Source organism: Xyrauchen texanus, chromosome 19 (genome assembly GCF_025860055.1).
Source record: "Xyrauchen texanus isolate HMW12.3.18 chromosome 19, RBS_HiC_50CHRs, whole genome shotgun sequence".
Taxonomy (NCBI): Eukaryota; Metazoa; Chordata; class Actinopteri; order Cypriniformes; family Catostomidae; genus Xyrauchen; species Xyrauchen texanus.
The window spans coordinates 1,503,932-1,643,500 of NC_068294.1; the positions used below are offsets into that span (position 1 = coordinate 1,503,932).

The 139,569-nt window shown below is 42.8% G+C and overlaps 2 protein-coding genes across 4 annotated transcripts; one reads left to right on the forward strand and one right to left on the reverse strand.

Moving 5' to 3' along the window:
- Positions 1 to 57,380: 57,380 nt before the first annotated feature.
- Positions 57,381 to 118,318, forward strand: LOC127660257 (NADH dehydrogenase [ubiquinone] 1 alpha subcomplex subunit 4-like 2). Of its 3 annotated transcripts, none has more exons than XR_007972620.1 (5): positions 57,381 to 57,446; positions 59,008 to 59,093; positions 59,245 to 59,305; positions 73,476 to 73,607; positions 118,294 to 118,318. XR_007972620.1 is itself a non-coding variant. In XM_052150396.1 (4 exons), the coding sequence occupies exons 1-4, from the start codon at positions 57,405 to 57,407 to the stop codon at positions 73,530 to 73,532; spliced, it is 246 nt and encodes an 81-aa protein (XP_052006356.1). In that variant the 5' UTR covers positions 57,381 to 57,404; the 3' UTR covers positions 73,533 to 74,844. The 3 variants fall into 3 exon arrangements, 1 of the variants encoding a protein (XP_052006356.1); XR_007972619.1 differs by lacking the exon at positions 118,294 to 118,318 and adding an exon at positions 97,721 to 97,792; XM_052150396.1 differs by lacking the exon at positions 118,294 to 118,318 and having other exon boundaries at positions 73,476 to 74,844.
- On the reverse strand, positions 95,109 to 99,304 carry LOC127659526 (terminal nucleotidyltransferase 5C-like). Its single transcript, XM_052149382.1, has 3 exons — positions 97,492 to 99,304; positions 97,026 to 97,039; positions 95,109 to 95,710 (listed from the first exon to the last, which is right to left on the reverse strand). Exons 1-3 carry the CDS (start codon positions 98,067 to 98,069, stop codon positions 95,109 to 95,111), a joined length of 1,194 nt encoding a protein of 397 aa, XP_052005342.1. The 5' UTR covers positions 98,070 to 99,304.
- Positions 118,319 to 139,569: the final 21,251 nt, after the last annotated feature.

Genomic DNA, 139,569 nt, shown 5'->3' on the forward strand with positions numbered 1-139,569 from the left:
TTGTTTTGTTGACTTAAAATGTAATATACCAATACACAACAGTTCATATTAGGTTCTACTAAAGTCTCACACAATTAAGATGTACTTTGACTGAAAGTAAAGTGTTACTGTAAAAAAAACTCTTTGAGTGATCCCTGTATTTGCATAAAATGGTCTGGGCTAAGCCCCGGATGTCCTTCAATGCTGGAAACGCCTCGGATGGCATCATTAGGCTGTGACCTCTGGCGTGCACTGGGGTGGTTTGCAGCTGAGTGTGAAGCGGTTGGGATGAGAGTCAGAACCTCTAAATCTGAGACCATGGTTCTCTGTTGGAAAAAGGGTGGATTTTCCCCTCCGGTTAGGGAGTGATCTGCTTCCCCAGGTGGAGGAATTTAAGTATATTAGGGTCTTGTTCACAAGTGATGTAAACTGAAGCATAAGATTGATAATCAGATCTGTGCAGCAGCGGCAAATGTGTTTGTGAAGAGGGAGCTGAGTCTGCAGGTGAAGCTTTCAATTTACCACTCGATCTATGTTCCTGCCCTCACCTATGGTCATGAGCTTTGGGTAGTGACCGAAAGAATTATAAAAAAGATAGAATTATAAGAAAGAATACAAGCAGCCAAAATTAGCTTTCTTCATAGGGTGGCTGAGCTCACCCGAAGAGATAGGGTGCGGAGCTCAGACATCCAGGAGAGGCTTGGAGTAGAGCCACTGCTCCTCTGCATTGAAAGGAGCCAGTTGAGGTGGTTCACAATCTGGTCCTCCTGGACACTTTCCAAGGGAGGTGTTCTAGCCATGTCCAACTGGGAAGAGTCTCCAGGGCAGACCTTGAACTCGCTGGAGAGATATCTCTCGGCTGGCTTGGCAATGCCTTGAGATCCCCCAGGAAGAGCTGGAGGATGTAAACTGGGAAAAGGATGTACGTGCTGTCCAGCTGCGACACAGACCCGGATGAGCAGAAGAAAATGGATGGATACCTATAATATCAAAATCCACAAAAGGAGGTACATCCTTTTCCTGTTTGGCTCCTAAACTACTGAATGGTCTTTCTAGCATTGTTAGGGACTCAGACACACTCTCTAGACTAGACTCTTAAGTCTAGACTAAAGCCAGGCATACACCTAATTTATTCATGAACTCATAGTTGTGCTACATTGAACTAGTCTGCCAGAACCAGACACACCTTTCATATTCTATAATTTTTCTTTAAAGTGAAAGGCATCTATGCTTATATTATTCTATTCATTTCCTTTTCACAACCTGGACAAGCTCTTCCCGAGTCTGCTCAACATAGCAGGCCATAGGCTGGATATCGAGCGAGCTCATAGAGTCTCGGCTCCCAGGTCCGCTGAAGGAGGCAGGTCAGATCAATTCTGGCCAAATTTCTGGGATCGTCCGATAAAGATCTTGTGTTTCGTGAGTCGAGGAGTGAAGGATGGATTTCTTGGAGGAATCACAGCATTTTCTTGTTCACGGACTTGAATTCGACAAGAGGGAAAAGTGGTCGATTCAAAGAATGAAAGAAACTCTTGCATCAACGGAAGATCGCTTTTGCACTGATTATTCCAGCCATCCTGAGAATAGCGACTATGGATGGTTGCAAAGTATTTACATGTCCCAAGCAAGCACTGTCCTTCATAAAAAAAATATTTTTGCAGGACATTGGGAGGATTAAGTAATCTGCTGCACTCATGAACAGCCAGCTCACTGAACATTCGTTTGACTGTCTGAGGAAACTGAATGAATTTATATTTAATTTTTGTTTATTATATATGTAGATAGCGATCTATCTGTCTGCAGATGTATGCAAGTGTGTTTATTTCATTGTTTTCTGTTGTTACAGAGTGGTATTCATTGCTAGATTGGTGCTGTTTGTTTACTGTATTGAACTCGCGCTGCTTAAACCTGCGTTGTGGTGTGTGTGTGTGTGTGCTATATTGTTTTGACTTGCCCCAGAGTATTCGCTGCTAAATTTAAAATTGGTAATCCAGTGTGTGTAAAACTATCATTGTTTTAGTGTCCGTAAACAGTGTAAACAGCTTCACTGTTTTAGAGTATTATTTACTGATAAGGTGCAGCATAATTTATTTGTGGTGTATGGAAGTTGCGTTTGTTCCCTTAATTTCGGTTGACCACGTGACTAGCTTTGTTGTGCTAAGTAGCATTAAGGCATGTCCTACTTTTTTCCACTGAATGGCACATTAAAATCATGTATATATTTGACTGAATGCTGATGCATAAGTGGTAGCCCTCATGTAAAGCCCTCCTCGTGTGAAGACCTTTTTGTGTAAAGACCAGCGAGTCTGCCTGTGTGAGTCTTCCAAGCAAGGACACCGACAAGGCGCCACTCACTATTACACTTAAGTATCTTTTACTTTATCTCTTCACTTATTTTCCTTCTTCATACTAACATGCCTACTTCACAAATAACACATGCCTTCAAGCACATCCCTGTAATCTGTCATAGACCATTTACACAATATAGATGCAAGACCAAATGCAAACCCTGACAACCTATGGCCATTTTGCACTTCAGCACCTGCTCTACTCAGGATGGGAGGCCACTTGTGGTTCTTGGCGATTTCAACATACATCAAGACAAGCCCCAGGCCACTGAACTGAATACTCTTCTGGCCTCATTTGACTTGGAAAGACTACACACCACAGCAACTCACAGATCGGGCAACCAGCTGGACCTAATTTTTACACGTAACTGTACCAACTAAAATATTCTTGTTACACCTTTAAATGTCTCTGATCACTACTTTGATCAATTCAACGTGACTCTCCCTTCTACATTAAAACAGACTCCACTTTTGGTTTCCTTTTGCCGTAACAGCCGTTCTCTTTCACTCTCGTCTTTCCACTGCTGTCTCTACCTCTCTTCCCACAATAAAGGTATTTTCCATGCTTGATTTGAACACTGCCACAGACACACTTAGCTCTACTTTAACAGCCTGTCTAGACAACATCTCTCCTCTCTCCTCTAGGCCAGCACGTACTACACCACCCAGCCCCTAGCTGTCTGATGTCCTTCGTGAACATCTGACTTACCTCAGAGCAGCTGAGAGGAGATGGTGGAAATCTAAAGATCCAGCTGATCTAGGTAAGTATCAGCTTCTGCTTGCAACTTTTTCAGATAACGTTAAATCTGCAAAAACCTCCTATTACCAGACCAAGATCAACAGCACCACAGACACTCGCAGCTTGTTTAGAGCATTCAACACACTTCTCTGCCCTCCCCCTCCACCACCTGACACATCACTGACAGCGGATATCTTTGCCACTTTTTTTACTAATAAGGTTACATCCATTAGCAATACATTCTCAGCATCACACCCTGTCAAACACCTGTCTCCTGTATGCAACTCTTCTGTCTCTATGTTCTCTCCTCTTACTGACACCGAGGTCTCTAAACCCCTCTCCAACCACCCCACCACTTGTTCCCTTGACCCCATTCCTTCTCACCTTCTCATGGCCATCTCTGTGTCCATCCTACCTGGACTCACACACCTAATTAACACAGCTCTACTTACAGGCACTTTTCCCACTACATTTAAGCAGGCTCGAGTAACGCCATTGCTGAAGAAATCCGCACTTAACCCCACACAAACAGAACACTATAGACAAGTTTTTCTCATCCCATTCATGGCAAAAACACTTCAAAGGGCAGTTTTCAATCAAATCTCTCACAGAACAAGCTGCTGGATGACAAACAGTCAGGCTTCAAAAGTGGACACTCCACCGAGACTGCCTTGCTCTCTGTCACTGAGTTGCTGAGACAGGCGAAAGCTGAATCCAGATGATCCGTCCTGATTCTGCTGGAATTTCTGCAGCCTTTGATACAGTCAACCATCAGATCCTACTCTCCACCTTCTCCTTGCTGGGCATCACAGAAACTGGCTTGACTGGTTTAACTCCTATCTCTCAAGTAGGTCCTTCAAGGTAGCCTGGAGAAGTGAGGTATCCAAGCCACATCAGTTACTTACTGGGGTACTTCAGGGATCAGTGCTTGGGCCACTTCTCTTCTCTATATACAACACATCACGGGGGACCCATCATTAAGTCACATGGTTTCTCTTCATGCAATTCTACTTGTCTTTCCAGTCCAATGACACCACAGTGACTATTCAAATCACTGCCTGCCTGGCAGACATCTCGCCTTGATGAAGGAACCACCTGCAACTCAACCCAGCCATCACAGTGCAGCTGGGTACAACTATAGTATCGCCTTCCAAAACGGTCAGAAATCTAGGGGTAACCATCGATAACAAGCTAAATTTCACAGGCCACATCTCAAAGACCGCAAGATCATGTAGATTTACACTCTACAATATCAGGAACATAAGACCCTTCTTCCCTGAACATGCCACACAACTGCTTGTTCAGTCACTTGTCATAATTAGACTGGACTACTGTAACTCTCTCATTGCAGGCCTCCCTGCATGTGCAATTAGACCTCTGCAAATTATCCAGAATGCAGCAGCACATCTGGTCTTTAATGAACCATAGAGAGCACACCACTTTTTGTCTCTCTCCAATGGCTGCTGGTTGAGGCACATATCATATTGAGGCAGTGGTGGCTCAGTGGTTGAGGCTCAGGGTTACTGACCAGAAGGTTGGGGGTTCAAGCCCCAGCACCACCAAGATGCCACTGTTGGGCCCTTGAGCAAGGCCCTTAACTCCAGGTTGCTCCGGGGGGATTGTCCCTGTAATAAGTGCACTGTAAGTCGCTTTGGATAAAAGCGTCTGCCAAATGCATAAATGTAAATGTAAATATATCAAATTCAAGGCTCTGATGCTGGCATACAAAGCAGTTACTGCATACCTAAAATCATTTCTGCAGAGCTACAAGCCCACCAGAAACCTGCGGTCAGCTAAGGAAAGTCGCCTTGTTGTACCAACACAAAGAGGCACCAAAACACTTTCACGGACTTTCAGTTTAATTATACCACGTTGGTGGAATGACCTTCCCAACTCCATCTGTAAAACTGACTCACTCTCTTCGAGAAATGACTATAAATACTTTTTTCTTTGAGCACTATACCAGTCACAAAAAAAATAAAAATAATTCTTGTTGGAATTTAATCTGTTTTGAATACTATTCTGATGCTAGTGAAACTTTGTAGTATGGCACTTTTCATACCACTGTCTCCTTAAGATGATTCGCTTTTGTAAGTCGCTTTGGATAAAAGCATCTGCCAAATGAATAAATGTAAATATAAATACATTTATTTATTTTTTGTGCTGGTTCCGCTAGTGGCTCGAATTTGTTTTGTGGAGGAATACACCTTCGAGACAGTTCTGCCTATTGGCTGGGGTTTGCTTTACAAAGAATTTTCTTTTATGCCCATTAACATCTTTCCAGCCGGGTGCATCCCAGTGACCCCAACAAGTATTTTGGTATTTTATTCCCATCAAATTTGTCTGATTTAGTTAAGTTAATTTTGACCGTTTAATAAAAAGGTTTTCGAGCAAAGTGGGCAGATGGGCTCCATTACATTTATCGATGATTGGGAAGGTTAATGTTATTAAAATGAACTGTTTTCCAAAATTCAACTACCTGCTACAGTCACTCCCTATAGATGTCCCCCTCTCTTATTTCAAGCTATTTGAGAGCATAGAAAAGTCTTTTATTTAGAATGGTAAGTGTCCCAGGTTACATTTCAGTAAACTGCATAGGCCGATTGAGAAAGGTGGGCTAGGCCTACCCAAGCTTTTGTTTTATTAATATGCATTTGATCTCAGACATTTGGCTCATTGGTCACTTCCACCTGAAAGAGCCCCTCCCTGGCTTTGTATTGAACAGGAATTTCTTGCCCTTATTGTGCCATTTCAAAGCCTTTCTATCAATCTAACCAGAGAAGTTAAACTACACCCGGTTTTTTCGCATTTGCACTTGGTATGGACAAAAGTGTCCAGAGTGTTAAATTCGGATATTTATCTAAATGTTGCCTGAAGCTTATGGCTGAACCTTAAACTACATATCAATAAGTTCCTTTTCTGCTGGTCAGAGTGGATTGTGAGGGGGGTTACTAAACTCGGTGACCTATATGAAAATTTGGTTCAACATTTTGGGATCCCCAGATCTCAGTTTTTTAGATATCTACAGCTTTTAGATATCACTTGCCCTGTACTATTTTTGGGAATAGCTTTCACCCCCCTAAAGCAGCAGATACTCTGGGAGAGGTGATAACTGCATTTGGAAAAGGGCATGAGGCATCGGTGTATTACTCCCAGTTAGTTCAGAGTTTGGGGGATGGAGCCTCGACCACTCTCAAGAGATTACGGGAGAAAGATGTAAACTTGGAATTGGAGGAAGGGGAGTAGACTGGAATTCTGAGGAACGTCAAGACTGCATCTAGAGATGCAAGGGTGTGCCTTATGCAATTCAAGATCTTACATTAGTTCTATTGGACCCCCACTTGATTGTATAGGCTTGGTCTAAAAGACACACCCACCTGCTGGCGATGCCAATCAGAGGATGGACACATAACCCAAAGGTGGTGTGTGTTGAGATTCAGGAGTTTTGGCTGAAGGTACAGAGTCTGGTGTGTGATATATTAGGCACTTGGGTATCATTTTACCCAAATTTCTGTATTTTGGGTGATGGGGCAGTCATTGAAATTGAAAATAGACACATAAACAGTTGGGTCTTAACCAGTGTCACGATTGCCAGACAGATCATTTTAAGGGGCTGGAGGTCGGCTGGAGTGCCCTCCTTTCAGGATTGGTGCTCAGAGATGGGAAGGGTGGTGGCCTTTGAGGAGGGGTCGTTCAGAAGAATGGGAAATTACAATGGGTTAGTGGAGAAATGGGGAGGGTATATATATCATTTAATGAGGGGTGCTAATTTCTTTTATTATATTTTACTTGTTTATTTATTATTATTTATATATATATATATATAGGGGACTGGCCCTTGGATGAAATCCCCTGGCTTTGATCCAAAACTGAAACAGTCTCATGAGCAGAAGGCCCAAAGGGATCACCGAGGACGCAGATGCCATGAGACCTAGTATTCATTGATACTGATGAACAGTGCAACCTTGGCCTAGCCTGACTTTGCTCAGGGTGTTCTGAATGGACACGATTCGAGTGGGAGACAATTGTGCCCGCATCATGATCAAATTCCATACAACCCCCAGATACGTAATTTCCAGAGTAGGAGAGAAAATGCTTGTTTTGACGTTGAGTCTCAGACCCAGAGAAACCAGATGAGCTAAGAGGATATCCCTGTGCTGAAAAGCCAGTTCTTGTGACTGTGCTAGTATCAGCCAGTTGTCTATATAATCGCAGAGTCGCAAAGGAGCCAGTGCTGCATCCATGCACTTTGTGAATGTGAGGGGTGATAGGGCTAGGCTGGATGGAAGAACCCGATGTTGGAAATCTTCGCCCCCAAAAGCGAACCTCGGGAACTTCCTGTGTTGTGGCAGAATTTCAATATGAAAATATGCATCAATGAGATGGATCGTGACCAACCAAACGTGATGTTGGATTTGACCGTCTTGACAGTTAGCATCTTGAACTTGAACGCCCTGAGCGATTCAAGCCTCAAAGGTCTAAAATCAGATGCAACCCCTACCCTTTTTGGGAACCAGGAAATATCTGCTGTAGTAACTTCTCTGGATGGGGAACATGTTCTATGGCCCCTTTGACCAAGAGATTTTGCAGTTCTTTCCACAGTAGACATGCTTGTTCCAGTTTCACGGTAGTGGAGACCACACCGTTGAACATTTACATTTACGCATTTGGCAGACGCTTTTATCCAAAGTGACTAACAGTGCACTTATTACAGGGACAATGCCCCCGGAGCAACCTGGAGTTAAGTGCCTTTCTCAAGGACACAATGGTGGTGGCTGTGGGGATCAAACCAGTGACATTCTTTATGTGCTTAACAGTTATGTGCTTTAGCCCACTACACCACCACCACTGTTCTTAGAACCCACATAGAAACACCTGGCAGTAGCTTCCACGCTGACAATTTTGACACTTCCTGTTGAGGGGATGTCGAGTGTTCCACATCCTGGACTAAGGCAGGAAGCAACGGAACACCCAACATTTTGCTGTAAACCTCTAACTCTCGAAACACCAGAGGCGGCAGGAATGGAGAGGTTTTGTGGGGGTATCGGGAAGGTACAGGTGAATGCTTCATGCAAGTGATGATGCCGAGCCAAGTTAGCGATAACCCACAAGTGTCTCTTCTTCTTGGCCTGCATCAAGCAAGGAAAACAAATAAGGAGATTGCTGAAATGACTGGAATTGTATTAAGAACTATCCAACGCATTATTAAAACCTGGAAGGATAGTAGTGGACCGTCAGATTTGAGGAAGAGATGTGGTCGGAAAACAATCTTCAGTGATTGTGATCAGAGATCACTAAAACGCTTGAAGTCACATCATAAAAAATCTGATCATGTTCACAGAATTTCTTGCTTTTGTCTATGATGAGTAACAGGACTGCTCCCCATGGTACACTGAAATTCACCAGTTGGAACATTAACGGGCTTAATTCTCTAGTGAAGCGAAATAAAGGTCTTAATTATTTGAAACATTTGAATACTAGCATAGCCTTTATTCAGGAAACTCACCTCAGGCCTGCAGACCATATAAAAATTAGAAAGGGCATGCTGCAGTTACATTTGACCTTGCTATACCAGGCATCTCGATGTCTCGGTCTCCTTGGTGTTTTAATTCTTCATTACTCAATGATCCTGATTTTATAGAGGTTATTAATTACCGTATTGATCTTTTCATCTCCACAAATACTAATTTATCTAATATCTTCAGTTCATCTGTGCTAGCTCAACACAAGCAGACCACTTTGCTAAGTTTCTCACGACAAAAGCGGAGTTTGATCTGCTAGCTACGAATGATGCCAGTGAAACGCTGCATATGACCCATTGTAATTTTTATGAATTCAGCGATAAATCGAGTAAATTACTTGCTCACCAGTTGCGGCAGTCTGCTGCCTCTCACCTTATTACTCAAATTTCCACTGCCACTTGGTCTTCAGTTAATCCTCTGTCTATTAATGACCAATTCAGAGACTTTTACATCTCTTTGAAAGCATTACTGAAGAGGCTCAATTTGACAATTTTTTCAGCCCTCTAAATGTGACTTGCATCGATTCTGATATCTCCTCTAATTTAATAGCTCCTCTCAAGCTGGATGAAAATAAGGCTGCTCTTAGTCTGATGCACAATGGTAAATCTCCAGGGCCTGATGGCTTTCCGGTATAATTTTTAAAGACGTTTTCTGATAAATTATCACTTATTTTGCTAAACATGTTTAATGAGTCTTACAGTTCAGGTATCCTTCCTCAATCTCTGCACCAGGCTACTATTTCCCTTATTCTCAAGAAAGATAAAGATCCTTCTCAATGCAATAATTATCGCCCCATCTCCTTAATCTGTACAGGTGTGAAATTATTGGCTAAGATTCTGGCGAGACGTTTGGAGTCGGTTCTTCCAACCATAATTTCACCAGACCAGACAGGGTTTATTAAAAATAGACACTCTTGTCACAATATTAGACACCTCTTGAATATCCTTTATGCTACTTCTTCGAATGAAGTCCCAGAGTTAGTTATTTCCATGGATGCTGAGAAGGCTTTTGATAGAGTCGAGTGGGGGTATTTGTTCTTCGCACTGAGGAGATTTGGTTTTCTCGACCAGTTTATAGCTTGGATTAGGCTTTTATACACGTCCCCAATACAAATAATAACTATTCTAAGTATTTCTCCCTTGGTCATGGGACTAGACAGGGCTGCCACTCTCCCCACTGTTATTTGCATTAGCCATTGAGCGCGATGGCTGGCATATGTTGTGGCAAAAACAATAATTAAACAAATATGCATAACAAGATAAGAGACATCAAGATCCAAATTATATTTTAAAAGATAGTTTATTCTTTTAAAAGAGGTTTGTTCACAAAAATATCACGACAGCTACCTCGCAATAGGAACAAGACCTAACTCACACAGAAAACACATGGCCTATTTATACACCCCGTCCTCAAATTCCCTTCTTCTGTAATTTTCCACTCAATCCCAGTAAAACCCGATCTAGCTAGTTTTTAGAAATACCAATGGCTCTTCCATGCCCCCTGGGTTTTATGATCTCTACATCTGTGAGGTCATAAAAAGGCCATATAAACGCTATCTTGTCCTGAAGACAGTGGTCCTTTGTTGAGCTTCACTGAGTTTCACACCCGTTCAAAAGGATTTATTTCTTGACCATCTGTTTTACTGTGTGTGTGCGTGTCTCTTGCTCCTGCCAGGTGAAAAAATAGAAACACGATTGAATCGAAAGAAAATCCACATAATGTCTTAAAGAAAGTAAAATATAAATTTTCCACAACACATACAAAGGGGAGGGTGGGAGCACAAATTGTCTTTATACGTGGATGATCTTTTGTTATATGTGTCGGACCCTGGCACCTCCACCCCTTGGTGCTGGACCTCCTGGCAGAGTTTGGTCTAATTTCAGGCTACAAGTTAAATTTGAGTAAAAGTGAATTAATGCCCATCAATAAAGCAGCCTTGGAATACCCGTTAGCATCTCTGCCTTTCAGATCTGCTTTACAAAGTCTTAGGTATTTAGGCATAAATGTGACAGAGTTTTAAAGACTTATTTGACCACAGAGTTTTGCTTGGTCGTCTTGCACAGGATTTTAGTCATTGGTCTCTCCTTCTGTCCCTGGTTGGTAGGGTTAACTGTATTAAGATTTTTACATTTTTTTTTCAATGTATTCCTATTTTTATTCCAAAGTCATTCTTTGTTACACTTGACAGCTCTATTTCGAATTTTCTTTGGAATAAAAAGACTCCTTTTCCATCCGAAAAGACACTTTGCAGAAGACAAAAAATTTGGTGGTCTGGATCTTCCTAATTTTCTAATATATTTGTAACACTCCACAAAATAATAAAGTAGAGTATCACAAAATACAATGGGAACCAACGTCCTGTTACTATTAGGCTATGGAGTAGAAAAAAATATACTCAACACTGACGAATAAACAATCAACCCAAGTGTATTTACAAACCAAAATAATATTTACAATAATACAAGACAAGGTGTGTGTGTGTGTAAAAGTGGAATCCAGCGTGCACAGAGTTAATGACAGCGTTCAGATCAGCCTCACCGGGAATTTGTGTAGTCCGTGAGTTAGAAGATGACTGGCTTATGTCCTCTGAAAAAAGTAATCCAGGCTGCGAGCCAAACGTAAATACTCCACGAGGAACGGCGACCTCGCGCTTCCAGGTCAGTCAGCAAATATAAGCCAATGATGAATGAAAAGTTTTTTGTGAATGAGCGTACCCCTCCCAAAAACCGGCATACCGGTTCCTTAAATCAAAAGTAACAGTCTCTTCCTGTTTACGTGGCAAGTATACACGTGCCGCGAAAACACGAGTAGTTCTCGCGTGATCAGCAATCGGAGACAAATACACAACAGCTAAGGCAATAACAGAATACAGGGGAAAGCAATACCACTAATAGGCAATAATGACTAAACATAATTAGTTTTTTTGTCATAAACCTTATTTATAACTTCCCCTTATGTGGCCACGCTACATAGACCCCCCCCCCCAGCCATCGGCATAGGAGGAGATCATCTGTACCAGCGTTTCAGGTTAACCACATTTAAAATATCTGTTTTACATGGGTCACCCCAACGAACTGTGTAATTTATTGGCCCCATTTTTTTTATTATTTCAGCTGGTCCCTCCCACTTGGGCGCTAGCTTAGCAGAGTATTTATTCGAGGAAGACGAGAGAGGGTGAGTTTTAACCCAGACTAGATCACCCGGCTGAAACTGCGCATCTTTCCGTCGGACATTATAATATCTAGCTTGTCTGGCTTGTTGCACCCCTACTCGGAGCTTTACCTCCTCTGCCATGATGTTCTGTCTTTCAACTAGATTATACGAGGTTTGGTCAGGAGTGGGGGGTCTGAGGATTAACCTCTCTAGTGGACCGTGAAGCTGTCTGCCCAGCATTCATTCAGCCGGAGCTCTACCTGTGGTTTCTTGGTGTGCCGTGTTGATAGCAAACCTTAGCTCAGGCAACCACTGGTCCCATCTCTCATGATGTTGTCCCACATATGACGCAATCATCGTTTTTAATGTCCTGTTAATTCTTTCCGTCAGGTTTGTCTGAGGGTGATAGCTGGTAGTGAGTTTTTGTATACTTCCCCAGGATTTGCAGAGCTCTGCGAGCACATTGGAGGTGAATTGGGCTCCCCGGTCAGATATGATGTACTTTGGCACCCCCCATCGGGTAAAGATTTCTTCCCTGAGAATTTTGACGATCTTAGGGGTCTTACTATCTCGAAGGGGGAACAACTCTACCCATTTGGTGTAATAATCAACTAACACCAGTAGGTAAGTGTTTTGTTTCTTACTGGTCGGGAAAGGTCCCATGAAATCCATCCCCCAAGTGTGACCTGGTTCCGTAACTTGCGTATGCTGTAAGAATCCGCTTGGTTTTGTATTTTCATGTTTATATTTTTGACAGGTATCGCATCCTTTGACGTATTGCCAGACATCCTTACGGACAGTGGGCCACCACGCCACCTACAAGAACCTCAGTAAGGTTTTCAGTCGTCCCAGATGTCCTCCCAGCGGGTTAACGTGTACATAATGTAAGAATCCAGGAATTAATGCCCGAGGAACAACCAATTGGAATTTATTTCCGTTGTTCTTGACAGGAACCCGGCGATATAACACCCCCTGGTGGACCTCAAAGGTAATCTGGTGATCTTGAACCTTTCTGGTTTTTTGGGCCAGTTGGAGGAGAGACACCATATTGTCATGACTTTGTGCTTGAGAGATTTCCTCTAACGTGTGGGGTATGTCTGAGGCACATTTTGATGTTACTATGGCCATACAGGGCACACTTTCACTTTCTTGAGTTTCACAAACTCGTGACAAGGCATCTGGTCCCAGGTTCAGACATCCTCTTCTGTGATGAACCTGGAAAATGAACTGCTGCAGCCTAAGAGTCCATCGGGTCAGCCGAGAGGAGGTTTTAGGGCTATTGAAGGCCCAAGTTAAGGCAGCATGATCGCTGTAAATGTCAAACTGTCTTCCTTCAAGGTAGTGCCTCCATTTTTCCACTGCCCAGACTACAGCCAGACACTCCTTTTCAGCAGTTGAATAGTTTACCTCAGGTCCACGCAATGTTCGTGATGCATACGCTATTACCCGTTCCCCCTCAGGAGTTTGCTGGGTGATAATGGCTCCTAAGCCCACATCACTGGCATCTGTATGTACCTGGAAAGGTTGATTGAGGTCAGGCTGCATCAATACAGGTGGGTCTTGTACTCAGGAGTCCAATCCCACTTTACTCCTTTCTTTTTCAGGTTATTTAACGGAGCTGTGATGTCGGCAAAATGGGGAATGAACTTGTGGTACCACCCGGCTAATCCCAAGAAGCATTGGAGGGCTTTAAGGTCTTTGGGAGGAGGATAGTCAGCAACCGCTCTGGTCTTTTCAGGATCGACCTCCACTCCTTTCACTGAGACGATGTGGCCAAGGAACTTTAACTGTTTTTTAAAGAAGTGACATTTCTTCATGTTCAGGGTAAGCGATGCTTGGTTTAGTCTTTGCAGAATGGTGTTCAGATGTTGTACATGTTCGTGAATAGATTATAATGTCATCAATGTAAACAAAACAAAACTTCCCTCTCAATTCTGCTAGGGCCTTCTCCATCAGCCTCTGGAAGGTGGCGGCGGCATTTCTGAGCCCATATGGCATGGAGCAGAATTGGAATAGTCCCTGGGAGGTGATGAAGGCTGTTTTGTCTTTACTTCTTTCCTCCATTTCTACCTGCCAGTATCCTGACTGCAAATCCAATGTACTGAACCAGGAGGCACCTTCCATGGATTCCAAGATGTCGTGGATTATTGGCATCGGATAAGCGTCAGGTATGGTCTTACTATTAAGCCTCCTATAGTCCACACAGAACCTGTAGGAACCATCAGGTTTGGGGACCAGGACTACAGGTGATGACCAAGGAGAGAAAGAAGGCTCGATGATATGGTCTCGTAGCATTTGTTCTACTTGCTCATCGATAATCTTTTTCTTGAATGGTGAGACCCTATAAGCTCTGGATCTCATGGGCATTTCGTCAGAAAGTATAATTTTGTGCTGTTCCACAGATGTTTTTCCCAGGACTTGAGAGGTGGTACGAGGCCAATTATCCATCAGCTTCCTTAATTCCTCCTGATTGTCGGAGTCCCAGCTGGGAACAACTTGTGTGTGTAAGTCATATATTGGTGGATTCCAGGTTGGAGGTAAGGCGTAATACAGACTCACAGCAGCAGTCGTGCCTATGCTTTCACCCATCAGATGTGAAGACAACACCGGATTTATAAGTGCAGTTAGGAATGGATGATAAATATACCCTTTGCCTATTTTCAGTCCATATCTCCATTGTCCTACATCCACTATGGCTTCAGCGGCTCTCAGGAAGTCCAGACCAGCTATAAGGGGAAAGGCCAGGTGAGCATCCTTCATTATATAGGTATCCAACCTGCATACCTTGTCATGCCACTCATAGCAGACTGTTTTCTTGTTAATCGCCTGGTGCATTTTTCCATCAGCCATAATGAACCGTTGAAGAGGGCCTGGAGGGTCAGGTTTCATTTCCCCTCCTAACTGTCTCCACAGGCTTTCCTGAATAAGGGTGTATGTGCTCCCTGTATCCAGCACCGCCTTCACCTCTTGTCCTTTTATGGTTATTAGCACTACTAGAAGGGATGTCATAGGGTGGGGTTGTGCCATGGACAATCCTGCTAGACCTTTGGAGGCATTTCGTTCAGGTGGTTTTTTATTCACCTTGTCTTTACCATTCAGATTTCCCACTTTCTGCCAGTAATCTTTTGCCCCCATCCAGTCCTTCTCCACCATAGATCCCACCTTCACCAGCTGTTCCACCGATTTCACTGTCCCTCTCAGACAGCCCGCAACCCTTGGATTGATGTTGTTCAGAATTCTGCTCACCATCTCATCTTCAGTGATACCAGGCTTCCATTTGAGGCACAGAGCTCGGTAGTCATAGGCGAAATCTCTCAATCGCTGACGTGGTTGCTGCACCAGGGACCTCAACTTGTCTTCCACTTCAGTGAGGTAATCCTCTGGGAGAAAAGCAGACATAAAAGCATCTTTGAAAGATTGCCAATCTGTTACCTTGGCCTTTTCGGCCTTCCACCAGCTCAAAGCAGGTCCCTTGAGCACTGTACTCAGTGTGCCAACGAGTTCCATACTAGGAAGGGGTCTAATGGCCAGATAATTTTCGACCTGTTCGACAAAATGGAGTACGTCTGATGTCTCACAAGATTCACCGAAGGAAGGAAATTCCAGACGGATAGGGGGTCTCCCACAGAAAGACGACATACTAGGCATACATGAAGGGTGAGCCATGTTCGGTAGTTGAGCTCCAGCAGTGACATCATAGGTAGCGTTGCCTCTGTTAACAGGGGGGACTTTTAAGTCTTGTTGCTGGTATGGGAGTTTTCAAGTCATTGACTGTAGATAGGGAAGGGGCAGGGTAAAAAGTCTGTATTTAAGATGAACGATAGAACGAGATGGGGTACTGGTGAATCTTAACTTTTTCATTTGATTTTCCCATCTTGCATCTCTCCGCAGGAAACAGTCAACCACCGCTCTCTCCAACTTCTCTATAGACCTCTGGAAATGATCTTCTAAATCTGCTAAGCCAGCGTCCACTGCCTCCCGGAAACTGGTTTCTCTATTAAGGGAACTATCTACAGACTGTTTTAACTCCTGTTCATTATGTTGCATTTTTGCACTAAGAGCCAATAAATCCACCTTAAGTTTATCAATCTCTGTTTGCATTGTTTGTACAACATTTACATTCACTACTTCTCTTTCATCATAATCATCATCATCAGTATCATCATCATCAGAAATATACATTGAACTCAGCATAGATGTTATTTCACCTGCCGGATTACGTCTGGTAACAAATGGGCCTGCAGTGAAATCAGCCGCTTGAGCTTCACCAGAGCTACACCTTAACTCATTTACATCAGTATTTAGATTTTGATTAATTACTCCTCCATTTACGTGTGTCTCTTCCTCCATATTTATGGACACAAAAAAAACACTATAACAAAAAGAAACAGCACGTAGTCCCCGTACGGGCCACCACTATGTAACACTCCACAAAATAATAAAGTAGAGTATCACAAAATACAATGGGAACCAACGTCCCGTTACTATTAGGCTATGGAGTAGAAAAAAATATACTCACTGACGAATAAACAATCAACCCAAGTGTATTTACAAACCAAAATAATATTTACAATAATACAAGACAAGGTGTGTGTGTGTGTGTGTGTAAAAGTGGAATCCAGCGTGCACAGAGTTAATGATAGCGTTCAGATCGGGAATTTGTGTAGTCCGTGAGCAAGATCAAGTTAGAAGATGACTGGCTTATGTCCTCTGAAAAAAGTAATCCAGGCTGCGAGCCAAACGTAAATACTCCACGAGGAACGGCGACCTCGCGCTTCCAGGTCAGTCAGCAAATATAATCCAATGATGAATGAAAAGTTTTTTGTGAATGAGCGTACCCCTCCCGAAAACCGGCATACTGGTTCCTTAAATCGAAAGTAACAGTCTCTTCCTGTTTACGCGGCAAGTAAACACGTGACGCGAAAACACGAGAAGTTCAACAAATACACAACAGCTAAGGCAATAACAGAATACAGGGGAAAGCAATACCACTAATAGGCAATAATGACTAAACATAATTATTTTTTTTGTCATAAACCTTATTTATAACTTCCCCTTATGTGGCCACGCTACATATTATTGGGCAGCAAATATACGCTCTACTTTATATTGGTTTCATTCAAGCAACTTAGTTGATCACCCATCCTGGTTGTACATTGAGAACATTTTGTGTAAGTCCTCCCTGGCTTCCGTTTTATGTCTCCCACATGTCTCTGTGATGTATATATATTTCTCTGATGATATATTCAAATAACATAATTGTAAAAATCAATCTTAAAATCTGGACCCAATTTTTATGGCATTTTGGTCTTCATATCACCCCTTTGTTATCCCCACTACACCTTAACCCTCTATTCCACCCTTCCATTTTGGACAGTGTTTATGCCTCTTGGAGGGATCTTGGATTGGTTTCTATTGCTGACCTCTACATTGATAGTGTTTTTGCCTCTTTTGATCAGTTGTCCTCTAAGTTTAATATTCTTAGAAGCCATTTTTTCAGATATCTACAAATTCGAGATTTTGTGCATAAAAAAAATGACCAACTTTCCTAATGTGCCTCTCCCTTCAGATTTTGACACACTGTGATCCTTGTGTTAAAGGGTCAATCTCTAAATTAGTCAATATAATTGTTAATTTGCAATTTTCATCTTCTGACAACCTACGCATCGTTTGGTCCCAAGACATTGGTATTGACATTGAGGAGACATGGAAAGTAATCTTGGACAGGGTGTATTCCTCTTCCCTCTGCGCACGTCACAGGCTCATACAGTGCAAGGTGGTTCATAGAGCACACTGGTCTAAGAGCAGGTTAGCTCGTATAAACCGTTCTATTGACCCTGAGTGTGACAGGTGTCATTCTGGTTCAGCTACTCTAATCCATATGTTTTGGACCTGCCCTGCCCTGTCTACCTTTTGGAAGCTAACTTTTGTCTCGTTGTCAGCCATTATCTCGGTGGATATCCCACCCTGTCCAATTACTGGTTTGTTTGGGGTTCTCCCACCTGACCACCCTTTGCCTTCTCACTTCTCAGATTTTGTAGCTTTTTCAACTCTTTAGGCAAGACGTCTAATTCTATTGAATTGGAAGTGTTCTCACCCCCCGTCTCACACCCACTGGGTAAGAGATGTTTTTTATTTTAAGAAATTAGAGAAAATTAGATACGCTCTTCGCCGACCTAGCACCATTTTTGTCAAGCTCTGGCAGCCCCTTCTTGCACATGTCCAAACTCTCCAACTGCTCTTTGTGTTTGATTTTCCCTGTTCCCCTCACCCCCAGTTCCCCTCAGCCACCGACCTATATGTACATATTAATCCTATATTGTTTGGTCAATATATTGTAGGATTGCAATTTAATTTATTTATTTATTTATTTATTTTTTTTATATATATGCATATATATTTTTATTTATTTGTTATTATTTTTTCCTTTTAACTTTTGTGTATTTGTTCATTGTTGCATTGTTGCAGTGTCTTTTTTTGTGTGTTTGTTTGTTGTGTCTTAAAATGTATAAATAAATCATAAAGAAAAAAAAACGTTATGTGGCAATAAAATGAAGTCAGTTGACTACCTGAATGTACTATACAGCCGTGGCCAAAAGTATTGGCAATGACAAATGTTGTGTTTCGGAAACTTTTCTGATTCAGTTGTTGTGGTGTTGATTCACATTGTTTCTAGATTATTGTGCAGAGTGATCAGATGCATTTAAAATAATTGCAAAAAGCTTCTTTGGCCGAAAAAATTTACCCAAATTTCACTGTTTTGAGGCCCTGGCACAAAATGACCAGCTAACATAATTTCACTAATCATATCAGCAGCATCTGGGAAAGAGTGAACGAGTACTAGTCAGGTGAAATCACTCAATCATTCTGGTTAGATTATAAGAGCAGACCGATTGCTTTAAAAGTAGGGAAGAAGTGCTTCCAATCATTGTGTTCTTATTAGCAATGGTTACCTCTAAAGAAAGACGTGCAGCCATCATCACTTTGCATCAAAATGGCCTCACATGCAAGGAAATTGCTGCAAAGAATATTGCACCTGAAAGAACCAATTACCAGATCATAAAGAACTTCAAGGAGAGAGGTTCAACTACAGTGAAGAATGCTTCAGGACGTCCCAGAATGTCCAGCAAGCGCCAGGACTGTCTCCTCCTGAGGAGTCAGCTACGGAATCATGTCACATCTCTCCTAGAAAAACATCAAGGACAGACTGAAATTCTGCAGGAAGTACAAGCATTGGACAGCAGAAGACCGGTTATTTTCTCTAATGAAGCCCGCTTTCGACTCTTTGGGACATCTGGAAAATAGATAGTCTGGAGAAGAAAAGGTGAACGCTACCATGAGTCCTGTGTTGTGCCAACAGTGAAGCATCCTGAGACCATCCATGTGTGTGGTTGATTTTCATCCAAGGGAGTGGGGCTCTCTCACAATTCTTCCCAAAACCCTGTCATGAATAAAGAATGGTATCTAAACATCCTGCAAGAGCAACTTCTCCCAATGATCCAGGAGTAATTTGGTGATGATCCGTGCATTTTCCAGCATGATGGAGCAAGATTGTCACAAGGCAAGAGTGATAATGAAGTGGCTCGGAGATCATTACACTGAAATTTTGGATCCGTGGCCTGGCAACTCCCCGGATCTTAATCCCATAGAGAGCCTGTGGTCAAACCTCAAAAGGCGAGTGGACAAGCAGAAGCCCACAAATTGTGATCAACTCTGAGCACTAATAAGGTCATCGGTCAGGATTTGGCCCAGAAGCTGATATTGTGGTGTATTTTTTATCAAGTTAAGTATAAATGAATCAAGTATAATCAATGCCATTTTATTTTACAATTATTTCTGATGGTCAAGCAGGTATTTTTCTGTGTGTGTGTGTGTGTGTGTGTGTGTTTAGAGGCCTGTGCAGGAACAGAAATAGCCTCACAAATGTGCTCTCATGACTACTGAGAAAATATATATCTTTGAGAGTGATTTTTCACAGAGATGGCACAAACCACAACAATATCCAGCATGCCAGGATGAATTGCAGAGGTTATGAAGAACAAGGGTCAACACTTTAAATATTGACTCTGCATATATTGAATGTTTTTGCCAATGAAATCCTTTAAAACTTATCAAATGCTTATCATTGTTTTCCAGTATACCATAGAAACATGTGAAAAAATTATCTACAAATACTGAAGCAGGAAAATTTGCAAAACACAAAATTGATGTCACTGCCAATACTTTTGGCCACGGCTGTATGACCAGGTTATCCCATCAATGGATTTTTTTCTTCCCTGACTGCACAGGCATAGTCCATGACGACAATGATTCAGCAGGCTCAAATTGTGAAAGAGTGGTTCAGGGAGCATGAGGAATAATTTTCACACATTAATTTACCACCACAGAGTCCTGACCTTAACCTCATTGAAAGTCTTTGGGATGTGCTGGAGAAGAATTTACAGAGTGAACTGAAGAGTAAATTCAGAAGATGGCACCAGCATGTCTGTCGGCTAGCCGTCGCCTGGTGTCTATGCTGCATGTTTCTCCTGTTGTTTTCCTGCTTTGTTGTTGTCTATTTCTATTAAGATTTATGATCGTGAATGTCTCTTGAACATTCGAAACTCTGCTCAAGACGTATGCTGTTGGAATCCCAAAGGAAACAAGCTGTTGCACTCTCCAATTTTTGCACAACTATCAGCAAACTTTGCTGCATTTTCCACAAAAACAAATGCTACAGGAAATAGGGGAAGAGAGGTGGTGTTCTGGTGAGGCTGCGATCAACCAGAGTTTTCTCCAGATATTCCAACCTCTTGGCTTCGATGAGCATTGTTCCTTTACCAGGACAAATTATTCACCGCACGTCCATCAACAAAGTTATTATTTTCTTCGATATGTTATTCCAGAACACTTGGAATTAACTGGGTTAACGTATAGATGTGAAGGAATAAACCACTCCAACCTTCAAACATTGAATTTTGTCTCACTGAGAAGCCCACAAATCAATACCGTTTCTTCAGTAACTGACATAAACTTAAACATTGCCTTAATAAATGTCAGGTCCATTTTAAATAAGACATTTTTATTGAATGATTTTATTTTATCTCGGGAACTTGACTCCATGTTTATGACAGAGACCTGGCTAAATGTTGGAGATCTTGGCCCTCTATCAGAAGCTGCCCCATTAACTTTTGAAGTTCATCACGGACTGTGGGTCGGGGCGGTGGGGTTGCAACAATATTTAAGAACCAATTTAAATGCTGTTTATTAATGACGGAAAACTGTTCTAGTTTTGAATTGCAGCTGTTCAACATAGATTTTTGGTTTCCCTGTCAACTGTGCACTTATATATCGTCCCCCAAATTACAACAAACTTTTTATTCAAGAATTTTCTGAGTTTCTATTGAGTTCCTAAATCTGTTTGTTTGTTAATTTTTAACAATTTTAGCGATTTTAACATTCATGTGTGCTGCCCAAACAAGCCTATTGTAAAAGAGTTCTTACATTTAATTGACTCTTTTAACTTAACCCAGTCTGTTTTAAATTCCACTCATAAGCAAGGTCATATGCTGGACCTGTTTCTAATGTGGACATAGATGATTTTTGTCTTTCTGATCATAAGCCAGTTGTCTTTTCCTTATCTTTTTTGAATTATCTAACTAATTCAAAGCCATTAGGCAAATGTGTTAATTCCATAAATCCCTCAATATGTAGCAAATTCTCTGAGGCATATAAAAATTACCCTCTGTTTAATGCAATAGGGTCACCGTCTTTTGATTTAGGAATAAATTATATGGTATTAATGTTTAATTCTATATGTAAAGCTATTATGGACAACTGCACTCCTATTAAAAATGTAATACCTAAAACTAGAACCCAGCCATGACTAAATGATGGTACTCGCGGGCTCCGGCAAAGGAAAGCAGAGAGGAAATGGAAGAAGGACAGACTCCAAGTGTCTCATAAAATATTAAAAGACAGCATGATTAATTATCAACACAGCATGATTAAATATCAACAGTCTCTTAAAGTAGCCAAGGCAAAATATTTCTCTAACATTATTAAAAAGAATTCTAGTAAGTCTCAAGCATTATTTAGCACAATAAATGTTTTGCTAAATCCTGTTATTAGAACTTTTCTGGATGTTACTTCTGAAGCTTGTGAACGTTTCTCAGAGTTTTCTATTGATAAAAATGCTGCTCTTAGAGCTAGCATCTCATCGCCCGACTGTATCCAAGACCCCTCGACTTCCCCTCTCTCTGCTGTCAGTTTTAGTAAGTTTGAATCAGTCTCAATATACTATGTAGTCTATTTAGTTTAAGATATGAAGCCTGCGCAGTGTTCTTTAGATATTGTTCCTCCTCGCCTTCTCTGTCAGGTTCTAGATGTAGTTGGCTTGAGTTTATTGTCAATAGTGAATTGCAGTCTGGCCGAGGGCACTGTCCCATCTTGCTTTAAGCATGTAGTGGTGCATCCTCTACTAAAGAAGCCCAACCATGACCCAACAGCATTAATAAATTATCGACCTATCTCAAAACTGCCTTTTCTATCAAACATTTCAGAGAAGGTTGTTTACCATTAACTCTGTCCTTTTTTAAATGAAAATTAAATTTTTGATCAATTTCAATCAGGGTTTAGAGCACAAAACAGCACAGAGACTGCACTCTTAAAAGTATTAAATTACCTGCTGCTGATTCAGGTAGTAATGCAGTTTTAGTTCTTCTTGACCTCAGCGCCGCATTTGAGTCCCCGGCTCCCATTACCTTTGGGGTTCCCCAAGGCTCTATCTTGGGCCCAGTCTTATTTTCTCTATACATGCTGCCTTTGGCCCAAATCTGTCAAAAGTATAATATTTCCTATCACTGTCATGCTGACGATACCCAGCTTTATCTTCCTTTAAAGCCTGGGGACAATTCTGCTTTAGATTCTCTTATTGCTGTATAAATGATATATATATATATATATATATATATATATATATATATATATATATATATATATATATATATATATGTGTATAATGAATTTTCTTCACCTAAATTAATCAAAAACTGAAGTGATGATGTTTGGTTCACCTGGCTCTACCAAATGCATGATTAATGATTTAGGTTCCTTTGCTTTTAAATTACACAACAAAGTTAAGAATCTTGGAGTAATTTTTGACCCTGATCTAAAGCTTGATAGACACATCAATTTTGTGGTCAGAGATGGTTTCTTTAATTTAAGGAACATTGCGAAATTGAAACCCTGTTGATCTTTTAAGGACATGGAAGTTATACATGATTTTATTTCTTCAAGATTAGATTACTGCAATTCATTGCGCTGTGGCATTTCACATATTTCACTGTCAGGTCTGCAGTTAGTCCAGAATGCTGCTGCCATATTGTTGACTGGGACAACAAAACACAACAACATATCTTCAGTGTTGGTACCTCTTCATTGTCTCCCAGTCAAATTTAGGAATCAATTTAAGATTTTATTATTTACTTTTAAGGGATTACATGGCATGGCTCCACCCTATATTACAGATCTCCTTCAGCATCACATGCTTTCTAGTCTACTAAGGTGTGGCAGGGCAGATCCTACACACCCGGTCCCGTATTAGGCTAATTATGCCTCTGTGAGGTTTAAAGGCTGACTGCAGAGGGCCGTGCGGGAGAGAGATCATTAGCGGACATGTCCGTCATATGTGTTTGTGTCTTTCCCGCATGGCCCTCTGCCTTTAAACCTCACGGAGGCATAATTAGCCTAATACGGGACCGGGTGTGTAGGATCACGACCCGGCCCCGCCCTCCACCCTGCCACATAAGGTCTTCGCAGAGTTTATTTTTAAGGATCCCCAAGTCCCATCTTAAGTCAAAGGGAGATCGGGCCTTTTCAGTGGCGGCACCATGGCTTTGGAATAGCCTTCCACTACATAACATGTCTTGTACATCAGTCGATGTTTTTAAATCTTATTTGAAGACTCACCTTTTTTCACTTGCTTTTAAATGTGCTTAATGTGGGTTGCTTATTTTGTTATGTGTCATTGTGTTTTCTACATTCTGTATTTATATGATCTGTTTATAATGTGAAGCACTTTGGTCAACGTGTTGTTTTAAATGTGTTATAGAAATAAAATTGATTGATTGATTCAGAGTGGTTTGATTCTCCTGTCATCAACACAAAAATTAAAGCAAATCAGGATGAAAATAAAGTTTGTGATGTTGCACAATGTTGTCAAAACAAAACCACAACGAATGCATGCATAATCAAAGCTAAAGGCGGTCCAACAAAATATTAGAGTATGTAACTTTTTTTGGGGGCCAGGCAGTGTATTTAAGTCTTTTTTACATTGAATCTCCATCTTTGACCAGCCCCGATCAGTACGTGGCAATGTGCACGAAGAAGAGAATAAGATAAAAATATGCGCCGGCGCGTCCTGCTGGATATTTTCGTCATTAGAACGACAGCAGAAACAACTTAAAATACTGTAATAGTGTAAGACATCATTAGAGACTATAAAGGGTCTACTTTTATTTTTGTACTCTCACAATAACAACAAAATATTGTGCTTTTGTAAAATAAAGAAAATAAAAAGGGTGAGCTTTCAGCTGTCTCTGTGTTCATGAGCATATTTCAGAAACACGTCACTAAAATGAATTTAAACTCCGCAAATTCTTCTCACACAAACATGAAACATATGTCTAAAGAAAGCTTAAAATATCTACTTTTAAATAAAACAATTCAAATTTAAAACAAATATTCTCCTGCAATGTAATCTGTATGAAACAAAGCGATGTACAGTTTTCCTGGCTCAGCTTCATTATCTGTAATAAAACGCCCCCGACTGCGAGATTTAATGTAAACACAACATAACTCAACTTTTCTGTGTGCTTGTAAACTCCTGGATGTAATGATGAGTTAACATTTTCCTCAGAAGAAGAGCGGCACTCAGATGAACATTTTTATTTTGAAGAGAGATACAATTTCAAACGAGTAGTTTTCATTAGCTGACATGCTATTTTATATAAACGTACATATTTTACTAGTGGGACTGTTTCCAGACAGGATTCAAAGTATTGACATTTGAAATATGTCCTAATAGGCAAGTTTTAGTTACATGTAAATGTTGTTATTTACATTGTATGCTGTATGATATAAATATGATATGTAATATAATATAAAAATAATATGAATGTTTATATTATATTTTAACGTGTTTATGCTGCCTCGTTATCATTGTGCTTTCAAATATGTGTTCAGGTTAAATGAGTAAAATACACTTTAAATATGCCCATATTAGAAAATCAGCATATTACAATGATTTCTGAAGGATCATGTGACACTGAAGTCTGCAGTAAAGATGCTGAAAATTCAGCTTTGATCACAAATTGCATTTTACAATATATTCAAATAGAAAACTGTTCTTTTAAATTGTAAAATTAGTTCACACAATGTTTTTACTGTATTTTGGATCAAATAAATGCAGTCTTGGTGAGCAGAAGAGACTTCTTTTAACGGTAGTGTAGGTCTAAAATTAAGTAAAGTCTTTATGTAAAGAAAATATATAGTCAGATTACTTCTTTTAACTTAAAACTTGATTTTGATCATTAAGTCTCCTCACATTCATTCTCTTTGTCACATTCCTCATTGATAGGCCCAGAGGAGTGGTCTTTGTGTCCTCAGGTGTGAATCACATAAGCCTCCTAGCATATTACCTATCAACACTAAAATTGTCATACAAAAGTTCAATTACTATTTTGTTTTGTATGAATGCGTGATCAGGATGATTTTCACATCATTTTGTAGCAAAAACTCTAGGCTACAAGATCCAGTTCTCAAAAGTCTTGTGGACAAATGTTTAGTATGTGTTATACCACGCATAAACGTTATTTTCTCAAAAATACACACGTTCACACATGTTGCTCACAAATTATTGTTTCCCAGTTTGTGCTGAATACAGTGTTATCAGACTTTAGCCATTAATATGTTTTTAAGCAACTGAAAAACGCACAAATGTCAAGGCAGTTCAAAACTTCTCCAGGGCCCAAAACACCCTCAGACCCCAGAGGGTTAACTACTGGAGTCTCATGGATTACTTTTATGTTTCCTTTATTTAATTATTGGAGCTATGAAGGTCTGATCATCATTCACTTGCATTGTAAGGACCTACAGTGCCAAGATATTCTTCTAAAAATCTTCAAGAAAGTCATACACGTCTGGTATGGAATAAGGGTGAGTAAATAATGAGACAAATTTTTTTTTTTGGGTGAACTATCCCTTTAATATTAGAGGGCTAATATTAGAGGACACCTTGTAAAGCCATTTTTCCATATCTCAAATAGTTTAATTCTGTCTTTTGCTTCTTGCAAGAATCTCACAATACCAAATAGGATTTAAAAAAAATTGAGATCACAATGGGGCTTGGATTTATATTAGGTATCCAACCAGAATGACCCTTACTATTGTGGGGATTAACATGGTGGTAAAACTTTAAATTCACACATGTAAAATAAATTCGCAAAATCACTGCCAGGAAGCACAAAGAGACAATTTTGGCACCATTGTTTTTTGGCACCATCGTGTGAAGAAAGTGAGTTATTATTATTAACATTGTTAATATTATTATTTGTTTTGTATTTTTTTAACCTTTTGATGTGTACAAGGTGATCTAACAATGCTCAATTAATAGCAGCATTTAAGTTATTGCTTGGTATATTTAAAAAAACAAAAACAAATGAAAACTGTTGCTTCATAGATATTAGTTATTTTATTGTCATTTTATAAATAATTTGTAAACATTCATAATTTTAAAAACAACAACACATTTAATAAACATTGTTAGCCTGTGTTATAACTGACCTGGCTAGTTGGTGATAGACTAAACTAGAGTGGTTCATTTGAAAACCCACTCATAAGCGTAATGAAATATATATGTGCTTATTTTGTTGGTAATATATGTGATATGCCTTTAAAGTTACAATGTATGGTGTTGAGTAGTGAAAAGCTCAAGATCTTTGAATAAAAGTATCCCTGATAGCACATGTACATCAACCAGACTTCTCTTTGATGTGTGTGCATACACGTGTATATATATTAAATCACAAAAGAGTGGTGGAAACGAAAGCGTCTTTTTCAAGATGCCTTTTCGTTTGTGTATATTCCCCTCCATACCATCTGTGTATTTAAAAGAGTGTGTGTGTGTGTGTGTGTGTGTGTGTGTGTGTGTGTGTGTGTGTGTGTGTGTGTAGATGGTTCATTGCAAACTATTCAGCAAGTATTTTGTTTTTGTGGTTTTCGCTTCCACAATGGCAGCTCCCAGCACTCCTGAAAACCCGATGGTAAATGATGTAGAAACAATGGCTTATGCCGTGCTCCGAAGAGAAGACATGGTCCGTGTCTGACCAAGTTTCTCCACGAACCCTTAGGAAATCTGAATTATGAATATAACCTAGACAGCTCACGTTTATGTGTATACGACTTTGACAAAATATCTCATGATCTGAAGTTATGCTACAGGGAGGTTGATTGTTATACATGGGATGAAGACCATTTTTTGTATTTCACGGAAAAGGACTGGGTTTTAGTTTACAATCGTGTTTGGAGGGATCTGAATGATTCTGGAGATGAACTGTTATTCGTTGCAGAGTGGAATGGTTCAACATCCCCATTTCCAAGATACCGTGTGTTTGGCGTCACACCAACAAGAGACTGGATGACTATGTCAACATACTTACCTGTGAGGTAAATCGGGGTCTCTGTGACAGAGGCTAGCCTTTCCCTGAGGCAGAGTACAATGAATGTTTCCACATTAAGTTTTTGTTTCAGTGGAAAGATGTTCCTATCCTGAATTATATTTTTTCAAAGCTAGACCAACTGTTTAAATGATGTGATGCATATGACTGATACAATCGAATTAAGGTAAAGCTGTTTGAGCCTGAGATGTGTGCGAGGGTCAGTAGGAGTGTCCATATAAAACCGCCCATCTACTATAAGTATTAAAAGCTTGTGGTGACTGCCAGCATTCAAACCAACTTGTCTCAAGACTTTACTACAGACCTTCCTAGACCCAGTGCATCACCCAATGGTATGCCTACTTTGGTACGGGATCCCCAGAACCTATGTGGAGCTTGGCTACAGCAATCTAACTTTCATAACAACTCTCGGATAAGGCTGCCCACTTCCAGATGCTGCAACTCTTAAGGTAGACGACTACACAGATGGTATTATTGGTGTAAAGGGGTTCAATTTTATAAAAGCAGTAATTTTGGTGATTCTGGATCATCTCGTTGACAAAGTTAAAAGACACGTGCTACGGTTGTGAAGTGGATCACCCCAGTCAGCTCCAGCATACTTGTTTGTTTGATCCTGACAAGGATTTATTTTACATGCACTTTGAAGAACTTTCCTGTAAACTGTTTAAACCTGTGTTGAAAGAAGTCATCTGTAAATCATTGAAAACATTTAAGCTGACACCACATCCTCAGAGAATCATGGAGTTGTTGAAGGCGTGTTGTGTGAATTAAGAGAGGACCCGCACATTCTACAGAGATTGCATGAAATCCGTGAGAAGCTGGTGAATGATAGCTGTGAACAGGCTGTCTATGACACAGTGGACGGGTGGAAAAACTGTTCATCTGTTTCCGAAGTTTGATGCTGACATGGGTAACTGCTGCAGTGCTACAGGACTGACTAAATATATTCTGAGACGTCATCTTTGATGTGAAATAACCAACATTCTGTATAAGATCATTGATGATGAGCGTTCTGGACCAAACAATGTGACTGATATTAACAACAAATGGTTGATTTGTCTAAAGAATCAAATGGGAGTAGTCAGTGGTCTGTCAAACGACTGGACTGAAACGATACAACTCTATGCTGGCCTGAATGATTTACACGGTGTGATGCTTAAAACCATACTAAACTCTTTTTTTTTTTTAAATGATCATGTCTTCAAAGTGGCTGACATAATAGGTTTATGTAGATATGTAACGGATATGTGTGTGATGTTATTGTCAAGAAAAGAGCAGAGTGATTGTTATGTTTTTGAAAATGTTGATACTCTGGTTAATAACCTGATTGACAAAAATACTGATACATGTGTTAAATTCCTCCATTATCTCGACAATGCATGATGTTGGTGTATCTATTTTCTACTATTATCTACTAGTTAATCTTACTATGTGTACTCTGTGTGGGATGAATGCTGTGATTAACCTGATTTAAAAAAATAAATAAAATGTATTTGTTATATAATCACTGTCATTATTTATGTGGAGTCTGATCTGATGACAAGTGGAAGGAGGTTTTTTAACAAATAGTTCCAAGACTAAAAAGCACAACATTTACCATTATAGATGAAATTGAATACCCTAGATCATGGTACACTATTACTGATGATGATGCGAAATTCCACTTCAGAGAATTTAGAAATGATAGAAAAATATTTTTTGAGATCATGAATCTGAAAAGTGGTTATTATAATGAAGTTTTGTTTGTAATTAGGGAAATAAATGTTTGTACGTTTACGTCACATGTACGTCTCGTTTATGATCATGTGAAAAACAAGGTGTACATGACAGCTCCACCAGGAAGATCCTTAACATTCCACGGTAAACTAGCCATTATTTTGGGTGTAATATCGGAGAAACCATTGGAAGCTGCATATGAGCATTGGAAATGAGCATACTGGAAATGAACACATGATAACAATTTTACACCACACCAAGCCGACATAAACGACATACACAAATGTCATCGAATACCAGTCTGTGGGGCATGCACATGCCCCGCTTTTGAGATGTGTACATATAACTGGATCGGATCGTAAAATCATCAGTGTTGCATATGAGAGCGTGCACTACGTGTCAGTGAATAAAAGTTCTATTGGAGAAATTTATATTGAACTTTAAGACGACAGAAATAGGGAAGTACCGTTTTCTTACGGGAAAGTTGTTGTTAAATTACACTTCAGACCTGTGAAATAACCTCTCCTTTAAAAATGGTTTATAATAATCTGTACCAAATGGACCCTAATCATTATGTAAATTACTATAAAAATCAAGCAGGTGGAGGAATGCCGGGTATGCTGGGTTGTTATGTATGGTGCAGGCCTCGGAGGTCTTTACAGGGGGTTGTTTCAAATGGCTCTTCCGTTGTTAAAAAGAGGTTTCAGCATAGCCAGACCACACCTTAAAAATACTGCTAAAAATATAGTCAGCGACATTGTCACCAATGCTATGGCACATTCTTTTAATAACAATAAATCTCAAGATGGGTCAGGTTTAATCATTATGTTATGTAAACGAGGGTCTAAACCACCTGGGGTGAGGAGGAGGAGTGGTCGATCAGTAAAGAAAACCAAGAATGTCCCAAGGAAAGCATCAGTTAGACAACGAAAGAGAACTGTGAGACACACCTCATCTGGAGCAGCTAAGAGATCTGTTAAAACTACATTCTAAACCATGGCGCTGCTGCATACCATGTCCGAAGAGTGTATTAAATCCGAACTGGATCTGTTTACAGTACCGATGACTCAGAAAAAAAAAAACACATACATAGAAATCCCTCCATTATCTGCAACATCGGACAGTGCGCAATTGGAGTTTTTTATAGCGGGGAATGGTGAAAATTACGTAGATTTGAATAATACACTACTTAACATGCATGTTAAAATTACAAATCCGGACGGTTCAAATATCAGAGATGGGACACCTGTTGGCCTGATCAATTATACAGGGAACAACATTTTTTCACAGGTTGAATGTATCACTTGGCGATGGGTTAATTTCACAGAGTACAAACACGTACCCTTATTGCTGCATCATAGACTGCCTTTTAAACTATGGTAGAGATACCCTGGAAAGTGTTGTCTCAGCAGGTTTATTTTACAAAGATTCTGCTGGGCATATGAATGTGAGTGATCCGGCAGGGGCTAACAATGGTCTGACAAAGAGGTCTGCCTTTAGCAATGAAAGTGCAGTAGTCGAACTTTTATCACCCTTACACAGCTATATTTTCTTTCAAGAAAAACAAAAAATTGGTGAGGACATTCAAATCCAGCTGACAAGAGGCAAAGATGAATTTTGTCTAATGAGAAGTTATGCTACAGCATACAAACTAAATCTTTGTCAGCATCCCTGTTTGTCAAAAGAGTATCTGTATCACCAGGTGTGAGACTGGGACACGCTCAAGCACTGTTCTCAACCACAGCCAAATACCCCATTGATAGGGTCTGCCTGAAAAATGTATCCATACCAGCAGGAGGCCATGTATCAAACCAGGAAAATCTGTTCTTAGGAACGCTGCCCAAATCCATCACACTGGGTATGGTCGATGATGCGTTTACAGGCGCATACGATAAAAACCCTTTTGCATTAAACATTACGATCTGGAGTTTCTAGCTGTTTGTGTGGATGGTCAGCAACACCCCGCCAAACCATTACAACCTGACTTTGGAGCAGGCAATATGGAGCCAGAAATATGACAAAACAATTTGAATTAGAATTGTGTACATTTGAATTATAGACTTTTGAATTTGAATTGTAAGTGTGATTTTGCCAAATTTAATATTATGTTGTATTTGAAATAGGTTAGAATTAGAATTTTTGTAACTCCAATCCTGGACATTTCATATTTAACCAAATTTTATAAATATGTATTTTCAAACAGCACATTTTTGGTTCTGAATTCTTACACTGTAAATATCCCATTTTTAAAAATACAGCTTTGAGTTTTCAAGATGAAGAAGAAATTAAGAACTCCAAATTCAATATTCTAAAATTCAAACCGCAGAAATTCAGAACTACAGAAAGTGGGTCAGAGATCAAGCGTCCATGTTCCACAGGGAAGAGTAGTGGGTCTCGGAAAAGTCGAACATAGCATTTTTGGTCAATTACAGGTCGAGGTGCAATAATTCTCTGGTGCGAGCATGATTCAAAAGGTCGCCATTCTGACCATGAAATGGTTCTTAAACTTTTATGATTTATATTTATACGCTTAGCACGTTAGGACATTCTCAGCACATGAGACATTTGTCTAAGCGGTCTCTGGTATTTGTTTTAGTATAAATTATATTTAGTATGAAAGTGATTAGTATGCGTAAGTGTAAGCATCACATATAACTCAACAATGAATGTAATTCTGCTTCATTCTGTGATCAGAATCCACATCAGATCCAAGTCGGATGTTATTTCAAACACTTGTTGGTGTTTGTAAGTGCGTTTTGAGCTCAAGACATGAACATCACGAATGATCATTCAGATGTGTGTGATTTAGCAGGCATGATTACATTATACGATTAATTTCATGCAAATTGTAGGCTAATGTAAGGCATTTAATGGCTAATTTACACACCGAACTCCAACAAACGTTACAAACAAAGGATGACTGTCATTCTCACATGGAGAGTCCACATACCTATTGATGTTTTGTCATTATGCCATTTATTTTTAGTTTGATTGTCAGAATCATTTTAAACTGAACATTTCACGTGTTCTTTTAATAAATCTTCAAACCTGTAAAATAAGTTTAAAATAAGCAGCAAAAAATTTACATTTTTCCCTCCAAGGCCTGCAGGATGACGTCGTCACTGACAGCCAAAGCCTACAGCGCCACCGAACAAGCCGCCTCCGCCCTGCATGCCATGGCCCTCCTGCAAGTCCACCAGGCCAATGCACTCAAAGATCTGCACTTGAGTAGTCCTGACCCCGACGAGCTGCAGGAACTGCACTCTGTGACTGATCTCACCCTCCGGCCATAAAGGTCACAACGCAGGCACTTGGGCAGGTGATGGCCACCCTTGTGGTCCAGGAGCATCACCTGTGGATGAACCTGGTTGAGATGCAGGGGTCAACAAAGCCCACTTTCTCAATGCCACCGTCTCCCAGCTTGGCCTATTCGGTGACACCTTCGATGACTTCACCCAGCAGTTTTTACCAGTGAAGAAACAGACAGAGGCCATCTCTCATATCATGCCTCGCCGCCGTTCCAGTGTGAGCTTTGCTCCATCTGCTCGCTGAGGGTGTTCTCCTGCGGCTTACAAACATCAGGCAGCTCCGCCTCATCCTGGGCCCAGCTCTTAGCCCCAGGATTAAGCGCCCCGCAGGAAGCACACACCCTCCATCTGTCGGAGGGTGTGTACGGCAACTCGGTGCCAAACGTCGGCAGTCTTAGCACCCCGGATGCAGACCCCTCGCCTCCGGACCCACGACTGCTGTCCCCTGGCCGGCCGGTTCTGATGAGTCCAGAGGACACCTAAATAGGACCTACTTCTCAGTCACTAACCCGCCCCCTGCCGGGTGCGCGGAGCAAGGTAAGTGCTTTGAACCTTTTCTCAGCACCAAAGCCTCGGGACACGCTTTTGCCTCCCAACGCAACACTATATGCTCTGCCCCGCTGCGAAGCCCTGCCATTGCATTGGCCAACGGCACCTCCCTAGCAGACATCTGCAGAGCGGCAGGCTGGGCAACACCCAATACCTTTACGAGATTCTACAACCTCAGGGTTGAGTCAGTTTCATCCCGTATTCTCTCATGTCCGAGCACGTAGAACTTGGGTATACAGAACGACTGACCGGGTGTTCCCCTTGCCCATAGCACCCTTCCCCTCCACTGAGGTGATCACGTATGCTCTTTCTCCCAGGAGAGTCCATTAAACTTGCGCTCCCTGGATGTCTTTCCTCCCTAGCCCTCTGGTCCGTGAATTCAGCGGAGGAATTCCCAACCAGAACACTACGTATGCTAACTACTCTGTATTGGAATAGGTGCTCCACAGGGTTGGCCTTCACAGATTAATCCCCCTATGTGTATTTTCCTCCCTAATGGAAGCAGAATCGAACGGTGGTAACGTAGCTGTTAGGAAATGGGGAATTGTACGTGGGTTTTCTGCGTGCCAGCACCCAAATGTTTTTGCGGGCTGGGGGCCGCCGCCCGTTCGTTCAAGGGGCGTTTAAAGAAATAAGCATTTCCCCTGCAGTTCAGCCTTGACCCAAGTGGTGGCGGCCTTACGTCCCACCTCTGGCTAAAATGAATGGGTGCCTTCGCCATTCATATCGATGGCAGGCGGGCACCTCTTGGGGCAGTGCTGTCCCTCGTAAAATTTTTCGCACTGTGTTCTTTTAATGGGGAAGTGGGATTCAATCCCCCCCAAATACCACTGTGCCACCCTGGTGGTCCACAGACCCACTATCTGCCCCCTGACCAACTGTTTACCCAAAGTTGACCAATGAGATCCCAGACCACCCTGAGGGGTCGGGGCTGTCCACAGACCCACTATCTGCCCCCTAACCAACTGTTTTTCCCAAAGTTGACCAATGAGACCCCAGACCACTCGAAGGGTGCGGGGCTATCCACAGACACACTATCTGACCCCAAACCAACTATTTTGACTTTTTAAGGGTGTGGCCCATGAATTTAAGGGTGTGGCACCAAACATGTGGCCTGTGAATTCACAGAGTGTAAATACCTATTTGGGAAAAATTGTTGGTTAGGGGACAGATAGCGGGTCTGTGGGACTCTGGGGGCGTGGCACAAGCGGTCAGGGGATCTCAGGGGTCATTTGGAAAGAACAGTTAGGTTTACAGTTAGCTAGGTAACTGCACCACTTCCACCTGTGGCCTGAAAACCCATGTGACGTATTTGCCACATTTAACCTCCCACCAGCCTTGGCAGGATGTGGTCTCCGTGGGATCTTTTCCCCCTGAAAGAATAGGAGTTGGAAAAGAACGCCTTCCCCGATGCATGTTATTGCGTTAAATGGCCCCATCCGCTTTAACTCAATGCGAGAAACATAGAGAAGGAAAAGGTGGGATGCCAGCAACTTAAAGTTTATGACATTTCTATGGGGCATTGGGGAAGGGTACATGCAGTCTGATGCAGCCTTGGCATGCAACTGCCTGCCCGCACCTGCATCAGCAGCTCATGTACACGGTCGAGTGTAACGGCTGAACATTATTCTTGGCTCCTCAGTGCAAAACCTGAATAGACAGATGCAAAATTCCCTCCTTTTATACCCGTATGTCTGGGGGAGGGACATGCAAATTCTGTCTGTCAATTTCTCATTGGCCTCTTCTCAAGTTCAGAGGTAACTTAGGCCTTCAAGAAAGACCCCTAGTGTTGCTTCATTCAACACAACCTTTCTTTCCCTCCATCAGGGAATGGAGGTTACAATAGTAACCTAGACGTTCACTATATAACTGTAACGAGATGACAAAGCCCTGAAGGACATGTATCGCATCGGTGTACCAACACGCCGATGGGGGGATTTACCAGAGACCAGTGCTTACACCTGGAAGGAGTATGTGGAGCTCATTTTGGAGACATTCGCGGCAGAGGAACCACTTCTCTCAATCCCGGGTTCAGCTTCTGAACATTCCATGCTTGCCATGGCCAACAAGCCAACGCCCACGCATGCCTCAGCCAATGAGCCAATGCCCAAGCCTTCAACCATGGATCCCCAAATTTCTTAAACTGCATACCAAGGGCGGTCGCATTAAGATTGAAAGGGCGCATCGTACGCTGGCTCAAAAACCTGGTGCTAAGGACAAGCCAAGGCCGTTAATTGTCCGGTTCCACAACTACGGAGATAAACAGAGAGTTTATCGGAAGCTGTTGGTGGATGGAAATTTGCAGTACGAGGACAGCAATCTACCAGGATTTTTCTGCTTCAGTGATATGGAGTCGATATGGAGTCGTTCAATACAATCAAACAACGACTTCGAGAGATGGGTGCCCGCTATGCGATGCTGTATCCGGCCAAGCTACGAGTGATTATTGGAAGCACTTCTAAAGTTTTTGAGACGACAGATGCAGTTTCGCAGTACCTCGACAAAAACGGCACGAGGTCCAACACCTGATCCCCCTGCTGCTGTGACAGGCGGGTGGTGAACTGAATTGTTTTCATATTCTGTCTGTAATGCCATGTGATAGACTTCCAGTTATTCCAAGTTTTGACTCACATCCTTAATTCTTATCATCTTGATTAAGCACTCACAATCAGGAATCCATGAAATCTTTATCCTTGTTTATTACTTGTCTAATACAGATTCACATTTCTTCAATCTTTTACTTCGTTTTTCAAAAACTTATTCGTTGACTTACTTTAACAGCTTTTTACTTTACTTTGTTCAGGATTACGGTCAAAAGCTTGTATTATTCCACACTTTGTCTCTTCAATATGTCCATCAACACTTAGCTCTTCACTTACCACCCCCTCCCTCATGAACATGCGCAGAATAACCAAAAGACATTATCCAATAGCAAATGAAATATATACAGTTGTATAGAAAAAAGAAATAAACAACATTAAATGTCTAAAGAACACAAAGAATTATAGTAATACATTTAAATAATACTAATCAGAAATATGGCTCCTACACTGTCTATTCTCTTATAAGTATGTAGCGATATGTGTGAAAGCTTGTATATTTTATTTTTATTCTCCCTTTCTGAGTGATGAGGGCTGGTCTTATAATTTATGGTTATATCTCGGGTGGGTGGTTGGCAGGAGGTTTATGGGTGTGTGTTTTTTCTGAGACTTTGTTTCTGGAGGTTAAGTGAGATGAAGTTCTGTCCCCTAAGAGATATGGGGAAAGGCCCCCCCTTTTATTTTTGTAAATGTTTCTACGTTGCCAGTTTGGCTTGTTCCAATTTGTGTTATTGCTTGTTGTAATACCTTGAGACACGCACATTTGTTTTCTGGATGCAATGACGGGGTAATGATCATGGATACTTTTGACAGGGGGAGAACACTTCCTGATCCATTCTTTATTTGGTTTAAGTAACAGCTATCAGTAACTTTAAGACTTTGTACATGGAATGTAAGGGGCTTACATGGTCGAATAAAAACAAGGAAAGTTTTCACACGACTCTGTAAGTGTAACATAAAGCAAGCGGAGGCCCCCAGGAACTCTCTCTTCACCAAACAGTCTAAAACTCTCTCTGCTCTGTGTGATGAATTAGGATATATATATATTTGGCGCACTCTTAATCCTTACAAGAAGAAATTCACTTTTTTCTCGCATCCTCATAATTGTCACTCTAGGATCGATCACATTTTTGCTCCTAAGACACTGATGCAAAAGATCCCTCTCTGTAACATAGGAAATATCATGGTTTCTGATCATGCTATTGTTGTACTAGATGTGTGTGTAAAGGGGTTTCTTAGACCAGCTAGACGATGGAAATTTAATACTGTATTGCTCAAAGTTGATACATTTCTCTCATACTTTAATTCAGAGTTTAAGATATTTTTATCTATTAACTCAGAATCCACAGACAATCCCTCGCTCCTATGGGAGACCGGTAAAGCATATATTAGAGGTCTCACTATTTCAAATCTCACTGCCAAAAAAAGGAAACAATTAGAAAAACAGACACCTAGAGTCATCTGAATGACCCTTCTCCAACGTCTTTAGAAAAATTAGATACTGTGCGGGCCTCTTTAAACTTGCTGCTAACTCAACAATCTCATTCAAATATTCTATTCTCGAAGCAGAAGTTATATGAATGGGGTAATAAACCTAGTAAATATTTAGCCCACTTGACGGAGTCAAAATCTGACTCAATTTATCACTTCTATAGTGGACGATAAGGGAGTACAATCTTTCGATTGTTATATTATAAATAACACTTTTAATCTATTTTACTCTGCATTATATCAATCCATTTATTCTTCTCAAAGACATGATTACATGGTGTCATTCTTTGATCACCTGACTCTTCCTGTTATCTCTGAAGAACAGAGGGAATTTCTTAATGCTCCTATCTCGAGAGAGGAAGCTGCAACTGCACTCCATAGCTTAAAATCTGGCAAATCCCCTGGGCCGGATGGCCTTGTATGTGAATTCTATAAAGAATTTGAGCATATACTACTAAACCCTCTTTTAGCCATGTTTAACTACTCATTCCTTACTGATTGTTTGCCCCCCTCGCAAATATTTCTCTCATCCTTAGAAAAGGTAAGGACCCAGAAAATTGTGGGTCCTATAGGCCCATTGCCTTATTAAACTCAGATTTAAAATTGTTATCTAAAATCTTAGCACTAAGATTGGAAGAAGTTCTACCATCTATTATTAATGAAGACCAGACAGGATTTATTAAAGTTAGAAGCTCTACTTACAATGTTAGACAGCTTTTAAATATTATTGAGCTCTCTCATAATCTTAGTTCTAGTTCTCTCATTCCGTCCCGTGGAATGGCCTCATTTATTTTATACCTTAGAAAAATGTGGCCTTGGAGAATGGTTCATTAAGTGTATTTTAGTTTTATTTCATTGTGTTTAGTTTCCTGTTTTCCCATCATGGTTGTTTCTTTTGTGTTTATTCGTAGACCGCCAAATGGATCTAGCAGCGTTTTTCCTCGAACTGTCCCGGGCAAATCTTCCTGTCCACGAGTACTCACGGCTCTTCTCCACGGTCGCCATCCACACCGGGCTCAACGACGATGCCCTGAAGTCCATCTACTGGGTCGGGTTACCGTCATCCCGGTGGAGAGTGGCGCCGATACCCAGAGAGCTCCCGTGGAGGGAGTAAGTGAGCCTCGTTCTGAGGAACCTCGCACCCGAGGAACCACCCCTCGTGATTCCGGCTGTCGAGCCTGAGCCCCTGCCTACCCGGATCGATGAGCCAGCGCTGCCAACTTCTTCTGCCCGGAAGAGGAGGAGAAGGAAAGCCTCCGCTCTCCGGTCTACGCCTGCCCCGGTCTGCGAGCCAGAGCCCACGCCTGCCCCGGTCTGCGAGCCAGAGCCCACGCCTGCCCCGGTCTGCGAGCCTGAGCACACGCCTGTCATTGTGAGCGAGCCTGCGCCCTCGTCAACCACGGTCTATCAGCCGGTGCCTGTCGCCCCGGGGGTCGGTGGTCGGTGAGCCGGTGCCTGTAGCCTCGACCGTCCCTGGGCCCAGCGCCTGTAGCCTCGACCGTCCCTGATCCAGCGCCTGTAGCCTCGACCGTCCCTGAATGGCGCCTGTGGCCTCGGTCGTCCGGGAGCCGGCGCCGGTGGCCGTGACCATCCGGGAGCCGGCGCCAGTGGCCATGACCGTCCAGGAGCCAGTGCCAGTGGTCGTGCCCACCCAAGAGTCAGTGCCAGGGGTCGTGCCCGTCCAAGACTCAGTGCCAGGGGTCGTGCCCGTCCAAGAGTCAGTGCAGAGCTCCGCCTCCCGAGCTTTCCAGAGCTCCGCCTTCCAGAGCTCTGCCTTCCGAGCTTTCCAGAGCTCTGCCTTCCGAGCTTTCCAGAGCTCCTCTTGAGCCTCTCGAGCCTTCCAGGGCTCCGCCCCTCAAGCCTCTCGAGCCTTCCAGGGCTCCGCCTCTCAAGCCTCTCGAGCCTTCCAGGGCTCCGTCTCTCAGGTCTCTCGAGCCTCCCAGGGCTCCGCCTCTCGAGCCTCCCAGGGCTCCGCCCCTCAAGCCTCCTAGGGCTCTGCCCCTCGAGTCTCTCGAGCCTCCCAGGGCTCCGCCCCTTGAGTCTCTCGAGCCTCCCAGGGCTCCGCCCCTCAAGCCTCTCGAGCCTCCCAGGGCTCCGCCCCTCAGGCCTCTCGAGCCTTCTAGGGCTCTGCCCCTCGAGTCTCCCGGGGCTCCACCCCTCGAGTCTCTCGAGCCTCCCGGGCTCCGCCTCTCAAGCCTCTCGAGCCTTCCGGGGCTCCGCCCCTCAAGTCTCTCGAGCCTCCCAGGGCTCCCGAGCCTCCCTGGGCTCCGCCTCCCGAGCCTCCTATGGCTCTTCTCCCCGAGCCTCCTTTGGCTCCGCCTCCAGAGCCTCCTACGGCTCTGCTCCCAGAGACTCCAGAACCTTCTAGAGCTCCGCCTCCCGAGCCTCCTACGGCTCCGCCTCCCGAACCTTCCTCGGCTCCCCCTCCTGAGCCTTCCTCAGTTCCGTCTCCTGAGCCTCCCTCAGCTCCACCTCTTGAGCCTTCCAGGCCTCCGCCTCTAGAGCCTCCTACGGCGCCACCTCCATCGGCTCCACCGCCAGACCCTTCCGGGTCTCCGCCTCTAGAGCCTCCTGCAGCGCCACCTCCCTCTGCTCTGCCTACTGAGCCTCCCATGGCTCCGCCCCCGATCCTCCAGAGCCTCCTGCGGCGTCACCTCCCTCTGCTCTGCCTCCTGAGCCTCCCATGGCTCCGCCTCCTGAGCCTCCCTCAGCTCCGCCTCCAGAGCCTCCCGCAGCTCCGCCTCCAGAGCTTCCCTCAGCTCCGCCTCCTATGGCTTCTCCGCCCCCCACAGCTCCAAGGCCTCCCCCAGCTACGCCTTCTACGGCTCCGCCCCCCGGACCGTTCCCTATCCTGCGGCCACCTCCCAGGTCTCCCAAGCCAACCCACATCCCGTGGTCAACTTCCTGGCCCCCAGGACTGGTCCCTGTCCTTCGACTACCTCCCAGGCCCCCCAAACCAGTCTTCGCCCAGTGGCCTTCTCCCAGACCTCCTGAACCGGCCCCTTTCCCTTGTCTGCCCCTCGTTGCCCCCTGGACTGCCTGTCTGCCCCTCGTTGCCCCCTTGGTCTGTCTGCCCACCACAAGCCCCCCCCCCCCAGTCATTGGACATTGGTTCTTCTTGTTTTGTGTGTTATTACTTTTGAGCGTCTGGAATCCGCTCCTTTAAGGGGGGGCTCTGTTATGTATACCTTGTCTTGTCTCACTGTTGCCCTTTGTTTGTCATTTTTGTCACTTTTGTAGTTCCTTAGTTTTCACGTTTTGTCACCCTTGTAGCGCCATAGTGCACTCATCATTGTTTTCACCTGTGTCTCGTTCATTTTGAACGAGACACAGGTGTGTCATTTTGTCCGTGTATTAAAACCCTGGTTCTTTGTTTAGTCGCTGTCTATCGTTGAATGTTGTCAAGCCTGGTATGTGTTCCCTGCCCGAGTTCTCAGTTTTATTTCATTGTGTTTAGTTTCCTGTTTTCCCATCGTGGTTGTTTCTTTTGTGTTTATTCGTTGGTTTATTTAAATAAACAGTTGCATTTAGATCCACTCTCCTCGTCTGCCTTCGCTGCCTCATTCACTACAACAGCTCTGTGTAATAGTCCTTCAGTGCGTGATACTCTCAAGGCCTGGTATGTTATACGAAGGCTGGATCGATACAACCTCTCCTCTTTTGCCGATTTTGAATAATCCTGAGTTCTTGCCAAGTACTACAGAGCCTGGTTTTAGCTTATGACATGCTCTTGGCATTTGTAGGATGAGGGACTTGCTTGAGGAGGGATCTCTACTGTCCTTTGAATACATAGTCTCAACATATAATGTACCTAGGCAACATTTCTTCAGATTTTTGAAAATTAAAGACTATATCTTCAAAAATACTACACTCACTTCTAAATATTAATTCTCAGTTATTGAGAAAATCCTTCTGAACCCTCGTCCCTTTTTTATAAAGCTTTATGCTCCCATGGTACAGTTAGTACCTCAGATTGACTTGGGAACGAGAGCTTGGAGTGGATATCTTGGAAGAGGAGTTGGAGACGGTTTGGTCCCAGGCCAATAGGCTCTCAGTGTGTAACAGGGCAAGGATTCTGCACAGAATACATATTACGCCTCCTATAAGACACAAATACAATTAAACTCTTTCACCACTCTGCCCTAAATGCAAGTCTGATATAGGAGATTATATTCATTATATATGGGCTTGTCACATAATCCAGTTTTATTGGTCTAGGGTTGTGGTTCAGATAAATAACATCTTTGGTCTGGCTATGTGGCTGGATCCTTTGTCACTCCTTCTGTGTATTTCCCTGTAAACTCATTACTAACAAATATAAAAGATGGCTTTTTAGCTTATTGACCTTTGCTGCCAAGAAGAATCTACTAATGGATCAGTGATAAGCCTCCCTCCATTAAATGCTGGCATGCAATTATTAGAGAGAATATTCCTTTGGAGCTCTTGACATGCATTATTCATTCTACAACTGACACTTTTAAACGCATATGGGCGCCATATCTTGACAACATAAATGCCGTTGCTAGTGATATTCTGTGGTATGGTATGATATAATGTGCCAGAAGTGTCTATATTGCATATGTATTCTCCTTGGCCTAGGTTGGTCCAACTGTACATTTCGATTTGCGATACAATGCTATGTTGTTATCTTCGTATGTACTTTTGTTTATGTATCCCCATTGTTGTGTGTCAAGCAATTTGAGTTTGTTAACATTTTGTAATTTGTTAAAGTTAATTAAAACAATAAATAAATAAATAGGGCTACTAAACATTAGATCTCTTTCTACCAAAGTAGTAATTGTTAATGAAATGATTACAGATCATAGATTGGATGTGCTCTGTTTGACTGAAACCTGGCTTAAACCGGATGAAAATATTAGTTGAAATGCATCAATTTCCTCAGTTTATTGTTATAATGAGCCTCATCTGAAGGGTCAAGGAGAAGGTGTTGCTACAATTAACAGTGACATTTTTGGTGTTCCTCAGAGGACAGGATATAAATTTAAGTATTTTGAACTAATAATGCTTAATGTGACACCGTCAGATATAAATAAAAAATCTGTTGTCTTTTGTACTTGCTACAATGTATAGATCACCCAGGCCTTATTCTGTTTTCCTTGGTGAATTTGCTAATTTTTTATCAGATCTTGTAGTTACTGTAGCTAGAGATTTAATTGTTGGTGACTTCAACATTCACATAGATAATGAAAATGATACATTGGGATTAGCATTTATCGACATTCTCAACTCTCTTTGAGTCAGACAAAATGTAACAGGACCAACTTATCGCCATAATCATATGCTAGATTTAATTCTGTCATATGAAATTGATGTTGATAATATTGAAATTCTGAAGCAGAGCGATGACATCACGGATCATTACCTCGTCTCTTGTATGCTGCAATCAGCTTATGTTACTCAATCTACACCATGCTATCATTCAGGTAGAACTATTCTTTCGACCTCTAAAGATAGCTTCACTAATAATCTTCCAGATCTATCTTATACACTCAATAAACCCCAAAGCCCAGAAGAACTTGATAAAATAACAAAAAAAATATAAATTCAGTCTTCTCTAGGACTCTTGATATTGTCGCCCCACTTTGTTTAAAGAAAATTAAAGAAATAAGCCCTGTACCATGGTGCAATTATCACACTCATACTCTCAAGAATGCAGCTTGGAAAATGGAGTGCATGTGGAAAAATAAAAAATGATAAGTATTTTGTGGTGCATGGAAGTATAGTGTCTGTAGCTACTTGTATTTTAGTAAACTCATAGAAAATAACCACAACAATCCTAGGTGTTTATTCAGTACTGTGGCTAAATTGGTTAGGGATAAAGCCTCAACAGAACCAGATATTACGTCGCAGCACAAGAGTAATGACTTCATGAATGTCTTTACAGATAAAATTGAAATAATCAGAAATATAATTGGAATTATGCAATCATCTGACATAGCACCTCAGAATTTAGACAGTGTCTAATAATTTTCCTAACGTGCAACTTCAATCCTTCTCTGTCATAGGTCATGAAGAGCTAACAAAACTTATCGAAACATCAAAAGCCACATGTTTGTTAGATCCTATACCAACTAAGCTCTTAAAAGTGGTATCTCCTGTAATTTCAGAACCTCTTCTTAATATTATTAACTCCTTGCTCTGCTAAGGACATGTCCCAAGAAACTTTACAATGGCAGATATCAAACCACTTATTAACCCTCTGGGGTCTGAGGGTATTTTGGGTCCTGGAGAAGTTTTGACATGCCTTGATATTTGTGCTTTTTTCAGTTGCTTAAAACATATTAATGGCTACCCAGAGAGCAAAAAATGTCAGCACGGCTTCTTTTTGCCGCCGACCCTAAGCTGTCGGCTATAGGTGCGTCCCACTGGCGGGGATGAAACGTTTGCCACCCAATTCGTCACTCCCATTTCTTGTGAGATTGGACAACTGCTTCATTTTCTCTGGTGGTTGCCTCCATCGAATGGACCGCGGCTGACTGGCGGCAAGCCGCTTTGAAATACAAGGACAGCTTAGACTCTCAAAATCGACCAGCCATTATTATTTTTTGCTCCAAAGCCATTAGGGTTTATAACATAGTCTTGACTCTTGATTCCATGATAAGGTAAGGTTTAGGAAATTACATTTAAATTATTTTGAAACTCTGAAGCGATTATACAGTAATATATGTAAAATATATTGAATTATTTTATGCACTTAGGTGAAAATTGTTTACATTTCTTTGATTGATGCACATTTGAGACATGCACCAATAAACCAAAAATAATTCCTTTTGTAAAACTTACTTGGCAATAAATATCTTTCTGATTCTGATTAGGTTTTAAAATAGATAATTAATTCATGGTATGAACAATTTAGCAGAATAAATTGATGAAGTTAGACTTTTCACCAATGCCTGACTATCAGTGAACAGTGAAAGACATCTGCAACATGGCCAAAATCTTGGGTATACTTTATATTTGTTTTATTAATTTGCAACCATGGTGATATCTATCATAAACATGAAAATCCCCGTTTTGACGTGAAGGATAAACTCAATGAAAAAGCTAAAAAAAGCTATCCTCTGGTTTCACAGTTGCGCAGAAATTTCATTTATGTCTTTACATTTTTTCCAACCTCGATTTTTTTTGTTGTTATTTTACCTTTTGCAGGTAAGGGATTCATTTGCATGACCTGTACAAATGTTTAAGAAAGTGTTAAAGTCCCTGTAAAGGCAATAAAAAAAAAATCTAAACACATTATAAATGTTAAAAATGTATTGCTAAAACACATTACAAAGACTGTGAACTGTGGAGTACTGAATAGCCTACGTGCACAAGCGTAGTGACGAACTTCCGCTGTCGCCAGAAGTCGGCATACGTTTTTACGGTTTACTTGCGCGTCGCCCAAAATGTCTGTTTTTACTCGACGTCTCCAGGATCTTCCTGTTAGCGTAAAAATTAGCGTCAGCGATGTTCATCGCATTGTTGATGCCTGGTCCCCTGCTCCGACAAGCAAGATGGACAAGGGCTTTAAACTCTACATATCGGAGGTATCTGCACAACTACAAGGGCAAGTATTTTAATCTAATGTGGTGTGCCGGCACGTGTTCATTTTTAATGTAACGTAAGTATAGAAGCTTGTTTTTTCTTAGTTTTAAAGCAGACTGTTTGTTAATTTTTGTGATAATTGTAATATCAATTATATTAACTTGCTCTCCTCTCAGTTTCTAATAAAGATCAGGGCACAGGTGAAGTCACTGTCAGGGCATTGTGCTACAGGTCCATGAGGAAAGCAGAGAAACCTCACAGTTTGAGTGTATGGTGAAGCTAGAATTGATAAGACCGCAGTTATAGGCTTGTTACTTTAATAGCCCGATATTCCTGGGGACTCGGCTAAGGTTATTCATGTTTAATGTAACTCAAATCAAATGAAAACCGTTATTGTAGGCAGGCAAGTTTCCCTAGCTGGTCCCTTCCGGGTAAAATGCGTTTTTATTCAAGTTTTCAACTCAGTCATTCGTTTAAGATGCAATCTTGTGTTATAAGTATTAGGCTATCATGATTATACAGTGAGCAAGCTATATAAATAAGTATTTAATATAATAAAAGTGTAGAGGAACAACCGAGGGTGTAAGGTAAAGGCTGAATATTGTAGATTTATTACAATATGTTGCATGTTTGAATTAAAATACCTGTGGATATGCAACTTCCCACTCATGAAAATTTTATGTTCTACAAAGGAACACACTCTACAAAGGCTTTGCCTGATCTATCCATCCTTCAGGTGAGTAGGGATATAACAATAGCAAATTTCACTGTACTGTGGTTTGATCCAAGATGGCGGCGCAGTAGCACGCAGCGGCCACTCCGGATCCACAATGGTGCTATTTTTGTTAAAAAAGCCCGACTTTTGCAGCACATGGACATTGGAGCAACCGGTGTTTGTGTCTACCATCGCCGGACACTACTAAAATATAAGACTCATGCAAAAACCAAGCTGCATGATGACCTGCAGGAGGTGCTAACCGTTCTCGGCTTGCTGTGGAGACCAGGCCTCCAGTCCTCGGCGTCGCCTGATGCCGGTGGCCGGGGGAGATTATGTCGTAAGCGGTGTGCGAGAAAGCGGAAGCGCGGCAAGAGGGCGGGGGTCCATGCTAGGCTAAAAACAAACCCTAGCCGGCCGGCTCTCCCGTCTATCCTGCTCTCAAATGTTTGCTCCCTGGACAATAAACTGGACTATATCCGACTTCAGCAGGCTACGCAGCGTGAGTTTAGAGATTGCTGAGTCTTAGTTTTCATGGAGACGTGGCTCAGCGACAGAGTTCCGGATGCCGCCATTCAGCTAGACGGGCTCGCCTCGTTTCGTGCCGACAGAAATACAGCTCTCTGTGGTAAGACTCGCGGTGGTGGCTTGTGTGTTTACATCAACACGGACTGGTGTTGAACTCTATGCTAGTCTCTAGTTACTGTTCATCGCTGTTGGAGCTTGTGACTGTTAGATGCAGACCTTTTTATCTACCACGGGAATTCACCACTGTTTACATAACCGGAGTTTACATTCCCCCCAGCGCTAACGCTAAGGAAGCGCTCTGTGAACTGTATGGGGCTATGAGCGAACTGCAGAACGCTCACCCCGACGGACTGTTTATTGTCGCCGGAGATTTCAACCATGCGAATCTCAAGACAATGCTCCCTAAATTCCATCAGTATGTGGACTTTGCAACGGGAGGGGTGAACGCGCTTGATCTTGTTTACACAAACATCGCAGGTGCATACCGGGCAAAGCCCCGCCCCCACCTCGTCTACTCAGACCACATCTCTGTTATGTTAAATTCCAGCATACAGACCGCTCGTCAGACGCACAAAACCACTTCAGAAGCAGGTGAAAACCTGGCCAGCAGGAGCCATCTCTGCTCTTCAGGACTGTTTTGAGTGTACTGACTGGCACATGTTCAGGGAGGCTGCAACATATGGCGATTCTACCAACTTGGAGGAATACACAGCATCAGTGACCAGCTACATCAGCAAGTGTATTGATGATGTCACTTTCTCCAAGACCATCACCACACGCTCCAACCAGAAGCCGTGGATGACTGCGGAGGTGCACATGCTGCTGAGGTCCCGAGACTCCGCCTTCAGAGCAGGCGATAAGGCAGCCCTAAGAACAGCTAGGGCCAAACTGTCACGGGCAATCAGAGAGGCAAAGCACGCACACGCCCAGAGAATCCACAGTCACTTCCAGGACAGGGTTGACACGCGGCGCATGTGGCAGGGCATCCAGGCCATCACCAACTACAGGACAACATCAGTTGCCTGTGACAAAGATGCCTCCCTTCCAGATGCGCAGAACGACATTGTGGCGAGGAAGACCACCCCTCCTCCCAACGAACAGGTGCTCTGTCTTACCACAGCAGATGTGAGGAAAACTCTACGTAGAGTCAATCCACAGAAGGCTGCTGGACCAGACAACATTCCTGGCAGAGTGCTCAGAGGATGTGCAGACCAGCTAGCAGATGTTCTTACCGACATCTTCAACATCTGTCTGAGCAGCGCCGTCGTTCCATCGTGCTTCAAGGCCACCACCATCATCCCCATGCCAAAGAAGTCTTCAGTGTCCTGCCTCAACGACTACCGTTCTGTCACACTTACACCTATCATCATGAAGGGCTTCGAGAGGCTCCTCATGAGGCACATTAAGACCCAGCTGCCCCCCTCACTAGACCCACTGCAGTTTGTGTATCGTCCAAACCGTTCAACGGACGATGCCATCGCCACAACCCTCCATCTGGCCCTCACCCACCTAGACAATAAGGACTCATACATTCGAATGCTGTTCATAGATTTCAGCTCAGCATTAAACACAATCATTCCCCAGCACCTGATTGGAAAGCTGAACCTGCTGGGCCTGGACACCTCCCTCTACAACTGGATCCTGGACTTCCTGACTGGGAGACCGCAGTCAGTCCGGATCGGGAACAGCATCTCCACCACCACCACGCTGAGCACTGGGGCCCCCCAGGGCTGTGTGCTCAGTCCACTGCTGTTCACTCTGCTGACTCACGACTGTGCAGCAATGCACAGCTCGAACCACATCATCAAGTTCGCCGATGACACGACCGTGGTGGGTCTCATCAGCAAGAACGACGAGTCAGCATACAGACAGGAGGTGCAGCGGCTGACGAACTGGTGTAGAGCCAACAACCTGTCTCTGAATGTCGACAAAACAAAAGAGATGGTTGTTGACTTTAGGAGAGCACAAGGTGAACACACTCCGCTGAACATTGATGGCTCCTCTGTGGAGATCGTCAAGAGCACCAAATTCCTTGGTGTTCACCTGGCGGAGAACCTCACCTGGTCCCTCAACACCAGCTCTATCACCAAGAAAGCCCAGCAGCGTCTCTACTTTCTTCGAAGGCTGAGGAAAGCACATCTCCCACTCCCCATCCTCACTACATTCTATAGAGGGACTATTGAGAGCATCCTGAGCAGCTGCATCACTGCCTGGTTTGGGACTTGCACCGTTTCGGACCGCAAAGCCCTGCAGAGGATAGTGAGGACAGCTGAGAAGATCATTGGGGGTCTCTCTTCCCTCCATCAAAGACATTTACAAAAAACACTGTATCCGCAAAGCAACCAGCATTGTGGACGACCCTACACACCCCTCACACAAACTCTTTACCCTCCTGCCGTCTGGCAAGAGGTACCGAAGCATTCGGGCCCTCACGGCCAGAATGTTGAACAGCTTCTTCCCCCAAGCCATCAGACTCCTCAATACTCAGTGACTGGACTGACACACACACACACACACACACACACACACACACACACACACACACACACACACGTGTCCTGAGTTGCACTTTAATTACTGTCACTTTCTAACATTTATTGCTACCTCAATAAATGCTATGTGCATAGAACACTATCTCATAGTATGTTATGTTTACGTTTTTAGAAACTGTCATCTTTTTGTACTACTGTGTACTGGTCGGCGCTGCACTGTGTCTATTGTCCTGTTCATTGTCAGAAATTTGTTGTACTGTCCCGTACTTTGCACGTTTGCACGTGCACTTTATATATGTATATAGGTATTTTATATAGGTATTTTATTTCGTTGTGTTGTCTCATGTGGTCCTGTGTTGTTCCTTTGTTGTTTTTATGTAGCACCATGGTCCTGGAGGAACGTTGTCTTGTTTTGCTGTGTACTGTACTAACTGTATATGGTTGAAACGACAATAAAAACCACTTGACTTGACTTGACTTGACTTGACTTGATATATCAACCAAAATCTGTATACCAATATTTCATTATTTTCTTTTTCCTCCCCTTTTACAAACAAATATTCTGCTTCAAAGAAAAAAAGTGAAATTGATGTTATCATAAGGGTTCTTCATTATGAACTTGTATGCCATGCATAACATACTGTGGATAGAAATTACAGGGAAAGTTACTGGTATGATAATTGTGGTTATATTATTACTATTATATTTAGAGTATTGCTAATCAATATATTGTTACTTCCCAGGGACAGCGGCTCACTTATAGAGCAGGTGAAGCAAGTTGGGACAATGTTGAAGAAGTTTGCTCGCACTGGGCAATCAGGTACAACTTGCAAACAACACCTGTGGTTGTTGGTTTAATTACCACTGGGGCCACCTGTACATGTAGTAGACCTAGATATAAATGTCATAGTTTAGTAGTTGAAGGACCAGGACTGACTACTTTATTCTTTTATTCTGGGAACCCCTGTAGGTGCAGATCAGACCCTAATGCTGCGACGTCTTGGAGAGTTTGGCGATGTTGTGCGTAGCATGGACAACAAAATGGACGCTATGCTGCAACATTTCAGTGCCAATGTGTCTGTTGGAGAGTTATCCCTGCCAGGGGATCTGTTACTCCCCCTAGACACCCAGGAAGATTTGGCGTTGCTTGACAACAGTTTGAGGCAAGATAAAGAGCTCCAGCAAAGATTTGTAAGTGTGCTGATTTTGTTTATAACACCATAGGGTAATCTAAAAAGTAAAATTAAGATTGTACACTGCATATTCTACAGTCTGAATACACAGCATGTCACATTTTAAGTTTATGAGAAGCTTCAGAGAAATGTAATTTGTAACACTTTTTTTTTGTATTTTCAGCTTCGATTTTTAGCAATCAAATGTGGGAGGGACCTAAAGACAACCGTGTGGCGAATGCTTCAGAGTATCTTCTCTAATCGCCTTTCCATCAATACAACCTGGACTGGTGTAGGGGATAAAGCATGTTTTAGAGACATGTTCCTGAAGACCATTGTTCAAAGTAAGTTGGATATTTTTTTTATATTTAAGTAGATGTGTATGACCTTATGCCATTCAAATGGAATGATAGATCTTTATTTTCTACAGGAGCCATATGGAAGAACCCGGCAACCCAGGATGCCACTGATGAGGCGATCCAGGTTAACGTTACGCATTACCTGAAAGGAGCATCTGAACGTGAAGGTGGAAAAAGGCGCCGCACAGCTTAGAGGGACCCACAGCCGACCCCTTAAACCTAGGCTGACTACTGACACCCCAGCATCACTGACAACTGGAACCCTTTCTTTATGCTGCAGTCAGTAACATCAAGACCCCTAAAAATGCCTGCTAAAAGTGTCAGACTACACTCACCCAATCCACACTGTTCACTGTGGAAATTGCTCTTTGTTTTTCTTTTTAGTCTCATGACCCTGCCTTGAGGGCAGCTCCTTGGATGAATATGGGATGGTTTGTCCTTTTATACAGGCGCACGAGGAATCACTGAAGATATGCCAATTTGCATTGCCTCGTTTTGGAGGTCGGGGATAACCGGTGATTCTTAGCCCACTACGCCACACAGACCCCAACCACTCCAGACATTCTGATTGACTGTGTTCTCTACAGCCAGATTTTCTGCTGTCAATTGTATTTGTTCCCACTTGTTGTCATGTGTAAGTTGAATGTCAAAATGTATATTATACCTGTTGTCCTGCACATTCTTTGATACCAAAGATCTCAATTATTTAATATACAATTTGCTGCTTATTTTATTGTTACAGTGCTTAACTATTCTATTTTTAAATATAGCTTGTAAATCCTAGATTATACATCTAATACTTGATATCTGCACATTATCTGGTATCAAATATTCTACTTACCGTGACTTTAGTATTGGCTTATTTCATTCCGTCAGTGCCTAACGATTCTATTATAGTTTGTGATACTTGATATTGCACATTAACTAGTACCAAAAATTCTACTTTCATTCCGTCACAGTGCTTAACTGTTATTCTATTGTTAAATATAGCTTGTAAATCCTTGTGCCACAGGTCAGCATTGCAGTTATAATGGTATATTCTACTCCAGAGCTTTACTCTAAATTATTACCACTTATCCTATTGTTAGAAATGACTTGATGTTATACCTCAATTTATGGTATCCTGCACTTTATTTGGTACCAAATATCCTCATTGCTTATGTTTACTGGTAATTCTTTTCATCCCAGAGCTGACCTCTTTATATTATTAACAATTAGTGTAAGTGATACAATAGTGGGTTTTTAAAAAAAAAAAAAAAAAAATTGAAACCTGCATGTTCTTTAGTGTGTGTGTGTGTGTGTGTGTGTGTGTGTGTGTATAATGTTTGTATTTTTCTGTTATTTATATTTCAGTAATCTGACATCTTGTTTCAATGACAGTTACTGTACTTTGAAATGTGGAATTAAAACGCCAAATGGAAATTTGTCTGGTTTGATCAATCATTATTCTTGATAAACTGCATGCTATAAATATATAAAAAAAAATTTTTATGTATATATATATATATATATACACACACACAATAAGCGGTGGCAGATCGCTCGAAAATAGCGTTTGCCTCCGAAGCCCCGCGGAAGGTCCGCCTTCAATATAACGGCGGCGGATGGCCAGCGGGCCGGCCGCGGAACGAAGGCGGCTAGCGGCTGCCACCGGCGGTGCGCCGTCAAACGTGTTTGCGATAACGCCATTCTGCCGCTTCTACTGCCTCCGGAGCACCGCAAGCGGCCCGCCGACTCATTGCTATCTGGGTAATGTCTGATAACACTGTATTCAGCACAAACTGGCCTTCAATAATATGTGAGCAACATGTGTGTACAGGTTTGTATTTTTGAGAACATAACGTTTTTGAAAAAACTAAAATTTTAATTCACTGAAATAAGGCCATATAACACATACTAAACATTTGTCCACAAGACTTTTGAGAACTGGATTTTGTAGCCTAGAGTTTTTGCTACAAAATGATGTGAAAACCATCCTGATCACTCATTCATACAAAACAATATAGTAATTTAACTTTTGTAAGACACTTTTAGTGTTGAAAGGTAATATGCGAGGAGGCGTGAATATGGAGGTAATTTACACCTGAGAAGACAAAGACCCCTCCCCTGGGCCTATCAATGAGGGATAGAGAATGAATGTGAGGAGACTTAATGATCAAAATCAAGTTTTAAGTTAAAAGAAGAAATTTGACTATACATTTTCTTTACATAAAGACTTTACTTAATTTTAGACCTACACTACCATTTAAAAGAAGTCTCTTCTGCTCACCAAGACTGGATTTATTTTATCCAAAATACAGAAACAACATTGATATTCTGAACTCTTTTTACAATTTAAAAGAACTGTTTTCTATTTAAATATATTGTAAAAGGCAATTTGTGATCAAAGCTGAATTTTATATAATAAATATATAAAATATAATCTAAACATTAATATTATTTTTATATCATATTACATATCATATTTATATTATACAGCATACAATTTACCTGCTTTAGCCGAAACAGCATTTAAATGTAACTAAAACTTGCTTATTAGGAGTCATATTTCAAATGTCAATACTCTGAATCCTGTCTGGCAAGTCTGGAAACAGTCCCACTAGTAAAATATGTACATTTTTATATAAAATAGCATGTCAGCTAATGAAAACTAATTGACTTACTCGTCCGAAATTGTATCCTCGGCTGGATCAAGTCTCTCTTCAAAATGTTGAGTCCTGCTCTTCTTCTCAGGAAAATGTTAGCTCTTCCTTAATATCCAGGAGATTCCTCGAATGTGTATCATTACAAACACGCAGAAAAGTTGTGTTGTGTTTACAATAAACCTCGCTGTCGGGGGTGTGTACATTTGCTTTGATCGTCTCAGCACATTAGTATATGAATGGTGCGCTCTGCTGGTGGGTGGGATCACATTACAGATAATGAGATGGACCGGTAAAAAATGTACATCACTTTGTTTCAAACAGATTGCATTGCAGGAAAATATTTGATTTAAATTTGAATCGTTTTATTTAAAAGGAGACATTTTAAGCTTTCTTTAGACATATGTTTCATGTTTGTGTGATAAGTATTCGCGCAGTTTCAGTTCATTTTTGTGACGTGTTTCTGAAATATGATCGTGAACAGACTGCTGAAAGCTCACCCTTTTTATTTTCTTTATTTTACAAAAGCACAAGATTTTGTTGTTATTGTGAGTGTACACAACTAAAAGTAGACCCTTTATAGTCTCTAATGATGTCTTACACTTATCTGTATACCCAAAAATGACGGAGTATTTTAAATTGTTTCCGCTGTAATGACGAAAATATCCAGCAGGACGCGCCGGCGTGTCTATGAACTGTGAGGCCTAAATCCTGACTGAATTTCAGTCAGGATTTAGGCCTCACAGTTCATAGACTGCACTTATCAGAGTTACAAATGACTTGCTCTTATCACCTGATCGCGGCTGCATTTCTCTTCTAGTGCTTTTAGATCTTAGTGCTGCATTCGACACGATAGATCACAACATTCTCTTGAATAGGCTAGAGAATTAGGTTGGCATTTGTGGAGTTGCATTAGCATAGTTTAGGTCATATTTAGCAGACCACTACCACTTTGTCTCTGTAAATGAGGAATTGTCAAACCAAACAAAAGTAAAATATGGAGTGCCACAGGGATCAGTTTTAGGGCCTCTGCTTTTCTCCTTGTATATGCTTCCCCTGGAAGATATTATCAGGAATCGTGGAATAAGTTTCCACTGCTATGCTGACGATACACAACTTAAATATTTCTTTCAAAACCTGATGAGATTTCACAATTCTCCAAATTTTCAGAGTGTATCAATAAAATAAAAGATTGGATGGCCAGAACTTTCCATCTACTCAATTGTGACAAAACAGAGGTACTAATTATTGGACCAAAAAAATTCTAAAAATAAGCCACTACAGTATAATTTGACTCTCGATGGATGTACTGTTACATCATCTTCAACAGCAAAGAACTTAGGTGTTATATTTAATACCAATCTGTTCTTTGAAAATCAAATTACCAATGTTTGCACAATATTGCTAAATTACGGCACATGCTCTCTGTTGCTGATGCCGAAAAACTAATTAATGCGTTCATGTCCTCAAGACTAGATTATTGTAATGCATTACTGGGAGGATGTCTGTAACACTCTTGGGTATGAATGGAGGAGTCAGGAGACAACGAAGCAGTTCAGGCAAGACTTTTTATTTCTCTGCCTCAGGTTTCTTAATACAGTCTGTTCATGTAGATTCAATCACATAAAAAAAAGAAATGGTTTAAACACTGAGTCAGATCATGACTCAGCAAGTGTTGTGTTTGTGCTCTCTCTCTCCCTCTCTGTGTACAATGCGTTCCTTTTATGTCTCTCTCCGTATAACTATAAAAAGACACAGGTGTTATTGTTGAATATAAACCAGGTAACAAGCCTTACTGCTCTCTCTCTCTCTCTCCTGCAGACCGACACATGACCACATCCCCATGCCACAATGTCCAGCAAGATCAATAAATAACTTCAGTTGGTTCAAAATGCAGCAGCCAGAGTGCTAACGAGAACCAAGAAATATGATCATATTAGCCCCATTTTATCATCATTTCATTGGCTAACTGTTAAATTCCGTATGAATTAAAAAATTCTGTTAACTACGTACAAAGCTTTGAATGGTATAGCTCCACAGTACTTAAGTGACCTTCTACCACGCTATATTCCATAACGTTCATTACGATCGCAAAATTCTGGCCTGTTAATTGCTCCTAGAATATCAAAATCCACAAAAGGAGGTAGATCCTTTTCATATTTGGCTCCTAAACTATGGAATAATCTCCCTAACACTGTTCAAGATGCAGACACACTCCCTCAATTTAAGTCTAGACTAAAGACTCATCTATTTATCTAGGTATACACCTAATTTATCCTCCAACCCACAATTAGGCTGCTTTAGTTTAGTCTGCTGGAACTAGAAACATTGATCATGATATATAACTCAGCAATAAATTGAATGGCATCTATGCTTATATTATTTTATTGTTTCCCTGTCTCAACCTCGGGACTCCTATCCTGAGGTCACCAGAACCGGCTTGATCCAGCACCATTCCTGCTTCATGTTGGACTCCACTGCTACGTGTCGCTGAATGATGATGACTAAATGCAGCCGGTGCCAGCCAAACATCACTTCAGACTTCAGAGTATGAACTGATGCCAACTCCAACCATAAGACATGGGATATTTCATATGCCATTGTCTGAACCTTGGATTTAGGATGGACCACACCAAACCTCACAGAAATTACCAGCCAGGTTGAACTGCGTTTCACATCCTTGATCTCTGCCTGCATCACCTCGGTCTATTGATGGACTACGATCTTGAAATGAAAAGCATAGACTATCAATTGCCAACAAAAGCCTTCATCAGCCAATTTACAAGGACAATTGCATCTATGTGAACTTCTGCAGTTAAGACATTGGTCATTAATCTTACAGTTCAAACAAAATCGATGTTTAAACGCTGACCCTTAACTCTTATGTAGTTTCATAATTTTAAACCATGACTTTAACTATACATAAGTCATATTTACATTATATTCATGATGTTAGCCAGAGGGGAACTGGCCCCCACAGTGAGTCTGTTTTCTCCCAAGGTTATTTTTCTCCATTAATCAACATCTTATAGAGTTGTGTGTTCCTTGCCACAATCGCCTTCAGCTTGCTCACTGGGGTTATTAATACAATTATTGAATTACTTATTTTTAACAATTGTATTTTATCTAATTACACAATGATAATTCATCGACATTATAGACATTACAGTTTTATCGTCTGTTAATGCCTGATCTTCTGTAAGGCTGCTTTGAAACGATGTGTGTTGTGAAAGGCGCTATACAAATAATATTGATTTTACTTGACTTGTGGGGAGGACAGAGGGTTCCAGTCCAAGCCCACTCTCACGGTAGCCCGGGCAAGCATGTCGGCCATCTGCGTGTCAGCCTCAGACTGGGGGTGCTGGCCCTAAGACAGCAGCCCAGTCGAGTCCTCTGCGTCAGACGCCTGGACGCTCTCTGATGCAGCGGTGATGTTGTCATCCAATTCCGGGGGCTCAAGGGAGAATGCCTGCTGGCCACGAGGCGAGCCGCACAGATCCCGAGCTCGGACGGAAGCAAGCGAGCCGGGGGGCGGGTGGTTCATGGGGATTTACCCAGCGAAACAGACCCCGTCGTCATTCCCAAATCACCTTCATCGCCAGCCCCGTGGGAAGGAGGAGCGACGCGGGGGTGGCTGAAGTGCCGTTCACCTTCAGGAAGGAGAGCCGCAACCGCAACGCTGCCATGGTCATGTTCTCACAGAGTGCATGGACCATCCACAAATGCCGCCTCAGTGTGATCGCTGCCCAGGCATACGAGGCAGCTTCTGTGGCCATAGTTCTTGGAGAGTTAACGACCGCATCCAGGAACTACACAGAGGCGGAAGGACATCTTCAAAAAGACGGTTCCTGAAAAGGATGTTCAATGCCTGTGTGTATTGCTCTTTTATGAGTGAAAACTCAAACTCTTTTAGAGAATACAAACTCTTTTAAGGAGGGGAAAACATTCTTTCAGGCAGTGAAAGCACTGTCGAAGCGCCCAGGGGCGTGGACTGCACAGCGTACAGAGAGAGAGAACGCTGCTGGAAACATGCCGTAAGATCCAACAGTAGTGCTTCTTGCCAACAGAGGTGAGTGGAACAGTGGTGAACTTCAACTTGCTGTTGCACAACCACTTGGTTCCGAAGAAAAAATCTGACTGACAGACGCATGCCCACTTCCCTTTATACCCGTATGTCCGGGGACGGGACATGCAACTTCTGTCTGCCAATTTCTCATTGGCATTTTCTCAAGTTCAGAGGTACGCCAGGCTCCCAAGGAGGACCGCTTGTGTCACTTCAATCGACACAACTTCAAGTGAGTGACAGAATGGGAACTGTAATTATTTTCCCTCTTAATTTGTCCTAAAGAATATAGCTCATTTTGACAGTAACATACTTAGGTAAACAGTTTCAGCATGGTGGAAAATACAGCAATAATACTATAGAAACAACAAAATTGACAACATACTTGTCGACACAACTTCAAGTGAGTGACAGAATGGGAACTGGAATTATTTTCCCTCTGTAAATAATTACAGTTCCCATTCTGTAACTCACTTGAAGTTGTGTCGATTGAAGTGACACAAGGGGTCTTCCTTGGGAGCCTCGCGTACCTTTGAACTTGAGAAAATGCCAACAGTAAGTTGCAGTGGGGAATAAAGCAATAATACTGTCAAAACAACAAAAATAATTTACATTGTTGTATTATCCTTAAAGTCTGCTCACGTCAGAATGTAATTATAGTAAAGACCTCCTCTCTCTCTCTCTCTCTCTCGCTCTCTCTCAGCTGCTGTAATACAAACACACACACACACATACAAACACTTTCTGCTAATTCTCCATTGAAGATGCTCCGCACAGTGCGAGATCAGGTTAGGAAACATCCCGGAGTGAGTATCTATTTTCTTATTCCTTTAAGTTTCATGTTAAATGTTTAATAAATAACAAAAATGTATGTTAAAATATAAAAATATTTCCATTTTTCTAGAGTAATCGACAGCAAAAAAGTGTAGTGTACAATGTGAAAATCAGCTGAAAAGCATTTATCCAGCTCTGACAAAAAGTGTAGTGTTGTAATACACTGCATAAATTCACTTATTTACTAATACACGTATTTTTGTAACAGTTTTTCTGAATTGCTAAAACACATTTCTTGAAAACTTCACCCATTTTCTCACAACTTTAAACACAAATCCAAATCTTCAAACTACATTCATAAAACCCCTGACTCTTCTGGCAAAATCAATCAATCGACTCAAAACTATTTCATATGTGCTCAAAATTAAACAATGGTTTCAGATCATACACACATCTAAACACTACAGATATATAATCTAATTATCAGAAAATGGAGAACACAGCATCCAGGGCATTTAGTTACAGATTTAGTTTTTTTTATTGTATATAAAAACAAAATGCAATTACTGTAAAATAAAGTATAGTTATCACAACTTACAATAGTACAGTGAATATATTGTATAATGTAAGTGCTGCAAGTAATACAGTTTTGAATGTCTGTATATTCAGAACTTGCATGCTGTAAAAAATACAGTAGTCCAACTGCAAAAGAACAAAGAAAACTGTAACTGAAAAGCACATTATGGTACACTTAAAAATATTGTGCAACTGTGAAATTAAAGTCAATGAGAGATTCATTCTGCCTCAGCTTCACGTTTTCATGTCATTAGAAAAAAGTGTGAACAATTTTGAGTTGTGTGTAAGAGATGACAATTGTAGTGTAGTTGTATTTAACTTTTGCTACCTGTTTTTAACTTTTGCAACACAAGTGCATCAAAGTGCGAAATGTATGTTAGTGAAAATGTGTTTAGAGTTTTGCAAAAAGAGTGATTGATTCGGCAAATGGGTTTAGAACACTGAGAATTTGGTTCAGAGAATGGGGTTTAGTGTTTAAGCAATTCAGAAAAACTGTAAAATCCTATCTATATCTAACATTATTAAAACAAGAAAAATTACTAAAGTACAATGACATACAATATTAATTCTTGTTTTCAGAAAATGTAAAAAAAAAATATTGTAGTGGGATATGCTTAAAGAAAATTGCCAATACAGTTAAAAAATGAACTTTTTCTTCATTAAATTAAGTTTTATTTTTTACCCCACTGGCAAACTTTTTTTACAAGCATAAACATTACTGAAAACAAGAAAATATGTTGCATAATTTTGCTTCTCAAGTAAATGTATCTTGTTTCAAGAATGTTTAGATATTTTTATTGGAAAACAATTAAAAAATACTAGATTGTTTTTGCCATCTACTCAGTAATAATCTGACAACATAAAACATAGCTGAACAATCTACATGATGACACTATAATTAGTTAGGCCAGTAATCCAGTTTATTCTGATCTCAAATATTTTCATCAAATTCCTATGATGGTGCCTCTTACCCTAAATATTACAAAACTTCTAAAAAAAGTTATGATGTTATTGCAGCTCGCCCCACAGTTTTTCTTCATCTGTCTGGGAATGGGTGGAGCGTTCTTGTATTTGTTTCGTCTCGCAAGAGGACCTCATGTCACGTAAGACCATGATTTCCACTCTATATAGATTAATATAATGTAAAGCTGATATTATTATAAATATATTATTAATAGACTAGAGTATATAAACAATCCTGTAATTTAAATAGCATTTTATTTATCTGGCGGCTCACTTCTTCTAAATCTGCAGCTGGAACAAGAGCATTAACCCTGAACCCTGGAATCAGCTTAGTCCAAACTACCAGTACAAGGTACAGATTGAAACGTTAATATGTTAATAACTATCTAAACATAACACATTCACATACTAGGTTGATATGCAATAAGCCACGAAAGGCCATTTGTTACTGTGATTTGACTAATTTATTGAGTATTATTATGAAAACGTATTTATCATGAATAATAACCAGAGTAAGCATTTAAAAAAGTTTGTGGTTGTCTATAGTGCTGCATTTATACACTCACCTAAAGGATTATTAGGAACACCTGTTACATTTCTCATTAATGCAATTATCTAATCAACCAATCACATGGCAGTTGCTTCAATGCATTTAGGGGTGTGGTCCTGGTCAAGACAATCTCCTGAACTCCAAACTGAATATCAGAATGGGAAAGAAAGGTGATTTAAGCAATTTTGAGCGTGGCATGGTTGTTGGTGCCAGACGGGCCGGTCTGAGTATTTCACAATCTGCTCAGTTACTGAGATTTTCATGCACAACCATTTCTAGGGTTTACAAAGAATGGTGTGAAAAGGGAAAAATATCCAGTATGCGGCAGTCCTGTGGGCGAAAATGCCTTGTTGATGCTAGAGGTCAGAGGAGAATGGGCCGACTGATTCAAGCTGATAGAAGAGCAGCTTTGCCTGAAATAACCACTCGTTACAACCGAGGTATGCAGCAAAGCATTTGTGAAGCCACAACATGCACAACCTTGAGTCGGATGGGCTACAACAGCAGAAGACCCCACTGGGTACCACTCATCTCCACTACAAATAGGAAAAAGAGGCTACAATTTGCAAGAGCTCACCAAAATTGGACAGTTGAAGATTGGAAAAATGTTGCCTGGTCTGATGAGTCTCGATTTCTGTTGAGACATTCAGATGGTAGAGTCAGAATTTGGCGTAAACAGAATGAGAACATGGATCCATCATGCCTTGTTACCACTGTGCAGGCTGGTGGTGGTGGTGTAATGGTGTGGAGATGTTTTCTTGGCACACTTTAGGCCCCTTAGTGCCAATTGGGCATCGTTTAAATGCCACGGCCTACCTGAGCATTGTTTCTGACCATGTCCATCCCTTTATGGCCACCATGTACCCATCCTCTGATGGCTACTTCCAGCAGGATAATGCACCATGTCACAAAGCTCGAATCATTTCAAATTGGTTTCTTGAACATTACAATGAGTTCACTGTACTAAAATGGCCCCCACAGTCACCAGATCTCAACCCAATAGAGCATCTTTGGGATGTGGTGGAACAGGAGCTTCGTGCCCTGGATGTGCATCCCACAAATCTCCATCAACTGCAAGATGCTATCCTATCAATATGGGCCAACATTTCTAAAGAATGCTTTCAGCACCTTGTTGAATCAATGCCACGTAGAATTAAGGCAGTTCTGAAGGCGAAAGGGGGTCAAACACAGTATTAGTATGGTGTTCCTAATAATCCTTTAGGTGAGTGTATATGGGTTACAATGGAAGTGAATGGAGCCAATCCGTAAGCTTTAAAACTGTTTCAAAAGTGTAGCCACAAGATGTACACAATATGTGTGTTAACATGATTTTGTTGTGATCAAATCACTTGCTAACCTTTTCTGTGTAAAGTTATATCCAATTTTACAACTTTGTATACATAAATACCAAAATCCTAAAAGGACCATAAAAAAGACAATTTAAACAACAGTTCAAATAATACTGACATTTACCAGAAGAATGAATGTTTCGTTGCTTTATATTTTTATATAAAGCAACGAAACATAAAAAATTATACTGACATTTACCAGAAGAATGAATGTTTCGTTGCTTTATATAAAAATATAAAAATATAAAGCAACGAAACATTCATTCTTCTGGAAAATGTCAGCATAATGTTTTATAAGCTGCACATTTCTGCCTTTTAAACCTGACAAAAATTGGCCCCATTCACTTCCACTGTAGGTGTCTCAATGTAACCTCCAGTTTTTTTTTTAAAGAGATAAATGAGCTGAAATCAGCATTCATATAGATTGTGAAATTCAAGCATTTTCAAGGTACCTTAATCAACTTTTTCAAGCAACTCGATAAAATTATCCAACACTAAATGTTACCTGACAAAAATGCAATGATAAAAAAAGGATCCTCTGTGATTTCATTGACCTCTCTATAAATATGAGAATGAAAGTTTCAAGAATTCCTTTACAGGCAGCTAAGACTGGAATCCTTAATAAGATGACATCCAAAGTCTTGCATACTGTCGGCGTTGGCTGACATAAGGCGTGAATTGCCATGGGGTAAAACAAATCCTGGTTACTGTAGATACTTATTTGGGTAACACTTTATTTTACGTAGTCCTTGATACAGAGTAATTACTTAGTTAATTACTTAGTAATAAACGTTGTAATTACATGTACCAAAATGTAATTAACATGTAACTAAGTTATGGTACAGCCTGTACTTACAGATTGTAATTACACACATGTAATAGGCAGCTACTGTTACACATATGTAACAAGCCGATTCTGTTACATACGTGTTACAAATATGTAACAAGCCGAGTCTGTTACGTGTTACAAACTTGGTACACTGTAATTATGTAAGAAAGTACTTAGTACCACACAATGTAACAAGAAGTACTTAAATATATTAGGCTACTAAGGTCTGCAGTTACATATGGCAAATGTGTACGTTTTGTAGCATTACATGTATGTAACATAAAATAAAGTGAATCAAGATTGTACTTAAGTGGACTTCATGTGTATCTACATACCTTATCCATCTTAAATAACCCACTAGTTCACTGCTAAAATACATGCATTAGCTTCTTTATTACATTAAAATTACAGAAAATTACACAGGTATAAGCTACGTAAAATAAAGTGTATCAAGACTGTACTTAAGTGGACTTCATGTGTATCTACATACCTTGTCCATATGTACCTTAGTTTGAATTAACTCACTAGTTCACCGCTAAAATACATGCATTATCTTCTTTATTACATTAAAATTACAGAAAATTACACAGGTATAAGCTACGTAAAATAAAGTGTATCAAGACTGTACTTAAGTGGACTTCATGTGTATCTACATACCTTGTCCATATGTACCTTAGTTTGAATTAACTCACTAGTTTACAGCTTAAAGTTCACCGCTAAAATACATGCATTAGCTTCTTTATTACATTAAAATTACAGAAAATTACACAGGTATAAGCTACGTAAATAAAGTGTATCAAGACTGTACTTAAGTGGACTTCATGTGTATCTACATACCTTGTCCATATGTACCTTAGTTTGAATTAACTCACTAGTTTACAGCTTAAATACATGCATTAGCTTCCTAATTACATTGCAACTACAGAATATTACACAGGTATAAGCTACGTAAAATAAAGTGTATCAAGACTGTACTTAAGTGGACTTCATGTGTATCTACATACCTTGTCCATATGTACCTTAGTTTGGGTAAACTCACTAGTTCACAGCATAAATACAAGCAGTAGCTTCCCAACTACATTACAATTACAGAATACTGTATTTTAACTCAATAGTGTAGAGTTGAATTGATGTGGTTACCCTTTCCATCCACCTGCCTGCACACAAAAGGTGACATTATCAAAATGACAAGTCAAATTGTAAATTTATTTTTCCCTTCAAATACAACATATAATTAGCAATGTAATTAGGAAGCTAATGCATGTATTTAAGCTGTGAACTAGAGAGTTAATTCAAACTAAGGTACATATGGACAAGGTATGTAGATACACATGAAGTCCACTTAAGTACAGTCTTGATACACTTTATTTTACGTAGCTTATACCTGTGTAGTTTTCTGTAATTGTAATGTAATAAAGAAGCTAATGCATGTATTTAAGTTGTGAACTAGTGAGTTAATTCAAACTAAGGTACATATGGACAAGGTATGTAGATACACATGAAGTCCACTTAAGTACAGTCTTGATACACTTTATTTTACGTAGCTTATACCTGTGTAATTTTCTGTAATTTTAATGTAATAAAGAAGCTAATTAGGGCTGGGATAAACGATTATTTTTTAAACGATTAATTTAGCGATTATTTTTCCGATGCATCGATTAATCTAACGATTCATTTTTCCAGTCCGATTCGATTTCGATTCGATTATCTACCCATGAATTGACTAATAGCAATTTATACATGTTGATTTACATATCTGAATGAAAAAAAAACATTAATTCCTTAACATTGCAATATATGTTTATTGCTCTTAAAATTCCAAAATAAAAGACTATACAAGTGCAAAGTAATGCATTCTTAGTCAGAGTTAGCATTCAATAAAACCTTGAAGCCTTGAAAACACATAGGCCTAGCTTACTGAAAAAGTGCATCTTGTAATTCTTCTTTCAGATTAAAATAACAACTTAATGTCTAGCATTCAATAAAAAAATAAAGGTCACCCAAAATACTTGTTTAGAGTAATTGAAAGAATACAGTAACCAATGTAAACTTGAGGGCTTTAAGCTAATACAGAAAGTGCTATTCCAACAAAAAATAAATAATGAAAATAAACATTCAGAATTCAACATTTATGGGCCCAGCTTACTGAAAAAAAGCATCACATGCAAATAACAATTTACACTTTCCTTTCACCTTAAGAATAGTGTGTGTGTGTGTGTGTGTGTGTGTGTGCGTGCGTGCGTGCAGTGCGTAGCCTGCCGGGTGGCCTCTTCAGGTGCTGGTGCATTGCCGTGGTGCTAGAATGGAAGGCCATCTCCATTTTGCAAAGACGACATATCACGGAATTGTTTACTTTTAAATGAAAGAATTCCCATACTTTTGAGGAGCGAGTGCGTGCCGCCTTGCACTTCTGATAGTCTGAGGAGCTACTCGTGTTGCTACTACGCTCCGGCGCCACCATCTTTGTTTTGGGTCTGACGAATCGACGCACTCTGCAGAAGTGCATATTTTGCGGCGACGTATTTTTTGCGTCGACGTCATCGCGTTGTCCCAGCCCGAAAGCTAATGCATGTATTTAAGCTGTAAACTAGTGAGTTAATTCAAACTAAGGTACATATGGACAAGGTATGTAGATACACATGAAGTCCACTTAAGTACAGTCTTGATACACTTTATTTACGTAGCTTATACCTGTGTAATTTTCTGTAATTTTAATGTAATAAAGAAGCTAATGCATGTATTTTAGCAGTGAACTAGTGGGTTATTTAAGATGGATAAGGTATGTAGATACACATGAATTGCACTCAAGTACAATCTTGATACACTTTATTTTATGTTACATACATGTAATGCTACAAAACGTACACATTTGCCATGTGTAACTGCAGACCTTATTAGCCTAATATATTTAAGTACTTCTTGTTACATTGTGTGGTACTAAGTACTTTCTTACATAATTACAGTGTACCAAGTTTGTAACACGTATGTAACAGACTCGGCTTGTTACATATGTGTAACAGTAGCTGCATATTACATGTGTGTAATTACAACTGTAAGTACAGGCTGTACCATAACTTAGTTACATGTTAATTACATTTTGGTACATGTAATTACAACGTTTATTACTAAGTAATTAACTAAGTAATTACTCTGTATCAAGGACTACGTAAAATAAAGTGTTACCCTTATTTGTTTTAATTTTCCACATGATAATGAATATCAAATAGATCTAGCTATTTTTAAAGAAAGTTTGTGTGGGTTTTTATTTATTTATTTCAATTCAAATTGAAGCAAAAATTCTACAACTGATATTTAGGTTAAAGCAAGACCACTTTGAAAAATACAAGCTATTCAGTGACAAGATATAAGCATGTGGAATCTCAACTCTAACATGCACATCTGCCGCAGAAATAAATTTAGTGTGATGAGATTATTTTTCCTCATACCAGTATAAGACATGATTGCAATTATCAGACTGATTTGAAGAATAGGATGTTATCATGACTATTATAAGTGATTTCAGCTTTTATGAAAACTAAAGTATGTAGACTAAGGGGTAATTGTACAGTCAGATTGGGATCCAGCTTAAAACATGGCCTTAGAACATGTATAATGCTTATCAAACATAGTTTGAGCAAGTTTAAAATAATCAAGTCATGTTTTCCACTTAATGAGTTCATGGAAGAAAAATATAAATATAGATTTGTGTTAATGCTATTAAAATTGGTAAATGTACCAATACATAGCCGATGAATAAACAATATTTTCCTACAGATTATACTAAATTACTAAACAAAGCATCATGCAGAGACATTCATTACAAAAGCCAACTGTATTACTATATTAGAAGAAAATATTACATACCGATGATTTATGACCCAACAGGTGTTTTGCACCTTTGACCTCCGTTTCCTCTTCCTCCCTCCCGCTGCTGAACAGGATATGGTTACGCCATATGTTTGGTCAGGTGTTATGATATTCCCATGCTCTAGCTGACACCACCCCTCACTGTAAACGTCTCACTGTAAACACAGATTTTTGCTTTATGTAAAGAAATGGAGGGGTGACTCAAAATAAATTTTTGTTCTAATCAACATTATGCCACAAATGCTGTCGATGAAGTTTAACTTGTATTGAACCCGGAATATTCCTTTAACAGTTGCAATTGTTCAGTCTGTAAGTATGTGCTGCTTTTCTGCTCTTCCATCACACAGAGCATGTTCCCCTCATTAAAGCTTCAGTGAGCAATGAGCTATTGGCTGATTCAGAGTTTGAGGGTGGCCATTTTGGATCAACATCACTCAGTCAGCACTTAAGAATCAGGCTTAAGCTTTGCTGAAAGTTGCTTTTAGCTTCATTATAAAACTTAAGCTAACACTTAAGTCAAAGCTTTTCTGAGACATTTTATGCTTACGGCCCCAGATCTTAAAATTTTCTGAAGCTGAGATATATTTTAACATTTTATAAAAAAAAAAAATTTAATGTGCTGAACTGTAATTACATAATTATTTAAAGACCAATGACAGGAAGATGTCATGGCCAAAGTCTCAAACATTTGGTATCTCTAAAAAGCCCAGAAGTCCTCTTAAGATACACCAAGATTTGGCTGTAAGGCTGTAAGTTAGGTGACCTATTGGAATTTATATGTGACCAATAAAGAATTAAAGATTTACTTTATACCAACAATGCCTCAAAAATATCTCAGAACAGTTAGACTTTTATAATTAAGTGTATTATATTATAATCAAAAGATATATACACTACCGGTCAAATGTTTTGGAACTCATTCTTTACTATTATTCTAAAATGTGAAGAAAAAAATAATATATATATATATATTTATATTTATATTTTAGCATCTTCAAAGTAGTCACCCTTTGCCTATAATTTGCAGTTCCCCTTCTGTCGCTCTCTCCACGTTGTGTCGGAGAAGCGACACTAGGGGTCTCTCTTGAGCGCCGATATCCACCTCTGATCTATGAAAAAAGGCCAATGAGAGTTGGCAGCCAGTATTTGCATGTCCCGCCCCCGGACATACGGGTATTTAAGCGGCGCAAATACGGGAGTTCATTCAGAAAATTTCTTCGGAGCCGATGGTCTGTCTGCAGTTTGCTGCGAGTTACACACCACTATTATGTTCCTGTTTCCTCTGACGATCTGCATGCTGTTGGATTTGACGGCGCACAACAGCGGCTTTCTCCTACTTTGCACGGCGTGCATTGTTGCCCCTGAGCGCTTCGACAGCGCAGACACACACACATACTGTGTATTAAAAGAGTTATTTCCCTTAAAAGAGTGAATTTCTCTAAAAGAGCAAAACACAGCGGCGTTGAACGTCCTTTTCAGGACGCGTCTTTTTCAAGATGCCCTTCCGCCCCTGTGTTGTTCCTGGATGCGGTAGAGTGCTCTCCGCTTCAGACGGCCACAGGCGCTGTCTCGTGTGTTTGGGCCGCGATCACACTGAGGTGCCGTTTGTGGATGGCTCATGTTCTCACTGCGAGAACATGACCATGACAACGTTGCGGTCGCGGCTTGCTTTCAACAGAGAGCAAGCCACCCCAGCTGCACCCCGCATTGCTCCTTCTTCCCACGGGATTGAGGACGATGCGGTTGGCGCTGGGGCGTTTTGGGGGCGGCAGCGGGTGCAGTTTCGCCGTTTAGCCCCCCCGCGAACCTCCCGTTCCCCGACACGCTCGCTGGTCCCCGTCTACGCTCGCGGCGATAGCGGCTCGCCTCACGGCCCGGCTGTCTATCCTCCCGAGCCCGAAGCAGATGAGCTCGCCGCTGCATCGGAGAGTGTGATGTCTGATGCCGAGGACTCCCTGGACTGCCGCCGGGCCAGCAGGCCCAGGCTGAGGCCGGCAGCTCAGATGTCTGACATGCTTTCCGGGCGCCGTGAGCGTGGGGTTGGATTGGAACCCTCCATCCTCCCCACAGCCTTCACGGTTGGATGACTGGTTCCTGGAGGCAGCGCGCCGTTTGCGACCACGCATCCCCCGGTCCCGTTTTTTCCCGGAGGTGCATGACGAGCTGACGTCTACGTGGAGAGCCCCGCTCTCCGCTCGTCTAGGTGCCACCCGCTCCACTCTCACCACCCTCGACGGCGGAGAGCGCCACGGATACGGGACGATTCCCCAGGTCGATAGGGCAGTTGCGTACCATCTATGCCCCGGTAGCCCTACCTCCTGGCGTGGCCGCCCCGTACTCCCATCCAAGCCCTGTAGGACAACATCCTCGCTCAACGTAAAGGCCTACAGTGCGGCTGGACGCGCTGCCTCCGCCCTGCATGCGATGGCCCTCCTGCAAGTCCACCAGGCCAAAGCACTCAGAAACATGCACGGGGGTGGACCTGATCCTGATGTGCTGCAGGAACTGCGCTCAGCGGCCGACCTCGCCCTGAGAGCGACGAAGGCCACAGCGCAGGCACTCGGACAGGCGATGGCCACCCTAGTGGTCCAGGAACGCCATCTCTGGCTCAATCTGGTCGAGATGCATGAGGCCGACAAGAACCGCTTCCTAGACGCACCTGTCTCCCAGATTGGCCTTTTCGGCGACACCGTCGAGGACTTCGCCCAACAGTTCTCCACGGTGAAGAAGCAGACGGAGGCCATCTCTCACATCATGCCCGCCGCACACCTGCCGCTACGGGCCCTGCCCACGTCTGCTCGCCGAGGGCGCCCCCCTGCGGCGAAGAAACCAGCTCCTGCTCCGCCCCAACCCGGGCCCAGCTCTCAGCCCCAGCGTCGAGCACCCCGCAGGCGGCGTTACGCCCCCTGTCTCACGAACCCCCCTCTAGGACCCAGAAGGCTCCCAAGCATTCCTGAGACAGTCGACCCAGAGCCGAAAACGTTAGCTCCGGAGGTGGTAAGACCGCTCCGTCCCCCGGTGGAGGGCCGGGAGGAGAATCCTTTGTTCCTTCATTTGTGGTACCCACATTCTCAATAAAAGAGCTATTTCCTTTGCCTCTGGGTCACCTGGCCCGCAAATGCTGTTCTCACGGCAATCTGCTTTCAGATTAGGACAGTCCCGGTACACCGGACACGGCGATCCCGCCTTCCACCTGCCCACGACTGTCCCCCGGCCGGCCGGTTCAGACGAGTCCAGAGGACGCCAACATCAGACCTCCTCCTCAGTCACGTACCCGCCCCCTGCCGGGCACGCGGAGCAAGGTAAGTGCTTTGAGTCTATTCTCAGCACCTCAGCCTCAGGCCGCAACAAAGCCGCCCGACGCTGCATTACCTGTTCCGCCCGCTGCGAGGCCCGCCGGTACGTCCAAAATACTCGTCCCTTTGGTGCCCCTAAGCGCAGAGCTGGGAAGCGTGGTTTTCACTTCCCAACGCGTCACACTGGCTGCACCGGACCATTCGACTCTGTTACGCCAATTCAGTTTGCCCGGCTCCGCCCCCTTCAGGAGCGTCCGCTTTCCGCAGTACACGGCGAGCATGCCAGTTCCCTGCGCCCGGAAATCGCGACCCTCTTAGCCAAGGGCGCGGTAGAGCCCGTCCCTCCAAACAAAATGAGGAAGGGTTTCTACAGCCCTTACTTCATTGTACCCAAGAAAGGTGGCGGCTTACGACCAATCCTGGACCTGCGAGTTTTCAATCGGGCCTTGTTAAAACTCCCGTTCAAAATGCTCACGCAGAGAAATATTCTGGCTGGTGTTCAGCATCTAGATTGGTTCGCAGCGGTAGACCTGAAGGACGCGTACTTCCACGTCTCAATTCTGCCGCGACACCGACCCTTCTTACGGTTCGCGTTTGATGGCCAGGCGTTTCAGTACAAAGTCCTCCCCTTCGGCCTGTCTCTGTCCCCTCGCGTCTTCACGAAGGTCGCAGAGGCGGCCCTTGCCCCGCTACGAGTAGCCGGCATCCGCATTCTCAACTACCTCGACGACTGGCTCATCCTAGCACACGCTCGAGAGTTACTATGCACACACAGAGACCAGGTGCTCCGGCACCTCAGCCGCTTGGGGCTTCAGGTCAACTAGGAAAAGAGCAAGCTCACTCCGGTTCAGAGCATCTCTTTTCTCGGGTTGGAGTTAGACTCAGTCTCGATGACAGCACGTCTCACGAGCGAGCGTGCTCAGTCGGTGCTGGACTGCCTCGCTTCCTTCAAGCCAGGCACAGTGGTCCCTCTAAAACTTTTCCAGATGCTCCTGGGGCATATGGCGTCCTCCGCGGCGGTCGCGCTGCTGGGGTTGATGCATATGAGACCACTCCAGACTCGAGTCCCGAGACAAGCATGGCACCACGGCACGCATCGGGTAAGGATCACCCCCGCCTGCCTCAAAACACTCCGACCCTGGACAGACCTCTGCTTTTTACGGGCAGGAGTGCCCCTGCAGCAGCTGTCCCGACGCGTTTTGGTCACAACCGACGCCTCCCGGTCCGGGTGGGGTGCCGTGTGCAGCGGGCACGCAGCAGCGGGCCGTTGGAAAGGGGCCTGTGTTGGCACATCAACTGCCTGGAGTTGCTGACCGTCCTTCTTGCTCTCAGGAAGTTCCTCCCGTTAGTTCGGGACAAACACATCCTCGTGAGATCGGACAGCACCACGGTGGTGGCGTACATAAATCGCCAAGGCGGCGTACGCTTGCGCCACATGTCACAACTCGCCCGCCATCTCCTCCTATGGAGCCAGCAGCGACTCAAGTCGCTGCGTGCCACTCACATCCCCGGCAAGCTCAACGCCGTAGCGGACGCGCTATCACGACAACGCCTGCCCGGCGGGGAGTGGAGGCTTCACCCCCAGTCGGTACAGCTGATTTGGGAATGGTTTGGCAAGGCCCAGGTAGACCTGTTTGCCTCCCAGGAAACCTCCCACTGCCTGCTCTGGTACGCCCTAACAGAGGCTCCCCTCAGGACAGACGCGCTGGCTCACAGCTGGCCCTCGGGGCTGCGCAAGTACGCATTTCCCCCAGTGAGCCTTCTTGCACTGGTGCTGTGCAAGGTCAGGGAGGACGAGGAGCAAGTCACGTTAGTGGCCCCCTACTGGCCCACTCGGACTTGGTTCTCGGAACTCAGACTTCTCACGACAGCTCCTCCATGGCAAATTCCCCTGAGAAAGGACCTCCTCTCTCAGGGACGGGGCACACTCTGGCACCCGCGCCCAGACCTCTGGAACCTCCACGTCTGGTCCCTGGACGGGATGCGGAAGAGCTAGCCGGCTTACCGGCGACCGTTGTGAATACAATCAACCAAGCCAGAGCCCCCTCTACCAGGCACCTTTACGCCCTAAAGTGGCGCTCGTTCGCAGATTGGTGTTCTTCCCGAACCGAAGACCCGCAGAGATGCGCGATCAAGTCAGTGCTCCTGTTCCTACAGGAGAGGCTGGACAGGAGGCTGTCCCCATCCACCCTCAAGGTGTATGTTGCCGCCATTGCCGCCCACCACGATCCTGTAGACGGCAAGTCTTTGGGTAAGCACGACCTGATCCTCAGGTTCCTGAGAGGCGCCTGGAGGTTGAATCCCTCCTGGCCAGGCCTAGTTCCCTCCTGGGATCTCTTGGTAGTCTTGGCAGGACTCCAGAGACCCCCCTTCGAGCCACTTGAATCAATTGGACTCAGGGCCCTCTCTCTTAAGACAGCCCTACTGATCGCGCTCACCTCTGTCAAGAGGGGCGGGGACCTGCAAGCGTCCTCTGTCAGTGACACTTGCCTGGAGTTCCATCCGGCGGATACGTCTGTGATCCTAAGGCCGCGACAGGGCTATGTGCCCAAGGTTCCTACCACACCATTCCGAGATCAGGTAGTGAACCTGCAAGCGCTGCCCCGGGAGGAGGCAGACCCAGCCCTTTCGTTGCTATGTCCAGTGCGCGCCCTGCGCATTTACCTGGACCGCACACAGAGCACCAGACGCTCTGAGCAGCTCTTTGTCTGCTTTGGGGGACGGCAGAAAGGGAATGCCGTCTCCAAACAGAGGCTCACCCACTGGGTTGTTGACGCCATCACACTGGCTTATCACACCCAGGCCGTGCCCCTACCCTTGCGGGTCCGAGCTCACTCAACAAGGGGTGTTGCGTCCTCGTGGGCACTGGCCAAGGGCACCTCCCTAGCAGACATCTGTAGAGCCGCGGGTTGGGCAACACCCAACACCTTCGCGAGGTTTTACAACCTCCGCGTTGAGTCGGTTGCGTCTCGTGTTTTCTCAGGTCTGAGCCCGTAGAACTCGGTAACACATAGACTGACTGGCCGGGTGGATCGCTTGCGCCCTGCGGCCTTTTTCTGACGTCAAGGTTAAGTAGTGCGCCTTTTTTCCCAGGGCGCCCCACTCCGAGTCGGGACCCTGGTCGATTCCTCCCCAGCCCTCCGGGTCCGCGGTTCAGCGGAGGAACTCGCCGACCCAAGCCACTGTGGGTACCCTGATGGCTACCCTGTACTGGTATAGGTGCTCCACAGGTAAGGCCTCCTGCTCGGACTCCCCCTGTGTGTAATTCCACGGTTCTGTCCCCTTACGAGCGGACCCCCGTGTCTCCCTTAGGCAGTTACAGCTGCCCCGGTCGCCGTGCTGTAGCAACTCCCCCCTTTCGAGGCTGGATCTACCACCGCACCATACTTTTCACACGAGTCCTAAGACGGCCGTGTGACGTGTCTACCACTTTTCCTCCCCAAGAAAAAGGGCAGGTGTGGTCTCCGCAGGGTCTGGGTAAGACCCCCTTCCCTATATGCGTGTAAGGGCCCCGGCCGTGATTGCTCTATGCGAGAAACATAGAGAGAAAAGAGGCCCAGCCAGGCTGGTCCATTCCTATGTTGGCAAACATCACCTTGTTCCCTCTCAGGGTAACTAGAAGGATCCCGATGTTCGTATGGAGCATTGGGGAAGGGTACGTGCAGCCAGGTACAGATGATGTGCGGCACTGGATGAATCCCTGCCCGCCTCTGTATCGGCAGTCCACGTACACAGTTCAGCACATGGCAAGATTGGAATGGGTCCCCTAGTGTCGCTTCTCCGACACAACGTGGAGAGAGCGACAGAAGGGGAATGTTTGGTTACGTATGTAACCTCCGTTCCCCGAGGGAGGGAACGACACGTTGTGTCTTTCCTCCGCCATGTCGCTGAACCGAGCCACTGTTGTGGCCGGACCATTTCCGGCTCCTCAGAAAAATCCTGAATGAACTCCCGTATTTGCGCCACTTAAATACCCGTATGTCCGGGGGCGGGACATGCAAATACTGGCTGCCAACTCTCATAGGTCTTTTTTCATAGATCAGAGGTGGATATCGGCGCTCAAGAGAGACCCCTAGTGTCGCTTCTCCGACACAACGTGTCGTTTCCTCCCTCGGGGAACAGAGGTTACATACGTAACCAAACGACATGTTCTCTTGACATTTTCTCAACCAACTTCTTGAGGTTTCACCCTGGGATGCTTTTTAAACAGTATTGAAGGAGTTCCCATCTATGTTGGGCACTTATTGGCTTCTTTTCTTTATTATTTGGTCCAAGTCATCAATTTAATTAACTTTGTTTTTATATAAAATTTTAGTTTTATAATGAAATAAATTAATATGGTGGCACAATTATATTTTTGTCAACAAAAGTAATTTCAAACATATCAAAATATTTTTAAGATCATGAGAAACATTTCAGTCAAGGGTTTCAAAAGTTTTGACCGGTAGTGTACATCTAAAAAAGGTCTTTCACTGACCCTAAAATCGCCTCTGTTCAAAGTCAGGTTGCAGTGAATGGGAGACACAGGTGTTCCTATTCACTATGGCAAAATGATTAACTCAATCACCAAGAGTAAAGACAGCATCTGTTATATAAAACTTAATGATGTTTTTCTCTCCAATGTCACTTAGTTTGTGGCCATTAACACAGACTACAAAAACCTGAAGAAGGAAGGACCAGACTTCTGAGTGATTCACTGCTGTCTGCTCGACATTCTCATACAGAGACTGAAACTTCATCACAACTCTAGAATCATCAAAAATGTAAATAATAAAAATGATAAAAGAATAGAAAAAAACAAAGATAATAAAACAACTATATGTGTGTATTTGTATGTGCAATAAACACTTTTTATTGCTTTGGTATTTAGAAAATAAAACAATTGCATATCTCCACAAAATATACGGGATAAAATTGATCATTAGCATCAGGAAAAAAACTTTTCAAACTTATGATGTCAAGGACCCCAACTATGTAGATGCCCTTGGGTATAGCAAGTTTAAGTATAAAACGTATAAAAACCCATTTATTGTGTGAAGGCTGCATATATAAAAATACATCAATATAATTTCACACTTTAAATAAAGCTTTTAGAAATTATATGCGAGTAACTCTATGTGTTTTTGTTTTGTTTTTTGTGGTGGGCATGAACATAATGTAATGATGATTGAGAGATATACCTCAAAAGCCTGTCGTATAATTTGTCTATAAATGCACCAAATATTAAGAAAGCACATGTTGTTTCAATTCAGTAAATCCTTATTTTGAAATATGAGAAACTTCAGTTACTTTTACTTTATCAAAATTAGCAAAGATTTCACAACAAAGCCTTGGAAGTGTATCCACTATTAGAGTAAAGTTATGGATAAACAGTATACAAATAAATACAGTTATTTTAATACACACAATAAATATTGTTCCAAAGCATCTTTAGAGAGAACCTTCCTAATAACCTTACAGTGTGCCTTTCAAACCTCGGTAAGCAAACTAAAGTTGACAGTGTTGAGGAGAAACTCCCTAGTGAGATACATCACAAGTGCTGTAAATAAAATAATCAAGACTGATCTCATGATTTCTGAACAGTCTTTAGAAAGCAGAATAAAATAGAAATAATGTCAAATTATGTAAATACTCACTTGGAAACCTTGGAAGTACTAGAATTCAGTGTTTTTAATTAAATTAAAGCTCTATAGAGGTTCATCAAACTGTAGAGATCACATCTTGACCTCACTGCAGAGAGCATGAGAAAGGAAATATGGAGATCAGCAGATGTTTGTGTGTAGACAGCAGAGACTCATGGGAAGAAGCTCCAGCTCCCTTAGGACCGAATGACCTTGTGATTATTTGTAGTGTTTGAACTGTGTCAGAGCCATGTCAGAACCATGGGGGGACACCACATTTGAAAGGGAACTATGGGCTAAAAAATGGGTGTGTACAATATATGCTGTATAATGTATCATTTTATACGTAATATATACAACCTTAATTTCACACTTTTCAATGGACAATAATAAAAAAAATTGTAAAGCATCTGTTAATCTTGGTTAGTGTTCATTTGCAATCCCAATTCTTAAAAAGTCTGAAAAATGCAAATAAAAACAAAAAGGAGTGATTTTTAAATTACATTCACCCTTTGCTATATTGAAAGCACTACAACTACACATTATTTGATGTTTTTCCTTGTGAATTTCACAAGGAATAACTGAAGGTACCATGTTTATCTGTACAAATAATAGTATGCAAGTATATACGCCATGGGACTACGCAGCCATCATACCGCTCAAGGAAGGAGATGCATTCCGTCTCCTAGATATGAATGTAGTTTGGTGTGAAAAGTGAAAATCAATCCCAGAACAACAGCAAAGGACCTTGTGAAGATGCTGGAGGAAACAGGTAGACAAGTATCTATATCCACAGTCCTATATCGACATAACCTGAAATGCTGCTCAGCAAGGAAGAAGCTAATGCTCCAAAACCACCATAAAAAAGTGCACATGGGGACAAAGATCTTACTTTTTGGAGAAATGTCCTATTGTCTGATTAAACAAAAATGGAAAGTTTTGGCCATAGTGACATTCATTATGTTTGGATGAAAAAGGGTGAGGCTAGCAAGCCAAATAAACACCATCCCAACCGTGAAGCATGGGGATGGCATCATCATGTTGTGTGGGTACTTTGCAGCAGGAGGGACTGGTGCACTTCACAAAATAGATTGCATCATGAGGAAGGAAAATTATGTGGATATACTGAAGCAACATCTCAAGACTTCAGCCATGAAGTTAAAGCTCAGTCGCAAATGGGTCTTCCAAATGGGCAATGACCCAAATCACACCTCCAAAGGACAACAAAGTAAAAGTATTGGACTGGCCATCACAAAGCCTTGACCTTAATCTGAAAAAGCATGTGCGAGCAAGGAGGCCTACAAATCTGACCCAGTTACACCAGTTCTGTCTATAGGAATGGGCCAAAATTCCAGTAACTTATTGTGAGAAGCTTGTGGAAGGCTACCCAAAACATTTGACCCAAGTTAAACAATTTAAAGGCAGTGCTACCAAATACTAACAAAGTGCATGTAAACTCCTGACCCACTGGGAATGTGATAAAATAAATAAAAGTTGAAATATATATTTTAGTTCCCCTTCTGTCACTCATTCAATGAAGTGTCGAATGTAGTGACACAAGGGGTCTTCCTTGGGAGCCTTACGTACCTCTGAACTTGAGAAAAGGCCAATGAGAAGTTGGCAGACAGAATTTGCATGTATAAAGGGAAGCGGGTCAGTGTCTGTCAGTCAGATTTTTTCTTTGGAGCCAAGCGGTTGTGAAGCAGCAAGCTGAAGTTTCACCGCTGTTCCACTCATCTCTGTTGGCAAGAGCACTGCTGTTGGATCCTATGGCACATTTCCAGCAGCGTTTTCTCTCTTCACGCTGTGCACTCCACGCCCCTGGGCGTTTCGACAGTGCTTCTGTCTAAAATAGTTTTTTTCCCTCCTAAAAGAGTTTGATTTCTCTAAAAGAGTTTACTTTCACTCACAAAAGAGCAATACACATCAGTCGTGGAACGTCCTTTTCAGTATGTTTCTTTTTAAAGATGCCTTTCCACCTCTGTGTAGTTCCTGGATGGGGTTGATATCTCTCCAAGACTGACGGTCATAGACGTGCCATAGTGTGCCTGGGCAGCGATCACACTGAGGCAGTGTTTGTGGATGGTTCATGTACTCACTTCGAGAACATGACCATGGCAGTGTTGCAGTCGCTGCTTTCATTTCTTAAAGTGAACACCACTTCAGTCACCCCCTGCGTCGCTCCTTCCCACAGAATCGAGGGCGACCCGGCTGCGATGGAGGTGACTTGGGGATGGCAGTGGGCTCTGTTTCACCTGGTAAATCCCCACAAACCACCCGCCCCCCCCCGCATGCTCACTTGCTTCCGTCTGGGCTCGGGATGAGTGTGGCTCGCCTCCCAGCCAGCCTGCGTTCACCCTTGAGCCCCTAGAATTGGACAACGGAAGACCCAGGCAGTCAGATGTTCGCTCCCCGGTGGAGGGCCGGAAGGAAAATCTTTATTTTCCTTATTTTCTTTCGCCGCACAGGCTGCAGTACCCACATTCTCAACAAAAAAAAGAGCGATCACTTGCGCAGCCCACGGGGCCAGCTGTGTGCAGCACGTCTGTCCCCAAAGGGGCTTCTGCCAGGGAGTACCAGAGCGGGCAGTGAGAATTGTCTTGGAAGGCAAAGAGATCTACCTGTGCCGCCCCAAATCAGCTAGACCACCTGGGGGTGGAGCCTCCACTCTCCGCTGGGCGAAACCTGTCGGGACAGACGTGCTGGCACACAGCTGGCACACAGCTGGACCCAAGGGCTGCGCAAGTATGCATTTCCCCCATTGAGCCTTCTTGTTCAAGATCAGGGAGGACGAGGAACAATCTGTCACGAGTGAGTGACAGAAGGGTAATGTCACAGTTACTGTTGTAACCTCCGTTCCCTGAGGGAGGGAATGAGACATTGTGTCCCTTCTGCCATGACACTATTACTTATTACTTGACACTTATTCTCAGCTCCTCAGTGCAAAAACCTGACTGACAGACGCACGTTTCACATGTTTCTCTTTATACTTGTATGTCTGGGGGCGGTACATACAAATTCTGTCTGCCAGTTTCTCATTGGCCTTTTCTCAATTTCAGAGGTACGCGAGGCTCCCAATGAAGACCCCTTGTATCACTACATTCGACACAACGTCTCGTTCCCTCCCTCAGGGAACATAGGTTCCCTTTACAAAAGGCTTCACTACGATGTTGCGCTGCTAAGCGCTACGGGGAACAATCTTGCATTGTGAGCAGCTGTGAATTTGTGTGAAACACGTCAATGAACATTGACCTGAATTTATAGCCTCGGCTGGTGAAGATCATTAGATGCACCTGTGGCCAGGCTATAAAATAGAGGCGTCACCAGCATGTCGACAGATATTTTTCATTCAGAGCATACTATGCTGTGTGTCTCACAACCTGCTAGAAAACTTTCTTCCCTCTTTGTTAGGAGTTAGAAATTGTTAGGCAGTGCGCAGAACTTACTTTCTTTCTCTCTCTGCTCTGAAATATTTTTTTATATATAAAAAAAAGAAGAAAAAAGAGAGAATGACGGAGAAACAGAGCAAACGATGCGTGTTTGCTTGTCAACGTCTCATGACGGACAAGGACACGCATGAGTTTTGCTTTGTTTGTTTGGGGAAGAGCACGCGGCTCTCGCGTTGGGGCGGGGCAGGTGCACGCATTGTGACCTACTTTCGGTCGGGATGCTTCGCGCTCGCCTCGCTTCCGAGAGCCAGCACCCGCACTTCATTCATGGGGCTCTCGTATGGATCTGGCTGAGGAGCGAGAGACAGGTGCGTCCCTTTCGCTCGCTCTCTCCCCAGATCCGGCTGGTCCTTCTCGTGTTCTTGAAGCGCGCTCCGGCGCCTCTTCAGTTCAGGAGGGGGACCTCGATTCCCTTGGGTCTATAGATTTCGAGTTACCCACATCAGAGCACTCAAAACATGATGGAAAATCCTCTGAGGAGTTACTCGATGTGGTGACTCGTGCTGTGGCCAGACTTCAATTAGACTGGCCACGTGACCAAGAAACCCCCAAACGCTCCAAATTAGAGGATAGATTTCTGTCTAGAGAAGGGAACACCTCATCAGTCCCTTCCCTTCTTTGATGACCTCCACGATGAGCTTGCTCGTTCGTGGAGGAACCCTTATACCTCGCGCGTTCACGTGCCCTCGACGTAGTTATATTCGACTATCGTGGGTGCTGAGGCGCGAGGGTATTCGAGGATGCCGCCGGTCGAAGAGACACTTGTGGGTTATCTCTCGCCGGGTTCGGCATCCTCCTTGAAAAAACCTGCTCTCCCCTCTAAGCCATGCAGGACTACCTCCATGCTAGTGGGGAGGGCTTATCAAGCGGCAGGTCAGGCTGGTGCTGCGCTGCACACCATGGCTGTGTTACAGGCGTACCAGGCTGACCTGCTAAAAGATCTGAGTGCGGGTGAAACTCTCGACGAAGAGGCCTTTTCAGAGCTTCGTCGAGCTACGGATTTGTCTCTCCGTGCGACCAAGCAGTCAGCCCGTGCTATTGGCCGGTCTATGTCCGCTTTAGTCAGTACGGAGAGGCATTTATGGCTTAACCTGTCAGGCATCCGAGATAGGGACAGGGTTTTCTTAATCGATGCCCGGTTTTGCCTTCTGGTCTCTTCGGAGACGCCATGAATACGGTTATCTCCAGATTCCAGGAGGCGAAAAGCCATGAGGAAGCCTTTGGGCAGTTTCTTCCTTGCCGCACTCAGGGGGCGGGGCCATCGGCCACCCAGTATCGCCCCGCCTCTGCTAGGAGAGAGGCTCAAAAACAGAGCGTGGTGAGTCATGCTCCCCCTCGTAGGGACTGGGGACAGGCTCGTCGCCCTCAGCAGCCGCCCAAGGAGGACCTCAGGGCTGTGATCTCTAAAAGAAGGAAGCCCTGACGTTCTAGTACCCAACTTTGTGAGGGTAGTTCCCTTCGGGACTTCGGCCCTCCCGATACCCTGACGTAACCTCTTCACTCCCGCCGCCTTTGGTGTTTCGGGTGATAGAGGCTTCCAACAAAGAGTTGGGTGTACCGTTTCTTCCTGCCTTAGTCCAGGACACGGAACACTCAACACCCCCTCAACAGGAAGTGTTGAAATTAGTACCCATCTCAGAGAACCTGGCAGCGTGGAAACTTCTGCCAGGTATTTCTATGTGGGTTCTAAAGACAGTAGAAAGAGGCTACAGAATTCAATTCGCTCGCCGCCCTCTTCGTTTCAACGGCATGGTTCCCACTACCGTAAGTCCAGAGCAGGCATGTCTACTGTGGAAAGAACTGCAAAATCTCTTGGCAAAAGGGGCCATAGAACATGTTCCCCTTCCAGAGAAAAAGTCAGGCTATTACAGCAGATACTTCCTGGTTCCCAAGAAGGGTGGGGGGTTGCGTCCGATTCTAGATCTTCGAGGCTTGAACCGCTCGGTCAGGGTGTTCAAGTTCAAGATGCTAACTGTCAAGTCGGTCATGTCTCAGATCCAACATCTCGATTGGATGGTTACAATCGATCTCATGGACGCAAATTTCCATATTGGAATTCTGCCACAGCACAGGAAGTTCCTGAGGTTCGCTTTCGGGGATGAAGCCTTCCATTATCGGGTTCTTCCATTCGGCCTAGCCCTATCACCCCGCACATTCACACAGGCTCTGTCTGTTTTGCCGGCCTGTTTAGAGTTTGCCCCAGGTATGGCCAAAGCTATCCTGCATCCTCATCCTGACTACCTTCCTAAGGTGCCTTTTTCGACACTACACCCTGTCAATCTGGAAGCCTTCTGCTCCCCGCCGTTTTTAATGCCGGAGCAGGAAAGTCTTCACGGACTCTGCCCAGTCCGTGCCCTTCAAACTTATGTCCACCGCACTAGCCAGTGGCGTAAGTCTGGGCAATTGTTTGTCTGCTTTGGGGGCCGCAACAGGGGGGCAGCCGCTACCAAGCAGACTATGTCACATTGGGTGAGGGATGCTATTGCCCTGGCCTATGAGGCAGCGGTCAAGCTTCGCCAGTAGGTGTCAGGGCTCACTCCACCAGAGGGGTCGCCGCCTCTAAAGCCTTGGCTAGAGGGGTCCCTCTGCAGCAGGTTTGTGATGTGGCAGGCTGGTCCTCTCTGCACACATTCATCAGATTTTATAGTTTGGATGTTCATGCTACTCCGGGCTCTTACGTCCTTGAGTCAACATTCCAAGCTCATGCCTGAACGTGTTTGTGACGCGGCAGGCTGGTCCTCTCCGCGCACATTCTTCAGTTTTTTATGGCAGGCTCGTGCCTGAACACATTCGTGATGCGGCAGGCTGGTCCTTTCCACACACGTTCATCAATCTTCATGGGTTAGATGTTTCTGCTACTCCGGATTCTTACGTCCTTGAGTCGACATCACAAACTTGTTCAGGCATGAGCCTGTCATAAAAACTGAAGAATGTGCACGGAGAGGACCATCCTGCCGCATCACAAACTTGTTCAGGCACGAGTTTGGGACATTCATCGAACTTTATGGGTTAGATGCTTTGCTACTCCGGACTCTTATGTCCTTGAGTCAACATCTCAGCTCATGCCTGAACAAGTTTGTGATGCGGCAGGCTGGTCCTCTCCACATACATTCATCAAAATTGAATGGTTTAGATGTTTATGCTACTCCGGGCTCTTATGCCCTTGAGTCGACATCTCAAGCTCATGTCTGAGACCTCTCGCGTTTTTGTGAGTACACTGCACAACCGTAGGGGTCCGGACAGCACCAAGTGAGGCGGCGTGGGTATTGCGTTCCCCGTAGCGCTTAACAGCGCAACATCGTAGTGAAGCCTTTTGTAAAGGGAACGTCTCGGTTTACATGTGTAACCCTTGTTCCCTGAAAAAGGCGGAACGAGATGTTGCTCTGCTTTGCCGCACTGGGACGTCCCAGGACTGCTCTTCAGAAAAAGGTATCTGTTGACACGCTGGTGACGCCTCTATTTTATAGCCTGGCCACAGGTGCATCTAATGATCTTCACCAGCCGAGGCTATAAATTCAGGTCAATGTTCATTGACGTGTTTCACACAAATTCACAGCTGCTCACAATGCAAGATTGTTCCCCGTAGCGCTTAGCAGCGCAACATCTCGTTCCGCCTTTTTCAGGGAACAAGGGTTACACATGTAACCCGAGCTGTTACAACAGTTACCATGACATTTCTCTACTATTATTCTGACATTTCACATTCTTAAAATAAAGTAGTGATCCTAACTGACCTTAGACAGGGAATGTTTTCTACAATGAAATGTCAGGAATTGTAAAAAACTGAGTTTAAATTTATTTGGCTAAGGTGTATGTAAACTTCTGACTGTAGATAACCAACCATTGGATTATGGTGAGCTGCCTGGAAGAGGGTTTCCCAATGGCTCTTCGGTACTAATAACTTGGTTATATAATTGTATTTTCTTTCCTTTGAGTGTCCTGCATCACTCGATACAACCGATCTTTAATAATTGAAAAATATGGGTATGTGAGTGTGATGTCAGGCTGGAGCTGATGACTCTCACTTGGTCAAACCTGTGTTTGAGGGACTCATCACATGAAAGCTCTAGAGGGAAATCCCCCTCTGGGAACCCTCCGAGGACAGAAATTCCCCTTCTTGCATCATCTTGACACGAAGCAGACACAGACGGCCCTGGCACCACCTCCTCAGCCATAGAATTGCATGTCACACACCGAGACAACATTTTACAGGACCCATCCACACATATTTCCCCTAATAAATTCCTAAAATCAGGCCAATTCATTCCCAAAATCAGTGGATGGGTGAGGCAGGAATTAACTTTGGAATTAAATGCTTTCCCCTCTAAATAGTATCTCAATGTTAACCATCTGATACCTGTGAATATTCCTGTGCACACACACCATTTTGCACCAAGCATTGGTGGATAGAGGTTTGGGTACAAAATGAATCCACCAAAGCTTGATATGTAATAATAATAATGCGTTTATTTTATATACTGTTGTGCTTCCATCCTGTAAAGTGAGCTTGAGTTTGAAGAGAGTAAACAAAACAAAAACAAAATATTTTAAGAGTCAGAGAAGCATAGGTCAAAGAGATATGTTTTGAGATTGATTTTGAAATCATGTATGGAGGTGTGATCACGGAGAGAATGAGGGACTGAGTTCCAAAGCAAAGGGGCAAGTGTACAAAAAGCCTCAACTTGCAACATGGAATGAATAATAGGCCCAAATCAGATGACCTGAGTTTGCGTAGTGGGGTATAGTGGCGTACGAGGTCAGTGATGTATGAGGGCGCAAGACCATGTAAAGATTTGTATGTTGTAAGGAGAATTTTGTATTGGATACGATAGGAGACAGGTAGCCAGTGTAATAATGGGAGTGATGGGAGAGTATTTCCTTGAGTAGGTGAAGACTCTAGCTGCTAAATTCTGGATATACTGCAGTTTGTTTATTGTTTTAGTTGGAAGGCCAGAAAAGAGGGCTTTACAATAGTCAAGTCTAGAATTAATAAAGGCGTGAACAAAAGTTTCTGCATTTTGGTGCTAAGAATGGGGTGGAGTCATGCATTGTTACGAAGATGATAGAAAGCAGTTTTTGTGAGAGAGATGTGAGTGTGGAAAAAGAGTGTACCCCTTTTAAAATCACTGGTATCCGAAACATCCCTGCCTGATCGGGGTGGCCTGCAGAGCATCAAGGATCCGGATCGGTGTCCCCACCTCCATAACTGGACACTGATCCTGTCATTGCCCGACTTTCCCGCAGCTCACACAGTTTACATGCATCCCCCTCTCTAGCGATCAGGCTCCTGGAGTTGGAAATGCTGTTCCTGATCCGGGCATAAATCCCTGAGGGCCTGATGTTGGTTCTGCTGGATGCTGGTGAGGGACTTGATTACTTTTTAGGTCTCCCTCCCCCATCACTATAACAAGAGACAGTTGTTAATGAAAATGACAGCCCAGGTGACGAGCCTTCCCGCTCTCCCTCTCCCGCAGACAGACACACAATCAGGCCTTATTTCCACACTGTTGTACATGAAAATGGTGTTGAGTGGGTAGAATTCAATGAAGCTGTCAGCTGAGGCATCTATTTCTCAAACTAGAGACTCTGATTTACTATCCTCTTGTTTAGTTGTACATCTGGGCTCTCCACATCTCTTTCTGTCCTTGTTAGAGCCAGTTATCCTTTGTCTTTGAAGACTGTAGTGTACACCTTTGTATGAAATCTTCAGTTTTTTGGCAATTTCAATCATCGCATAGCCTTCATTCCTCAAAACAATGATTGACTGACAAGTTTCTAGAGAAAGCTGTTTATTTTTGCCATTTGTGACCTAATATTTCCCATAAGACATGCCGGTATTGCATACTGTGGCAACTCAAAAACAAAGACAATGTTAAGCTTAATTTAACAAACCAAATAGCTTTCAACTGTGTTTGATATAATGGCAAGTGATTTTCTAGTACAATTTAGCAATTTAGCATGATTACTCAAGGATAAGGTGTTGGAGTGATAACTAGAAATGGGGAATGTCTAGATTTGATAAAAAAAATACTTTTTTCAGATAGTGATGGTGCTGGTTTTTACATCAGTAAAGTCCTGACTATACTTTGTGATCAGTTGAATGCCACTTTGGTGAATTAAAGTACCAATTTCCTCCCAAAACAGCAAAATCTGTACATTATTCCAAACTTCTAGCCACCAGTGTGTGTGTATATATATAAATATATATATGTATATAAATATATATATATATACATACACACAGTATGTACATATGGTGCAACTCTAATTAGATCTAAACTCACCAGTCACTTAATTAGGTACACCTGTACATCTATACAGCTATATTTGTGCGTGTGTGTGTGTGTGTGTGTGTGTATAATCTAGCATTTTACGTAAACAAAACAATACACATCTGTGATTAGGTGGATCTATTTTTTTAATTAAATGAAACATTAAGCTAGCTAGAGCGAAGAAGTACATCTGACATCAACACAAGTAGCACTAAAAGAGGACAAAGGAAAAAATGCACACCTGAAAATGAGAAAAAGCAATTGTTGGGATTACATTACCGAGGATCCTTCTCCTCTATCACCTTCTTTCGAGCTTTTCTCCTGCTTATTTAGGCACTGAATTTGTTTCTACAAAATAATTTTGGTCATATAAAATGTATTAATTATTGGTGTACATCTTCTTGGTAAACAGTTTAATTCTGAACTTATATTTCTAACCACAGTGTTACTAGACTTTTTTGCTGTATTTCAAAAGGTAGACAATAACATCAAGATAAGACAGAATGAGGGAGTAGAAATCATCATACATTAAGACAATACATCACAAAACTGTAGGTATACGTTGGAAAATTTACCACAACAAATTATGAACAGCTGTACCAGTAATGATTTTACATGTTTATTTTAAGATTTAATGAATTTTACTATGCCTTGTATTATTTATTTGAATTTTAAACTAAATCTAAAATATTTATATTTATAAATTAAGAACTTGTCATACAGTTGAGACAATCAATTTTAAAATGCTTATACAATCTTCATTTCTTGGGAAAAGTTAGCTAACACTATAAAAAAAATCCTAATTGCTCATGTAAAGTACTTCAGCAATCCATTAAAATCATATACAAGTCACATTTAAACTTTTGGTCCTGAATTTATGTTCTATTTGTGTTTGTATTATGTGTGTGTTTGTAATAATGTATGGCTGTACAACCTTATCTACAACTCTGTAGAACAGTAGCTACACATAAATTATTTATAAAATATGTGTATTTTTTGTCTCAACAGTGTAACTAAATTTTGGAAATGTAATTTCAAGTCTTCAGCACCACTCATGGTTTTATTTTGTTAAATAAATATAAAATTACTTCATTTAATTTCCTAATTTATATTTTTGAGGCTAAATGTACATTCATTATACAGCAAAGAAAACTAAAGATGACTGCCGGTTCCCTTTACAAAAAGCTTCACTATGATGCTGCGCTGCTAAGCGCTATGGGGAACAATCCTAGTTGTGACCGAGCTGTGAATAATGTGTGTAACACGTCAATGAACATTGACCGGAATTTATAGCCTCGGCTGATGTAATCATTAGATGCACCTGAGGCCAGGCTATAAATGGATGGGTCACCAGGTGTCGTCAGAAACTATTTTTTCAGAGCGATCCTGTGGCTGTGTGTTTCACAAACCCTGTCAAAACTTTCTTTCGTCTGTTAGGAGTTAGAATTTGTTAGGCAGTGTGCAGTGACTCTTTTCTCTTCTGTTTAGAAAATATTATATATATATATATATATATATATATATATATATATATATATATATACATATACAGGTGAAACTCGAAAAATTTGAATATCGTGCAAAAGTTCATTAATGTCAGTAATTCAACTTAAAAGGTGAAACTAATATATTATATAGACTCATTACAAGCAAAGTAAGATATTTCAAGCCTTTATTTGATATAATTTTGATGATTATGGCTTACAGCTTATGAAAACCCCAAATTCAGAATCTCAGAAAATTAGAATATTGTGAAAAGGTTCAGTATTGTAGGCTCAAAGTGTCACACTCTAATCAGCTACAAAGGGTGCAAAGGGTTCCTGAGCCTTTAAATGGTCTCTCAGTCTGGTTCAGTTGAATTCACAATCATGGGGAAGACTGCTGACCTGACAGTTGTGCAGAAAACCATCATTGACACCCTCCACAAGGAGGGAAAGCCTCAAAAGGTAATTGCAAAAGAAGTTGGATGTTCTCAAAGTGCTGTATCAAAGCACATTAATAGAAAGTTAAGTGGAAGGGAAAAGTGTGGAAGAAAAAGGTGCACAAGCAGCAGGGATGACCGTAGCCTGGAGAGGATTGTCAGGAAAAGGCCATTCAAATGTGTGGGGGAGCTTCACAAGGAGTGGACTGAGGCTGGAGTTACTGCATCAAGAGCCACCACACACAGACGGGTCCTGGACATGGGCTTCAAATGTCAAACGTCTTACCTGGGCTAAAGAAAAAGAACTGGTCTGTTGCTCAGTGGTCCAAAGTCCTCTTTTCTGATGAGAGCAAATTTTGCATCTCATTTGGAAACCAAGGTCCCAGAGTCTGGAGGAAGAATGGAGAGGCACACAATCCAAGATGCTTGAAGTCCAGTGTGAAGTTTCCACAGTCTGTGTTGGTTTGGGGAGCCATGTCATCGGGTGGTGTTGGTCCACTGTGCTTTATTAAGTCCAGAGTCAACGCAGCCGTCTACCGGGACATTTTAGAGCACTTCATGCTTCCTTCAGCAGACAAGCTTTATGGAGATGCTGACTTCATTTTCCAGCAGGACTTGGCACCTGCCCACACTGCCAAAAGTACCAAAACCTGGTTCAATGACCATGGTATTACTGTGCTTGATTGGCCAGCAAACTCGCCTGACCTGAACCCCATAGAGAATCTATGGGGCATTGCTAAGAGAAAGATGAGAGACATGAGACCAAACAATGCAGAAGAGCTGAAGGCAGCTATTGAAGCATCTTGGTCTTCCATAACACCTCAGCAGTGCCACAGGCTGATAGCATCCATGCCACGCCGCATTGAGGCAGTAATTAATGCAAAAGGGGCCCAAACCAAGTACTGAGTACATATGCATGATTATACTTTTCAGAGGGCCGACATTTCTGTATTTAAAATCCTTTTTTTTATTGATTTCATGTAATATTCTAATTTTTGAGATTCTGAATTTGGGGTTTTCATAAGCTGTAAGCCATAATCATCAAAATTATATCAAATAAAGGCTTGAAATATCTTACTTTGCTTGTAATGAGTCTATATAATATATTAGTTTCACCTTTTAAGTTGAATTACTGAAATTAATGAACTTTTGCACGATATTCTAATTTTTCGAGTTTCACCTGTGTATATATATATATATATATATATATATATATATATATATATATATATATATATATATATATATATATATATATATATATATGTACTGATCCAAGATGGCGGCGCGGTAGCACGCAGCGGCCACTCCGGATCCACAATGGTGCTATTTTTGTTTAAAAAGCCCGACTTTTGCAGCACATGGACATCGGAGCAACTGGTGTTCGTGTCTACCATCGCCAGACACTACTAAAATATAAGACTCATGCAAAAACCAAGCTGCATGATGACCTGCAGGAGGCGCTACGCGTACTCGGCTTGCTGCGGAGACCAGGCCTCCAGTCCTCGGTGTCGCCTGATGCCGGTGGCCGGGGGAGAGGATGTCGTAAGCGGTGTGCGAGAAAGTGGAAGCGCGGCAAGAGGGCGGGGGTTCATGCTAGGCTAAAAACAAACCCTAGCCGGCCGGCTCTCCCGTCTATCCTGCTCTCAAATGTTTGCTCCCTGGACAATAAACTGGACTATATCCGACTCCAGCAGGCTACGCAGCGTGAGTTTAGAGATTGCTGCGTCTTTGTTTTCACGGAGACGTGGCTCAGCGACAGAGTTCCGGATGCCGCCATTCAGCTAGACGGGCTCACCTCGTTTCGTGCCGACAGCAATACAGCTCTCTGCGGTAAGACTTGCGGTGGTGGCTTGTGTGTTTACATCAACACGGAATGGTGCAAGAACTCTATGCTAGTCTCTAGTTACTGTTCATCGCTGTTGGAGCTTGTGACTGTTAGATGCAGACCTTTTTATCTACCACGGGAATTCACCACTGTTTACATGACCGGAGTTTAAATTCCCCCAGCGCTAATGCTAAGGAAGCGGTCTGTGAACTGTATGGGGCTATGAGCGAACTGCAGAACGCTCACCCCGACGGACTGTTTATTGTCGCCGGAGATTTCAACCATGCGAATCTCAAGACAGTGCTCCCTAAATTCCATCAGTATGTGGACTTTGCAACGAGAGGGGCGAACGCGCTTGATCTTGTTTACACAAACATCCCAGGCGCTGCACGGGCGGAGCCCTGCCCCCACCTCGGCTACTCAGACCACATCTCTGTTATGTTAATTCCAGCATACAGACCGCTCGTCAGACGCACAAAACCGCTTCAGAAGCAGGTGAAAACCTGGCCAGCAGGAGCCATCTCTGCTCTTCAGGACTGTTTTGAGTGTACTGACTGGCACATGTTCAGGGACGCTGCAACATATGGCGATTCTACCAACTTGGAGGAATACACAGCATCAGTGACCAGCTACATCAGCAAGTGCATTGATGATGTCACTTTCTCCAAAACCATCACCACACGCTCCAACCAGAAGCCGTGGATGACTGCGGAGGTGCGCACGCTGCTGAGGTCCCGAGACTCCACCTTCAGAGCAGGCGATAAGGCAGCCCTAAGAAAAGCTAGGGCCAAACTGTCACGGGCAATCAGAGAGGCAAAGCGCGCACACGCCCAGAGAATCCACAGTCACTTCCAGGACAGCGGTGACACGCGGCGCATGTGACAGGGCATCCAGGCCATCACCAACTACAGGACAACATCAGTTACCTGTGACAAAGATGCCTCCCTTCCAGATGCGCTGAACGACTTCTACGCTCGGTTTGAAGTGCAGAACGACGTGGTGGCGAGGAAGACCACCCCTCCTCCCAACGAGCAGGTGCTCTGTCTTACCACGGCAGATGTGAGGAAAACTCTACGTAGAGTCAACCCATGGAAGGCTGCTGGACCAGACAACATTCCTGGCAGAGTGCTCAGAGGATGTGCAGACCAGCTAGCAGATGTTCTTACCGACATCTTCAACATCTCTCTGAGCAGCGCCGTCGTTCCAACGTGCTTCAAGGCCACCACCATCATCCCCATGCCAAAGAAGTCTTCAGTGTCCTGCCTCAACGACTACCGTCCCGTCGCACTTACACCCATCATCATGAAGTGCTTCGAGAGGCTCGTCATGAGGCACATTAAGACCCAGCTGCCCCCCTCACTAGACCCACTACAGTTTGCGTATCGTCCAAACCATTCAACGGACGATGCCATCGCCACAACCCTCCATCTGGCCCTCACCCACCTAGACAATAAGGACTCATACGTTCGAATGCTGTTTATAGATTTCAGCTCAGCATTCAACACAATCATTCCCCAGCACCTGATTGGAAAGCTGAACCTGCTGGGCCTGGACACCTCCCTCTGCAACTGGATCCTGGACTTCCTGACTGGGAGACCTCAGTCAGTCCGGATCGGGAACAGCATCTCCACCACCACCACACTGAGCACTGGGGCCCCCCAGGGCTGTGTGCTCAGTCATTGCTGTTCACTCTGCTGACTCACGACTGTGCAGCAATGCACAGCTCGAACCACATCGTCAAGGTCGCCGATGACACGACCGTGGTGGGTCTCATCAGCAAGAACGACGAGTCAGCATACAGAGAGGAGGTGCAGCGGCTGACGAACTGGTGTAGAGCCAACAACCTGTCCCTGAATGTCGACAAAACAAAAGAGATGGTTGTTGACTTTAGGAGAGCACAAGGTGAACACACTCTGCTGAACATCGACGGCTCCACTGTGGAGATCGTCAAGAGCACCAAATTCCTTGGTGTTCACCTGGCGGAGAACCTCACCTGGTCCCTCAACACCAGCTCTATCACCAAGAAAGCCCAGCAGCGTCTCTACTTTCTTCGAAGGCTGAGGAAAGCACATCTCCCACCCCCATCCTCACTACATTCTATAGAGGGACTATTGAGAGCATCCTGAGCAGCTGCATCACTGCCTGGTTTGGGACTTGCACCGTTTCGGACTGCAAAGCCCTGCAGAGGATAGTGAGGACAGCTGAGAAGATCATTGGGGTCTCTCTTCCCTCCATCAAAGACATTTACAAAAAACACTGTATCCGCAAAGCAACCAGCATTGTGGATGACCCCACACACCCCTCACACAAACTCTTTACCCTCCTGCCGTCTGGCAAGAGGTACCGAAGCATTCGGGCCCTCACGGCCAGACTGTGTAACAGCTTCTTCCCCCAAGCCATCAGACTCCTCAATACTCAGAGACTGGTTTGACACACACACACACACACACGTGTCCTGAGTTGCACTTTAATTACTGTCACTTTATAAGTGTCTGCTACCTCAATAACTGCTATGTGCATAGAACACTATCTCATAGTATGTTATGTTTACGTTTTTAGAAACTGTCATCTTTTTGCACTACTGAGTACTGGTCGTCGCTGCACTGTGTCTATTGTCCTGTTCATTGTCAGTAATTTGTTGTACTGTCCCGTACTTTGCACATGTTTGCACGTGCACTTTATATAGGTATATATAGGTATTTTATATAGGTATTTTATTCCGTTGTGTTGTCTCATGTGGTCCTGTGTTGGTCCTTTGTTGTTTTTATGTAGCACCATGGTCCTGGAGGGACGTTGTCTCGTTTTGTTGTGTACTGTACTAACTGTATATGGTTGAAACGACAATAAAAACCACTTGACTTGACTTGACTTGATATATAAAAAAAAGAGAGAGAATGACTGAAAGCCACAAACGATGTTTTTGCTCTGTTTGTTTGGGGGAAGAGCACGCTGCTCTCGCGTTGCAGCAGGGCGGGTGCGAGCACTGCGATTTGCTTTCAGGCAAAGTGCTTCGCGCTTGCCTCGCTTGCTTCCGTGAGTCCCTTCCCTTCTTTGATAACCTCCATGAAGAGCTTTCTCGCTCATGGAGGAACCCCAAAAAAAATAAAAATAATAAATAAATAAATAAATTAAAAAAATTCTTCCCGTGTTCACATACCCTCGACATCATTATATTCGACTATCATGGGTGCTGAGGCACGGGGGTATTCAGAGATGCCGCCGGTCGGAGAGAAGCTTGCGGGCAATCTCTCTCCAGGCTCGGCATCATCACTTAAGAAGCCCTCTCTCCCCTCAAAGCCTTGTAGGATAACTTCCACTTAAGTGGGAAGGTCTTATCAAGCAGCAGGTCAGGCTGGTGCTGCTCTGCACACTATGCTGTTTTACAGGCGTACCAGGCTGACCTCCTGGATGACCTGAGTGTGGGTTCTGCGCTTGACGAGCAAGCCTCAGACCCACCTCGGTCCTGTCTGAAGGGAGGCTCAAAAGCAAAGCATGGCGAGTCGTACTCCTCCTCCCAAGGATTGGGGACAGTCTCGCCGCCCTCGCCAGCCCCCGAAGCAAGACCTCAGGACTATAATTTCTAGTAAGAGAAAACCCTGATGGTCTTGCGCCTAGATTAGGGGGTAGCTCCCCTCGAGACGGGACGCGTGCTTCACTTCACCCCTCCCGGTACCCCCTCGAAGTCCCTCCATTCCTGCCACCTCTTGGTGTTTCGGGTTGCAGAGGCTTCCGTCAAAATTGGATGTTTTCGCTGTTCCTGCATTTTATTCAGGATGCGAAACACTCGACAACCCTTCAACAGGAAGTGTTAAAATCTAATACCCATCTCAGAGATCCTGGTAGCATGGAAACTTCTGCCAGATACATTATTTTCTGTGGGTCTTATAAGGGCGTCAGGATTTAATTCACTCGCCACTTTTCCGTGTTTCAACGGCTTGTTCTCACAACTGTAAACCGGATTTCTTTTTACGTAAAAGAAAACAAAAACTGAAATCTCCTGGTTAAAGGGGCCATGGTATGTCTTCCCCTTCCAGAGAGAGAGTTAGGTTATTACACTATATACTTCCCGTTTCCCATGGAGGGTGAGGGGTGGCGTCTGGCTTAGATCTTAAAGCTTGAACTGCCCGTGGGTGTTCAAGTCCTAGATGATGCCTGTCAAGACAGTCGTGTCTCAAGCCCTACAACTCGTTTGGCTGGTCACCATCGATCTTATGACGCACTTCTATACTTCATTTAGAAGTTCTGCCACAACATGGAAAGTTCCTGAGGTTCACTGCCGGGGGCGAAGTCTTCCAGTGTCAGGTTCTTTCACTCGGCCTAGCCCTTTTTACCCGCACATTCACAATGCATGATGTAGCGCTGGCTCCTTGCGACTCCGGGGCATCTGCATTCTGAATCATGTAGATGACTGGCTGATCCTAGCGCAGTTCCAGGAACTGGCAGTTCAGCACAGGGACATCGTCTTAGCTCATCTGTTACTCTGGGGTTGAGGCTCAATGCCAAGAAAAGCGTCCTCTCTCCCACTCAGAACACTGTCTATCGGAGCATTGTATGGAGTTCAATCACAATGCGGGCACAACTGTCTCCCGCTAGGTTTGAGTCCATTCAGATCACCCTGAGCAAAGTCAGGCTAGGTCAAGGTTGCACTGTTATCTCAGGCACAGGGCACTATTTCATCCCTGCCCCGAATTATGGAATCTTTCATGTTTGGCCCCTAAGGGTACCAACTGAGGGACACAGGGCTTTCTCCTGAGGTTATCGAGACCTTTTTAAATGCCGGGCTTTGTCCACTTGGAACAAGTTTGGGTGAGATCTTAGGGCAGAAGAGGACCTCTTCGCCTCTATGAATAGTGCAATGTCTCCTCTACTTCTCCCTGAAATCATCCAGCCCCCTTGGGTCTGGACATTAAGACACATACATGACCCAGAATGCATCTGTATGCGTTTCTTTCCCCGGTTTCTCTGCTCCCGGGAGTCTTGGCAATGTTCTCCAGCAAGGGTCTTGCCTCCTTTTAATGGGGCTGTGCTGGCCGAACAGGATATGTTTCTCGGAGTTAATACCTCTCCTCGACGGCTCGCCTTGAGCGACTCCGAACAGGGAGGACCTTCTCATCCTTGGCCCGAATTGTGAAACCTTTCATGTCTGGCCCCTAAGGGTACCAAATGAGGTTCACAGGGTTTTATCTTGAGGTTATCGAGACCATTTCAAGTGCTAGGGCTCCCTCCACTTGGAACTGATCTGGGTAGATTTTTCAGGGCAGAAGACGACCTCTTCGCCTCTGTTGATAGCGTAATGTCTCCTCTACTTCTCCCTGAGTCGCCCAGTCCCCCCCCGATCGTGGTGACGCATACATAGCACAAATCCGCCTGCATACATTTCCTTCTACTAAAGTTCATATTACAGAACCAGCTAACTGCCAGTTAGCTTCAGTTCTGGATTTTCTGTAGAAAGAACTGTCAGTGGGCACTTGCCTCGCCACTGCCAGGTTCTATGTGGCCACTGCGGTTTGCCACGGCTTGGTGGGCAGGGTGCCCTCCAAGAGGCATCCTCATTATTGCCCGGGCCCACGAGGCGCGCGGTCAAGCTTCGCCAGTAGGTTTTAGGGCGCACTCTACCAGAGGGCTCTCCACCTCTAAAAACCATGGCTAGAGGTCTCCCTCTGCAGCAAGTTTGTGTTGCGATAGGGTTCTCTTTGCACGCATTCATCAAACTTTATGGTTAGATGCTTTGCTACTCCGGACTCTTATGTCCTTGAGTCAACATCTCAGCCCATGCCTAAACAAGTTTGTGATGCGGCAGGTTGTCCTCTCCGCACACATTCATTGGACTTTTATAGTTTGGATGTTCTGCACTCCGGGCTCTTATGCCCTTGAGTCGACATGTCCGCTCATGCCTGAACAAGTTTGTGATGCGGCAGGCTGGTCCTCTCTGCACACATTCATCAAATGTAATGGTTTAGATGTTTATGCTACTCCGGGCTCTTATGCCCTTGAGTCGACATCTAAGCTCATGTCTGAGACCTGTCACGTTTTTGTGAGTACACTGCACAATCGTAGGGGTCCGGACAGACCCCAGTGCGGCGGCGTGGGTATTGCGTTCCCAATAGCGCTTAGCAGCGCAGCATCATAGTGAAGCTTTTTGTAAAGGGACACATGTAACCCGAGACGTTTCTTTTCATTTGAAATAAAAAAGGGGGTTGTGTTGCAAACATTTTCAGCTCACTCTCTGAGACATGTGCATCTTGTTTCATCAACTCAATCCATATCAAAGCTTATTTCACATTTTGGTCAAACAACCAAATTGCAGACAATGAATGATATCTCAGATGTAAGTACAATCACTGAAATCAGAACAAAGCGGATAAATGGAGCACTTAATCTTGTGACGTATGATGATGGTGTAATTAAAATATATTATTTAAAGAAAATGCAGACAGTGTATGTACAAAGAAAGTTCACAACATATAAAATACATAAATTAAGTGGTTAATCGCATAAAAAATAGTAATGGAACATTGATGTCAGTTGGTCTAATTGTAAAATTCCTAAATGGGACAAAGAATTGGCTGCAAGCTGATTATGTCTCTGCAGTTTTATTTTCATGCCAATAAAGCATGAAATCATTGAAAATAGTCACTTTTTCTATTAAAATTTTCAAAACACTGACCTTTTAAAATTATTATTTTTTAGGCCTTCCTACAAGCAACTTAGAGAAAGCCTAGCCAAATAGTTTCTTCTCAACTCTTTTATAGTAACTATCTTTTCTGAATTTTTTTTTTTTACCATTGATCTTCCCATTGTTCATCCTCATTTTTCAACAGTTTTCGGTTCATCTGACACATTTGTTTTCTACTTGCCTTAATGCTGCTGGTGCAATGGCTTCATTGTTTTTACATGTAATTCCCACTGACAGTCAACTGTACCAATACCACAATAAAACATTATCAATCAAATTTTTATGTTTTTCACCAGATTTGTATTAAAAGGCAATACCACTATCAGTTCTTGGCTGACATTTTTCTTTATCTAAGTTTAACATACTCAGACTGTTTTTTTTTTTTGTTTGTTTGTTTTTTTCAGTTCAGTCATGGGATGTTCACTCATGCTCAAGGATAGTTGGTTTGTGGTGGACATTTCAGGTGGCAAGACTCGGATTTTTTCCTGTATATAGAGCTAAACTAGTCCTGTCTGCATGTGTATGTGTAGGGGGTAGGGGTGGTATATAAGTGGGGACTGGCCATTTGCAATGTAATAGTTGTTGAAGTTGTGGTCTGCCATATATGGTGCAGGCTGGTAGTAGCAGGTTACATTGTTTGCATTTGGGATGATGTTCTGCTCACCCAGAACTTTGAGTGCTAGAATGGTTATCATGTTGAGGGTCTGACGGCGCTCATGTCCCATCAGGCACACGGTGCTCTCGTTGACTACTCTTCGAAGTGTCATTAAGTAATCGTATTTGCTCTTCTCCTCTCCAATGAAATGGTTGCGCAGGTATGATTCAATCTTGCGCTGCTGCTCATTCACATCAGGGAAGTCAATAAAGAAGCGTGAACACATGTAGCGCTCAAGTGTTTTAATTTCAGTTTCACTAGCAGGCTTGAAGTCCCGGACAATTAGATTAATGTACTTGAGCAAGCCTCCACCCCTGATTTCTTCAGGATTGTGTGTTGCTATTAGCCGGTAACGGAGGTGGTCCATAGCCTGCTCAAAGTCACCATACATGCTCTCAGCCATCACTGTAATGCAAGGCAGTTCTATTGAAGACAGTGAGAGCTCTTTAGTGTCTGAAGCCAAGGTTTCTGAACTCTCATAAATCGCTGCCTGGCTTTCTGAGGGCATAGAAGTTTCTAACATATTTGATGATACTGCAAAAGGTTCCAAAACCTGCTGAAGTATTTTAGGAGGTTCTAGAATTTCAAATGATACTTCAGAGAACTCCATGACATCCAGACAACTAGCTGTAAGTTCTAAAAGAGGTTCTGAGATTCTGTGTGACTTAATGCTTGCTGTTGAAGATATGGAAGGTTCTAGTGGCTTTGTAAAATGTGGTGTAGATACTGTGAGGCCTTGAACCTTTGGTGAAGTGGACATGTCACAGGAGGTTCCTGAGTCTGAAGAGGGGATACAGGGGTATATGTGAATTTGGGGTGATTGTACATGTTCAGAGCATGAAGAACTGGTCCCTTCCACTTGTGAATCAATAGTATAGTTTGCAGACAATGAACTAAATATTTGAGAGGGACAATTTGTAATGTTAGTGACAGGTTCTGAAGGTTGAGTAGAATTTGTCAGGCTGACAAAACTATCATTTGCCTGAAGTAAAGGCTGTGAATTTACATGAATTAGAGGTGCCGTTGCCGTACACTGTGCGGTCTGGACACTCTCAGTCAAAGGCTGGTCTTGATCTTTCGGGAGGTTATTGGTATTGGTCATAGGGGTTAGAATAGGGATGTGGGTAGCTTCACCAGCCTCTGGCTCTGAGCTCTGTACTTGAGTTTGAGCGCTTTCCTTTGGTGATAGGCTTATGGATAATATCTCTTCTGAATGTACATCATTCTCAGGAGCAGTAACAGTAAAGGCTCTGGTAGAAATGGCTAGTTTCTTTGACACTGAATTATCCAGAGCCTCAGAAAAAGACACAAAGCCTTTTGTCAAAAGACCTGTCACTTTGACCTGCATAGGTAATGATTCCTTTGGGTTAGCTTTAGGTGGATTCAAAACCTGACATGATGTAACTTCTAAATAATTTGACACTGACTTTTCAGGTGAACGTGTTACAGGAGTTGTCTTTTTACACATTTTCCGAGGAGGTTTTGGTGAGGAATGCTTGAGAATGACCATTTGTGAACTTCGGCTGTTTTTCTTAGCAGGGGGTGGAAGAGGATAAACATCATATGATTCTAATGCTGTTTGTGTAAGAAATGTTATGGGAGCAGGTTGGAATGTGTATCGCTCACCAAAGGTCCCAGTTGTTGAAAGACATGAGAAGTCTGTATGTACCATTTCTAGCCATTGTTGGGCATTAACTGACTTTATATCTAACAAGTATTCAGTTTTTGTAGTATCTGTTGTAGGAATATATGTTTCAACTGAAGCATTTGTCTCTATAACAGACATAGTATCACTTTTTACTGTTACCAGTTCATTGTTTTCCCCTGAGTCAATGCCTGTTTTATTTGTATGTACCTCTAGTAATGTCTCTGTAAGAAGAGTCACAGTTTCAGTATGTTCATGCTCTGATAATTGCTCCAAAGACTCAGTTTTAGTTTTAACCAGCTCTGTCCCTAAATGTTTTTCAACTGTTTCAAGAGCTGGTCCTCGTTCTGAATATTTTGACTGTTCCTCCTGACTCACATTCATGTTACTCTCACAGTCACAGAAACTCTGCATGTTATCGGTTTCGCAGGACATGTCAATGTCAGTTTCCCTGTGATGTCCCAAGTCAACAGTGCTGAGGGATGGCTCGTCCGTTGGGGATGACTGAATCCCAAGTCTTTGAGCCGAAGTATAGTTCTGCTCTTTCTCTTTCTGTTCCATAAACTCCCTCTTTTCAGACTCCAAATAGGATTGTAGCATGCTGTCCAGGATGATCTGGAAGGAGTCTACACTGAATTCAAACTGTCGTCGTAGAGAGTTGACAAACTTGAGCTCCACGTTCTTCCCGCTATTGTTTGAGAGGGAAATGAGACTCCATCTGTCATGTTCAGTGAACACTTTAACCATTTTTTGTACATAAGCCTCTTTCATGGTGAGAGCTGTGATTTTATCTTTGTTGACTCCTTTAGGTAGGAAGTCCAGCAGACAGCCTAGAACCACCTCCTTGATGATCTGGAAGTCCTCCTGTTTTGGAAGCTCCACACCAAAGATGATATCTAAGTCTTTATAACTGGTGCCATTCTCTTTGACCAGCACATGACTGGCTGTTGAGCCATTGAGACGGACATCTCTCACCTTGATATTCTTAAATATCAGTCTGTCTCTCACCACGTGGATGATGTCCTTGGGCTTGATTTCCAGGGTTGGGAAATTGCCCCTACCATGAATGGGAATGACCTCTGTAAGAACCTGGTCCAAAGTCTCCACCTGCTGTTGTGTAAGTTTGTGAAACCGGCGGTCATCTTTAATCTCTGTCATGTTCACTGGATCTGGGGGAATACAGAGAGAGACAAAGTTGATGATTAAAGCAAAGAGGCTATTGAATGTATTATTATATTGACCTTATACATAGTAATGCTATATTTTTATTTTTGACGGGAATAAAAATTAGGCTTTGAGAAACACAAATAGCATGCACTGTATAAAACTTCTAGATCACATCTTAATTTTCACAACTCATGTTTTTGGGAGATTTCTTCTATTGAAATATTTTTGAAAATGTTTCAATGTTTAATTAGCAGAACCTGGGGGCTGTCCGGACCCCTACGGTTGTGCAGTGTACTCACAAAAACGTGAGAGGTCTCAGACATGAGCTTGAGATGTCGACTCAAGGGCATAAGAGCCCGGAGTAGCATAAACATCTAAACCATTACATTTTGATGAATGTGTGCGGAGAGGACCAGCCTGCAGCATCACAAAGGAGACATTGCGCTATCAACAGAGGCTAAGAGGTCCTCTTAAAATCTACCCAGATCAGTTCCAAGTGGAGGGAGCCCTAGCACTTGAAATGGTCTCGATAACCTCAAGAGAAAACCCTGTGAACCTCATTTGGTTACCTTAGGGGCCAGACATGAAAGGTTTCACAATTCGGGCCAAGGATAAGAAGGTTCTCCCTGTTCAGAATCGCCCAAGGCGAGCCGTCGAGGACAGGTATTAACTCCGACAAACATACCCTGTTCGGCCAGTGCAGCGCCATTAAAAGGAGGCAGGACTCCCGGGAGCAGAGAAACCGGGGAAAGAAACGCATACAGATGCATTCTGGGTATGTGTCTTAACGTCCAGACCCAAGGGGGCTGGGTGATTTTAGGGAGAAGTAGAGGAGACATTGCGCTATTCATAGAGGCGAAGAGGTCCTCTTCTGCCCTAAGATCTCACCCAAACTTCTTCCAAGTGGAAAAATCCTGGCATTTAAAAAGGTCTCGATAACCTCAGGAGAAAGCCCTGTGTCCCTCAGTTGGTACCCTTAGGGGCCAAACATGAAAGATTCCACAATTCGGGCAGGGATGAAATATTGCCCTGTGCCTGAGATAGAAGATCCTTCCTGTTCGGAATCGCCCAAGGCGAGCCGTCGAGGGAAGAGATTAGCTCCGAGAACCAAGCCCTGTTCGGCCAGCGCGGTGCTATCAATAAGAGATAAAAAACCCTTGCTGGCGAACTCTGGGCAACTACTACCTTAGGGTGGAGCTCTTAACTCCCCCGTTGGTATTTTCTGTCTTTGCAGTAAATCTGCTCCCACATACGGGCATCCAGGGATATAACTGACCTGAGAGACAGGAGCTTGCCCTGGGCCCTAAGGAGAATCCGACGAATCAGAAATACTGCTGATAAGAACGTGGGTCTCCTTGATGATTTATGTAAGAGGATACCGCTGTATTTTCAACCCACACCAAGACATGGCAGCCTAAGGAGGAGGTATTTCAGGGCCAGAAATACAGCCGTCAACCCGAGACAGTGACTATGACAACCGAGCTGACGACCCTCCTATCCCCTTAAGCTGGATGACCACTTAAGGCCACTAACCCGCCCGTCAGGGAGGCGTCTGTCGTTAGCAGCCTGTGACAACAAGATGCACCTATTGGGACCCAAGGCAGAAAACCGGGGTCTGAACCACATAGAAAGGGAACGAAGCCTGAGGCACATAACCCTTTTTAGCCTAGGGGTTTTGGCCCTTGGAAGAAATCCCCTGGCTTTGGGCCACAACAAAAACGGTCTCATGAGCAGAAGGTCCAGAGGGATCACCATGGACGCGGTCACCCTGAGACCTGGAAATCGTTGATACTGATAACAGTGCAACCTTGACCTAGCCTGACTTTGCTCAGGGTGATCTGAATGGACTCAATCCTAGCAGGAGACAGTTGTGCCCGCATTGTGATAGAACACTGTCTATCGGGGCATCGTATGGAGTTCAGAGTGGGAGAGAGGATGCTTTTCTTGGCATTGAGCCTCAACCCCAGAGAAACAGATGAGCTAAGACGATGTCCCTGTGCTGAATTGCCAGTTCCTGGAACTGCGCTAGGATCAGCCAGTCGTCTACATAATTCAGAATGCAGATGCCCCGGAGTCGCAAGGAGCCAGCGCTACATCATGCATTGTGAATGTGCGGGTAAAAAGGGCTATGCCGAGTGAAAGAACCTAACACTGGATGACTTCGCCCCCGGAAGCGAACCTCAGGAACTTTCCATGTTGTGGCAGAACTTCTAAATGAAGTATAGAAGTGCGTCATAAGAATGATGGTGACCAGCCAAACGATTTGTAGGGCTTGAGACACAACCGTATTGACAGGCATCATCTTGGACTTGAACACCCATGGGCAGTTCAAGTTTTAAGATCTAAGCCAGACACCACCCCTCACACTCCATGGGAAACGGGAAGTATTTAGTGTAATAACCTAACTCTCTCTCTGGAAGGGGAACACATACCATGGCCCCTTTACCCAGGAGATTGAGTTTTTTTTTTTTTACATAAAAAAGATATCCGGTTTACGGTAGTGAGAACACGCCGTTGAAACATGGAAAAGCAGCGAGTGAATTAAATCCTGACGTCCTTATAAGACCCACAGAAAAGAATATATCTGGCAGAAGTTTCCATGCTGGATTTTAACACTTCCTGTTGAGGATTTTAACACTTCCTGTTGAGGGGTTGTCGAGTGTTTCGCGTCCTGAATAAAATGCAGAAACAGCGGAAACATCCAATTTTGACGGAAGCCTCTGCAACCCAAAACACCAAGAGGTGGCGGGAATGGAGGGGCTTCGAGGGGGTACCGGGAGGGGTGAAGTGAAGCCTGCGCCCCGTCCCGAGGGGAGCTACCCCCTAATCTAGGACCGTCAGGGTTTTCTCTTACTAGAAATTATAGTCCTGAGGTCTTGCTTCGGGGCTGGCGAGGGCAGCGAGACTGTCCCCAATCCCTGGGAGTAGGAGCACGACTCGCCATGCTTTGCTTTTGAGCCTCCCTTCAGACAGGACCGAGGCGGGTCTGAGGCTTGCTCGTCAAGCGCAGAACCCACACTCAGGTCGTCCTGGAGGTCAGCCTGGCACGCCTGTAAAACAGCACAGTGTGCAGAGCAGCACCAGCCTGACCTGCTGCTTGATAATCCCTTCCCACTAAAGTGGATGTTGTCCTACAAGGCTTTGAGGGGAGAGAGGGCTTCTTAAGTGACAATGCAGAGCCCGGCGAGAGATAGCCCTCAAGCGTCTCTCCAACCGACGGCATCACTGAATACCCCCGTGCCTCAGCACCCACGATAGTCGAATATAATGACATCGAGGGTATGTGAACACGGGAAGAATATATATATATATATACATATATATCTCCCGGAAGCAAGCGAGGCGAGCGCGAAGCACTTTGCCTGTTAAAGCAAATCGCAGTGCTCTCACCCGCCCTGCTGCAACGTGAGAGCAGCGTGCTCTTCCCCCAAACAAACAGAGCAAAACTGATGCATTGTTTGCAGCTTTCAGTCATTCTCTCTTTTTTTTCTTTTTTTATTATATAGATATATTTTTTTTTTTTTCTGAACCGAAGATAAAAGAGAAAAAGGTTCACTGCACACTGCCTAATCAATTCTAACTCCTAACAGAGAAAATAAAGATTTGACAGGGTTTGTAAAACACACAGAAACAGAATCGCTCTGAAAAAAGAGTTTCTGACGACACCTGGTGACGTATCAATTTATAGCCTGGCCGCAGGTGCATCTAATGATTACATCAGCCGAGGCTATAAATTCCGGTCAATGTTCATTGACGTGTTACACACATTATTTCAGCTCGGTCACAACTAGGATTGTTCCCTATAGCCATTCACTCATAGTGAAGCTTTTTGTAAAGGGAACAACAATGATTAGGGTTCAATAATGAATAATCGAAATGTTTAAATCTGGCAAGACTCATGCAAATAATTGTAATGTTTATATAGAATACTTCAGCTCTTTACCTATTTGTGAGGTTGGGATCATTTACTGTTATCAGCACCAAAAAAAGAAACAAATCTAAATAAAAACTCTAGAATATTTGTCTTTCTTTTCTTTTTACAATGTGTAATATTTTAGGAGATGTCTTAATTTTAATTTGTTTCCCCAATCATTAACTTATGTTTTTAAGCAATAATTTATATATGGTGTGATGAAAGCTATACTGATTGAGTCTTATTGGCTGATAAAATATATTTGAAACCTTTCATTTAGACTCATTTCACATACATATTCTTTATTTTACTATTTGCCTAAGCCCTGATATAGGCTTGTCTTCTGTGTCTCATCATATCTTTGGATGAGGTAGAAGACTTTGGAACATTTTGCAATTATTGTGATCAGCAAAAAAATTAAAAAATAAACCTATAGATTAAAAGGGCTGAAATAGATTTATTTAAGACTTGATCAGTTTTTAATTTACATTGATAAAAAGTTCACTCAACAGAGTTTTTTTCTTGTCAAGAATTAAGAAAAAACAAACAACAAAAACAACAACTTAAAAAAAACACACAAGAATGGAAGTGGAGCGTAGTTCTAGCAGGAAGACCAGCAGTTGTACATCATCACATCATTAGCTGGGTAACTCCTAGCCAATCGCACGTAAGCCAATGCTTTATAAGTCCGCTCACAATCTATCACATTGCTGTTTCGGTGTGCTAACACTGCAACTAGACTCATTTCAACCTCTCCAGGCCACAACCAGTGCACAGCACATCTCTGGAAGCCTGCTGTTGTAGGATGGTCAGTGTGTTGGCTAAACAAGCAGCAAAAAAATGAAAAACTTCAAAAATGTCAGTGGAAAAATTCTCATTTAATTCAGTGCCACAACTTCCAAAAAGTGCAACACAGTCCAAAGCAAAGTGTCCTTCATAAATCCAAGTTTAACTCACAAACCAACAAAATTTGTTCATAGTACAACTCAAAAAAACAAAAAAACAAAAACAAACTCATGGAAAAAATGAGTTACACAATTGGCTACTGATCCAACTAAACAGCCCCTTTTCTCTTTTCTTCTCACCCATTTCATCTGTTCTTTTATAGTTTTAATCTCTTCCTCCATTTTCAAACTGACCAATCATAACTCTTCATCAGTTATTAACTACACATTTCATGAGTTTAGGTATAAATACTCTTAATAGACCAACTCCTCCTGTTCGCGGCCCCTCCCACTAGGCATCTCCAGGAACCGGTAAGACAAAGCGACATACCCATTAACATTAAAATATTGTTTGTTCAACTTCACCTTGTATGTTCCACTTTGATAACAGTCACCATGGAATGTGCACCTTTCATGTGACTGCAACTAGAGTAAAACAAACAAAAAAATCTCACAAAACGGTTTAGTGTGGTTCTTTAAGTTTGGCACATGTGTGCCTCATCACACCCGCCTTCCCTTTCCAACGACGTCGTCACTTCATCTCAACTTCTGCCAACATCAAACCCATGGGGAGTAAACAACCAACAAACCCGGATCTTCACCCATATCTCATTCACTCAGGAGATCTCTCCCAATCGCATTGCGGAAGGAGCGCGCACCCTGCGAATCCTGCAAAATCATCGACTCAGGCAGCAGCCGGCTTCCATCAGAAATAAGCCAAGTCATTTTCATATCTGTTGCCATGTTACCTATTCATCACGAAGTTGCAACGCTGCCTGATCATCATAATGCATTCGCATCAATATCAAAAGCCAGTATTTCATGTCAACAGCGCATTCACTCTCATAGTATGAGTCTCATTCTATGACTCTCATTCTGTTTCTGGAGGACTGCTATCATGCAACAGAGATCGGATATCAACGTCGAACACTTAGACCTTTGAAAAGACGTATAATCTGTTAACATTAATCGCATATCCATGCATGCATATATCAGAATGCAAATATATTAAACGTAAGCAGAGTGACGTCACTCCCGAGTGCAAACAAATACGTATCAACGGGAATATAGCCTTCACCAAGCCTTGTGAAAGAATTTTCTTCGTTCGGTACAACATTCGATGAGGTTCCCAGAGCGCCTCCAAGGGCGCATTTACGCAATCCATAAAATGCAGCATTTTCTTACTCCAGACGTACTTCCATGTTCTCATCGCTAGCACCACTGTTGCGGCGCACCTCTGACACCTAGCGGTAGGCTCCGCACCGCTTCCCCTATTCATCAGATTATCTACCACCAGCGTAAGGCATTTCGCTATGATCAGGTCATACAGCAAGTAATTCCCATCTCATGGCATACTTTCATTTTATTATCATTCAGGCATCATCAAAGAGCAGAAATTCATTGGCATGTCTTCACAAATCATTCACTTATCGTGGTCAGACCACTACAGCAACAAATATTCAGAACCAATATGATCGGCAGTGTAAATGCCGGAATTCAGCCATACATGTTTAGGCGTGTGTGTATCTGGTCTCCGGAATATGTCAGAGACAATGGTAACTTGGCACTTCAGCCGTCGAATCAGCTATCAAGCACATTCGGAAGGAGATTTGCAAATATTCACAAAATATAAAGTGCGATACTGCATCTTCAGGTCGTAAAGGTGGGACATGAACAGCTGGAACTGATCCATGCTCGAGAATCACATTCTTGAAGATCCCGATTCATATCAACACACATTCACAAAGCAGTCTCGTGCAAGATGATTTGCACAAACATGCATACATTTTTGTATGTTATGGGGCACACCACCTTCAAAAACTAAACTGTCCACTGCATCATCAGGGCTCTATGCCGGGAGTACATAAAGACTCCTATGTTCCTTTTACAGCCAACAACTAAACTCTCATGAAGCTGAGACATTATTCTTCTCACCGTATTTGCTCCAGCTCGAGGAATAAGAGGGAGGAGAGAGAGAGAGAGAGAGAGAGCGAGAGAGGAAAAAAACAACCCACAACGAGCCACGTCTCTAGAATTCTAGACATCACACACATTCTCTAACCATGCAAGCTTCCCCCCTAAAGAAACATGACAGGATCAGGTCTATTTTCACATCGTTCCCTGGTCAGTTTGGGTCTCCTAATGCAATCTCCAGCCCTATCAGGCCACCTCAATTTTGCCATGCTTATCATTCCTCAAGGCCACTCCGCCATTTTTTCCGCCGCCTCACACTAGCTCATTCCATAGACGGCCTCTCCTACCCACCAATCGATGATGGCTGGCAAGAATCTCCGGATGACACGCCCCTATTTCTCGGACATGGCTCCCTCCATAGGATTCAGGGGTTGCCGTCTGGGACCATGGTTCACAGGGGAATGGCCAGAATTATACTTTCTTCAATATAGCTTCCTACGCTCCAGAAGTAGTTTTTTACTCTTTTGTAAGTAATCCCATTGCTAGATATTTCATAATTGAATGTATTTAACAAATGTTCTCGATCTACAATCCCAGTCTTGATGCGGCTCAGCGGAGGGAAGAAAGAAATAACACAGAGACCCAAGCTTCAAATCCTTCCTCGTCGTACAGCAGTTCATCATACGGTCCAGCAAACAACCTTCCCCTCTACCCTCCAATGAAATGGTTCTTTACCCTATATGGGGTAAAATATATGTCTGAGTTCAGAAATAGGAAATACATTCCCAGAACCACTGTTCCGCGATTACACAGCAAGCTACATCTACAAAAGAAGTTTAAAATAGGCCTTTCGTATTCCACACCCATCATCACGTCCAGCGTCATATGGGTTCCCTCCAGAAACTCAAATGCATCGTAGTCATGCAACAATTCCGCAGTCATACTACAGTCAATAAAGTCTGGCCCTCCTCGAACCATCATGTCCCCTATGAGACGTCTGACATGGCAGAGCATTTCCTGTAACTTCATCATCCCAGCCAGACACATTCCCGGGTTTTTCAACGTAGTCTCTGACCCCCTCCCTCGCTTCGCAGGAGTTCCACAGACCAACTTGACGGGCACCCTTCGAGGTATACTGGAATCTACAATGAAGATGCTCGGCCGCTGCTCTCCCCAATCGTACCTGAAATGGTCAACTTGACCCAAATCATCAAACAAGCCCAACTCCCCATCAGCCATAAGTTCTCATGCATATCTGGTGGTGGTTGGTGGCTCTTTCAACAAAGGGACCGCACGCAATGTCGCCATTATTGTATGGCTCTACGCACATTGTCCCCTTCGGCAAAGATACCTCAAACAACTTTTCCCTCACCGGAAGGTTTTCATACCAAATGTCTTTCAACGAAGGGACTGCACGCAACGTCGCCATTATCGTATGGCTCTACACACGTTGTCCCCTTCGGCAAAGATACCTCAAACAACTTTCCCTCGCCGGAGGGTTCATATCAAATGTCGTTTATCTTTCAACAAAGACACTGCACAGCAATGCCGGCCTAAAGCAAAGATTCTGCTCAACCAGGGGCTCTCGACGGAGTGCCCAAAATCACACTCGAGGACAGAGGAAATGCACAGGGATGAAATAAAACTCGAGAATAAAATAATAAAAAATGCTTTCCCATCGCAAAGGCTTCACACAACAACGCCAGAGGTATTGCAAATTTCACATCAAATTCTGATGCTCGCATCTCTTAATTCCTCTTCCAGAATGAACGCCCAACACAAGACCTGGTTCGTACCAAACTGGATCATCTCTTTTGGGGGTAGTATACTACTTTCTCACTTTTTGGGGGTTGGCTCCTTGCCCCTGCCACCTATCTCCGGCAGGACATGACAGTTCCGCGTACAACTCCCTCAGACTGCCGGACGGGGCCTACGCCAAAGAGAGAGACATCACCTCCCGTTTTACATCTATCAAATAAATGGCATCTCAAATTTCACTCAAGCCTGCGTGTCTTCCCGATAGAACACCATTTATGATAACAGCCAAAATTATTTCAGCATTCCATATAAAGGTGGCATATTAGATCAGTGAACAGTGGCTATTTATTGGCTTTCTACCAGAGCTGATAACCATGACTCACTCCCAACAGAATGAATTAATCATTACATCCTCTTTACTTAAAAAAAACAATTTACATGTACTGGAGGGAGTAGAAAATCAAATCCACATGCATGCATGATTTTACTTATATTCAAGTGTACAAAACAAATCTATATAAATGAATGCTTGTGTAGATCCAGAGGCACATTGCATATGATGCCAAGTAAAAAATAAATAAAATAAAAGCTATGCACTTACAAAAACATGTAAAAACAGAGGCATAATCAAAAGCACTAGGCCTACTGCTGTTTTACCTGTTTAAAACCTTGAAGTTACATGTTTGTGGTGAGGATAATAAAAATTCCATCTGGATTTGTGATAATCCTAGGATATGCGATGTGGAAAATTTCGCTTTCTGTTATCATAAACTTGAATTATATGTAAATTAACCTGTAGGCTAATACAATCTTCAACGAAAAGTTCAGAGTTAAACCATCATTCAGTCATAGTTTCAAATGACTGCCTGGTAATAGTACAACGTTAAAACAACTAAACTTACTCCAATTCCGCAATTACACAAAGCAAATAAAACTTAATTTAATTCGACTATTCTCTGTTCTTTGACTGATAATGGTCAGATAATTAATTAAGAACAACATATTATACTAAATATCTGTATTATTTAGGAAAACATTCTCTCTCATCTTTTGTTTAAAGGATGGCCGTATATCATTAACGACACGACATGGCAGTTCAATTTGAAGGACGGAAATAAAGTGAATTCTCACCAACTTTCCGAATGGTTCTAAGTTTCAGCAAACGAGTTTTATCAGTGTTTTATGGTACCATCTTTCCACAAACAAAGATTAATGGATATGGACAGAGCTGTGACGATGCAGGATGATATTTTCCTCCCCCACCCCACTCGCGCGCACTCTCCCGCAAATAAACCGGTGTGAGTCATTGACTCATTCACAGATATACGCAAGCAGATTCCAGAAAACACTACAGTCCGGTTAATGGATAAATGTCTTATGTATTTCAACCCGTTTTGTACGTTATAAACTAAATTGTATATTGACATATCATATCTGTCTGTCTTGTGCTAAAATAGATAATTATCTTTCAGTATTTATCGCTGCACACAGACTAATTGTTTTGCTATGGACTGTTCAAAAGTTTAAACAATATGACGTGTGCAAGTCCGCATGACAGCCTCAACTCCCCGCAAGATTTTAAAGTATGAATATATCCACATAAACAAAGCTAAACCAACCATCAATTAAAATCTCTGAGGGATATCCTCATATGTATATAGGCTATATGGGGTTAGTGAATAACAGTTTGTACAATAAATATTAGTAATGCCAATAATGCATGGCGTCGTCATGGCTATCCTAATGTATTCACTATATCTCCAGATCATTGTTCTTTCTATACATTATGGAGCTGCGTTACCAGTCCTTCATTATTCAGAGGTGTTGCAAACTTTTGGAATGAAAGCGTACAGTCGTGATAATTGGACACTGATCGAGTCATCACCTAAAGCATTTTCCTTTTTTATTATTACATAGTGAATTTAAAAAGTATCTATCTAGTCCTGTTGCATGGACATTTAAAGTCCTCGCAAAGATTGGACTTCTTCAACTCACCAATAATCACGATGAGCACAAACGTCAGAGTGGCGCGTCAATGTTGATTTCCAGAGAGTTAATCCGACTGTGATTGGGTCATTTGCTCGATGTTTTAGTGTTCGTTAGGTTGAAATCCAAAGCGTTAGAGCGGCGAGACTGCGCGGTCGCTGTTCAGGCTGATTATGGTTCTGAAACTTAAATATAGCACACTGTCTGCTCTCTCAGATCCCAGAGCGTAAAGCAGTTTCCATGGCGACCTGGCGTCAGAGTTTTAAGGTAGACCACGTAGCGCGCAGCCACAACAATGGTGCATATCAAAAGCCCTGAGAGCGCGAGTTAACAGATGTCAAGTGCTCGCACACGTATGTGCATGTTATGCTGTTGGGCAGTAACGACATTACCTCCGAGATGTCCGTTCTAAACTGACGACAGCCTATAGATATATTAATTTAAATCAGATGGCCTATTAAATAAATAGAGATGCGCATTATTAAAAGCCTGGGATGAAAGATCTGGTGGAAGATTTGGTCTCCAAGCAAGCATTTTTTTATCCACATTTAAGCTCTTATCAACGAAAATGTGCACATCAACAAATGGATATACACATGTTTGTTATAATGTAATAATTATTACGGCACCAATATAAAATAACAGCCTTTTGAAAACCATGAATGGTCCCCACTTAATTTCCCTCCCTCTGGCTCTTTACATGATCGGTATGTATTTGATAGAAGATTGTCAGATTTATTATATGAAAACATGTATCCTCCTTTGCTGGAAAACAGTATGGATATATTTTTGTCCACACAAATGCATGTGTGTGGGTAGTTTTACTGGCGGTTAGCTGGAGGATGCTGGACAGGCGCTGCAGTGCTGTGGTAGCACTGAATGTTATATCAGCCAGTTGTGACTCATCCATCTCTTGCTCCTGATGTAGAGATGCAATCCCAACCATCAATCAACCCCTCCCTTTCTACCCACTTCATGGGAAGATCTCTGATGTGAAAGCCCAGACAGGCTTGTCATCCCAGTGCTACTTTGATTTGGTTACATTTCTGGACATTTCTAGCCCACCAGGTGCATCATTTAGCTATAGCATGACTAAATAGCATGATTAGCTATAGCATAACCTCCTTATCTGTTGTAATAAAATGGATGACTACCTCTTGAGAAATTGACTAATTTATTTAACGTTGATTAGACGTTGTACTAGAAGTTGACCACCAAAAGGAAATTCATTGTGTCTGGATTTGATACATATTTTTTTCCTTAGACTCTTTAAAAGACATGCACTCACATAAGCATTCCAGTGAATATTATGTATGTTTCAAGCATAGGCACTTGGTAGATATGGTGAAATTCCTAAACAAGCTCTTTCCGAGTCTACTCGACATCACAGGCCACAAACTGGAAATCGAGCTAGCTCACAGGGTCCTGGCTCACAGATCAGCTGAAGGAGACAGACCCTGATCAATTCTGGCCACATTTCTGAGATCATCCGATAAAGATCTCGTGTTGCGCGAGGCGAGGAGCAAAGGAAAGCTTTCTTGGAAGAATCACATCATTTTCTTGTTCCCAGATTTTGTGAATTCAACAAGAGAGAAACGTGAACGATTCATGGAATGCAAGACACTCTTACATCAACGAAAAATTAAGAATAGCTACTTAAGGATGGCCGCAAAATATTTACATGCTGTAGGGCCTTGGCCCAATCAAAATGGCAGTGGAAACCGCATGGTCCTTCATTCTATAATCAAATGAGAGACTTTGAACTAATTTTCCCAGGGTCCTTCACGGTTTCACAGCTGGATGTGAAGTCCCGCCCATGGACCCAGTCTCAAATTCCATTGGTTGAAAGCGGCCTATGACCGATGATGTCATCTTGTCAATAAAACCAGCAGACAGATGTAGCTCGGTCTCTCTGAGCTAGCTCCAGCTGCTGATATACATCTGTTTTTGGGCACATACTTGGCGTTTTCCCTCCTTTTGGGACAAAGAACAAAGAGACCACATTTTTCTAACCTCACCATTTGGCCACGGTAGAGTAAAATTAACTTCGATTTGTTCCAGTCTTGTAGTATAATAATAATAACCGGTTCATAATTTTTTCACTGTAAGACAACTGTGAATTTATTTTGAAAATGGACAAGGCAACCAGCTTCCCTTCTCACTCGTTTTCTATCAGTGTTGACTATCCCCTGCATTTCTCTCCATCACCAGACCCGAGGAATAAAACACACGTCTTTTTGCTGACAAAAAGAGCATAAGACAAAGGACCAATCCAGATGTTTCTCCTGACAGTTCAATGCTACAGGAATTCGAACGGACAACCGTGCTGAAATCACACAGGATTTCTCAAGTAAGGCTTGATATCAGGGCAGATTTAGTTTAGAAACTGTGATTTTACTTGCGAAACTAAATCTTATATTTGATTCTAAATTCTGATGTTTTGAGTATAATTTTTATGTTTAACTCTGATCGCTTGCTGTTTTGATTTGGGAGATTATCATTTTTGGGTGAAATTTTGTTTTTTTGAGTGATCTGAACTAGTAATTCAGTCCCGCTGTTACGAGCGGTCACCCTCAATTAGATTTCATGCACCTCTTTGTACGCACTCTCTTGCTCTCTCTCTCTCTCTCACTAATATTCCCGGAGTGAGAGGTGCCGCGGTTTATGTCCGACTCAGGCTGGTTCTTCAGTTCCCACCTGTTTCTTCAGTTCCTTTGTGTGCCTGCTCATTTCCAACCTAACATGACATCAGCTCCACTGCTCTGGAAATTATCCAGCCATCTTTCTTTTCTTCTTTGCTTCCACATTCAAATGATCTTTGGCTCCACCCTTTTGATCTAGTCCTCCATGTTGGACCTGGTCCTTCATTTCGAATTTAGTCTGCCATTTTGCTTTCTTTGTTACCATATCTAGACACACACGCATGCACACACACACACACACACACACACACACACACACACACACACACAAACATGGTAAATAGTTCATAAACCACCAATACACAAAATCAATGCTCTCCAAAACCCACAATAGCACATTGAATATGGACTTAAACATCAGTCACAAGTTGAAGGTTTTCAGGTCAAAAGCAAAAAAATATATAGCTGCAAGCAGCAATGCAGATTCCTCCTCAAAATGGCAAATAATTTAAAATTGATCAGTAGAGGGTTGGGGTTAAACCCTCCCAATGGAGGAATAAAAAAACATGTCTTTCTGTCTGAATCTTAAATGAAAAATATTGAGTCACAGGAAAATCCATCATGCCAGACCTTATGGATCCTTGAGGTTTTTCTGTTCCCAATGAGAAATGAGGTATGTACATTAAATTTCAGAAGAATATAATAAATGGGTTGGAAATGCCATCACTTTGAAAATAGGACATTTGGGCATGGCTTGTAGTGCCCCCTAAGGCCATTCTTGGTGTGGGGTCTCCTGCTGGCCTGTAGTATCAATGTACCAAATTAGAAAATTTTTGACCAGAAAATGGGAATTTTGGGCATGGCCTGTAGCGCCCCCTAAGGGCGAATGTGGGCCATTCTTTGCACCTTACTTCTGAGTGATGTCATCTTGAAAAATTTTAGGTTTGAAAAACCATCAGTCAAAATGACATTTGATTTAATGACATATATATTGAGGCAATGTAGACATTTACATAAATATGCCCCTTTCAGCCATTTTGTGTTGTATGTAAAAGATATCCATTCTACTGTGGCAGAGCTGAACAAACAAAACAAACAAGCTTTTGTTGTTGCTGCCCCTCGGAGAAAATACGACCGTAATTAACGGATGGGAGTTAATAGTCACGTGTGTATATAAGGTGGAGTCATCAAAGGAGAGGGGGTAGGAAGTAAGAAGGAGAAATAGTGCAAAGCGAATACCTGAGTGGAGAAAGACGCCGTCTCATCAGCTGAGCGCACGCTGTGTTTAGGGCTGGAGCGATTTCGGGAGTGTTCCGAGGACTCGTGCTCGAGCTTCGAATTCCAGTGCAGAGCATGGGTAAACTCAAGAGCTGAAGGAATTCAGCCCAGAAATCTTCACTTTCCTGGTAAACGTTACTTGCGATTCCCCGATCAAAGCTGTGACCCCTAATTCTCAAGAGTAGCGGTTCGGCTGTGTGGCTTGCTTCACACATACACGCACACACACACAAACACCAGCGCCACTTTCGCCAATACATTGATTCTTGCAACTTGTCAATATTTGTGTGAGTATTAAGGTTTTTTTTTTCTTCTTTCTTTTCATTTCTAGTAGTGAATAATTCTCGAATATAACATTGTTTGTATTTTCCCTTTTCATCTTTGTTTTTTATGGTTGTTGATGAGATCTGGACCCTTGAATTACCAAATTAAATGCGGGATTGGAGCGGATCCTCTGCCATACCTTTTTATTTATTTATTTCATTGTTTTGTTTGGTTTTTGTTGTTTCCCTTTTCTGCAAGTGTTTAAGTCAAGGTCTAAAAAGGTACATGTAATATGTTGATTTTTGTTTAGAAAAATATAACCAGAACATGAACTTGAAATCTCTTACTCTTGCCTTACTATTTTGAAAATTTATTTGTATGTATGTATGTAGCTGGTTGCTTTTAGAGCTTATCCGTGGCATCATTTTGTATATTGACAGGCTTACTCCTGTCTGGCACCCGAAAAAACTTTTAGATCAATTTATTTGATTTAAATTGTGTTTCCTGGGAGCTGCCACCATTACACTACACATGGGTACCAAATTTCAAGTCAATTGGAGCTATGGTTTAGGAGAAGAAGATCTTTAGGTTTTCCCAAATTTTCACTGTACAGGAAAATCTATCATGGTGGAAATTATGGGTCCTTGAGGCTTTTTGTTCCCCATGAGAAATGAGGCATGTACACCAAGTTTCAGAAGAACTGGAAATGAAATCATTTTGAAAATGGGACTTTTGGGCGTGGCCTGTATCGCCCCCCATGGGCGAATGTGAGACATTCTTTGCATAGTACTTCAGAACTAGAAAAAAAAGTTTGCCAAAACAAACTTTGATGTTGTCTTGAGAAAGGCCGAACCTTGAACCAAGACTGGAACTCGATGATAACAATAAAACAAGATCACTTAAAAAACATGAAATATGTGCAATTACTTGAAAATTGTTTAAGCTCTCCATGTCATTATTTCACATACGGCATTCACTAAGATTTTCACTTTGTCCTAAACAAGTGAATGTTAAAGGGATATTTGATCATTCCCTCATGCAGTTCCAGATGTGTATGACTTCTTCTGCAGAAATTGAATGAAGATGTTTAGAAGAATATCTCAGCTCTGTTGGTCCAACTTAAGTAAATGAGAAGTGGTGAGAAACAGATCAATAATTAAGTAATTTTTTACTATAAATATCTACTTTCACTTTCATAAGCGCTATTCTCTCTTTAAGTTCTTTTTCTGTTTTTTTTTGTGTGATTTACATAAGCAAAAAATAAATAAATATATATATATATATATATATATATATATATATATATACACACACATACATACTATATTTACTACATATATACAATATATACTATTGATCTTTTTCACACCCACACCTATAATATCACTTCTGAAAGTATGGATTAAACCACTGGAGTGTTATGGGTTACTTTTATGTTGCATTTATGTGATTTTTGTACCTTCTGAGTTCTGATCACCATTCAAGTGCATTGAAAGGACCAACAGGGCTGAGATATCCTAAAAAACTTAATTTGTGTTCAGCAGAAGAAAGAAAGAAATACACATCGGGGATAGAAAGAGGGTGAGTAAATGATGAGAGAAATATCATTTTGGGGTAAACTAATTTTATTTGAAAGACTATCTAGTCTTTAAATATAACTATTTCAAAACGTAAAAGCTCACACTTTAAATGGTCAGTGCTTTGTTTTTTAAATCATTAAAATAGCAACAGATCCAGTGAAAAAATGGAGATTGAGTGATTGTTTTTACATTTTACATGCCATTCAAAAACGTGGCATTTTACAACGTAAGAGAGAAATAAAAAAAACTTAAAATAATACCATTTGTACTTTTCATTTACTTGGAAAGTCAATGTTCAGGACGAAGGCTAAATGGGTACTGTCTCTTTAAGAGGGTTTTATCGCATGATACGACATTCAAGGCACAGTTCAGTTTAATCTTTTGAGAACTGTGAAGTATCATTATTTTCGTTCATTTCCATGCTGTTGCATCTGTACTCATTTCAGAGATTAATTGTGTTTATTATTGTGTATTAAACGTGTGATGATATTGAACCTGAAGCACTAATTCAAGTAGTTTATCTGTTCTCGATGCATCTTCCGTGATCCCGCGCTGTCAAGTGAAGCTGAGCAACATCAGTTTCATCTCTCACGCCCTCATTTTTTTGGGTGTGAGATGATAAAATACAGACTGCGTGAATGGTTGATTTGGTTCACTTGATTTTTGTGACGCGTTTCAGAAAGAGGCTCGCGAAGACAGAGACCTGTTAATAACCTGGAATAATGCCAGAATTGAATATAATTATACCAGATTTCTTTCTCAACTGTTTATGTTCACTTGAGACATAACAGACTCCCCAATATATCATGTATTTTGACATTTTATTGTATGAAAGCGATCTCTCATCGGGGTGCGTGCGTTAGACACGACGCGGCTCGCTGTGTCACACAAACTGCTCGCAAACATTTATTTGAGTTGTTTTGCCATTTGTTGAGTTGAATAGTGTAAAATCGATTGAATGTTCAAACTGGCAAACATTTTGTACAACAGACAAACCTTTGTGAAGATGCGAGCAAAAATGATCTTGCCTCGCTGATCGCATGTTGTCAGAGACAACCCGGATACATCATTCTCGGAAGAATTGATACGTTAGGATCGATCTGCCCATCCCTACTTTCTTTAGACATATGCTTCATGTTTGTGTTATAAGTTTCTGTTTGTGTTATAAGTTTCTGTAAGTGTACACAAATAAAAGTACACCTTTTATAGTTTGTAACGATGTCTTACATGTATCTATATGGCCAAAATAACGCAGTATTTTGTTTAAGTTGTTTTTGCTATTTCGAGAGAAAAATCTAACAGGACATCACAGCAGCACCTGCGTTGGTCCCTGCAATGAAGCCAGAATTCAATATATTGATACCCGATTGCTTTATCAACTGTTTGTTCACTTGAGACATAATAGATCATGTATTTTGTTGTATGAAATTGTCCGTTCAAACGCAAGAAGCGAAATCGTAATCTTATTGGGGTGCGTGCGTTAGACGCGATGCGGCTCGCTGTGTTACACAAACTGCTCGAAAAAATGTATTTGAGTTGTTTTGCCTTTGTTGAGTTGAATAGAGTAAAATCGCTTGAATGTTCAAACTGGAAAGCAATAAAACACACAATTGACATACCTTCGTTCAGACGCATGCAAAATTCGTCTGGCTTCTAAGTCTGGAGCTCCACCCACTAGGAGACTGAAATGCTCCATTAGAGAGATTGCTCCAGTAGAAGTGCATTTGGTAGACAGAGTTACTCCAGTAGAGGGAGCCTCTTTGCTCAGCCAATGTAAGTGAATGGGATTTTACTTGTAGACTGTATTTATCCAGTAGAGGGGGCACTTTTGCTCAGCCATTGTAAATCGATGGGATTTTTTACATTTTTGATCGTCATTTATATAAAAAGCTTAAGTTGCATCAGATAAAAAAGACATACCAGCAAACTTCAGAACAGTCCCCAGGTCTGCGGCGAGTTTGGTACTTGTAGCATTAAAGCTCTTGGAGGTAAGGCTGTTGAAATTTTAGTCTCAGAAAAATACAAAAAAAGTATTAATAATAATAATAATAATAATAAATATAGCTGCAAGCAGCAATGTGATTCCTCCTCAAAATGGCAAATCATTTAAAAATGTAGATTTTAAATGATTTAGAGGGTTGGGGTTATGGGCTATCAGTAGAGGGTTGGGGTTAAACCCTCTCAATGGATGAATCCAAAAAACATGTATTTCTGTCTGAATCCTAATCTAAACATTTTCAGTGTACAGGAAAATCCATCATACCGGACCTTAGGTTTCCTGTTGGCTTGTAGTATCAATGTACACAATTCAAAAAATTTTGACCAAAAAATGGCTCTTTACGGTATGGCCTCTGTTGGCCATTATTGGTTTAGGGGTTACCGTTGGCCTGTAGTATCAATGTACCAAATTAGAACATTTTTGACCAGAAAATTGTATTTTTGGGCATGGCCTGTAGCGCCCCCTAAAGGAAAAAGTGGGCCGTTCTTTGCATAGTACTTCAGAGTGATATCATCTTGAAGAATATTAGATTTGAAAAACCATCAGACAAAATTACATTTGATTTATTGACACGTATATATTGTTTAAATGTTAACATTTACTTAAACACGCCCCTTTCAGCCATTTTGTATCGTATTCATTTTTCCTATGTAACATTTTCAAAGACTTCAATTTTACACATGTGTACCAAATTTCAAGTCAATTGGAGCTACGGTTCAGGAGAAGAGTTTTGCCATCGCAAATTTTCACCATGGCGGAAGTTATGGGTCCTTGAGGCTTTTTTGTTCCCCATGAGAAATGAGGCATGTACACCAAGTTTCAGAAGATTTGGACAAATGGCGTGGAAATGGGCGAATGTGAGACATTCTTTGCATAGTACTTCAGAACTAGAAAAAAAAGTTTGTCAAAACAAACTTTGATGTTGTCTTGAGAAAGGCCGAACCTTGAACCAAGACTGGAACTCGATGATAACAATAAAACAAGATCACTCCAAAAATATTAAATATGAGCAATTACTTGAAAATTTGTTTAAGCTCTCCATGTCATTATTCCACATACGGCATTCACTAAGATTTTCACTTTGTCCTAAGACTTAATTTTATGCATTGTAAAAAAAAGTGAATGTTAAGGGATATTTGATCATTTCCTCACCCTCATGCAGTCCCAGATGTGTATAACTTTCTTCTGCAGAAATTGAATGAAGACGTTTAGAAGAATATCTCAGCTCTGTTGTTCCATTCAATGTAAGTAAATGAGAAGTGGTGAGAAACAGATCAATAATTAAGTCATTTTTTACTATAAATCTCTTTCACTTTCATAAGCGCTCTTCTCTCTCAAGTTTTTTTTTCTGTTTTTTTATTTGAAAGACTCTCTAGGCACATAATAACACTGCATAGCTGTGACTGTTTATAACTAATTCAAAATGTACAAGCTCACACTTTAAATGGTCAGTGCTTTGTTTTTTAAATCATTAAAATAGCAACAGATCCAGTGAAACAATGTAGATTGAGTGATTGTTTTTACATTTTACATGCCATTCAAAAACGTGGCATTTTACAACGTAAGAGAGAAATAAAAAAAACTTAAAATAATACCATTTGTACTTTTCATTTACTTGGAAAGTCAATGTTCAGGACGAAGTCTAAATTGTTAAATGATACGACATTCAAGGCACAGTTCAATTCAATGGGGCTTTATTGGCATGAATGTATATAATACAATATTGCCAAAGCAGAGGTTGTGTAAAAAAGCAGAACTACATCTTAATCTATAATTACATTTAGTTAAACAAATATAAAAATAAATTATAAAAATAAATACAAAACAGGTTCAGAACTGCTGAAGACCACAATGCTTAAATAACTGAAGAGAACTGACATATACTTACACATAAATTAATATACACAATTTTGTCTGTTTTGCTATTTCTTGTGCAGATATTGGAACACTATCCAAAAAGGAAACTCGGAATCATAGTTTACTCTCATTACTCTCAACAGTCAGAGGTAAGCATGACAAAGTGTCAGCGTTACTGTGTTGCAGGGAGGGTTTATATGTGATGTCATATTGATACGCAGCTAAAATCAGTGACCATCTCTGCAGTCTCGCTGCAGCCAAGGTTGGTACGCCTGTCTTTGGTCCAAATATCTTGACTAACAGTTTGTGATCTGTGTATAGCCTAAATGTGCGCCCATACAAGTAGTCATTAAATTTAGTCACCCCAAAAATAATACTCAGAGCCTCTTTTTCGATCTGCGAATAGTTAACTTCAGTCTTTGTTAGTGTGCGCGAGGCATATGAAATGGGCTTTTCTGTACCATCTGGAAATTGGTGTGAAATTACTGCCCCAACCCCATATGGTGATGCATCACAAGCTAAGATCACAGGCAATTTAGGGTCGTAATGGGTCAGCACCGGCGCCGAAGACAGCCTTGATTTGGTGTGTTCAAATGCACTTTGACATTTTTCTGTCCATTTCCAATCAGCATCTTTGTGAAGCAACTCATTGAGTGGTTTAATTTCACTTGACAAATTTGGTATAAATTTACCATAATAATTCTGCATGGCCAGGAATGATCTCAACTCTGAGACATTTTTAGGCACGTTGGCTTTATCAATGGCTTCAGTTTTCTCCGGGATCGGGTGCAACCCTTCCGCATCGATGACATGTCCGAGGTACGTTATGCTATTCTGAAAAAAAGAAAATTTTTCTTTGTTTAGCCTAAGCCCGCGTTCTTCTAGACGTCTCAAAACATTGCTCAAATTTTTCAAATGCTCGTTGGTGTCTTTTCCGGTTATTAAAATATCATCAAGATAGCACACAACACCCTCTAATCCTTGCAAGACCGTATCCATGGTACGCTGGAAGATTGACAGCGCACTAGCGACCCGTATGGTAAACGATAGTACACGTATATTCCCCTCTGCGTATTAACGGTGAGGAAAGGCTTACTTTCGTCATCCATTTTCAGTTGAGTGTACTCTTGGGTCAAATCCAGTTTGGTGAAATGTTTTCCCCCAGCTAGAGTAGAGAACAAATCCTGCGTTTTGGGTATAGGGTACTGATCAATGTCTAGCCACGGATTGATCATCACCTTATAATCGGCACATATGCGAACTGAGCCATCCTGTTTTGGGAATTTCTTATCGACGGCCTCCCGTAAGGCGTAAGGCACCGGCCTCGCTTTGCAAAAGTTCGGTTTTGCCTCAGGCGAAACTCTCAATTTGGCGGTTACCCCATTTGCGCAACCTAATTTGGAACTAAACACGGCTTTGTGGTTTTCACAGATTTTCTGAACCGGATCGCGTATGTGATTCACTCGAGACCAATCCAAATTTAGCACCCTGATCCAATCGCGACCCATAAGAGCTGGCCCTTTTCCTTGCAACACTAACAAATTTAGTTTTAAATCTTGCACCCCATTTTGAACTTGGACATTAATTTTTCCCAACAATTCAAGGGGTTGATCAGTGTATGTCCGCAAATTCAAATTACACGGTTGCAATTTTACCTTTCTGAATTTTGACCAGTACAAGCTCTCAGAGATGACCGACACCGCGGCCCCAGTATCTACCTCCATAACCATTTTAACCCCATTACATCTCACCATAACCTTGAATGGTTTCACATACCTGGATAAGTCCGTAGTTACGCTGTGCAGTCTCAAATCAGTTCGTTCTTCGGCAACATCCGTCGGCAACGCCACAGCTCCATAAAATGAATCCTCCTGTCTGTCCATGAAGTTCACTTCCGCTCCGCGATTGAAGAGAACGAGCAGTCATTTTTCCTGTAGGCCGATGCTGCTCCTTTGATTTGAAATCGGCCCGCTTATTCTTACAGGCCCGTTCCAGATGACCAGCTTTTCCGCATCCCCGACACTGGAACTCTTTGAACCTGCAGTCGCTCGGTCCATGTCCTTTCCCAAGGCATCTGTAGCACTCTCGGCCGGTGATGCTCCTTGACTCCGGTCGCAAAGCCCTGGACTCATGCTGCTTCACTCCACGCATGCCTAGATGATCCGTCCGCAGGTACGATGAGGGCAGCCCCTTCTGCATAGACTGCATGCCACTGGTGGTACACTCAAAATTGTTCGCTATTTCCAGCATACGTGCCCATGTCAGGCCTTCATCACTTGCGGCATTTAACAGTTTTCGGCGCAGTTCTTTATCAATTATGCCACACACAAATTCATCTCTTAACTGCTCCTCCAAGCTGGCAGGTGCAGGCCAGCCCCTTTAAGCTAGCTATGTAGTCTCCAAAAGATTCTCCAGCTTGCTGTCGACGATTTCGGAACGTGAATCTTTCTGCCTACACATTCTTTTTTGGTGTATAAAAGTCTCTTAATGCCTTCAATAAGTCAGAGAATTCTGTCTCGCTCACCTTGCTCGGTGCAATCAGATCTCTTAACAGTGCAAAGGTTTTCGGACCAACCACAGACAAAAATACCGCTCACCACCGGTCAGATTCAATCTTGTTGGCCACCAGAAACTGCAGAAGCCTTTCTTCGTAGTTTTCAAACGTTTCAGACGTTTCGTCGAACGTTAATCCCGTGTCTGTACTGTAGAGCGCCATGCTTGCTTTTTCTTTTAGCTGATCAGGGTGGGAGCGACCCACTGGTTATACAACACATCAAAATCCCATCCTCATCGCCAAACTTGTCATGTATTTACTATCGCAATAATACGATGGCGGATAGTCTTGGATTGATGATCTTTATTTGCTGATTAACCAAACAGATTTGTCAGTTAGGAACTCATACACTTCAACTTAAATTGCTTTTGGTATACTGCGCACACACTTGAAGGCATGCTCCCTTTTTATCTGTTATTATAACAGACAATCACAAACACTATTGCTCTCACAGCCAATCAAATGAAAGTTAACAGTATTCAAATACAAATGTTAATACACAACAGTAGTGTTTAGAATAACCCTTAACCATTTCTTTCACAAGAGCACTTTTTAACGTCATGTTTTCCTCTTAAAGTTTACCCACAAGCAAACATCTGAATCCAGAATGACCAACAGTATATAAAGATTTATAAACACTCGGGTACAGTCTATTGCACAAAACCCTCAGTAAAACAAAATGTTTTCATACTCACATAAAACATACCCTTTATCAGCTATAGCTAAACTTGTAGCTTAGCTGCTACAATGAGAATTTTGTGAATATGTTTTCCCTTTTGTCTTAGGAATCCCCCTAACTGCTTTATGCAATTACAGGACCCCTGTTCAGATCAAAACAACTCTGACACTTTCTTGATAAACACCATAAATTATCAGTATGATGAGATACTACTAAGATGTCAGGTTCTACTGGTATGATACTACCCAAGCCATTACTTGCAATTTGGTAAAAATATGCATAATTATTTGAGTTTTTAATTTCACAATCCATTCCATAGCCATGCATTAAAACACAAGGACAAAACATTACAACTTATTAAGTAAAAGACATTTGGTCTACACCATTACTATTTACTTTTTACCTATTACACATAATTTACCTATTACACACTTTGTAATGTTGATATTTGTAGAAAGCATAAAATTGCATCTTTTAATGTTGTATTCTCCCTTTACCGTCCATACAGGCAAGCCACAATTATCAAAATAATGCAGCAAAACTCTATGAAGACACTTGCCACTGAATACAACATCAACAACTGGATGTACAGATGTAAAATTAGTCTGTGGCCCCCTGAACTCAATGAAAACAAATTCACAGAATGATGATGGACCATGAATTTTTCACAACCACCCTGTAAAACCATTTACCCAATAACAATCCAAACACCACTTTTTGATTTTTCCAACCTCAACTCCTGGATTGTGACATTGGCTAATGACATTATTGCACCATACATCATCTTATTATGCACCTCCATTGAATACCTATATGTAATCAAATAGCCCTTTTTACTACAAAATTACCTATATATATATATATATATATATATATATATATATATATATATATATATATATATATAAACAAGAAAGAAATGATTTGCAATTGTTGAAGGTAGGTAATTTTGTAGTAATATATATATATATATTGCATTTTGTATCTATTTTTTTTTTCATGTTACTTTACCAATCTTCAGAAAAAGTGATAAACTAACATTGCATATCAGCATATGTCTCACTGTCAAGCTCACATTTTATTCCTATATTCTTTACATTATACGTCTTTCTAACAGACCTTTTCCCTTTTCCTTTGTTTTTAGTATTTATAACAGTTTCCATACAATGTCTTATTTGTTCATTTATTATATTTGTAACTTTAACAATAAATTTATGTATTTATTCTTCAACAACTGCTGTAGTATTTCAACTCATCCACTTTACATTTTCTACCGGTTAAAAAATACTATTTTCCAATTAGTAATGCAACAAATGCAAAAACGATATAGGCGTTAACATAACATGCAAAATTATCACTACCTGAGTGTGCATTGTAACTGACAATGGGCATGGTTCGGACATGTAGAGACATGTCTCAGCCCCCCTCACCTTCCTAACTACTCTTCACTCACAGCCAATCAAATACCAAGACATTGTGCATCTGAGCAGTGAAATCTGACGCCACAGGTAAGAAATGAGAAGACAGTTATGAAACACGGACACTTCATTCGAACACTTTCATTCAACGCCAGTATTTGTTTGACAAACTGCATTATACGAGTAAGTAAACAACGCTGGTAATAAAATACATGTGATTTCAGATTTAGTTGTTTAACTAAGATATGGTTATACTTTATTTGAGTTACGTTGTTGGCAGCTAAACAATATACCGCCACTATTATACACTCAGTACGTTACCTCGTCAACACGATCAGTCGGGAGAGTTGTCGATTTGATTTAGCTTTGATTAGAAATAATGTTTCAACATTTATTTAAACATTTTACCAGGAAGTCATTTTATTTAAGTGCCGTGTTTTAGATGATTGAACACCACGAGTAAAAGCTGAAAACGTGAACCCCGTGAGTCTAGAATAGCAACACATGTTAGATCAGCTTTTACCTTGGCTATGCCAATACTACTTATTCAAAGGCCATATAACTTGTATTTCATTCAGAAATTTGTAACATGTAATCAAAATTATATTTGTGATGCGTTTGTATTTACGACCACTAAACAAGTTAAAAAAAAAATATTCCGCTTTTTCTCCTGCCAATTCATAATTACAAGCTACAAGGGAGGATGGGCTCTGGGGTGCTCTGTATTATGTATTGAGCAATTTTGTAATGTTATTCTATTCAAATTAAGTTTTTCAAGTTACAGGAGATTAGAAAAGTATAAAAATACTTTTCTTGGTTTTGTTATGTGTAGGGGTGTTCGCTGTCCTTTTCTGCATATCGCGGCTCAGTTTTGTGGTCCGTTCTGCACCCACAATTCGGGCCGTTTCGCAGCCAACCCACTGGACACCTCAGTTCTCCCAATGGCCATTCCTCCCCTGATCGGCCTCAAAGTATGTCGGTCCACCGAAAAAATGCACTCAATCATCTGATTACTACTCGCTTAATCTCACTGACCATCTTGTTATTGGACTCCTCACTCCTGGATTAAATTAATCATGCTTGATTGTGAATAGTGAATTTCTAAAATGGCATCTGAAACTGCTGATTTTGAATGATGCTGCATCCATACTGTAAGTCTAAAATGACATGAACAAAAAGATACTGAGTAAAGCTACCTTTTAATTCACATTTTTCAATTAAAGTTCATTAGAACTAAACATATTTACAAAGGAGTAAAAGTCCTAACTTCATACTTAATTCATGAGTGTTCAGGCTTTAATTTTTTTTTGTTGTTGTTAAATTTACCATTGTTCATGCATAGTATCCAGAGTTTAAATATAGTATTAGTAAGATAATGTCTAATCACAGATAAAAACCAAAAAAAAAAAAAAAAAAAATCACCATGGTTAGCTGTAATTATTGTATGTAATAAATTTTTTAAATAAATAAATACAAATACATAAGAATAATCTATGGAATTTGTAATGGGAAAACGTCTCGGGTTCCCTGTCTGTCGCTCTCTCCACGTTTTGTCGGAGAAGCGACACTAGGGGTCTCTGTTGAGCGCCGAATATGCCTCTGATCCATTGAAAAAAGGCCAATGAGAAGTTGGCAGTCAGTATTTGCATACCCGGCCCCCGGACATACGGGTATAAAGGCTGAGGCAAATACTAGAGTTCATTCAGAAATTTTCTTCGGAGCCGATGGTTGTACATGCTGTTCGCAGTGAAACACACCCGTTCCTGTATTCCTCTGACACTACTGCATGCTGTTGGATTGAGGGCGCATTACAGCGGCGATTCTTCTCCTTGCACGGCAGTGCATATTGCCCCTGGGCGCTTCGGCAGCGCAGTATAAAAAACTCAGACGAGTTTTAAGAGTGATTTTCTTTAAAAGAGTGATTTTCTTTAAAAGAGTAATTTTCTCTAAAAGAGCAAAATACACAGCGGCGTTGAACGTCCTTTTCAGGACACGTCTTTTTAAAGATGACTTTCCGCCCCTGTGTAGTTCCTGGATGCGGTAGAGTGCTCTCCGCTTCAGACGGCCACAGGCGCTGTCTCGTGTGTCTGGGTAGCGATCACACCGAGGCTGCGTTTGTGGATGGTTCATGTTCTCACTGCGAGAACATGACCATGACAACGTTGCGGTCGCGGCTCGCTTTCAACCGGAAGCAAGCCACTCCAGCCGCACCTCGCATTGCTCCTTCCCACGGGATTGAGGACGGTGCGAGTGGCGCTGGAAGCGATTTGGGATGGCAGCGGGCGTGGCTCCGTCGGGTACCCACCCTCGGACCACCCATCCTCCAGCACGCTCATTGACTCCCGTCCGTGCTCGAGGCAAGAGCAGCTCACCTCACAGCCAGCTTGCCTATCCTCTAGAGCTAGAAGTGGATGAACTCGCCGCTGCATCGGAGAGCGCGGCGTCTGATGCGGATCACTCCCTTGGGCTGCCGCCTTCGGGCCAGCACGCCCAAGCCGAGGCTGACGCTCAGATGTCCGACATGCTTTCCCGGGCCGCCGCCAGCGTGGGTTTGGACTGTCACCCCCCGTCCTCCCCACAGCCATCGCGGTTGGACGACTGGTTCCTAGGGTCCGGGCGCCGCTCACAGCCACACCCTCCCCGGTTCCGTTTTTCCTGGAAGTGCACGATGAGCTGACGTCGCTGTGGAGGGCACCGTTCACCACACGACACCACAAAGCCACACGCTCATCTGCTCTCACTACCCTCGACGGCGGAGCGGCCCACGGGTACACGGCGATCCCCCCGGTGGATAGGGCTGTTGCGCTCCATCTATGCCCCGGAAACCCTACCACCTGGCGTGGTCGCTCTGTACTCCCTTCCATGGCCTGTAGGACAACATCCTCGCTGACAGCGAAGGCCTACAGTGCCGCCGGAACTGCCGCTTCCGCCCTGCACGCCATGGCCCTCCTGCAAGTCCACCAGGCCAAGGCGCTCAAAGAACTGCATGTGGGTAGCCCTGATCCCGACGTGCTGCAGGAACTGCGCTCAGTGACCGACCTCGCCCTCAGAGCCACGAAGGTCATGGCGCAGTCACTCGGGCAGGCGATGGCCACCCTCGTGGTCCAGGAACGACACCAATGGCTGAACCTGGTCGAGATGCGTGAGACCGACAAGCTTCGCTTTCTCGACGCCCCAGTCTCCCAGTTCGGTCTCTTCGGCGACACCCAGAGCCCAAGAGCCCAAGATGTTAGCTCCGGAGGTGGTAAGACCACTCCGTCCCCCGATGGAGGGCCGGGAGGAGAATTTTCCTTTAAAAACGTTTCTTTTACCGCTCCCCTTAACCGGGGCAGCGGTACCCAAATTCTCAATAAAAGAGCTATTTCCTTTGTCTCTGGGTCATCTGGCCCGCAAATGCCGTTCTCGCGGCACTCTGCCCCCAGATCTCAACAGTCCCGGCACGCTGGACGCGGCCTCAAGCCTGCCTCCAGCCCCACGACTGTCCCCCGGCCGGCCGGTTCTGACGAGTCCAGAGGACCCAACTACAGGACCTCCTCCTCAGCCACCATCCCGCCCCCTGCCGGATGTGTGGAGCAAGGTAAGTGCTTTGAGTTTTTTCTCAGCTCCAGAGCCTCGGGACGCGGCCGCGCCTCCCGACGGCGTATTACCTGCTCCACCCCGCTGCGAAGCCCCGCCGGGTACGTCAAAAATAACCGTCCCCTTGGTGCCCCTAGCACGGAGATTGGATGCGTGGCTTTCACTTCCCAACCCGTCTCGCTGGCTGGCCCGGACCATCCGACTCGGTTACGCAATTCAGTTTGCCAGGCCCCCGCCCTGCTTCACGGGCGTCCGCTGTACCGCAGTGCACGGCCAACATGCCAAATTCCTGCGCGCGGAGATCGCTACTCTTCTACTCAAAGACACGATAGAGCCTGTCCCTCCAACCGAAATGAAGAAGGGTTTCTACAACCCTTACTTCATTGTACCCAAGAAAGGCGGCGGCTTACGACCAATCTTGGACCTGCGAGTTTTCAATCGAGCGCTGCTCAAACTCCCGTTCAAAATGCTCACGCACAAATGCATCTTGACAAGCGTCCAACACCTAGATTGGTTCGCAGCGGTAGACCTGAAGGACGCGTACTTCCACATCTCAATCTTGCGGCGACACTGACCTTTTCTACGGTTCGCGTTCGACGGCCAGGCGTTCCAGTACAAAGTCCTCCCCTTCGGCATGTCTCTGTCCCCTCGCGTCTTCACGAAAGTCGCAGAGGCAGCTCTTGCCCCGCTCCGACAGAGGTGCGCAGTTAGGTCAGTGCTCTTATTCCTGCAGGAGAGGCTGGAGGGGAGGCTGTCCCCTTCCACCCTTAAGGTGTATGTCGCTGCTATTGCGGCTCACCACAACGCAGTAGACGGTAAGTCTCTTGGTAAGCACGACTTAATCATCAGGTTCCTAAGAGGCGCCCGGAGGTTAAATCCCTCCCGGCCAAGCCTGTTCCCCTCCTGGGACCTCTCGGTAGTCCTCGCGGGCCTCCAGAGACCTCCCTTCGAGCCGCTAGAATCAGTTGGACTCAGGGCCCTCTCCCTTAAGACGGCCCCGCTGATCACGCTCGCTTCCATCAAGAGGGTCTGGGACCTGCAAGCGTTCTCTGTCAGCGACACTTGCCTGGAGTTTGGTCCGGCAGACACTCATGTGATCCTAAGACCGCGACCGGGCTATGTGCCCAAGGTTCCTACCACGCCCTTCAGAGACCAGGTAGTGAACCTGCAAGCGTTGCCCCGGGAGGAGGCAGACCCAGCCCCTTCGTTGCTGTATCTGGTATGTGCTTTGCGTACCTACCTGGACCACACGCAGAGCTTCAGACGCTCTGAGCAGCTCTTTGTATGCTTTGGGGGACAGCGGAAAGGAAACGCTGTCTCCAAACAGAGGCTCTCCCACTGGGTTGTAGATGCCATTTCATTGGCTTATCACACCCAGGCCGTGCCCCCACCCTTCCTAGCTCACTCGACAAGGAGTGTTGCGTCCTCGTGGGCACTGGCTAAGGGTACCTGCCTGGCAGACATTTGGAGAGCAGCGGGTTGGGCGACACCCAACACCTTTGCGAGATACTACAATCTCAGGGTTGAGCCAGTTTCATCCCGTGTTTTCTCAGGTCCGAGCCAGTAGAACTCGGTAACACGCTGATGGGCTGGCCGGGTGAATCGCTATGCATATCGCCCTTTCCTCGCTTGAGGTAAAACAGTGCGTCTTTTTTCCCAGGAGACTCCACTCAACGTGAATCCCTGGTTGATTCCTCCCTAGCCCTCATGGGTCCGCAGTTCGGCGGAGGAACTTGCCGACCCAAGCCACTGCGGGTACCCTGATGGCTACCCTGTACTGGTATAGGTGCTCCACAGCGTAAGGGCCTCCTACGCGGACTCCCCCTGTGTGTATTTTCCGCGATACGGTCCCCTTACGAGCAGACCTGCGTTTTCCTTGGGTACGTTTCGGCTGCCCCCCGGTCGCCGTGTGTAGCAACTCCACCCTCGCTGAGGCTGGATCTGCCACCACGCCACTTCCACGTGTCGTCTAAGAACACATGTGACGTATTCACCACCATACCTCCCCAGTTGGGCAGGGGTGGTCTCCGCGGGTCTTCCCCCTCCTGAAAAATAGGGGAAACTGGGTAAGACCCCCTTCCCTCAGTGCGTGTAAGGGCCCCGGCTGTCTATTACTCTATGCAAGAAACATAGAGAGAAAAGAGGCCCAGCCAGGCTTGGCCCGTTCCCAGGTTGGCAAGCGTCGCCTTGTTCCCCTGCCTAGGGTAACCAAAAGGATCCCGACGACTTTCTGGGGCATTGGGGAAGGGTACGTGCCCTGGCACAGCTGGTCGCTTGGCACGTAACAAATACCTGCCCGCTCCTGTGTCAGCAGAACACGTACATGGCTCAGCGCATGGCGGATTTAAATTGGACCCCTAGTGTCGCTTCTCCGACACAACGTGGAGAGAGCGACAGATGGGGAACGTCTAGGTTACGGATGTAACCTCCGTTCCCTGATGGAGGGAACGAGACGTTGTGTCTTCCCGGCCACGTCGCTGAGCCGAACCGCTGTAGTGGCCAGAACCATTTCTGGCTCCTCAGAAAAATCCTGAATGAACTCTAGTATTTGCCTCGCCTTTATACCCGTATGTCCGGGGGCGGGGTATGCAAATACTGACTGCCAACTTCTCATTGGCCTTTTTTCAATGGATCAGAGGCATATTCGGCGCTCAAGAGAGACCCCTAGTGTCGCTTCTCCTACACAACGTCTCGTTCCCTCCATCAGGGAACGGAGGTTACATCCGTAACCTAGACGTTACATGTGTAAACCTTGTTCCCTGAAAAAAGCAGAACGAGGGGAACAATCCTAGTTGTGACCAAGCTGTGAATAATGTAACACATCAGTGAACATTGACCGGAATTTATAGCCTCGGCTGATGTAATCATTAGATGCACCTGAGGCCAGGCTATAAATGGATGCATCACCAGGTGTCGTCAGACACTCAAGAAGCGCAGCATCTCGTTCCGCTTTTTTCAGGGAACAAGGGTTAAACATGTAACCCGAGAGGTTCCTTTTACAAAAAGCTTCACTATGATGCTGCACTGCTAAGCGCTATGGGGAACGCAATACCTACGCCACCGCACTGGGGGCTGTCTGGACCCCTAAGGTTGTGCAGTGTACTCACAAAAACGCGAGAGGTCTCAGACATGAGCTTGAGATGTCAACTCAAGGGCATAAGAGTCCGGAGTAGCAAAGCATCTAACCCATAAAGTTCCATGAATGTGTGCGAAGAGAACCCTATCGCAACACAAACTTGTCATAAAAACTGATGAATGTGAGCGGAGAGGACCAGCCTGCCGCATCACAAACTTGTCCAGTCATGAGCTTGAGATGTCGACTCAAGGGCATAAGAGCCCGGAGTGGCAGAACATCCAAACTATAAAAATCTAATGAATGTGTGTGGAGAGGACAACCTGCCGCATCACAAACTTGCTGCAGAGGGAGACCTCTAGCCAAGCTTTTTAGAGGTGGAGAGCCCTCTGGTAGAGTGCGCCCTAAAACCTACTGGCAAAGCTTGACCACGCGCCTCGTGGGCCCGGGCAATAATGAGGATGCCTCTTGGAGGGCACCCCGCCCACCAAGCCGTGGCAAACCGCAGTGGCCACATAGAACCTGGCAGTGGCGAGGCAAGTGCCCGCTGACAGTTCTTTCTACAGAAAATCCAGAACTGAAGCAAACTGGCAGTTAGCTGGTTCTGTAATATGAACTTTAGTAGAAGGAAACGCATGCAGGCGCATTTGTGCCATGTATGCGTCACCAGAAGTAGAGGAGACATTGCGCTATCAACAGAGGCGAAGAGGTCCTCTTCTGCCACCTCTAACCTCAAGATAAAACCCTGTGAACCTCATTCGGTACCCTTAGGGGCCAGACATGAAAGGTTTCACAATTCGGGCCAAGGATGAGAAGGTCCTCCCTGTTCGGAATCGCCCAAGGCGAGCCGTCGAGGAGAGGTATTAACTCCGAGAAACATATCCTGTTCGGCCAGCGCAGTGCCATTAAAAGGAGGCAAGACCCTTGCTGGTGAACATTGCCAAGACTCCCGGGAGCAGAGAAATGAGTCATTCTGAGTCATGTATGTGTCTTAACGTCCAGACCCAAAGGGGCTGGGTGATTTCAGGGAGAAGTAGAGGAGACATTGCGCTATTCATAGAGGCGAAGAGGTCCTATTCTGACCTAAGATCTCACCCAAACTTGTTCCAAGTGGAAAAAACCCGGCACTTAAAAAGGTCTCGATAACCTCAGGAGAAAGCCCTGTGTCCCTCAGTTGGTACCCTTAGGGGCCAAACATGAAAGATTCCACAATTCAGGCAGGGATGAAATATTGCCCTGTGCCTGAGATAGAAGATCCTTCCTGTTCGGAATCGCCCAAGGCGAGCCGTCGAGGGAAGAGATTAGCTCCGAGAACCAAGCCCTGTTCAGCCAGCGCGGTGCTATCAGTAAGAGGCAAAAACCCTTGTGGCGAACTCTGGGCAACTACTACTTTAGGGTGGAGTTCTTAACTCCCCCATTGGTATTTTCTGTCTGGACAGTAAATCGGCTCCCACATACGGGCATCCAGGGAAATAACTGACGTGAGTGACAGGAGCTTGCCCTGGGCACTAAGGAGAATCAGATGCATCAGAAATACAGCTGACAAGAACGTGGGTCTCCTTGATGATTTATGTAAGAGGCTACTGCTGTATTGTCCACCTGCACCAAGACATGGCAGCCTCAGGAGGAGGTATTTTAGGGCCAGAAATACAGCCATCAACCAGAGACAGTAACTGTGACAACCGAGCTGACGACCCTCCTATCCCCTTAAGCTGGACGACCACTTAAGGCCACTACCCCACCCGTCAGGGAGGCGTCTGTCGTTAGCAGCCTGCGACAACAAGACGCACCTAGAGTGGGACCCAAGGCAGAAAACCTGGGTCTGAACCATATAGAAAGGGAACGAAGCCTGAGGTGCGTAACCCTTATTAGCCTAGGGGTTTTGGCCCTTGGAAGAAATCCCCTGGCTTTGGGCCACAACAAAAACGGTCTCATGAGCAAAAGGGATCACAGAGGACGCGGTCGCCCTGAGACCTGGAAATCGTTGAAACTGATAACAGTGCAAACTTTACCTAGCCTGACTTTGCTCAGGGTGAGCTGAATGGACTCAATCCTAACAGGAGACAGTTGTGCCCGCATTGTGATTGAACTCCATACGATGCCCCGATAGACAGTTTTCTGAGTAGGAGAGAGGATGCTTTTCTTGGCATTGAGCCTCAACCCCAGAGAAACCGACAAGCTAAGACGATGTCCCTGTGCTGAACTGCTAGTTCCTGGAACTGTGCTAGGATCAGCCAGTCGTCTACATAATTCAGAATGCAGATGCCCCGGAGTCGCAAGGAGCCAGCAAACCTCAGGAACTTTCCATGTTGTGGCAGAACTTCTAAATGAAGTATAGAAGTCTGTCATAAGATCGATGGTGACCAGCCAAACGAGTTGTAGGGCTTAAGACACGACCGTCTTGATAGGCATCATCTAGGACTTGAACACCCACGGGTTCAAGCTTTAAGATCTAAGCCAGATGCCACCCCTCAGCCTCCATGGGAAATGGGAAGTATTTAGTGTAATAACTTAACTCTCTCTCTGGAAGGGGAACACATACCATGGCCCCTTTAACCAGGAGATTTGAGGGGGGTTTTTTACATAAAAAAGAAATCCGGTTTACGGTAGTGAGAACACGCCGTTGAAACACGGAAAAGCGGCGAGTGAATTAAATCCTGATGCCCTTATAAGACCCACAGAAAAGAATACGTCTGGCAGAAGTTTCCACGCTGCCAGGATCTCTGAGATGGGTATTAGATTTTAACACTTCCTGTTGAGGGGTTGTTGAGTGTTTCGCATCCTGAATAAAATGCAGGAACAGATTTAAGTGCAACAAGAAATGTAAATATATATATATATATTTAGTGACCGGTTAAGTGCTTTTGGAAAAGATGTGTTTTTAGCCGTTTTTTGAAGATAGAGAGTGAGTTAGCTTCCCGGATTGAGTTGGGAAGGTCATTCCACCACCGTGGTATGATGAAACTGAAAGTCCGGGAAAGTGTTTTGGTGCCTCTTTGTTTTGGTACGACAAGGCGACGTTCCTTAGCCGACCGCAGGCTTCTGGTGGGAACGTAGCTCTGCATAAATGTTTTTAGGTATGCTGGAGCAGACCCAGTGACTGTTTTATATGCCAGCATCAGGGCCTTGAATTTAATACGTGCATGAACCGGCAGCCAGTGGAGAGAGACAAAGAGTGGTGTAACATGTGCTCTCTTAGGTTCATTAAAGACCAGACGTGCTGCTGCATTCTGGATCATTTGGAGAGGTTTAATAGCACATGCAGGAAGGCCTGCAATAGACAGTAGACCATTCTAGTTATGACATGGGACTGAACGAGCAGTTGTGTGGCATGTACAGAGAGGAAGGGTCTTATCTTCCTGATATTGTAGAGTGTAAATCTACATGATCTTGCAGTTTTTGAAATGTGGTCTGTGAAATTTTAGCTCATCATCAATGGTTACCCCTAGATTTCTGACCGTTTTGGAAGGCGAAACCGTAGTTGGACCCAGCTGCACGGTGACGTTGCGTTCAACAGCCGGGTTGGCTGGAAAGACAAGGAGTTCGGTCTTGGCAGGGTTGAGTTGAAGGTGGTGTTCCTTCATCCAGGCAGCGATTCGAGCGGTCACTGTGGTGTCGTTGGGCTGGAAAGACAAGTAGAGTTGCGTGTCATCAGCGTAGCAGTGGTAAGAGAAACCATGTGACTGGATGATGGGTCCCAGTGATGTTGTGTATATGGAGAAGAGAAGTGGCCCAAGCACTGATCCCTGAGGAACCCCAGTAAGTAACTGGTGTGGCTTGGATACTTCCCCTCTCCGTGCTACCTCAAAGGACCTTTCTGAGAGATAAGAGTTGAACCAGTCAAGCACAGTTCCAGTGATACCCAGTTTAGAGAGGGTGGAGAGAAGGATCTGATGGTTGACTGTGTCAAAGGCAGCAGAAAGGTCCAGCAGAATCAGAACGGATGATCTGGTTTCAGCTTTCGCCTGTCTCAGCGACTCGATGACAGACAGCAGGGCAGTCTCAGTGGAGTGTCCACTTTTGTAACAGAGCTATACAGTATGATATTATATTTAGATTCCTCCGTAAGGAGGGAATCTATTGTAATTGATGGTTTTATTAGATTCCTCCGTAGGAGGGAATCTATTGTAATTGATGGTTTTATTATTATTATTATTATTATTATTATTATTATTATTATTATTATTAGATTCCTCCGTAAGGAGGGAATCTATTGTATTTGACGGTTTTATTAGATTCCTCCGTAAGGAGGGAATCTATTGTATTTGTCGGTTTTATTATTATTATTAGATTCCTCCATAGGAGGGAATCTATTGTAATTGATGGTTTTATTATTATTATTATTAGATTCCTCCGTAAGGAGGGAATCTATTGTATTTGATGGTTTTATTAGATTCCTCCGTAAGGAGGGAATCTATTGTATTTGATGGTTTTATTAGATTCCTCCGTAAGGAGGGAATCTATTATATTTGTCGGTTTTATTATTATTAGATTCCTCCGTAAGGAGGGAATCTATTGTATTTGATGGTTTTATTAGATTCCTCCGTAGGAGGGAATCTATTGTAATTGATGGTTTTATTATTATTATTAGATTCCTCCGTAAGGAGGGAATCTATTGTATTTGATGGTTTTATTATTAGATTCCTCCGTAGGAGGGAATCTATTGTAATTGATGGTTTTATTAGATTCCTCCGTAAGGAGGGAATCTATTGTATTTGTCGGTTTTATTATTATTAGATTCCTCCGTAAGGAGGGAATCTATTGTATTTGATGGTTTTATTATTATTATTATTAGATTCCTCCGTAGGAGGGAATCTATTGTAATTGATGGTTTTATTAGATTCCTCCGTAGGAGGGAATCTATTGTAATTGATGGTTTTATTATTATTATTATTATTATTAGATTCCTCCGTAGGAGGGAATCTATTGTAATTGATGGTTTTATTATTAGATTCCTCCGTAAGGAGGGAATCTATTGTATTTGATGGTTTTATTATTATTAGATTCCTCCGTAAGGAGGGAATCTATTGTATTTGTCGGTTTTATTATTATTATTATTATTATTATTATTATTATTATTATTATTATTATTATTATTCTCCTTGAGCCCCAATAGCTCAAAAAGTCACTGGTCAAAAATTTTCTAAATTGGCACATTGATACTCCATGCCAACGGGTACCCCCAAACCAAGAATGGTCAACATTCGCCCATAGGTGGCGCTACAGGCCACGCCCAAAAAACAAAAATTCAAAGTGATATAATTTCCACCCCATTTGTCCAAATCTTCTGAAACTTTGTAAACATGCCTCATTTCTCATGGGGAACAAAAAGCCTCAAGGACCCATACTTCTGCCATTATGGATTTTCCTGTACAGTGAAAATTTTGGAAAACCTACAAAACTCTTCTTCTCCTGAACCTCAGCTCCAATTGACTTGGAATTTGGCACACGTGTGTAGTATGTATGTCTTTCCAAACGCTACTTAGCAAAAATGAATACAATACAAAATGGCTGAAATGGACGTGTTTATGTAAATGTACACACAAAAGATGATCAAAATTTTTAAAATCCCATTGATTTACAATGGCTGAGCAAAAGTGCTCCTCTACTGGACAAATATGGTCCACATGTAAAATCCCATTCACTTACATTGGCTGAGCAAAGAGGCTCCTCTACTGGAGTAACTCTGTCTACCACATGCAGCTCTTCTGTAGCAATCTCTAATGAAGCATTTCGGTCTCCTAGTGGGTGGAGCTCCAGACTTAGACTACAGAAGACATTTTATGCCTGCATGGAGGTATGTCAAATCAATTGTGTGTCTTAATGCTTTCCAGTTTGAACATTCAAGCTTATTTTACACTATTCAACTCAACAAAGGCAAAACAACTCAAATAAATGTTTTCGAAAGCAGTTTGTGTGACACAGCGAAGCGAGCCGTCAAGGCCTAACGCTCGCGACGCCGATGAGAGTTCGCTTCCTTCTTAGTGCTTTCAACGACAATTTCATACACCAAAATACATGATATATTGGGGTGTCTGCTATATCTCAAGTGAACAAACAGTTGATAAAGAAATCGGGTATCAATATATTGAATTATGAATTATTGAAGGGTCTAGTGATGCCGCTGTGATGTCCTGTTAGATTTTTCTCTATCGAGACAGCGTTAACGTATCAAAACTTCCGAGTATGATGTTGTTTAATTGTCTCTGACAACACGCAATCCTCGAGGCGCAGATCATTTTTGCTCGCGATCTTCACGAAGGTTTGTTGGTTGTGTACAATGGTTGCCTGCTTGAACATTCAGCCGATTTTACACTATTCAACTCAACAAAGGCAAAACAACTCAAATAAATGTTTTCGAAAGCAGTTTGTGTGACACAGCGAAGCGAAGCCGTCAGCGACTAACGCCGCGACGCCGATGAGAGTTCGCCACAGCTTCATGCGCTTGAACGGACAATTTCATACACCAAAATACATGATATATTGGGGTGTCTGTTATGTATCAAGTGAACAAACAGTTGATAAAGAAATTGGGTATCAATATATTTAATTATGAATTATTGTGAACAACACGGATGCCGCTGTGGTGTCCTGTTAAGATTTTTCTCTCAAACAGCTGCTAACAGCTTAAACAAAATACTGCGCTATTTTTGCACATACAGATACATTTAATACATCGTCACAAACTATGAAAGTTGTACTTTTATTTGTTGTAAAATAAAGAAAATAAACCGTGTGCTCTTTGTCTAAGCTTAATATCTTTCTGAAACACGCCACAAAAACTTACACAAACATGAAACATATGTCTAAAGAAAGTAGGGATGGGCTGATCAATCCTAACGTATCAAAACTTCCGAGAATGATGTTGTTTAATTGTCTCTGACAACACGCAAAACCGCGAGGCGTAGATCATTTTTGCTCGCGATCATCATGAAGGTTTGTCGGTTGTATACAATGTTTGCCTGTTTGAACATTCAAGCCATTTTACACTATTCAACTCAACAAATGTCAAAACAACTCAAATACATGTTTGCGAAGCTGTTTGTGTGACACAGCGAGCCGCTGCTGCCTAACTCACGCGACTCGATGTCTTTCGCTGCTGCTTGATGCCTGAACGGACAATTTCATACAACAGAGTGTCAAAATACATGATATATTGAGGAGTCTGTTATGTCTCAAGTGAACAAACAGTTGAGAAAGAAATCTGAATAATTATATTTTATTCTGGCATTATTCCAGATGACGCCCTGCTATATTTTTCTCTCAAACAGCTGAAACAACTTAAACAAAATACTGCGGCCATTTTTGCCCATACAGAAACATGCAAGACATCATTACTTAACTATGAAATGTGTACTTTTATTTGTGTACACTTACAATAACAACAAAACCTTGTGCTTTTGTAACATAAATAAACAGGGTGCTCAGTCTCTGTCTTCACGATTATTTTTCTGAAACACGCCACAAAATTCAAGTGAACAAAATCAACCATTCACTTAGTCTGTATTTTATCATCTCACAATGAATACAAATGCAACAAGCATGGCACAAAACGAAAATAATGATACTTCTCAGTTCTCAAAAGATTAAACTGAACTGTGCCTTAAGTATCGTGATCATGCGATAAAAGCCTCTTAAAGAGACAGTAACAATTTAGCCTTCGCCCTGAACATAGACATTCCCAAGTAATTGAGAAGTACAAATGGTATTATTTTAAGTTTTTTTATTTCTCTCTACCTTGTAAAATGCCACGTTTTTGAATGGCATGTAAACACAATCACTCCATTTTTTTCACTGGATCTGTTGCTATTTTAATGATTTAAAAATCAAAGCACTGACCATTTAAAGTGTGAGCTTGTAGGCTACATTTTGAAATAGTTATAAACAGTCACAGCTATACAGTGTTATTATGTGCCTAGATAGTCTTTCAAATAAAATTGCTTGTGATATGCTTATGTAAATCACACAAAAAAACAGAAAAAAATCTTAAGAGAGAAGTGAAAGTGAAAGTAGAGATTTTCAAAGTGATTTTTCATTCAAAGTGATACAATTTCCACGCCATTTGTCTAAATCTTCTGAAACTTGGTGTACATGCCTCATTCCTCATGGGGAACAAAAAGCCTTAAGGACCCATAACTTTCACCATGATGGATTTTCCCAGACGCTGAAAAATTTGCTAAAACCTAAAAATACTCTTTCTTCTCCTGAACCGTGAGCTCTAATTGACTTGAAATTTGGTACACATTTGTAGAATGGACATCCTTGAAAACATTACTTAGGAAAAATGAATGTGATACAAAATGTCTGAAAGGGGCGTGTTTATGTAAATGTCCAAATTTTAACAATATATACCTGTCAATAAATCAAATGTAATTTTGACTGATGGTTTTTCAAACCTAACATGCTTCAAGATGACATCACTCTGAAGTACTGCAAGAAAGAATGGTCTACATTCTGCCTTAGGGGGCTTACAGGCCATGTCGAAATTCCCATTTTCTGGTCTAAAATGTTCTAATTTGGTACAATGGTACTACAGGCCAACAGGAACCCACAAACCAAGAATGGCCGACATTCGCCACTAGGGGGCTTAAAGGCCACGCCAAAATTCCCGCTTTCTGGTCAAATTTTTTTTAATTTGGTACATTGATACTACAGGCAGACAGGAACCCACAAACCAAGAATGGACAACATTCACCCCTAGGGGGCTTACAGGCCATGCCAAAATTCCCATTTTCTGGTCAAAAATGTTCTAATTTGGTACACTGATACTACATGCCAACAGGAACCCACAAACCACTTAATGGCCAACATTCGCCATTAGGGGGCTTACAGGTAATTCCAAAAATCCCATTTTCTGGTCAAACATTTTCTAATTTGGTGTATTGATTCTACAGGCCTGACAGGAACCCACAAACCAAGAAAGGCCCACATTCGCCCCTAGGGGCGCTTACAGGCCACTCCAAAATTCCCATTTTCTGGTCAAATATTTTCTAATTTTGTACATTTATACTACAGGCCAACAGGAACCCACAAACCAAGAATGACCAACATTTGCCCATAGGTGGCGCTTACAGGCCACGCTCCAAATTTTTTTTTTCAAAATGATATAATATCCACCCCATTTGTCCAATTCTTCTGAAACTTGGTGTACATGCCGCATTTCTCATTGGGAACAAAAAGCCTCAAGGATCCATAAGGTCCGGTATGGATTTTCCTGTACATTGAAAATGTTTTGTTTAGGAATCAGACTAAGACATGTTTTTTTGAATTACTTAATTGGGAGGGTTTATCCCCAACCATCTACTGATCAATTTTAAATGATTTGCCATTTTGAGGAGGAATCTGCATTGCTGCTTGCAGCTATATTTATTATTATTATTATTATTATTCTTCTCCTTGAGCCCCAATAGCTCAAAAAGTCACTGGTCAAAAGTTTTCTAAATTGGCACATTGATACTCCATGCCAACGGGTACCCCCAAACCAAGAATGGCCAACATTCGCCCATAGGTGGCGCTTACAGGCCACGCTCAAAAAACAAATATTCAAAGTGATACCATTTCCACGCCATTTGTCCAAATCTTCTGAAACTTGGTGTACATGCCTCATTCCTCATGGGGAACAAAAAGCCTCAAGAACCCATAACTTCCGCCATGATGGATTTTCCTCAGACGCTGAAAATTTGCTAAAACCTACAAAACTCTTCTTCTCCTGAACCGTAGCTCCAATTGACTTGAAATTTGGTACACATGTGTAGAATGGACAGTCCTTGAAAACGCTACTTAGGAAAAAATGAATACGATACAAAATGGCTGAAAGGGGCGTGTTTATGTAAATGTCCAAATTTTAACAATATATACGTGTCAATAAATCAAATGTAATTTTGACTGATGGTTTTTCAAACCTAACATGCTTCAAGATGACATCACTCTGAAGTACTAGCGAAAGAATGGCTAACATTCGCCTTAGGGGCTTACAGGCCATGCCGAAATTCCCATTTTCTGGTCTAAAATGTTCTAATTTGGTACAATGGTACTACAGGCCAACAGGAACCCACA

What these genes read in the sequence shown, in the direction of transcription:
- LOC127660257 (XM_052150396.1), top strand. Translation starts at nt 57,405, where the DNA reads ATGCTCCGCACAGTGCGAGATCAGGTTAGGAAACATCCCGGA. An exon ending in GCAAGAGGACCTCATGTCAC is followed by an intron (nt 59,094 to 59,244) that starts GTAAGACCATGA and finishes CTAAATCTGCAG; the next exon opens with CTGGAACAAGAGCATTAACC. An exon ending in GTCCAAACTACCAGTACAAG is followed by an intron (nt 59,306 to 73,475) that starts GTACAGATTGAA and finishes AATGTCACTTAG; the next exon opens with TTTGTGGCCATTAACACAGA.
- LOC127659526 (XM_052149382.1), bottom strand. Translation starts at nt 98,069, where the DNA reads ATGACAGAGATTAAAGATGACCGCCGGTTTCACAAACTTACACAACAG.